The sequence below is a fragment of the Leptodactylus fuscus genome, chromosome 1 (assembly GCF_031893055.1).
Source record: "Leptodactylus fuscus isolate aLepFus1 chromosome 1, aLepFus1.hap2, whole genome shotgun sequence".
Classification (NCBI taxonomy): domain Eukaryota; kingdom Metazoa; phylum Chordata; class Amphibia; order Anura; family Leptodactylidae; genus Leptodactylus; species Leptodactylus fuscus.
In genome coordinates, this window is record NC_134265.1 from 93,804,167 (window position 1) to 93,926,062 (window position 121,896).

General features: G+C 40.7%; 4 protein-coding genes across 10 annotated transcripts in view; 1 reads left to right on the forward strand and 3 right to left on the reverse strand.

Moving 5' to 3' along the window:
• Positions 1–3,228, reverse strand: part of VPS33A (VPS33A core subunit of CORVET and HOPS complexes) — a 15,957-nt gene extending 12,729 nt beyond the window's left edge. The window contains exons 1-5 of the mRNA XM_075273456.1: positions 3,081–3,228; positions 1,721–1,786; positions 1,510–1,637; positions 287–476; positions 1–9 (exon numbers count right to left, since the gene is read on the reverse strand). The exon at positions 1–9 is cut by the window's left edge and continues 108 nt beyond it. Coding sequence (XP_075129557.1) covers positions 1–9; positions 287–476; positions 1,510–1,637; positions 1,721–1,786; positions 3,081–3,182 — 495 coding nt within the window. The 5' untranslated portion in view covers positions 3,183–3,228. The remainder of the gene's footprint in view (positions 10–286; positions 477–1,509; positions 1,638–1,720; positions 1,787–3,080) is intronic.
• Positions 3,229–10,134: 6,906 nt separating this feature from the next.
• Positions 10,135–11,058, forward strand: LOC142201138 (hydroxycarboxylic acid receptor 2-like). The gene has a single exon (XM_075271982.1). It carries the CDS (start codon positions 10,135–10,137, stop codon positions 11,056–11,058), a length of 924 nt encoding a protein of 307 aa, XP_075128083.1.
• Positions 11,059–15,414: 4,356 nt separating this feature from the next.
• On the reverse strand, positions 15,415–20,707 carry LOC142193229 (uncharacterized). The gene is made up of 4 exons (XM_075262466.1): positions 20,587–20,707; positions 18,869–18,998; positions 18,329–18,462; positions 15,415–16,303 (listed from the first exon to the last, which is right to left on the reverse strand). The coding sequence occupies exons 1-4, from the start codon at positions 20,704–20,706 to the stop codon at positions 15,488–15,490; spliced, it is 1,200 nt and encodes a 399-aa protein (XP_075118567.1). The 5' UTR covers position 20,707; the 3' UTR covers positions 15,415–15,487.
• Positions 20,708–26,082: 5,375 nt separating this feature from the next.
• Positions 26,083–121,217, reverse strand: CLIP1 (CAP-Gly domain containing linker protein 1). Of its 7 annotated transcripts, none has more exons than XM_075273026.1 (26): positions 121,101–121,217; positions 95,987–96,184; positions 93,445–93,989; positions 90,935–91,059; positions 87,468–87,693; positions 86,194–86,391; positions 82,794–82,897; positions 81,819–81,879; positions 74,515–74,541; positions 72,986–73,705; positions 67,687–67,803; positions 67,242–67,299; positions 66,569–66,652; positions 66,333–66,489; positions 65,624–65,789; positions 63,999–64,214; positions 57,440–60,199; positions 55,048–55,185; positions 54,475–54,581; positions 51,001–51,121; positions 47,874–47,926; positions 36,146–36,263; positions 33,563–33,722; positions 32,992–33,047; positions 30,769–30,896; positions 26,083–29,661 (listed from the first exon to the last, which is right to left on the reverse strand). In XM_075273026.1, exons 2-26 carry the CDS (start codon positions 96,090–96,092, stop codon positions 29,433–29,435), a joined length of 6,780 nt encoding a protein of 2,259 aa, XP_075129127.1. In that variant the 5' UTR covers positions 96,093–96,184; positions 121,101–121,217; the 3' UTR covers positions 26,083–29,432. The 7 variants fall into 7 exon arrangements, with proteins under 7 accessions (XP_075129127.1, XP_075129100.1, XP_075129118.1 ...); XM_075272999.1 differs by having other exon boundaries at positions 72,758–73,705; XM_075273017.1 differs by lacking the exon at positions 74,515–74,541 and adding an exon at positions 77,217–77,321.
• Positions 121,218–121,896: the final 679 nt, after the last annotated feature.

The window sequence follows — 121,896 nt, forward strand, 5'->3', positions numbered from 1 at the left end:
GTAGCATTCCTGAAAATACAATAAAGTATTAATTAATAATTTGATTGATAACATCCTTCAAGAAGCATCTCATAGGGCTTTGTGTCTGAGAGCCATGTGATCCAAGCCTGTCAATTGCTGACGATCTCCATTACTAGGCTATAATAGGCTATAGACTAGTAATGGTCAGTGTGGAATAACTTGTAAAGGAGACATCAGAATACATAAGAATAACTCTTCAGTAAGTTTCATCATGTCATCTAAAAACACACATTCATCTCTATCGGCAGAGCCCCAATAACTATACCTTGAAAGCATTTTCAGATTCCATAGACAACAAATCTCCATCGAAAGGGATCAGGTTTAGGCGATATTCCTCACGGTGATAAAAAGAGCCTAGGACGCCAAGATCCTTAAGCCTTTGCTCACACAGCAGACTATGACGAGGCACAAATAAAATGTGGAAATCTCGCTGAGAAGAACGCCCTTTATCTTCTCTATTAAGAAACAGAATAAAAAAGGGTTTGTGAATTAGAATGACACAGATACGGTCTTTTTTCTTTCTTCTTGTCAGTAGGTCTTTGTAGAATGGGAGGAAATCCACGCAAACATGGGGAAAAACATACAAGCTCCTTGCAGATGTTGTTCCTGGCGGGATTCGAACCCAGGATTCCAGTGCTGCAAGGCTAACCACTGAGATACATCAATGAAGAATGAACTGTACAAAATAAGAAGATTTCAACTCTCCCCCATTACAAATTAGAGCCAATGTATAACACACACTTCAGCGCTCTGCAGGACTCTTCCCTCAATTTTCTTGCTTTTCAAAGATGGTACACCTTAGGGTCATTGCCCACAAGAACTACTGAAACACCTTTATAAATGGCCCCTTTTCATAAGGTAATGACCTCCATTGACCACGGTACACAATTTGATGGGATTGTCCAGAACTTTCAGAAACAAACCTAGCAAATTCAGTCTGTCCTGAGCAAACCCTACCAAAAAGGGGCAAGGTTTCTAAAAACATTGCCCACAATTGACCATTTGCACCTGGTTGGGAAAAAAAAGCCTATGCTGCAGGACTTAAATGCTCTTATATTAAAAACTGAAATATTGGTAACTATGTTACAGGACCTCTGAATGACGTCACAAATTATTGTGCAAATCTGATTTACGTGTCATAAAGATTACATTTTATGTTTTTCATTTACATTCATGGATGGTTTTTGTCTTAGGACTCTCCTGATCACTGATATCAATCTCAAACACTGGTGATAATAATTTTGCTTGGGAGCCCAATTAAAAGAAACCTACTTAGCGGATTGTGGTTTTTTAATTTGTGGAAAAAAAATTGTATTGGATGGTTTGTCCAATACGTGTTTTATATTGTAGTGGTTGAAGATTTGGATATTACACTGACTGTCATTTGCATCGACCATTTAGGAAAATCTGAGAAAAATATAGTTTGAATAATCATTTGGAATGCGATTTTATATATGTATATACGACTGCCAAACCCTCCAAACTTACCTCCGAATGTTCTCAGCAATTATGTCCATAAGTTCCAGTTTAGGTCTGACAAAAAAGATGATGTTTTTAACATCAGATGACGGTAATGGACCCGCCTTAAGCGTGAACATTTTTTCCACTTCATGTTCCTAAAATAAGATGTAACAAGGGGAGTCAGTAGACCTGTGCAAGGAATAGGACTCACTGAACTGCTGACACAAATGGACGATACCTTCAAGAGTGAATACTGGGCAATTAACCCAAAAGGGCCGGTCAGATACTCATCCCAAACAATAGCCTGCATGCAACAAGAAAACAAAAAATTAGTCCAAAAAGTCAGAATGTTACACAATACAAAGCTACATATAATTGTTTTACGTTTAACAGTACTTTAAGTGTCAATGAGTATGTCTTTTCTTTTCATCAACCTAAAGGAAACACTTTTATATTATATACTCTCCTTCAAGCTCATAGAGACCTGGCAGTTGACATTGGTGACACTGCATGAACATAATCCTAAAACATCCGCCAAGAAGAAGGGGCTACAGCACTTAAACCTATTAGGACTAAACAGTGCTGTTTGGGTAAAGGCTGCAGCTGTTTCACTGAATACCAAATACTTTAATACTGGAGCCGCTTCAAACAACTCATCTGTTGGGGTCCCAAGTGTCAGAAGCCCAGCAACGAGATGTTGAGTGCCTATCATACGGACAGGACATTAGGATTTACCTCCTGGAAAACCCCTTTACACTAAGGCTCCATGGGATGTTCCGCGGCAATAAAGCGCTGCCGGAAAAACCGCGGTGGGAATGCATCACGTTTCTTCCCACAGCGCTTTAAACAGAAAGTTTGTGGAGTTTTCCTCTGCGGATTTTCTGTTACAATTATATCTATAGGGAAACCGCCGGCATTTCCGGAGGTATAAATGACATGCTGTGATTTCCAAAACCGCCCTGGAAAGTGGTTTATAACTGGAGGTACGCTATAATCGCACATAAACACAGAGAATCCTCTCCAATAGACAACCTCCATGTAGATTTTCAGTGTCATTATCTCCCAGGTACACCAGCCATCTTCCTTGAAAGGATGCCTCCGCCACTTTGCCAAGATCAGCATTTACTGACAAAGAAACCCTCTAAAGATTTCTCCGAGTTACCAAGTGATCTTAAAGGGTCAAAACAAATAGTAGCAGAAGCCACCAATGTGCTCAGAGAAGACTGAGATCAGACACGCAGATTTTGATTTAATCCTTTGAGCAGGGACCGAGTGTGCAGACTGGGGGCAGCGCATTTATAGCAGATGACAACCCAGTGTCACAGATGATTTCTGAGCTCTCACTGGCAGTTTCCATACAGCACAGAACCCCCATGTCACAGCAATCTGTGCTTCACTGATCTGTCAGCAATGAGAGAGATCTAGCACTACTGTCACGGTTTCCTGTGTGAACAGGGCTTTATTGAAATAACTACTTATGTACTATAGTTATGTATTATTACTGCACTCACTCCATAATACAACCACTAGTAAAGAACACTGATACAACCTGCAGTCACCACTGTAATGTAACCACGAGACATCTGGCCGGCCCTCACCTTACTCCCCGCACATTTATCTAGGAACTCCCGCAGCTCAATGCGCATAGCCTCCCTTAAAACGTTGAGGTTGACCCGGCCGCAGGAGAGATGAGTCGCCATGTTGAGACTCCCGGAGAAAGCCGGATTCAGGTGACAAGCACCGTGTGTCACGTGACAGACCGTGTATCATGTGACAAGACCGAAGGAAGTGAGGCAGAGCCCAGGCAGCACTAGCGGAGCGCCGAGCGCCATTGGGTTAGCAGGGTCACGTGATCGGCGGCTAATGGTAGACGGGACGAAGGATTAGGTTCTGTGTATACAAGGCTTTGTTACTGTGTAATACTGATTAATGCCGGAAAAGACTGAGGTGCAAATGTGGTAACACATGCATAAGGTTATGGAGAAGTGAAACAACCATGGACGTCCCCTACAATCAGCTATTGTGGAAACAACCACAGGAGTGAATGGCCACAGCCGGGCATGTGTACTGTTGTACCTGCTTCTCCATCCAGAGCTGTGGATCAGGGGTCCAGGGACCCTTGTGCTATAGATAAGTGCAGGTCCTGTGTCTAATGGGTATATATGGCATTTCTTGTGTATCTGCCATGACTAGATTGCCCATCCCTCCATTTATACAGACCTCTCTTTCATTACTGTTTCTACTGTATACATTACGCAACAGTGGCGGATTTATGAAGTTTGGCGTTTTCAATGGCAGTTTTAATATCTCCTATATTGGCTGAAGGTGCCTCATTTATAATACAGTGCACACACCCCACATAGGCAGCCATTCGCCAGGCCGCGCTCCTGCACTGAACTCTGCAGCAGCTTGTGGTTGGCTTAGGGTCATCTTTGAAATCTGTGCATAAAATATAACAATACTATACAATATCTAATATGTACAATAAAATTTCTTCTGACTGTTCCATTGCAGAAGACCAGTAGTTAGAAAAATATTTGAAGGGAACATCATGTTATAGGGCAGTATAAGCTGAACAGACTGATACATAGCTTTGTGGGTAAAGATATGCCATATTTTACAGACTATAAGATGCACTTTTTAGCAAAGAAAAACCTTACTAAAAAGTCCATGTATCATATACTACCAGGAGTCTAATGAGCGGGAGAAGTGGCGATAAAGCAGTTCTTCCGATTAGAGAGCTGTGCATGCGTCTGTACAGCTCTCTCTCCCTGCCCCACTTTAAGACAAGCCATGCTCCTGTACCCTAATGGAGCATGTTGAGCCGATTGGGAATGTTTTCTTGATGCCTCCCTCTATTATTTAGAGCTCAGAGCTGGGTTAAGCATGGCTTTTGGTGGTTGAGGACAATTGGACAGCATTGAATGACTATTGACTTTTTGCACATGACATTACAGAATGCAATGACTCTCGATGATGATTAGTGGCATAGCTATAAAGGAGGCAAAGGTAGCAATTAGAGAAGAGTGAGTAGCTGCAAGCACAAGGACCCGTTATAGTCTATGGGGTCCGTGCACTTTAACTGCACAGCGCTCCTCCTAAACACTCTCCTCCTGCTACTCGTGGACTTGGTGACTCTCCTTTAGTCGAATAGTGGTTTCCCCTGAAACAAGCATTTTTTTCCCCATAGACTATAATGGGATTCGAATATTGAGGCTCTACTTGAAACGAATGTCGAATATTTCACTACTCAGTCATCTCTAGTAGCAGTCACTACCGCGCCCTGGATTCTCTCTACAACATAGGAAGATACCGGTATTATGGATATCACATGGTAAATGGGGGGCCCAATGCATATTATTGGGGCCCAGGAATTTCATGTTATGCCTCTGATGATGGTACATTAAACCTCTGTAGGCCAGTATTAAAGCTTCATAGAGCTACCAGCAAGAGAAACCACAATATTCTCATAAACATAATACAAAGTATCATTTGATGTTTTATATAGAACATACATTACTGATGAGAACAACCTTATGGGATAAACTATGGACTTTGCAATTAAAATAACAAGCTTGAGTTTCTCAGAAAACAATGCAAAACTCTAGTAGAAGCCCAGCTATTTTTTTGCATCCTCAGATTTGCATTGAACACCTTGCAGGCAAATTTATTTTCATGAAACCACATTTTACAGATACATTCTTGTATCAGAGACAGATCTCTCCAAGTAACTGCTAGTAACTCTAACATACAAAGTAGAACATATCTGTAGAAGATTGGACTGTGAAAACTAAACCAGAAAGCGGTCTCCATGTATCGTCATCATGCCAGCTGTGCCAGCACCGCGGGACAAGGAGAAAGCTTACAGGATTTATAGACATAACAAGCAGCTCCAACCTCCGCCTTCATCTCTCCAAGGTGTATGTGTCCTTTATAAAGGAAGCAGTCCAGCAAAAAGGCCTGGTAGTCATAAATGTTAGCATAAATGATTTTACCTTCCCCTTACCACCACTCTTAGGGTGCATGCACACTGAGTAACGCCGGGCGTGTATCACAGCCGTACACGCCGGCATTACAGCAGACTGCCGAACACTTCCCATTCACTTCAATGGGAGCGCTCGTAATAGCGGCGTTTACGAGCGCTCCCATTGAAGTGAATGGGAAGTGTTCGGCAGCCCTGCTGTAACGCCGACGTGTACGGCTCTCATACACGCCCGGCGTTACGTAGTGTGCATGCACCCTTAGAAGACAAAAAGCATACCTCCCAACTGTCCCGATTTCCGCGGGACATTCACGATTCCGGTGACATGTCCCGCGGTCCCGGTTGGAGGGAGGTATGTCCCGATTTCAACTTAGATCTGCGTCCTGAGTTGAACACATACACGGCTAAAGCAAGGAGCTGACACAGGTCAGCTCCTTGCTTCACTGCTGAACACTGCCTACTGGCTTGTAGACGCGATGTGATGACATCACATCGCGTCTACAACTGTGCTCTAGTGAGAGAGAGAGGCACGCTGAGTGCAGCGGGGGAACGAGGAGAAGGTAAGTGTAATGTGGAGGTGGAACGTGAAACGGGGGAGATGAAGGAGAGGACGGCATGACACTGGGGGCAGAGATGGAGAGGACATGAATCTGGGGGCAGAGATGGAGAGGACATGAATCTGGGGGCAGAGATGGGGGACATGAATCTGGGGGCAGAGATGGGGGGCATGAATCTGGGGGCAGAGATGGAGGGGACATGAATCTGGGGGCAGAGATGGAGGGGACATGAATCTGGGGGCAGAGATGGAGGGGACATGAATCTGGGGGCAGAGATGGAGAGGACATGAATCTGGGGGCAGAGATGGGGGACATGAAACTGGGGGCAGATGAAGGGTGTATATGAAGCTGGGGGAAAGATAGAGGGGGGACATATAATTTACAGGTGACTGTTGGAGGATTATACTGTGTGTGGGCACATGAAAAATTAATGAGAATAGGCGGAGTCAACTCAAAAGTGGGCGGGGCTAAATTTGCTGCGGCGCGCTACGCACGCCGCACATTTTGTCCCTCTTTCAGTTCTTCAAAAGTTGGGAGGTATGCAAAAAGAGAGACACCGAGCGCACTAAGTGCAGTATTAAACCATACAGTTCTGGAATGTTGTGATAGGATGGTAGAATAACCAGATGGCCTCTCAGCTGTTGAGGTTATGAGTAGTCACAACTGCTTGTATTGTCTTTGGATATACAGTCCTATGAAAAAGTTTGGGCACCCCTATTAATCTTAATCATTTTTAGTTCTAAATATTTTGGTGTTTGCAACAGCCATTTCCGTTTGATATATCTAATAACTGATGGACACAGTAATATTTCAGGATTGAAATGAGGTTTATTGTATTAACAGAAAATGTGCAATATGCATTAAACCAAAATTTGCCCGGTGCAAAAGTATGGGCACCTCAACAGAAAAGTGACATTAATATTTAGTAGATCCTCCTTTTACCTCTAGTCGCTTCCTGTAGCTTTTAATCAGTTCCTGGATCCTGGATGAAGGTATTTTGGACCATTCCTCTTTACAAAACAATTCAAGTTCAGTTAAGTTTGATGGTCGCCGAGCATGGACAGCCCGCTCTCAAATGATCTGAAAACAAAGATTGTTCAACATAGTTGTTCAGGGGAAGGATACAAAAAGTTGTCTCAGAGATTTAACCTGTCAGTTTCCACTGTGAGGACCATAGTAAGGAAATGGAAGACCACAGGGACAGTTCTTGTTAAGCCCAGAAGTGGCAGGCCAAGAAAAATATCAGAAAGGCAGAGAAGAAGAATGGTGAGAACAGCCAAGGACAATCCACAGACCACCTCCAAAGAGCTTCAGCATCATCTTGCTGCAGATGGTGTCACTGTGCATCGGTCAACAATACAGTGCACTTTGCATAAGGAAAAGCTGTATGGGAGAGTGATGAGAAAGAAGCCGTTTCTGCAAGCACGCCACAAACAGAGTCGCCTGAGGTATGCAAAAGTACATTTGGACAAGCCAGCTTCATTTTGGAAGAAGGTCCTGTGGACTGATGAAACAAAGATTGAGTTGTTTGGTCATACAAAAAGGCATTATGCATGGCGTCCAAAAAAAACAGCATTCCAAGAAAAACACTTGCTACCCACTGTAAAATTTGGTGGAGGTTCCATCATGCTTTGTGGCTGTGTGGCCAATGCCGGCACCGGGAATCTTGTTAAAGTTGAGGGTCGCATGGATTCCACTCAGTATCAGCAGATTCTTGAGAATAATGTTCAAGAATCAGTGAAGAAGTTGAAGTTATGCCAGGGATGGATATTTCAGCAAGACAATGATCCAAAACACTGCTCCAAATCGACTCAGGCATTCATGCAGAGGAACAATTACAATGTTCTGGAATGGCCATCCCAGTCCCCAAACCTGATTATCATTGAACATCTGTGGGATGATTTGAAGCGGGTTGTCCATGCTCGGCGACCATCAAACTTAACTGAACTTGAATTGTTTTGTAAAGAGGAATGGTCCAAAATACCTTCATCCAGGATCCAGGAACTGATTAAAAGCTACAGGAAGCGACTAGAGGTAAAAGGAGGATCTACTAAATATTAATGTCACTTTTCTGTTGAGGTGCCCATACTTTTGCACCGGGCAAATTTTGGTTTAATGCATATTGCACATTTTCTGTTAATACAATAAACCTCATTTCAATCCTGAAATATTACTGTGTCCATCAGTTATTAGATATATCAAACTGAAATGGCTGTTGCAAACACCAAAATATTTAGAACTAAAAATGATTAAGATTAATAGGGGTGCCCAAACTTTTTCATACGACTGTATAACCCAAGTGGGAGTGGCAGCGGATCAGCCTGTGCACCAGAGAAACGGAGAGACAATGGATGTACAGCAAGGACCAGAGGTCCGTAACAGAAGATCTGCGCTCACTGGCAATAAGGGTAGAGCACAAACCAAAATTCCCAAAGAGGACTCTTTATTGAGGTTATTAAAACAAGTCATCACAACGTGATTCCCGCTGAACTGGGCCCTTTTTCAAGTGCAAATGAACAGGTCACGTCGGGCCAGATCACACTTCAAGATACTCAAGAACTGAGTATACTCACAGCTTAACCCTTTGTACTTGAAGTGTATTATTTCCACTGTCCTGCACTGTTTTCCTGATGATCAAGAGGGTGAAGATTTTTTTTTCCCCACAAATTACTATCCTTACTCCTCTTTAAAAGTCACTTGGCCAATGTCTTGATACCTTGGCTTCTAAAATAACCTCTCAGCATACAAAAGTGGAAGACATGGGAACTAAAATCACCTCTGTAGAGACTGGTAAAACGAGGGGAAAAAAACTGTGTTTTTCCATTCTCAATCTCAGTTGAAGAGACCAACCTCAACCTATGACTTTAGAATATGGAAGACATCTCATATTCTAAAGTCATCCCATCTTTTGGCAGAGACTATGCAGAAACGTTTCAGCCAAATTCCTGGACTCTTTGACACCGTAATTATTATTATGGAGAACACATTCTATGTTTTCGACTCCACAAGATGGTTTCTGATCAAGGTCAAATGACATCATCTGTAAGAAGCAGAGCTTGAAGCTCCATGATGAGTTATTGGCCTCTGCTAGAGCTTATTCAGTTCCAGGTAGTTGTTTCACTAAAAAAACTTTGAGATTTTTTCTGTAAGGCATTGTACATGCCAATATGGTGTGCTCTAAAGAATGGCCTAGTCTCTTCAGCTACTCAGGATACAATAGTATACACCAGTCTGGTTTATCATCTCCAAACTATAATTTACTCTGAGACAATATTCTTTTCTAGATCACAACTCTATGTAGAAAATGCTATGTAATGCTATGCTATGTAATGTTTCAGTGTTCTGGTTGTCTGCTGTATATACTGTAACACTGACCATATGATGTAGACATGGATAGCTAGAAACAAATTCATGTCGTCTTTAGAGCAGTTCTTCTACAGTACATGTACAATATGGCCCCATAGACTTGTATATATATAACCTATCATAGCTGTAATACAGTTCTGTACATCAGTGTTAATGCTACCATGATAGTTCCAATTATTGTGTCAATAATCCAATAAAGTGTTAAATGTATGTTAACAAATTTGTAGCCACATTAATAAGACCCCTTGCACATACTGCTTAGCCATTTGGCGGCTCAGTATTACATTGTATTATGGAGATATAATCTCCATATGAACTATGAGGCATTATAAGGGGCAGTAAGGTTCCATGGGTGCCTTATCCGACTATGGGACATAATACATATCTGTACATCAGCCTTTTTAAAATTGGAGACGGTTTTCCAATAATGATATTTTTTCATTCATATTAACGTAATCTCACATAGAATGTATGTTATTTTGCTAAATCCCATGAGATATGATTGACAGTTTCATGCATGGAAATATTCCATGTGAAAAATGCAAAATGACTCTACTAGTGTTTTACATCAACATGAGTCTGCATTTCACCACAGCACGGAAGAAGAATGGGTCAAGATTAAGGTTTCCATTTTATGGTGTCAACATCACAAAGCCTCAATGGATGTGTAGTATATAAAAGTCCTGTCCACCAGATATTTATCATCTGAAGAACGTTGAAGCCACCATCACAGAATCCACCTACACCATGAATAGCAGCTGCTGTGTCTTTGAGGAACCCATCCTGGATGTTGTCCTTCCTCCCTTTCTTCTCTTGGAGTTCATCTTTGGCATAACTGGTAATGCTGTTGGACTGTGGATGATCTTCCTGGAAGCGAAGACCTGGAAACCCAACTCCGTGTATTTGCTGAGCTTGACTTTGGCAGACTTTGTGGTTCTTTTCTGTGTACTATTCCGTGCAGATTATTACATCCGTAATAAGAACTGGATATATGGAGACATTCCTTGCAGACTATTACTCTACATCATGGCTACTGCCAGAGCGGCAGGCATGATTTTCTTATCACTCATTGCACTTACTCGCTATTGTCGAATCCTTCACCCATTCCATAAGGCAAATAATATCACTGTGAAGCAAGCCACCTGTATCTGTATTACTCTGTGGGCATCCATGTTCGCACTGCACTCACACGTACTAAGTCGGCCACAATTTTTCTACTTGAACAATGTAACCCAGTGTGAAAGTTTTACTATATGTCCACTTTCTGCAATTTCCTGGCAGGATGCATTCTATATTTCAGTGTCATGTCTGTCCCTGCTCACTATTTCGTACTGCACAATCTCCATTGCCTTCCACTTAAAGAACAATGCCATCGATACAAATGGAAAGGTAGGCAGAGCAATGAGGTTCCTCATATTAATCGCATCTATATTCTTTGTGTGTTATCTGCCCAGCGCTTCTACCAGAGTTGCCATCTGGGTCTTGAAGACCATGAACTATGAAGACTGTACACACTTTAGAGACTCCAACCTTACATTCTATGTCAGCATTTGCCTCACGTACTTCTACAGTGTCCTCAATCCCATATTATATTATTTATCAAGTCCATCTTCTCATAAACTATTACCATTGTGTAAAGAAAATATGTTCAGGGAAAGCGAAGCCCAGTAAGTTTATCTGTGTGTAGAAATTGTAAAGATATTTAGTGTGATATTCAATTATAGTGACTGGGTCATTGACAGTATACAGAAAGCTACCATGAAGGGAATATTCTGGACTAGCAGAGGGGACCTATACTTTATAAGAAACCTTATAACATATTACATTAGAAGTGTTATTCCCCCAGTCTTATTATTGTCTGCTATAACATAATACCCCTTTATTGACTGTTCAGTTCCTTATTAGAGATGAGCGAACACTATTCGAAACAGCCGTTTCGAATAGCAAGCTCCCATAGAAATGAATGGAAGCGGCCTGCACGCAGACGCACGCTATGGGAGCGTGCTATTTGAAACGGCTGTTTCGAATAGTGTTCGCTCATCTCTATTCCTTATCAATGGCTGTAGCCAGTTCATTCATTAGACCCATACAGGAGACAGGATTTGCATCTGTGGTAGGACCCTATAATATGGATGGATTCCTTGGGTTGGAAACACACATGAAGTTTTAATGCAGTTTTGTTTTTCCTTTGAGCCAACACCAGAGGTAGATCCAGCAAGGAGGAGAAGTGTAAGTTATTCTTTTTATTTTTCATTCCTTTGGCATCCAGTCTTGGCTTTAAAAGGGGCTCTATCAGCAAAATCATGCTGATAGAGCCCCACATATGCGTGCATAGCCTTTAAAAAGGCTATTCAGGCACCGTAAATGTTATATTAAACTACCCCCCAGTTTTAAAATAATAACCTAAAAAGAATGTGCTCTACTTACGGATCGTGCACGCTGGGCGGGCATTCAGGGTGTGGCTTCATCTTCGTCCACTTCGTCCTCTTCTTCCTCCGGTCCCGTCCTCCTCCGGCACTCGCAAACGGACACTGATATAAAAAAAATAGCCTGGGCACATGCGCAGTAGCATGCGGTTCTACTACGGCTACTGCGCATGCGCCCAGGCTATTTTTTTTTTTTTTATCAACGTCCGTTCGCGAGCGCCGGAGGAAGACGGGACCGGAGGAAGAAGAGGCGTGAATGAAGATGAAGACACACCCTGAATGCCCGCCCAGCGTGCACGTTCGGTAACTAGGACACATTCTTTTTTAGGTTATTATTTTAAAACCGGGGGGTAGTTTAATATAACTTTTACGGTGCCTGAATAGCCTTTTTAAAGGCTATTCACGCATATGTGGGGCTCTATCAGCATGATTTTGCTGATAGAGCCCCTTTAATCAAAGCTGTAGCAAAAACTGCCACATAAACTGCATGTGTGTGATTCCAGCCTAAGGCCGGGACCCCACGTGGTGGAAATGCACGGAAGAAACAAAGCTTTTTACAGTCAATGTGTAGTGGATGGGATTCTAGCAAGTCCCATACCCACAGTGTGGTAAACTACGCGCCACAGACATGCTGCGATTTCCAAACTGTCGTGGTTATGGAAATCGTAGCATGTCAGTTATAATTACAGAAACACTGACAGTTTCCCTATAAATATAATTGAAGCACAAAGTCTGCAGAGGAAACCTCTGTGAACTTTCTGTGAAAAGCGCTGCCGGAAAAACCACATTTCATTGCTGCCATGGCTTTGCCCGCAGCACTTTTTGTGCTGCGAGACACTACGTGGGGCCTAAGCCTAAGGTTAGTTTTGATTCCTATGTTTTATTGTATGACAAACTTCTGGCAGCAGGTGTATATCTGATATCAATGCTGTCTACATCTGTGAAGTAACAGATACAAGCCATTTTAATCATGAAGAAATCAGAATAGGCCCAGGCTCCATGGATTTTAAGCATTGCAGTGTAATCGGCCTGTGTAATAAGGACTGTGTTGCCTGAAACCATATATGCCAGGTTATTAAACATTCCTCCTGTACATGCTCTGCATGACGTATGTAATAATGGCTGTGCTGCCAGCAACCAAAGAAGGTATATGCCGAGATAACCAGACATTTAATGGGCTTTTAGCTAGCATGTGCTCTGCATGGCCTGTGTAATAAGGGCTGTGCTGCCAGCAAACAAAGAAAGTAAATGCCACGTTATCAAATGTTCCTCCTGATATTTTGTGTGTTTATTTATGGGAAATAAAAATTTGGAAATATGGTGAAAATTTGGAAAAGCGGAATTTGATTCACTTTACTTTTCAAACTGATTGACTTACCACCCAAACTGGTTTCTAAATATTACTTAACATATCTTTGCTTTACATTGGCATACTTTTTTAAGGGAAAAAAACATCCTTTAACATTATTAGGGCTTTTTTTCATGACATTAGATGTGACGTGTGCCAGCACTTAAAATGGCCACCTACACAAGGGCTACCAGCAACCATGTACACTCTGCCACCAACGGATCTCTAAAGGACGCCACAGACACACCACTAGACCCCAGGGACGAGGTAAATAGCCACATAGCCCACTGGGCTTGCTGTCCCACCCCTGTATCCCCTCCTCTATGGGGACTTACATTTTGGTAAGTCCCTTTTTGCTCCCAGGACACATACCTCAATGCATTACTATAAGGGATTAGTCTGTCTAATTTTGTGGGAACATACCTTTACCACCCAAGATATCCCCAGGAACCACATCTTAAAGGTATACTTGAGTCCTAACCACAATGCCAATTCCCCTCCCCCATGTTAATTATCCAGTTTTTTATTGCTTCCTCAGGCCTTTATGCGGTCCTTAGCTGGAACTATACTGTACAAAAACTTTATATATCTTAGAGGTGGTGTAGGTATGTAATGTTACTTTCTTCCGATTCTACTCCTATAAAGTGCCTCAACTCTGTGTGTAAACGTACTCTCTTGTGTATTTGTGTTCATTCCTCAGATGTGCCGTATTATCTTGCATGGTGATCATACATTACATGTGATATGTGTCTATACCTCGGTTAGTATGGTTTTGTCATTCAGATTACACATCCGTTCTATGTTCATGCATCCTTATCTTGTATCTCAGTCTCTCTGACTTGGAATGGATCTATTAAAAAAGTTGGCACTGTACAAACAAATATACTCAATGGAAAGTCAGCAAGTGGTTAAAGATGAATGCCAAGCTTTCAAGTAGCCTAATGATGTAACCTGGGATGAAAGCCAAACCAAAATACCTTTGCCAAAAGGAAGCGACACCAATCCACTGACAGTTGCACCTCATTAGTACACTGGTTAACTAGGTGGCTATCAAAGTGGGTCAGGGTAGTACTATGTCTCATGAGTTTTAGCCCATACCCCCATAGCCTAAGGTTTGCTTTATGTGCCATTTTAGTCCAAATCTAATACAGAATTAACATTTTAGAAATGTTATGGTGACTTGGTTTTTGTATTACCGTGTCATGGCCTCCCGCCGTACAATAAAGTTGTCATTTTATACCCTCAATTTCAACTTATTCTGCCACGACCTACAAAACTAACAGTAAAGTGAGCTGCATGAAACAAGAAATTGTGTACAGTATACTCAAAACAATAGCAAGAATTATTTTATGAGAAATAGGCACATAAGTTAAAAACACATCAAAATAAGATACCTTCACAAAAAAAACTTGATATGAAGAACATGTTATTTCCTGATGATAGATGTCCTTAACCACTTCAGTACCGGGCCAATTTGTGGTCCAGGACAAGACACATTTTAGGTTTTTTTTTTTGTATGGGCAGTTTTGAGGGCTGTAACGTTTTTCTCATACGTCTCAGTTAACTAATTTTTGTGTCTTTTTTTCGGGGACACATAGGGCTTTATTTTTATGTTTTTATTTTCAAATGTGTTTTTTTTATGTATTCGGGAAAATACAAACAAATAGGAGGGAAAGTTGGTTTGATTTTCACTTTTTTTTTTATTTAATAAAATAATAATACTTTACAAAATAGTTTTTCCTCTCCATTACGATATTTTTTACTTTCTATGGTGTCGACGGGGGTAGTTATAACCTTTAATAATGGCGTTTTATTGGCGTATTTTATTTGTTTAATTATTTTATTTACATTTTTTAAAAAACTTTTTTTTTTTTCAGATTGTGCCCCCATAAGGTCATAAGAGACCTTTGGGGACATCTGATCACTTTATTCTTTGTTAGGGAGGCTGAATCCAGCCTCCTGCACGCTACTATACCCCTTACTAGAGCTAATCTGGTTCAGTAGTACCCAGCAGCTCTTGTAAGACACTGAGTCCAGCGGATCACGTAACCACCAGGTCAGAGGGCGGCCCCATTATGGCGGCACGCATAGCTGTGTATACAGCGCTCATTGAGCGCTGTATACACAGCGATCGAGAAGGCAGGGAAGGTAATAAACCTTCCCTGCTTTCTCTCTGGGGGCTCCGGCTGAAGTTCCAGCTAGCTCCCAATATCAGCAGCTAAATAAAGTATATCCAATATAAATGGGTGTCCATCTTGGCAGAATGTAGAAGAAACTTGCATGACAAAAAAATGCTGGACTGGAATGTATAAGACTATATAACAAACTATTTACATATTAAGGAAGAATAGAGAACGTGAGACACTCCTGTGATAAGGTTGTGATTTGCAAACTCCAAAATAAGCAGTAAAATTGGATATTCACTCTGAAGTCTGGATACTGATGCCTCATCAAATAGTCCCATCCATTTGAGTAATAAAACTTTCATGGCATTGGGAAATAAAGCAGCTACTAACTCTTCAGAAGGGGGCAAGTCTGAAATGCGATCAATATGTTTCCTCTTAAACTCCTCTACCTGTTGACTGATACAGTCATTCTCGCTGTGAAATCGGTTTCCTAACCAGCTGCTGACCTCCAGCAGAAAATGGTTGTCATACACATTGCAGGTTTCCTTCTGTGGATTGTCTTTGTCCTGTAGGTGACTTACAGCTTCTACGAGATCCAGAACGCTATTAACCATCTTATCTAAGTAGTTGTGTCCACTGAATACTTGTCCTACAACATCCAACAAAGCCAGTGTGGTCTTCATCAGCTGAGTCTCTAGGTTAATCTTTGAGCTAGAACACACGCCTAAGAGAGATGAAAGCCTCTGGATCAGCAGGCCATTGCCCACTGTATCCTGTGATAGATGCGAGTTAGATCCTTCTTGACTAGTCTTGCAGTAGTTGTGCTCTGACAAACAGCAGGGGACATTAGGAATCTCTCTTACTTTCTGAGAAGCAGGGACTGATAGTTTTCCATGGATTTCAGGTTCCTCGGCTGAATTACATTCTGGCATTACACACTTGTTACTTTCCAGGCAGATATTTAGGTTGTAACATTCATTTAAAGGCTCATCTTTAAGGCGGGATTTCCACAGCTCCTATAAATAAGAAACATGTAAGAAGATTTTGGCTACCGATTTACTTCATCCACCTCCTATATGTCCTCTCTGTTAAGAACTGCCCTTCAATAGCACCATTCAGCTTACAATGACCAGCATGCGCCCCATAACTGTCCATTCCTTCTAATACAAATTATTTATACACTGCACATGCTCCATCTGTCAGGATGACACAAGCATGGTTATGTTATCCTGATAAGCAACTAGGAGGGAAGTCAAAGACAAACTGAGCATGCTCGACCTGAATGAAGATGGACTACAGGTCGTATCCACTGGCTATAGTGCTCAAACAGAGATAGGGAAGGGGGATTTCATAGGGCTTTTTAAGGACAAACATTTGCAGTGATATTTTGCAAAATACTTTTATGTGAAATATATACAAATTCTACGACTTGGTACTAGTTTGTGTCTGGTATTATATTAAGCCCCATTTCTTTTATAAGTAAAATTGAAATTAAATTGCAGTTCCTTTTCTGCCAAATACAGATCATTCTTCACAACGCATTTTTTATAAATGTCCTTTTTGTCAGCTCAGTAATTACAAGTCATAACTATGATCAGTGGTGCTAGGGTGGAATCTAGAATGGAGTAGTTTATATCAGGTCCTTAAAGGGGCTCTATCACTAGGAAAAGTCATTTTTAACTAATCACTCCTTTGCACAACCTTTAGAAAGGCTATTCCACACCTACCTATAGTATGTAGATGGCCTCAGTGGTTTCTGAATAAGTCCGTTTTTATTCATATGCTAATTAGTCTGGTGCACGATAGATCGTGCACACCTCTCCTATTGTTTTCTATGGGAGACTGCTGCTGATGATGATGACTCAGCTTCCTGTTTGCTTCACACACGTAGAAGATAATAGGAGAGAGGAGGCTGCTGGGAACTTCCTGTACTGGCTGGAGGCTCATTAGCATATGAATAAAAACGGACTTATTCAGAGACCACTGAGGCAATCTACATACTATAGGTAAGTGTGGAATAGACTTTCTAAAGCCTATGCAAGGATGTGATTAGATAAAAATGACTTTTCCCAGTGATAGAGCCCCTTTAAATCTAGTATATGGCACCAGAAATGTTATCTGTGATACCCAGCAGGCTCAACATACTTACCCATAACATGCCCAGAGCCTCAGCATTTCCAGGTATTTTATTATGGAAGCAGAGGCTAACTATGTCTCTCCTATATGCAACCTTAACCTGCCTGGTTTGATGTGGATACAGCAGGTGGTGCCTTACAGTCACATGAGGCAACGCCACCTACTGGATCCACAACATACCCACTCCATTCTAGCATTACCATGGTGCTAGTGTAGTGGGTGGTGACAAGAAAAAGGAGATCCATATGCCCAGAATGAATGGTGCTGCTCTAGTCATCCCTACAGGACAGCTGGACAGAGATAGGGTACAGTACCTGGTTATTTGCAGCAGTCCTATAAGAGATTAAAGAAATGCCAGTGCACATGTACAACTTGCAACTCCATTCGTACAGATCTCATGAGACCCCTATTCTCATGGGGATCTAATAGTTATTGCCTATTTTTTTTTAAAGGAAGTTAAGAGGTATTCCAGTAGTTATAAGTTATTTGGCCATCAAACTATACATAGTTAAAAGAACCCCTTAAATCTCCTAACAATGAATAACACTTATTGCCTTCTGATATTTGCAGTACTAAACATGAAATCACAATATAAAGAGATGGCAGATTGCTAGGGCATATTAATCACTTTATGATCAGTGGGGGTTCCAACTTCTAGAATTCACATTCTATGAATGAAGGAGCTACGGTAACGGTTTAGCTTTGTGTCCCGTATTCTTTCCTTGCACAGCCATACCTTGTCCAATTACTGTGTAGGGAACTGTACAGTAGTATGACCCAATTCAAGTACCACAGCATCTCTATTCTTGGTATCAGTGAAGTTCCCAGAGTTCAGACCAACACTGATTTTAAAGTCAATGCATATCTGAGTAATATGCCGTCACATTATAACATGGGAAGAGTACCTGAAGACTTTCAATGACTGCCAGCTGCTCTTCTCTGCTGTACAATTCAAATGCCACTCTAAAAAGTCCCTGAATGCTATAAAACCAGAGTGTGTTCAGTCTTCCCGGCAGCTTCAGCTTCTCAAACTTGAACTCTGGATGAAAAAATAAAAACAGAGAATTATATGACCTTCCTCTTTATAAACTTATAGTCATGTAATACTCCTATTCAGCTCTTCTCCCAGGTATTTGCTATCCAGTCTCTAGCTGCCAGTTACTTACCGTATATCTCTGCCAGCTCCTCTCCTATTGTTCCTACCTAACTACTCCCCTAATTTCCCCACAACTAAATGGCTACATACAAAAAACACCATCCCCCAGACTGACTTTCTGGCCCCCCACCCCATCCTTTTCTGTGGATTTGTGAAGTAAATATAGACTTTTTATTATTTTGTTAACCCATTTGGAGTCCACTGCCACTAAATTATTGTCCAACTGGAAACACCTTTAACTAAAATGTATAAAACTGTATATTAAAACATAATTTAACCAGAAAGTTACCAGTGCTGAAGTTAAGCCTCGCTGCCAGGCCCTTCTTTGCAAACTTGGCATGGGTTTTTGAGTGATTTTCTGTTCGAATTCCTGTATGGGAAACAACATCACTACCCAAGAAAACTGGGATCATGTTGTCCTGTGAAAAAGAAAATCAATTACATCTTGTAGGTAAAGGATCATAAAGGGTACACACCTATAGAGGACATAGGGGACTTTTTCTCTCTCTCTCTTTTTAAAATTTTTTTTAAATCCACTCCAGCTTTTTGTATTCAAAAACTGTGTAAAAATACCTGAACACATGTCCTTACTTTTACTTCACAGAAATATTAATGGCTGAACATGCTGAGTATTTACTGTATTTTGCAGACAATAAAACGCTCGAGGTTTAGACAATCAAAATTAGGATAAAATATTTCATATTAAATGTAACCTTTCCTAGTGGTCAAATATAGTAGAGAGATTAATATCACTAAATAGTAGGGGGCACATTAAGAGCATTATACTATGTGGGGAGCAATAATGTGCCATTATATTGTGCAGGGAATTAAGGAGAATTATACTTTGTGAGGTGTACTAACATGGCATTATCCTATATGGGGGGTACTAGGGAGCTTCAGGTTATGTGAGGGGCATTAAGGTGCATTATACTTCGCGGGGGATACTAACGGGGCAGTTTACTACATGGGGGGTACTAAAGAGCTTTATACTGTAGGGGGAGCATTACTGCCCTCCACACAGTATAATGTTCCATTAGTAGTCTCCAAATGTTATGATGCATTTGTGCCACCAACACACACACATACACTTCCCCATTACCAACCCCATAAATAACTGGCATTAACAGCGGCCAGGAGATATGCTCATGTCCTGACCGCTGTCCCTCAAGTCTTGATACCTTACAACAGTAGCAGCATGGACTGGCAATTGTCCCTGCTGCCTGGATCATGCTCAGGGAGATAAGGGTCTGAACAGCTGCCAGCGGTGGTAAACCAGCTGAGTATCCCAGCACTACTGGTTTTAGGAAACAGAACTATGTGTGCTAGGCAAAAAAAAAATGCTTACAAAACAACTTCAGGCTGAGGCCCCACATTGTGGAAACGCGGCTTATTTTGTTGCAGATTTTTCTGCCTTTTTTTTTTTTTTTTTTTTAACCAAAGCAAAGAATGGCTACAATAGGAATGGGAAATATCTAGGAAGTTCTTATTTCTACCTTCTGCGCAGTCCACTCCTGGCTTTGGTTGAAAAACCGCAGCAAAATCTGCAACAAACAAAAGCTGCATTTCTGCAAAGGAGGGCCTCAGCCTCAAAAACAGCGTTAAAAACCTGAAGCAGATTTGTTCTGCCTCAAAAAAAACCCGCCATCCATCGTTAAATTGTCGCTGTGCCCTGCGACAACTTGACTTTTCTATTTCAATCCATCAGTGATAAAAAGCTGCACCTGCCCCATAGAAAAGCCAAGAAATGGTTCAGGGGCCTGCAGTAGTTGTATTGTTACCAGACCTCTTTAAAGCCATCCAATTCTGAGAGGAAGGAATTGTATTGTAAGCAATTCTCTAATGTAATAATGTAATGTCTCCCCTGTAGCCACAGCAGGGCGCTCATACATCCCAGCACTTGTAACTAGAGTCATTCAATGATATTAGAGATCAGACCCGGACACAACCTGGCTGCACCCGTGTGGAATACGCAGGTGATACGGACCCCCCCCCCCCCCATATACACACCTGTGCCTGCTGTCCATGCTGCAACTGGAAAGAGTTGGGGGGACATATATACAGGTATCTAAGCCGCCTCTTGCCTGTCTCCCACTCACTAAACTGCACCTTCCTGCCTTCTGGCGACATTTGTCTGGTCACCAAAAAGTAAGACCTAAACATCAGCTGTCAACACCAGAATCTTTATTTATAATGCGTGCATAATAACAGGGCTGTCCTCCTAGATGGAGACTAATAAAGTTATCCGAACTCCGAAGACTTTCCCATGGTCTTCTTGCATAACTGATACGTATACACCGGAACTTCCGCCCGGCGACGTGAAGGCAGCCATTATAACTACTGGCAAATATAGATGTGATCGGAGAGAGTAGAATTGGTATAGAGTAGGCGTTGCAGCTTTATATAGCGCCACGAGGTGGCGTACCTGTGCCTAAAACCAGTCATGCTCTTCGGTTGAGCCGGAGTATTTTCCAACGTATTACTCTACACTTTATGATGATTACATAAAGTGCAACATTACTATCTATTAGTGTATTACTTTACTATTATTTGTAAAGTCCATTACTTTAATAGAAGAGTGTCCACTGCAATAGCTTCCAGCACTCAGATGCTGCCAGACCCTTGATCTGTGCACGGTCAGGGTACTGGACCACTACTGACCACATACTGATGAAAAAGCATTTTGAAACCCCCTTTAATTGTGTTGTAGTTTAGTTCAATGCACTGGTCAGTCTGGATAGCGCTAATGTCACCCCTTGGTGACCTCTTTTTCAACATCCCCACCTATCCACTGCCATATCTACATAAGGGTGGAGGGAGTCACCAGCACCCAACCCACTGACACTTGGCTCACACTAGTGTTGCATCTCTGTTTGGGTCCATCGGGGTACCCTAATAGCGGAGAGGAGACCGCTAAAACGGAGCCCAGCAAACCCTATTGACTGTAAAGAGGTCCATCAGGGGTCTATCACATTTTAATTGAAACTGGTGGAGAAAAATGTCCTCTGTGCAGAACTTTTTCAACTGCCGATTTTCACTGGAAATGTGCACATAGCCCAAGTTGTGCAGTAGCAGCATAATGGATAACTAAATGTATACATATCCACATGCTGCAACCTGCAATGTAAACTAACCAATTTATCCTAAGGCTGAAAACAACAGATACCCATAATGTCATACACTTGTGCTGCTACAAATACTACCCCATGTCGTTGTTTTTTTTGTTGTTGCAAGGACACCTTTGAGAAAAACATGCTGTGAAATTTCCATGTCAGAAATTGAACGTGTTCATCATGTTTTACTATTCAAACAAAGAAAAGCCTTTAAAAAATAAATAAATTACAATTGTTCCAATAACTTAAAAGGGTTGGCCACTTTCAGACCAATATTGACAAACAAATGTACAATAAAAAGATGAACAATTTTCCAATATACTTTCTGTATCAATTCCTCGCTGTTTTCTAGATCTCTGCTTGCTGTCATTCATTCTGTTACTTCTAGAGGATAAAAGTCTGACCATGGTCATGTGATTTACGGTCCATGGTCATGTGATGAGCACACAGGTGGAGAGCTGATTACCAGGCAGCTGTCTGATTATTGTAATGTGACTATAACGAGCAGCACCTGTGTGCTCATCACATGACCATGGTCAGAGTTTTATCCTCTAGAACAGGAGTAGGGAACCTTTGGCTCTCCAGCTGCTGTGAAACTACAACTCCCAGCATGCTCCATTCACTTCCATGGGAGTTCCCAGAACAGCAGAGCCAGTATGCATGCTGGGAGTTGTAGTTTTGCAACAGCTGGAGAGCCGTACGTTCCCTAGATTTCGGCTCGCTGTCATTCATTCTGTTACTTCTAGAGCAGGGGTAGGGAACGTACGGCTCTCCAGCTGTTGCAAAACTACAACTCCCAGCATGCATACTGGCTCTGCTGTTCTTGGAACTCCCATGGAAATGAATGGAGCATGATGGGAGCTGTAGTCTCACAGCAGCTGGAGAGCCGAAGGTTCCCTACCCCTGCTCTAGAAGTAACAGAATGAATGACAGCAAGCAGAGATCTAGAAAACCGTGAGGAATTGATACAGAAAGTATATGGGAAAATTGTATATCTTTTTATTGTACATTTGTTTGTCAATATTGGTCTGAAAGTGGCCAACCCCTTTAATCATTTCCTGACCACCCATTAGGTATATACATCAAGATAGTGGCTCTCTTGTTTTGCAATAACGTATCGGTGCGTCCAGCAGAACTTGCTCCTCTGTGCCCCACCCCCACCCCAATGTAATGAGCTTGGAGGTCCTGTTGTCAATAGAGAGCGGAGACCTCAGAGCTTTGCCTGAAGACCATTCTGTGTGATTTCCAGGCATGTGATCGCTATGACACACAGTTACAACGAATCAAGGAAGCTTTATGGTGGGTATGGGGGGTGGGATGGTTGATTTGGGGTATAATAGTCTTTTGGGTCTCATCTTCCTCTTGTTTGGTGACAGCTGGACACGTATTGGGCAGCAATTTCCACAGCCAACTCCTTTTCTCCCAGTAGGATGTAGAATTTCCTCTTCTCATCCAATCAAATTAAAACAAGTTAGAAGAGCTTTATTGGTGTCAGAGGGAATAGTTGGTATGGGGGAGGGTGAGTAATTAGAGGGGGAAGAAATGGGACGTCCGGTGGTGAATGGGTGATTAGAGGGGGTAGTAATGAGGTATAACAGTCCATGGGATTTCATCTTCCCCTCATTTGGTGACAGCTGAACACATATTGGGCAGCGATCTCCACAGTGGACTCTTATTCTCCCAGTAGGATGTAGAGTTTCCTCTTCTCGTCTGCTGATGTGAAGTCTGGGATGTGGGCAGAGAGTCTTTGGAAGTAGACGGCCCTCACAGCTAAGTATTTGGTGCAGTATAGCAGCAACGATCACACGGACAATTGGCACATTGGCAAATTGCTTCACTGTGCCCCCGTGTCTCCTCATTTACTGAGCGCCGAGGTTCTGCTGTATATTGACAATGGAGACCTCAGAGCTTTGCCTGGATGCCATCCTATGTGGTTTCCAGGCATGTGATCGCTTTCATCACAGCAATCACAATGAAGGTCTGCCTTTACCACTTCCACAACCTGTCACAGTACTCACATAAAATTTATTTTGTAAATAAGTATAAAAAGTGGCCGCCAAGCTACCTCTCCTCAGATCTATCTCTCTCTACCTCTTTTTTTTATCTATCTACATAAATTCATATTTTTTGTGACCCATAAATAAAGTGTATTACACTTTTAGGATACAGACACACAGTAGTGGTGGCGGCACAAAATCTATTATCTACAACTTGTTACTGGCATTCCAGCGTGCGGTCAGAGCCGCTGCATATATCTGCACCCTAAAATACATTTGTCATATAAAAGCAGCTTTTTTGTGTGTTATATACATGACGGTCATTGTCATACTTGTAAGGTGCAGACATGCAGTGGCTCTGGACGCACATAGTATAGGGAAGAAGTGTATTGTTTATTGTCTACAACTTGTTACTGTCCATCTGGCGTGTGGTCAGAACCGCTGCGTGTATCTGCACTCTAACATGCTTGTGTGACTCAGGCAGTCTAGTTTAGTTATAGATTTATAGAGAGTTTATTGGATGTCCAGAAGCCAGTTCGCACGCTCTGCTGTAGGCCAACATAATGGAGAAAATACTCAAATATGCTGTCTATACAAAGAAGCAGAAACATGCAAATATTTTTTATTTATTATATATATATATATATATATATATTTATTTTTTAGGTTATCATTTGCATAAATGTAGGAAAGAACATTAAAAAAAAACTTAAACTTGCCCTTTTCCCTCTATATTTGTCAAAAAAATAAAATATATTGTTTATTTTATTATAAAATGTGAAATCTCATTATGTTCCAAGAAAAAGGAGACAAAAGACATGTAGGTTGTGTTAGGGTGAATTCACACTGAGTAAACGCTAGCTTATTCTGAACGTAAAACACGTTCAGAATAAGCGGCGTCTAAAGCAGCTCCATTCATTTCTATGGGAGCGGGGATACGAGCGCTCCCCATAGAAATGAATGGGCTGCTTCTTTCACTCCGTGCAGTCCCATTGAAGTGAACGGCGGCACTCCCCATTCACTTCAATGGGACTGCACGGAGTGAAAGAAGCAGCCCATTCATTTCTATGGGGAGCGCTCGTATCCCCGCTCCCATAGAAATGAATGGAGCTGCTTTAGACGCCGCTTATTCTGAACGTGTTTTACGTTCAGAATAAGCTAGCGTTTACTCAGTGTGAATGCACCCTTAGAGTTAAGTCCTCCATCTTTGTATTTTGGCAGCCATCTTGTACTCTTTCACATATAAACTGTATAAGTATGTATTTTTCTGCTTAAGTCAAGGAGGCCCCTTGTTAGACTTTAAGGAATGTGATAATGAACGTTAATGCATAGGTTGCTAATCCTTATCTCTCAAGGGCCTCATTTTGAGAAGATACAGCTGACTTTGTATATCTCTTACCTCCTTTACATGATGTATGGACACATAACCAACAAAAGTATTAATCTTATGGTATCTGGGCAGTCTGTCATATTTTATGGTATATGAAGGTCACTTAGTGTGTATAGACACAGAGTCTATGGAACGTGTCATCTTATCTCTTTTGCCATGATATATACATATAGACATAGTCTGGGATGTTAGCTCACACATAAGTATTTTGAATCCTTCTTTGTTTCATGGGAAAGTCCATCCCAGTGTGGAAAGCTATAATGAGATGCAGATTATAATGAGTCTCAGCCAATAGCCATGTGCCAGGCTTGTCTTATATCTCTATAACCAATCATGTTGTACTGATTAGAATAGCCAAGCCAGCTCTTTGTCTGTTATGTATTTAAACTACCTTTTTCTTACAATAAAATCAGAATTCTTTTGATACACTACCATCTTGTGTCTTAATCAGTTCTCCAGGCCTAAAAGAAAGATGGCTGCAGTCCATCTAGGCCTGTTAATTATCTAATTAGGACCTCTACAACATACAGAGGGATCCATATGTCCCTATCAGTTGACATAGTAATAGAAAATGGGGGTATTTTATATTTCATTATTATTTTTTTTAACTTTATTCCATTATATTGATTTTTTTTTGTCCATTTAGACCTTTTGATTGTACACTATAATTCATCTGTATTGCAGTATGTTTACTGACATACTATTACCCTGCCTCTAGCCTTCACTAGCCTTTCTGTGACCATTGTGGGTTTTTAGTTCGAGAGGTACCAACAATTTTGTCCACATGTGTATATATAACATTAATGTAATAGTATGTATGTAATAGTATGTGAAGAAGGGGAGAAGAGAAAGAAGGTTACGAATACATAGAATACATAGAAGGGAAGGCAGACAAACTCAGCAGAGTAATAGAAGTGGTTCCACAAGACATCAAGTATATTTTACCATGTAAAGTTAAATGCCTTGGCAGCCTCTGAGGAAATAAGTCACTTCTAACAACATAATATATTCTCAAAAATTTATTTATTAAGTTAATACAGCTTTTTAATAGCCAATTACAAATGTATCCATGGAAAGCCAGGTACAGAATTCTCAATATAAGAAAACTCACTTAAGAACATACATATTACATGAACAATAAATATGTACTGGATTATTAATACATTATATGGATAGAAAGATTTGAATCACCTCTTTTTATTTGGAGAGAATATGTATATTTACATTCATCCATTCTTACATCTACTATACATTTAACAAGCAAACACTCACGTCATATACATATTCTGAGAAATTTCCCTGTCTAATTTCTTAACTTAACAACGTACTCCATAAAACAAACTTTATACAGTAATATAACAAGGCGTCAAGTACAACATTGGTAGATTTAATATTGAGATTTCATATTCTTGTAAGGAAAGGGAGAGGGTCAATGAATTCAAGAATAAGAGAGCAGGCACAGGAAAAGGAAATACTGAATTCATTTCTAGTATTCCAAGGATTCTTACAATACAAAATTGAATCCGCACTGAATAACATAACAATTGTATTCTGAGACTTTTCTTTTTTAAATGTCTGAGGCACAAACTGAACCAAATATAAGGGTCTTTCACTTTGAGACTGGTAAAGTGGCAGTCTTAGTTACCCTGTAATTCCCTACCAGTTTGGAATGCAGAGTCATAGGACGATATGTCTTGTGATGCTATGTTAATGCAATGTCATGTCTTTTTTTGTTGTTGTGCAAATTCTGTGATGGTGCTGAAGTTGTCAACGTCATCACAGCGTACATTTTTCTTTAAGCTAAACATACAAGCTAATTTGTCTCAAACTACTTAAAGGGCTTGTTTGGGATCAGAAATATTAAACTGCTGGAGATGGCTAGAAAATAAATATGTAACAATACTTACCTGCATCCTTCCATCCGCTCCTGCACCAGGGTAGTAGTCACAGCTGCTGTTCTGTTTGTATACAGAGCAGTAACAGTGGTAATGTCACACAGACTGGACTGCTGAAGCCAAACACCATTCTCATTCTCAGCTGTAAACTACTGAGAGCAATGACTGGTTATTGGGGTCTCATCAACATATCACTAGTACTACAGCCACTCTGCATATAAACATCAGCAGTAGAGGTGATGGCTGTCCAAAGCAGGAATGGACACCTCCAAGTGGCTGTTGCTTATGAGAAAAGACAAGAATTTTATCTGATCCTGGACAATCCATTTAAAAAGAGGACCTTTCATGTCCTTGGAGATGGGCAGTATTATATACCGCTAGAAAGCTGACTGTGACCTGAATTCAGGGCATTGTCAGCTTTGACTGTATTCATCCAGGTGCCAGAGATTTCGGTGCTGTTAGTTTCGGCAGTGATATCCCACTACAGTCAGAAGTGGGGTCCTTACAGCCTAGCATCATCTCTAGGCTGTGAGGAACGTCCCCACTCATATACTCTTCGATAGCCTCATACTGTTGGGAGGGTGTTTCTCACAGACCAGCAATGCCACTGAGTTGTAAGGCCCGCTCTTCTAACAGTGGAGGGATATTGGTGCCGAAACTAACAGCACCGACAACTCAGGCTCAAAGGTGCATACCGGCAGTGCGCTGAATTCAGAGGTATATTTTAGAGATATATAATACCGCTCATCTCAAAAGACATGAAAGGTCCTCTTTATGTCTCCATCTAAAAACACAACTGCCAAAGACTTAAGAATACAGAAGGGACAAAGAGGCAGGACCACCAGATTTGTCCATATGCAGCTATTAACAGTGATCCACCAAGTAACTAATTTACATAAATAAAAACTTTGTTACTGCCAATTGACATGCTGCTGAATCTCTGGAAAGGTATGTTTAAAAAAAATTAAGCATTGTCCTACTAGTAGCGGATATGGACAAGTCTGGTGGTAGACTCCTCATTTCCTACTTCAGGCATTTATGACATATCCACAAGATGTCTTACAGATGCAGATCCCACCTCTAGGAAAAGCATCTTTCTTGTAACAAATATGGCTGGCTTGTGGCAACTGTGAATAGTTGTGTGATGTGAAATGACGTGGCCATGCATGTATGGTTATCTCCATTGACTTCTATTTGTCTTAAGAAAACAACCGAGTAGGCTTATTTGGCTGTTTTCAGAACTTCCACTTGCATGAATAGAATGGAGAGAGCCCCACATGCACAACAACTTCTCTACTGACAGCAGTCACACATCTGCATTCCCTGTTCAAGACCTGGGACCTGCATTCCTAAGACATTTATAGCATAGCCTATGAAATAAAAGCCTTCTGGAGTTCTTGGGACAGATTTTTCAGCTTAAAATATTTTAATATCTAATAGAAATATAAGGTAACAATGACCAACCCACCTTCACCTTTAGGTCCATAATCTATCAAGGTATAATAATTTGGCAGCTGCGAAGATAAATTCACCAATGGTAAGCTCCACAATTACCTGGCAGAGAAGAGTCAGCAGCATATGGTATAGAGAAAGAAACACAAAAATAACTTAACACATCAATGTGTTCTAATAGAGCAAAGAATAAAATGCAATAAAACTACATCTATTTGATCTCAGACCCTGAACAGACAGCAGTCACTTTTTCATAAAGATATTCTGGAATTCTCACACAGGACAAACGTTACTTGTACATAGCACTTGTCATCACAAAGCACGACGCTCCCATATTTCCCGATGCAGAATAGTCATGTACGTTCCGTTCTGTCTCTAGAACCAGTAAGCTCAATATCTGTGTCGTTCTCACTGCTGAATAAAAATTGTGCTATGAAAGATCGGTTAGACAAGCGCTATTCTCAAGTTCACCTTTCATACAGCATATATATGTTCATTTGTTCAGGTTATATGTGCAACTGTAGGCATCTTCAGTACTGGTAATCATAGAAAACCAGTGTTTTCTTTCATCTGGCTACCATACTTGAGACTGGTGAAAAAAAAGTCTGATATGTAGTTTACATCCAGTGTCACGTCGAAGGCATCTAAATGTTCAAATGTAAAGACGATAGTGCAAACATGGAACAAAAGCATACAATAAATGTAATGACATCTGGTGAATGTTAGAACACCCATAGATTACATGAGGTCTTATTCTCATTAGCTCTAATACCTTTGCAAGCCCTTAAATGGTATAATGAAGCAATGGTTAACACAGGTTGATTTCATTGGTTGATAATAGCAGCCCCTTTTCAGCCAGTGCAGGAAGCGATATGCATATTTGTAACTGAAAAAGTAGTAAATGTTCTTCTGCTGAGCGTTTCCAGAAGCCTGTGCACATGAATGCTGGTGCAGCTGATATACTTCCAAGGATAAAGTGATCTGTTTCTAAGAATTCAGGAGGCGGATGTTAAAAAGTCTCATCGTCATTGCAGCTGCTTGTCCAGTGACCAAATACCTCACAGATATCACAATATGGCCGCTCTTCTTTTCGGTTACCATGGAAGTTGGAATGAGGTGGAGAATCAGGCAATTGGGATTGCGTTGGACAGTCTTCAGTGTCGTGAAGATCAAAACAGTCACATATATCGCAGAATAGACGAGGGGGCACTTTCTTTTTGGCTTGAGTACCATTCAAACTTAAAAAAATTGGAAGACAAAATGATTTCATTCAGTGAATATCAGCCCCAGTTTATACTTTTTAATACATTTTTGTATAGAAAACTACAGACATAAAAGTAGTATTTTTTGTGCAATAGGCACTACAAGTGGCTTAACCAATTTTAAGCCATTTAGATTTGAAAAAATAAAATTCACAATGTACATGAGGTATCAAGCAGTCACTTCATAGGTGTGTTGTTTTGGCCCATACATATTAGATGGAATTCTAGGACAACAGATGTCCATCACCACCACCACCCATTTTTAATGGATCAGTTGGAAACAAAGAAGCTAAATGGATGCAGAAAATGTGGTTACCATAGCCTTAGACCCCTTTAAGACAAGTATCATAGAGATGCTTTTGTTTGCTTCTATGGGGCTCTGACTCCCTTACTGATGTAACATGTGGGAGATGAAGATACTTGGTCTCTGTAATATAGGACTGATCATATGAACAGTCCCACATACAACTGACTAGCCCCATCTGCAGCCGATCATTGTTTTATGTGTATTAGTGGTTTCACGTCAGGCTTACATAGTCATTGGAGGCTTGTCACATTTGACAGGGAAAGGTCACAACAGGAATTTTTCCCCCCGTTGAAAGACTGCCAACTTGGCAGAATCTGAGGTGCCCCAATACAGGTCAAAGGGATTTGTTGGGTGCCATTGGTGTGCACTGAGCAAAAGACCAAGCACAACATGTGGATTCTGGTATAAAATGAAGCAACAATGTATATGTGAACAGAGTCTAAGGATAGGCTGTGTATGCCCGTTTTGTGTACTCAAATGGAGCACACATAAATGAATGAGTGAAGGATTAATTGAAGTTGTTGCCAAATTATTTTATGATGGGGCATGGGTGAGAATTACATCTTAAAAAATGTCTGGTGGTCTTAATCCCATTATACCCACTGCAGACTATATCACTTTTAGAAATCTTAAATCAAAATCTGTATGATGTATTTATTACTAAACAATGCAACCAATACTAGTTTTCTATCCAATGCTTAAATTGCTAAAAAAAAAAATTATACCGTACTTCAAAGAACCATACTATAAATAAATATAACCAAAACCACAAATACCTGTCATGGTTATCCATATCTTCTACATTGTTTCCATTAAGTGACGCTTCAACCATTTTGTCAATCTTTTGCTTTAAATCATCATTTTTTCTTTGAAGGTCAATGATGACAGAATTGAGAAAATCAATCTGGTATTCAAAACACAAAAGACAATGCTTCATTCCATGAAATCAATGTGTATACATCAGGATCATAATGTGATGCAATATTTTAATTAAACTGATAAAGAGGACTTTTCACCAGATCCAGCTTTTTGCATAGATGCTGCTCCAGTGATTCTAGCACAGCTGACATTCTTCTCTAATCCCCCCATGGTTTCTGAACAATAAGTGCTGTTAGTTTTGATACCTCATATGCCATATGTGTTTTCTACTGTCAGATGGGCAGTGTCAGGAAGGAGCAGATAAGGAAGGGGCTGTGTGATTCTGAGCTCGGACACAGTCCACCACTGAGTGGAGATAAATCACTCCCCTTATCTGCTCCAGCCTGACACTGCTACCTGACATAACAGAGCCTAAATAGCATATCAGGCTCCAAAACTAACAGCACTGATTACTCAGGAATAGTGAGGGCTGGAGAAAAAATTCCAACTGTTCCAGAATCAGTGTGCCAGCACCTATTAACAGATGTTAAGAACAGGAATTGGTGGAAGTGGTGAAAAGACCTATTTAAGGAGACTCCAAAAGGAACACAAGACTATTGCATAGATATAGATACATTTCCAGTAGTAACAACAGTAATTAAATAATTACTAGGCCCTTGTACAAATAGATGTACAAAGCGAGTAATACAAACTATGACCCCTTAAAACAGTAGCACTGTCACAGGAATTCTTCAGATCTGGCAATATAGTGATAACAACCTTTACAGATATTAAATCTGAAATTCCTGATCTGGCTGTAATGTTATGTCTAAACTAGAGATTAAATCATATTGCCATAACATATTGAAAGAATCAGGGACATACTCTCCTTATGATAAAATGTGTCAGCGATACCAACAGTAATAGCATTTAAGAAATATTCATATAAGTTGGGTGCAAGCTACAAACGCACTCATTGGACTACTTCTCTAACATATATAATAATATCATTCATACTATTTTATATTGCTTTCCTCCCTGCACGTCACTGCTTGTATCACTCTCTTTTTTTAGGTATAAAAGTGCTTTTCCCTAACACTTTTAGTAGAAGACTGAAATAATATATCCTTCCATTGCAGCACATTTTAAGGTACTGTATATGCTCGAGTATAAGCCAACTTTTTCAGCACATTTCTCATGCTGAAAAAAGCTCTCCTTGGCTTATACACGAGTCAGGGTCCACGGAGCACAGAAAACTGGAAGGACCTGGAAGGGGAAGGTCCTTTAGTGCTACTGCTCTGTGATTGGCTTGTCATGAGGTCACGTGACTGTGATGTCATCAAAGGTCCTGTAGCCACTGGTATGTAACATCTGCAGATAAGGTTAAGACTAAATCCTAGTAGCTCCGCCCACACCAGAGTCCGATCACATGGTCATGACGTCATCAGAGGTCCTTTAGCACGCTAGGATTTAGCATCTACCCTGCAGATGAGTGGCCAGGATTCATTGTGTCTTATGGAAGATGTCTGTTGTATGGAGGAGAGGAAGCTACAGTAACGTGACACACACAGGGACCTTCCTTTAGTTACTCTGCCTATTAATGTCAGGCATTTGGGGTTATTCATTTAGTTTCAGTAACTGCATGTGCCTCACATTAATAACAGTTAACCCCATTATGTCCCTCATATTAACCCCTGTGTGCCCTATATAAGGGTTACTAATATGTGAGACACATGGGGGTACTAATGAAGGACCTTAATTATGAATATACCTAATTATTACCTCCATATGTCCCACATATCAGTAACTCTTATGTGAGGCACACAGGGGGTTAATGTGAGGGACATGATGGGGTTAACTGCTATTACTATGAGGCACATGGAGTTACTAAGCTGCAATGCACATGGCCAGACTTTTTATCTGCAATGGTGCTTCCCCCTCCCCCCAGGCTTATACTCGAGTCAATAAGTTTTCCCAGTTTTTTGTGGTAAAATTAGGGGTCTCGACTTATATTCGGGTCGGCTTATACTCGAGTATATACGGTACCTATTATTTCTGTAAATTTTACTGTTACTATTTGCTAACTTTGTCAATGCTGCATACATGAGGGTTAAATATACTAGCTCTCTAACATTCTTTACCTGGCTTTCCATGGATGACTTTTCTTCCAAGAACTGGCTGTTGAATGACGCATCACCTAGTTTACAAAAAAAAATGCAAGAATTTTAGAAGCAAAAAATAAGGGAATGAGACCTGGAGAGGAAAACTCTGAAAAATTGCAGATAGACTGCAGGCACTAAAAGGCAATTAGAGAATTTGTGAGGCAAACACAACTTTCCTCTAACCCCCCCCCCCCCCCCAAATTACAACATTTCATAAAATTACATATACTACAGATTTATACAATAAAATGCTAATAGTTATAAAGGGTTTTTAAGCTTTACAACAGGATAGTCTGTTCACAGACTCAGGCCAGTCCATGGTTGTAGCTAGGGAGCAATAATGCTAAAGTATAATTTTCTACATAACCAGTTCAGTAAAGGATTCTACTGACATTATTTTGGAGACTTATTCAAGTAAATTGCAGTTGTGCTTTAAGTTGTCATAGCAGACAAACATACCTTGGCATTTAACAGACCCATATTCCATAAAGTAGTAGCTGTCTCTTATGTTGCGGGGACAGAAGGATTTGCAGTTCCATTTGGTTCTTACCTGAGGAGTGTGACAGGTTGCTAAGTTGTGTCTTGTTCTCATCCAGTTCCTTCTCCAGGCTTTGTACTTTTTTCTCCAATTTGAGTTTTTCAGACTCCAGTGACTTTACTGCGGACTGTAAGGTTTTTGCAGTTTCATTCTCTCCCCGAAGTAATACAATCTAAAATAAAGCACCAATATCATTGAATTGGATTCTAATGTATTTTTTTTCAATATTACAAATGTTGAATTTGACCCGTTACATACAAATACTGCAATTCCTCAGTTATTGAAGGTTGCATAGAGAATCCAAAGTACACTCTGCAAGACTGTAATATTAATGCATGAAGAAAAATAAAAAAAAATGGTATATTTGTATAATTTGCCCCTTTTTTTTTTGCGCTAACATTCCTCATCCTCTTCTACACTATTCCTAATACCAATGACGTTCTACCAACTGAACTAATTTGTTCTCAGTAATATTTATGACATTGTCTTAATAAAGACATAAGTAGTCTAGTGGAAAATACACGAATATAAAACAGAATAGCAATATATGCCATCTTCCAATAAAGCCAAAAGAAAAAAAGTGATCTTTCGCTAGCACAACACAGTAAAAAAGACCAGCAATATAAATCTAAAATATACATTCAAAATTCTCAGTATACCAACCTTTGTGCTCATTGTATGAATAGAGATGATGTGACTAACTCTTAGATTGTGCTCCCTCTCTGTGCAGAGTCTAAATAGCCCTACTACTGTCTGCAGTCGCTGCTGTATATGGTGCCACCTATTGCTGGGAATGATGGGTCCCTATTGATTCGAGGATGAAAAAGCTATTGTGTCATTGGCTTGTCAGCTGCACTGAAGGCTTCATGCACAATATTCATTTATTCCAAAATGACAAATCTTTATTTTTTAAGTTCTGGCCACTGAACATCAAGCTGACAAGACCATAGTTGTTTAAGAGAATCTGTTAAGAGATCCTTGATGACCAAACCACGTGACATGTTTAACTCAAATGCTGTGATGTTTCAGAAAATACATGGGGTATCTATTGTTAATAATCTGCTGTGATGATGGCAGATGGCCTATGCCTCTTAATAATGGTGATGATGTATCTTGGATTTGTGCCAGAACTGATATCCATTCATGTTCCAAAGTGGAACGAGTGGCAGAAAAATTGGGGCCCATCAAATACTGAGACAATGTTATGGCACAATTCTGTCTCACGACAGTAGTAAATCTGCTCTACAGTTTCAAAATGGCCAGTATCCTAGGGGTGACTCCTCAATAGTTTCTCCACACTCAGTTTAGCTATGCGACATGTCTCTTTTCATTTGCTCAAAGTGTGAGACCTGTCATAGAAACCGGCAAGGAGCGCTACTGTAGCTCTTCTATTCTTAGATGTGTTTCAAATTGACATGTATTCAACCTGCAAATATATTTTATGTATACAAGTAAAGCTCCACTGATTGACCTATTTCACTGTTTCTCCTAAAATCTCTACTTTAACTATCTTCCTAACACAGACAGAAAGCTTCCCCCTCCCCCATTTCATCATGAAGAGTGCTGGATGTCCGATATAATGTATTTCATTAACTAAACCAGCCCCCTTTGTCATTACAGCTAATGCTCAAGGAAAGGAAGGTGGTTGGCTTAGCTATTTAAACTGCGGCAGACAGTCAACCCCCTTTCCATAAGCCAAACACAGGGGAGTTCCCCATCTGTGGCCATTGGTGGGGCTTTCACAATAAAATTTCAAATAATTTAAATTTGAAATTAAAAAAAAAAAAAACCCACACTTGTGAGGCTGTAAAACCACTTTAAAAATTCTTGGTTTTTTTTGAGCCTGGACTGATCAGAAGATACTGCCGTGGACGGGCCCTAAACAGCTCTGCTCTCTTTCAAGTAGATGCACAGCTACAGCCCAGTGTACTCTATAGCAGTGGTGCTGGGTTTATGCAGCTCTGCACCTATTACTTGAATAGGAGCAGAGTTGCTTCCAGCCTCATCCAAAGCAGAACTTTCCAGCTGATCAGTATGAGGTCTACGTGTCAGACCCCACCATTTAGATAAAAATGGTCTATTCTGTGGATAAATCACCTTATAAAAAACACTGCTGGGGCAAAGAAAAACCTTTTATCTATATAACTAGAGTAAAGCAGGGCACATTATGTGATGCAAACAACTGTTATTTAGTGCATGAATACAGTATTTTATTTTATTTTTTTGTAATGTAGATTGTGAGCCCCATATAGGGATCACAATGTACTTTTTTTCCACTTAAGTAAGTCTGTAGAATGGGAGAAAATCCATGCAAACAAGGGGAGAACATACAAACTCCTTGCAGATGTTGTTCCTGGTGGGATTTGAACCCAGAATTCCAGTATTGCAAGGCTGCAGTGCTAACCACTGAGCCACCGTGTTGCCCCGAATACAGTATTTTATATATACAGACTGAATTAAGAAATTACATTAGAACCAACAAGAGTTAGTTAGTGCAGAATGTAAGATAGGAAGACAAAGGTGCATATTGCGGCCTTCAGAATAAACTACCTACAAATGCATCATAAACATGGGAAAAGCCCTTTCACAAAGTACCTCCTTTCTGAGTCTTTCAAGTTCTTTGTCTTTCTCAGTGATCAAGGCACTGGTACTGGTGAGAGATTTCTGCAGAGATGTCTTCTCGTCATCAAATTCTTTCTTAAGAATAGATTCCCTGCACAAAAACAAAGTCAGAAACCAAACAAAAAAGAAATAACTAGAGAAAATGTATATGGTTTAATGTAGTTGCTTCTAAGTTGCTACAAAGGATTATGATCTACCTCTGAAAGTGCATCCTTACCTTTGAACACAATTTTACAGTTATGTATCTGCATTACTTATCTTGTTTGATCACTAGTTAAAGTTAGGAAAGACTGCCAACAAGTTTGTCAATCCCTAAAAGCTTAGCCAATATCCTATAATGTAGTACAGTCCCTTCCATAAAGACTACACTTCCCAGAATGCAGATCACCAGAGTAAGGCTGGTCTTACACGACCGTAATGCTTTTACGGTCCACAAGTTGCTGATCAGAAACACTAGTTGCTGATCATCAACTTACACACCGCAGATGTCTGTGACCTGCCGCACTTGCCCATAGAGTTCTATGGGCTAGTCCGTGCAGTGCCGTGAATTGCTGCCATGACGGACATGTTCTAAAAAGTGCGGACCACAGTTGCGGTCCCGGCACACCACGGATAAAATATCCGGTGGTGTAAGAGTCCGCATTGAGTATAATGTGTCCGCAAATGGTCCACAATTGAGGGTTTTCAATTGGGGACCATTTGCGGACCTAAACTACGGTCGTATAAGACCAGCCTAAGGTTCACAACTTCAAGAGGTAAAACTCAGGATCAGTACAACAAAAGTAATGCAACTGATGTAAAAAGTTACGTATCATTATATTCATTACAATTACATTCTGAACGTAAACTGTAAAATGCCGTTCAAAGGTGAAAGCATCAGACTTATGGAAGGGTACTGGTAATAACTTTCTCGAAATTGGCGTACAAAACCCATAGACAACAGAAAAGTCAGACTACCATAGAAGAAGTGGCAATACATATGTTACAAGCAAGTGTGAAATCCAGGCATCCTATACAACCTCTGGACTGTTTTAGAGAGCATATGAAATAATTGCATTCCATGAAGCACAGGTTACCACAAGAATTGCATAGTTAAGATAGAAGGTACAGACTTAAAGACTTGAAGGAATTTTTTTGTTTTAAACATTATACTCTTATGGCATCTTTTTGGATATACCTTGAGGATAACCAATATATTAAACCCACTGTGTAGCTTTGACACACCTTTTAATAAGCAGGTGAGTGACTGGGTCATTGTGCAAATGAAAGCTAGCATAAGGACTGCTGTTCATCTATAAAAGCAGGCATTTCAACATTGAAATCAATGTTTACAGCAGTCCATGAAATGAATAATTTGTCAGAAATATCACAAGAATGAATGCCTAAGGCTGTGGCCCCACCTTATGGAAATGCAGCTTTTGTTGTGGTTTTTTGAGCCAAAGCCAGGAGTGGATTGAGCAGAAGGTAGAAGTATAAGAACTTCCTATGTATTCCCCATACCTATGGTTGCCATTCTTGGCTTTGGCTCAAAAGAACGCAGCAGAAAAAGCTGTGTTTCCGCAACATCGGGCCACAGCCTAAAAAGGGGAAAAACTCAATTAAATTGACACTTTTTTTTTTTTTTTTAAAGATAGGCTCAGAATGAATTAAAAACATAAAAGAACCTGTACTTGGTATAATTTCCCAATAAACATATACATCTTTGCTCCTGCCGTCTCTTAATGTTGTTGTTGGGGGCTATCCTGCAATTAACACCTTATGGTTACTCTTACCCTACATCTGAAACATTACGAAGTTAGTGGAATAAATACACAACTTTTGGCCCTACTAATTCTCATTGAACTCTGCCTAAACGAAATCTGCAGGAGATTATTGGCAATTCTTACTATAAGCGAACAGGATCTGGAGCTGAATGATATTAGGAACTAATATACTGGTTCTAAGTATCTTCAGACTATGGAAGTCCAGAGACTATGGAGCACAATATTCTAGTTTTTTCTCCCACCTTGTTGTCAATGTTTCCTAAGCCTGAGTGCACATGGGGTTTTTGGTCAGGAAACTGAGGCGGAGGCTGCCTCAGTTTCCGGACCAAAAAACGGGTAGCCGTGACTGCTCCGGATTAGGCCCAATGAATGGGCCTAGTCGGGAGGAGGGAATGTCTTCAGGCGGATTCGCAAGGTGAATCGGCCTGAAGAATGAGCATGTCCGCTCTTTGTTCCGGGAGCTGGAACAAACTGCTCCCAGAAAAAAAGACCTGACCGGCTCCCATTTCAATGGGAGCCGTCTTTTTGGTCAGGATTTTGAGGTGTATTCAGCCTCAAAATCCCGACCAAAAAACTCAGTGTGAACTCAGCCTAATGTGTTCAGCTTGTATGAGCATCTTGCTGAGTTTGTGACTTTGTACTCTATACTTTCTGGACCCTTTCATCCCCCAGTAAATAACCACCAGTCAGTGACAGTCTGAGCGAGCATTTTCTGTATGGGTTAAGATTGGACCCACAAGTAAAGATCAAAAGGAATCCAGAAAGTACTGTGGGACTGGTGAAGTTGTATTTTTTCGATTATGTTTTAACCCATTCTGAGTATGTTTTAATCTAATGAACATGAGACACCATAGCCAAGTCTCACTGTCACAAAAGGTGACATATTCTAAAGTGAAGCCAAACCGCATCCATTTCTAGAATATGCCTTAGGGTGATACTACAGAATAGGAATAGGTCTATTTCATATCACACCAGAACAGCCCATGCATTCTACAAAATGAAATCTCTATGTAAAAAATGCCTGAATTTGTAAACATATATTGTTCCCTTTTTTGTTTAAATTTACTCATCTACATTTTGCTGGAAGTCTATCAGAAGTTACCAAGCCACACATAATAACATGCACAGCTTTACGGCACAATAAACATGCAAAGCATTGGGTATGATGATGGAAGGATCAGATGGTCCTCTACAGTAGTGTTATCAACCACTGTCCCCTACAATAGTCACAGCTCACATGTTTACAAATCAACAGGTTTTACTATGTAATTTCTAACTCTCTCATGGTGTGAGAGGATTTCCTCTGTACTCCTGGTAACACTGCACAAATTTAGATTGAAAAAAAGAGTGTACTATCTGCTAGCAGCAAAGAAAATTCAGCGTGATGAGAAAGGGAAATTTATTGATTGCACACATCAAGAATGACCTGATCTTAATTTGTTACTCTACTATTATATTATGGCTGTTAACTGGTTTAGATGCATTTCTTGGGTTAAAAAAATCAAATAAAAAAAATTGTAATCTCAAGACCTTCGACTTCCAACACATGAAACACAATGCTGTTTCAAACAGAACTAAAACAAGCAAAACATATTAGTGACTGCACAGGAGAACACAAAACCAAGTGCAGACTCAACTTTGCTGCCACTAAAATGTACACAGATATTAAAAAAGAAAAAAAAAATTAAAAAATAGAAGAGAAAACCACGGGGCACTACACTGACTTATATACTCATGTGAGCAAGGACACCGTTTCCAGGGAACAGCACACGTACCTTAATGATGAGCATCTGGTTAAAGGAAGTCCATCAGGTCCAAAATGACTCCCAAACTAACTATAGTGCCATGTACGAGGCTTTAATAGGAGCAGAAAAATGCCTTTGTGGCTATAAAACAATTAAGAATTGCAAAGACAATCATCTTTGTACAGATGTGCAAGTGCATAAGGGCGGCCATATTTAACAGATTTGCTTACAGAAAGATTTGATGCGGAGTCTGAAAAAGTCAATCATGGCAGGAGCATGTTTGGCTAGGTGTGTGCAAATCTGGCAAACTGAGGCCCATCCTCTGCACTTGCAGGCTGGTTTGCATATCCATAAAAAAAGATCATCTCTGCATTACTTTATTGGTTTGTGGGCATAGAGTGTTGGACTTGGGCCCACCAATAAAATTCATTCTTGGTGCCCACAATGCAAATTTGCCCCATTTTCAAATTTCCTAAAACTGCACAGAAACACAATTTTTCTTCACTAGTATCTAGGTTTCTGTACTGGAGGTCTTTCTGTAGCCTTCTGACTGAAAAGAACCTTGGACTAGGGATCTCTTTGCCAGGTAAGCTGGGAATATTGTACACACCCATACAGCCCCATGCCTAGAAGTCACCTACACCTCTAGATGTCTCTATCTAAACTGGACAGTTTGTTAAATAATTGACCTAGTTTGTTATATTAATGCGTAGTTGTATTGAGATGCTGTATGCTATCTAACTGAATGTACTGTCCTGTATACTATTTGTACAGGAGTCAGACTGAGCCGCCATAAATGGATGTTACTGCTCCAATTAAAGTCCCCTACACAGTACTATTGACTTTGGAAGAGATTTTGGATTTGAGAGAATCCCCTTAAATCAATCTTTAGACGTTATCAGTCACCAGATAAAACCTCACACTTTATGAGCCCTGTTTGAAGCTCTATGAAAGAAACAAGTGGTGTCAGTTGGTGCCATCCAATTCCTCTGAGTGTAGGATCCCAAATATCGTGTGCATTGTATGTAAAATACTCTCCTTGAGATCTCTGAAAGCTGTTGCAGCAGATCTCCTTGACATTTCTGAATGGAGTGGCAACATGCAGACCCAACCACCTCTCCATTTAAACTCCTTACAGTGGTCTTTTGGTGAGGATGATGGTCATGCGTTGAGGAATGGAAGGTTCTGGTGATTGTTGGGGTCCCCAATAATAATTAACTAATCGTCTTTCCTGTGGACAGTTCTTAAGTGTCATACTGCTATCAAGAATTTATGCTAAGGTATTTTAAAACAGTTCTCTAGGGTTTACTGGGCGCGAGCAGCAACTTTACAGGGTCAAAGTTACGTAGATTCCTTTTCAGGTTTAGCAAACGCAGCCAGAGGAGGGAAACCTTCCTGGTGTTTGTATTAGCCTAAATAGATGACATAAAGCAGATCTATCTATCTATCTATCTATCTATCTATCTATCTATCTATCTGGGTTAAAAAGTAATTCGAGGGATAAGTGGAGTAATGGCCCATTGTTATCAGAATCCATTTCTCAGTTTCTTGTCCTTTGGAAAATAAAAGCTGCATTAGAATTGGTTGCTATGAACTACTTCACCTTTCATCTAATAAATCTTTTTTGGCTTTGTGATCGGAGGACCATTTTGTACTTTACTCTTCAGCTCAGTATTTCTTAGGATTCACCACGTGTAACCACTGACAGTGTTCCCTACCCCACGAGACCTCACAGTTACCCTAACCTCACTGTATAACAGAGAATACCATGGTTGGGGGATACTGCACTAGCCTTTCTTTTATATATATCTCAATTAAAGTGTTTATCTGGTGATGGATACATTCAGCCTTCCAAAAAAACTCAGTTGCTTATTTTATATTATTTTTCAATGTCTGTATGTAACAAAAACAGTTTTAAGTATAAGTTATAGAATGGTTTTCATATATCTACATTTTAATTTTATATTTATATTGCCGGGTAGCCAAACAGCTGATCACTGTTTAAGAATGCAACTGAGTGTTAAGACTACAACTCCCAGCATGCTCTAAGTCGCATCAATCTACTCTAACTGTTCACAGATTATTCTCTCATTACTCATAAACATTCAGTATTGAAACATGTACCTTACTGTATTACTGGGTAAGCTTAAAAATGCAAGATAAAGACCACATGTTAGAAAACGTGGAGAGAGAGAAAAAAAAAAGTGATATAAAAGGTAGGAAAAAGTGAAATTTTCCCTTTTTTTGTTGAAAAAATAATTGCAGCTTTATTTTATTTGAATTTTTTTGTACAAAAACAAAAGCAAGACACTTTAGGACATATGCAGCCAAAATACGTACAACAATGCTGTACTAAAAAAAAAATTATGAAATAAATAAAAAAAATAAATAAAAATAAGACTATTTGTTGTAACGTGGATAGACTTTCTTCAGTCTTACCATTAAAGACACACAGATATAGCAAAGGAAGCAAGAGTAGAAAGGGAGAAAGGAATGGGATGAGCATTGATTAGCAGCGCAAGCTGGAACACAGCAGGACAGTTTGCAATCCACAAAATTTCATTTCAGGAATAGGAAGGACCCATTGCATTTAGACACCCTGTGCACCACACCTTTTATGTTTCCAATGCTTTATTCCAAGATAAAAGCAGATTTACGCCACAGAAAGTGAGAATTGATACATTCAAAGGCATCAAACAGAAAAGAAACTCCTTACATAGCTTAAAGTAAGCAAATCTATTATTACTTTGTTACAAGTCACAAAGCATCATTCTATATTATAGGCAAAATAATATTTAGATTCTGTAAAAAAAAATAAAAATCAGCTGTTAATAAAACAAAGGTTACTGAAAGTGAACCTGTGAGCATCAATGTTAACGCCCCAATATACTGAATCCATACTTGAGTGTGTAACTCCATACACTAAACTACTCTAAACAGTCCCAATTTCTTTATTTTGTTGTCATAACCATGGGACATATATAAATCTGTCTACATAAGATGGATCTGCAGTCTATTTTACATTGTTTGGCAGAATTCATATGTCACTGCACAGTGGGAAAACCACAAGGAAAAACCAGTTGCAAATGTTGACAAACCCCCCCCCCAAAAAAAAAAACAAAAAAAAAAAAACACAAAAACTGTAGCGCAGGTCATTTTACACCAAAAAATATCAGGTTGGATATTGCACCTTCACTCATTAGATCTTTGAAGGGACAACAGTGCTTGGATAAGTGCTGCAGCCTTCTTATTGTTCATCTCTGTTCATCTATCCACATGCCATACATACAGTAGTGGCTATGCAAGGTATGGTATCTTTATTCTACTCCAGTTTATAGGACAAGGCTACAATATCTGCACAGCTGCTACTCACTAGAAGGTATACAAGTGGGCAGGCAAAAGTAAACAAAAAACAAACAATTCAGCCCTTGCCCAAGTACTGTGATTCCTCAAACAACCGAGTGGCAAAGGTGTCAAGAGTCAGGTCCTCACTGATCTGAGTCTTCTAACATAGCCTAAGGATTGGCTGTCAGAATCCTGCTAACCCATTTAAGGAAAGACACATCTGTACTTATATTTGGGGAATTTAGTAAGCAGGGTTGTGCATCTTTTTTAACTGAAAGTATTGCAGTTAAAAACGGGACCATGGTATATTTAGTTATATTTTACAGCACCCCTCCATTAACATTTGTCTGCAGTGATCAGCTGAGGACACGTCAAATAGAAGAGAAGTCATTAAATGTCAGAACAGTAGGGGGTCCAGCAATCCCAGCACCCCCACTGACTGGCTGTTATTAGCAAAGAAAAGAGCCATCCACTACCTGCTACATTTTTTTTGTATATCAACTACTTAGAACAGCTAATGAGAGGGGGTGCCAGGTTTTAGTCCCCCACTAATCTGAAATTGATGACCTACCCTTAGGACAGGTTATTAATATTTTTAGCCCAGAAACCCCTTTAACCACAAATCTCTCTTTTCTATTTCTGCCACTTAAATGTCCATCCCCAAATTTATGAATTGTAAAAAGATTTTGAAATGTTAAAGGGAACCTACCACCTCTCCAGGCATAAGAAACTGCTTGCAGAGTATTAGGCCGGGGCCCCACGGGACGTAAACACCGCGATTTGCCTGCAGCGGAGACGCTGCGGGAAAAATCACAGCGTTTTACAGTGCAAGCAAAGGGGATGGGTTTCATGTGAATCCCATGCCCATTTTGCGGAAAAAAACAGAAAGTCCGTGGAGGAAAACTCTGCAAACTTTCTGTTGAAAGCGCTGCGGAAAGAACCGCAGTGCGTTCACGCTGCAGTTCTTTCCGCAGCGCTTTAGCGCTGCGATTACGGCCCGTGGGGCCTTCGCCTTATACAGCACAGAATACTATTGAGAAAAACAGCTTCTATGTCATATGGAAATCAAGCTAGCTGGGAGTTAATGCCCCATTTGCACAGAGTGGCACCTCCTGCAGCTCATATCCTTCCTTCTCATGCCTGTGTCGCTCTGTGCAGTTGGAGTTGATCTCGCTGTGAGGGATGCCCGATTTCAGAGCACAGAGTAGCCCAGGCGCAAGAGGGGAGGAGTCAGAGCTGCAAAATTGGTCATCTGGGAGCAAAAGGCACGTCCTGAGTGCTCCAACATCTTGTTTTGCATAAGACAAAGCTATTTGTCCCTATATGTACTTATTAACAAACGTATGATGGCTATTAGTGTTATCAGCTCTATGATGCTTTGTAGAAAGTTTACTATGCCTGGGGGAAATGACAGACTCCCTTTAAGTTCCATACCTACCGCAGAGAAAATATGGTTAGAATGAGGATCAAGGTTTTCAAAAAACTTATTGTCTATGCAAACTATGGTTAACATGTTAATTGTAGCATAAAATAACCAACCACCCTCGCCTCAAAAGAAAAATGATCGTGCACCAAACTATATAGTAATCCATCATACACAAAGCTCATTAACTTTCACTCAACTCTTTTAGACTACAGTGAGAAAATGGCCCAAACTAGATTCCCATAACAAAGAATATAAGCAATAAAGGAATTTTCCTGCAGTAGTGGGATTACTGAAGAGGTTTCCATTTCTGCCATTTATTGCAATGAAAAGTGGCTGTATAAGAGCAGCTGTTGAATAGCACTGTGTTGGGTATTGCAGCACAAGGCATTAAAGAGGTTGTTTGGGATAAAATACATTCTAATTTACTTTGTTTAAATTTTTTTTTTTTTTAAAAACTATAAATTAAATTACCCATATCCTTAGGGCAGTCGTGTGACCGCTCCATGTACACTTTCTGATAATCCGGTGATGTTTTGTTTCCTCGTGTCCAAAATAAAACATCACCAGTACAAGTCCCCGCCTCCACCCCAATCATACTTACGAGTCTTCCTCTGTGGCAATGGCTCCTCCTCCTTCTTTCACTCTGCTAGCACTTGTGCAGTCTGGAATTGGTCTGACACATACACAGTACAGATTGTGCGAGCACCATCAGAGGCGTCACCTCTACTGTGCAGCCAGGAGAGCAGAAAGAAAAGTAGGAGCCGCCCAGAAGTGAAGTCTAAAGAGGAAGACAGGTAAGTATGATGGGGTGGGGGCTGAGTTAGTTAGTTGGGAAGAGATAGTAGTGAACAGGATAGGGAGTGAGAAAGGAAGGCGGGGGGGGGGGGGCGAGAGATGGACGTAGTGTGGAAGCTAGGCAGGAAGTTACATAGCAGGAAGCTACGTCATGTAAACAAAAACAGAGGATTCCACGAGATCCCAGAGAAACCCAGATATCGCTCAAAACACTGCTAAAAGGTATTTGGGTGCGCTTTTTAACCCATTAATAGCACTAACATACTTTTAAAAAAAAATATTTTTTTATTTTGCCTGGAGAACCCCATTAAGGTAGTCCATTGAAATCCCAACTGACTCATTGAAAAACTATCAATAGGAAAGGCCTCAATTTTAAAAGCTGAAAAACACCTTTAATAGAAGTTGGGTATTAACATAAATCCCAGACAAATTGGAATATATTAGCTTTCCCCATAACAAATATTTAAAGGAGTTTTACAAGATTGGCAAAATGGATTTACGAGTCTCCCCAGTGCCACTTTTGTCTATGGGCTATATCCAGTACTGTATGTTGGTCTCATTCACTTAAATAAGGCTGAGCTACAAGACTAAATAGAGCCCACGGACAAGAGAGGAGCAGTATTGAGGAAGAGGGGGGGGGGGGGCAGAGACATCTTAGCCTCATTTAATGAGGGCCTGTAACCATCTCCACAAAATCTAGTTCTTGGCATCTAATAGTCAAAGTTAATAGTCACTGCTCCACTCTATTCCAGCACAGTTGGAATTTTTTCACTAGCCCCCCAATGTTCCTGAGCAATCAATGCAGTTAATTTTGGTGCCTGATATGCTACCAAGGCTCTGCTGATATTTTTTGCCTGGAAAAACAGCTTGTTTTGTTGTGTTCATCACAAGACCATGGACTTATTTTTATCCAGTTGGAGTAAGTAGAATGAATGAAAGCAAACAGAGATCTAGAAAACCATGAGGAATTAATTCAGAAAGTCAGTCAATATGGAGATCAATTGTTGCAGCAAACTAAAGGTGCTGGAAGCTACTATTGGACGTGAAGTGTGTGCGGCATCGCTCCTATACAAGTAATACTTGTATTAATAATTGTAATAGCATCACTATGGAGTGGATGGGACTGTTTCAACAGCTTATGTTAGGTTCACACTAGTGTTAGCTTAGCCGTTATTCTGGTCTGTCGGAGAAGCAGAACAATGGATAGGTGGACCTGTACTAAAGCAGATTCATAAGGAGCCCAGTGGACCTCATTATTTAGAATGGAATCTGTTGGGTGTCCGTTTTTTCAAACCGAAACTTTGCAGCACTTCCATTAATGATTTTTGCTGCACGTTTCGAAGGAGTTTCCAAATGGAGACTCTGACGCATACATGAATGTAGCCTTATCTTTAATGTGATCTGGGTGTTGGATCCTACAGATCCCTTACTGATTACGTATCCCGTGGATGGATCCTCAGTATGAAAACCTAATATACGGCTCGAAAACCTCTTTAAAGTGCAGGAATGTGAATCCCACTGGCAACCCACATCAAAAACAATATTAAAAAAAAAAACAACACTTACAAGGACACACACATTCATTGATCAAATGGCCCGTTTGCAGCTTAGTCACATTGAAATAAATTATGCTGAGTTGCATAAGCCATTATATAATGAAAGGTGTTGAATAAGCAGTGAATATGTCACAGCACTTGTCCGAACACTGCCAGTTCATCAAAATGATGATCATGGGGGTGCCAGTTTTCATACTCCCGCTGATCTGATATTGATAAACTATCCAAAAGATATGACTTAAATTTTACAACCCTGAAAAATCCCTTTAATATTTATTGCCAATGGATCACTAGCAAATAAAAGCCACTTGCAGCTTTGGCAGAATATAGGCTCTATCAATGAATGGAGCAAGGGTGTTCTGTTGTCCTGGTTATCAGAAAAGATGTACCTAGGAGAGCAGTACAAGGTAATTTGACTTTACGTTTACTTCTGTATCAGCTTATTATTAAGGAACCCTTCTAACTGGCAGTGACTGTTCACAGCTGAAAACCTCTGTATTTTTTATATGTTTGTTTATTTTTTTTAAATACAAACAAACTATCTACATAGTCATGATCTTTTCGACAGATCTTTCACTTTGGTTACTATGATCTATACTCCTTCTCCCTCACTATTCATGAGTCCTTAAGGATCTCTTCTTTAGGTTCTCTTAGTGACTACTAAGCATTGACACTATGAGAATCAAAAAGCAATAAAATAAAAAAAAAGTTTCTAAAAATTTAGAAAAATATCCTGGACCCACTGGAAAATGCACATTTTCTGTTTTTGTGTTTATCAATGTAATACTTCCCTGCATTCTACAAAACAATGCCAAAAAACATATTTGTGGTTATCCAGAGTGACAAGAACAATTGATTGATTTTGCCAAAAAAAGGCTAAAAGAATGTCAGAAGACTAATACAATATATCATAGAAGAAAACAGATCAGCTAAGTGGTTAACATCTGCCAGTGAGATAGTTTCCACCCACCCCAAGATATGAATATGCACCCTCATTCTGTCACAATATTATTCAGGCAAGCTATACAAGATAGTCTGACATAACTAGAATACAGGGAACACTGAAAGTACCTTTTTTTCATCTCTAGCAGCTGATTATTTAAAACGGATCTCTCCTCTTCAAGCTGAAAAAGAATTTTAAACAAAGTGTAAGATAAATTAGAACTGGAATATTTTTGTCTGAGGGCAGGTTACCTGACTCTATAATCAGGTACAATAGCAGGATTACAATTAAAAAACAAAACAAAACAAAAAAAAACATTAAGAAGTAATACACCAGTGTGAACAAAGGATATGTGATAAATGTATGATACATAAGTTAGTTAAGCATCCCCGGTGTTCAAAAAAAAGCCAAAACTAAAAACATAAAAATATTTGAAGAACAAAACATAAAAAGGTTGTATAATTTTAATTGTGTAATTAATCATTGTCTAATTTTACACAGTTCCCCCTTCCTCTGCTCAAAGCGCAATCAAAGTGCTTGTGGCTGGATTTTGATATTCATGTCCTGAATTCAGCGCACATCCTGAAATCTGTGCCGTTACCATAGCTCTTAAGTGCCCCCTTCCTCCTGACAGTACTCATCCATAGACTGGGAATGCGGGATGTTCCTCACCGCTCAGCATCATCACTGGGCGGCAAGGAACACCCCCTCTGACACTATAGCGCTATGGATTCTACTGCCAGGAGGGGCGTTCCTGACAGACTGTCAGAAACACCCTTCTGACACGAAAGAGCTACGGTAACAGCACAGGTAGCTCTGCACCAGAGGCACATAACGGGAAAGCCAATAGTGCGCTGAATTCAGCACACTGTCGGCTTCCTAGCAGTCTATTACACCGCATGTGCCCGAGGACGTGGAAGGTCCTCTTTAACATTTAATGTTTGTATGTATGGTATGGCAATTTTGATTGCAAACAACAATTGAAAATATTATTTATATTGGATGGACGGAGTTGAATTGTAAGGTAAAGGCCAAAGATAGTATGAAAGATTTCACATATGCTACAAGTCCCATGTTTTCTTGTTCTGGCTGTTGTAATTTATTGTCTTTATCCCCCCAAAAGGGAACTTATTAGAGATGAGCGAGTACTATTCAAAACTATGCGCTCCCATAGGAATGAATGGGCGCAGCCGACGCAGCCGGGGCCAGCATCCTGCCACTTAACACTCTGCGCGCCAGCCACTCCCATTCATTCCTATGGGAGTGTGCTATGCAAAACCACCGTTTCGAATAGTACTCTCTCATCTCTAGAACTTATCAATTGTAATCTCACAGAAAATAAAGATGCAAGCCTTAGTTTGTGAATAAAACAAATTCTACCACAAGACGACTCTATAAAAATTCGAAATGGCTAAACCACCATTTTTTGCCATTTTGTCTCCTAAAAATTTTTGAAGAAAAAGAGATGAAAACATCAGCCATTCTCCAAAATGATTTGAATAAAAAGTACAACTGGCCCCACGAAAAAAAAAATTAAACTGTACTCAGCTCTATATGCAGAAATAGAAAAAAAAATGAAAATATGGGAACTCAGAAATGTATTTAGTGTTTTAGATTTTTTTCATAAGGTTTTAAAAATAACTAAATATACAGTATTGCTGTAATCATGAGAAATCACAAAATATAGGTAAAGTCATTTTGGCTGCATAGTGAACACCATAAAAACAAAAATCATAAGAAAATGGTGCAAATGCATTTTGTTCTCCAATTCCACCTCATTCTGAATTTTTTTCCAGCTTCCCAGAACATCATATGCAATATTAAATGGTACCATTATGAAGTACAACTTGCTCCACAAAAAATAAGCACTCATATAGCTCTGTGTAAGGAAAGATTAAAAAAAAAAAAAAGCTATGGCTTTTAGAAGGCAGGGAGTAAAAATAAAACAAAATAAAAAAAATGGCTGTGTTGGAAAAGGGTTAAAAGTAGGTAGGTCAACAAAACCAATAGAAAAGTCATTAGCAAACCCCACCAGCTGTGTGGCTAACCTTTTCACAGAGAGCTGCCTTTCATCTGATAAGAATGGGAGTTTTACATTTATTTGTTATATAATGGGCAGTAGAGATATAGGTTTGTGTGTTTGTACACCTAAACTTGACTAAATATATAGAATTTATTGTTAAATAACATGTCATTTTTATATTGAAGCTAAAATCTAAAACAGTCTGTACATACTCATTTATTAAAGATATCCTGAAAATGGTTTTGTGAAGCAAACGGACCTGTGTAAATTACTGTTGTCACCTTTGTAGAATCTATCACAAACCAAAAATAGCAATTCCACTCTACGCGCCAAGTGCAGACACCCACACATAGGCTCACTGTTCTTTCAGAGAAGAGAAAAAGCCGTGTACAGCTATGAAAAATAGACTGTTCTACTTACTAGATTTATCATATAGAATGGCACATGTGTCTTTGTTCTTAGCAATCTTAATACATTACCAGTATGTAACCAGTGGAAGAGTGTGATCTGAGATGCATTACATCTTATTCTAGACAACCTATTATCCATCAGAATTTTTAACCATTCATCATCTGGTTACATAACAAATGCCACTAGTTCGCTATCAGACTCAACAAACGATAGAAAGCTTGCTAGAAACTTTGTCTTCCAAAAATATAGGACAGAGAACGCAATGCCTGAATGCTATAATATGTGAAACTGTGGAACTGACAGTGTAATAAAACATAATTGGAGGTGTTGGGTATTCTGTTATGTGACTAAAGCACTTTACAAGGAAATCAGAGCATTTCAGAGCAATCAAGTGAAGAAAGTGGACTGTTTCCATAGTGATAAATCGCTATACTTTGAAATCTCAAAATTTTCTATTGAAATAATAATAAAAAAAAAACTCTGCAAAATATCTATTCAACCAGAGAAACTCCGTTGTGTTCCATTCTCTATCATCATCACATCAAATAAATAGATGGTGACTATTCTGAGAGTTTAAAAGAAACAAAAAGAGGTAACAAAAAAAATGTATATATCTTAAGTATCTAAAGTCCGTAGACGTCCACCTCCTGACAACTTCCCTCTAAAAATGTAACCTTCAACCAATTTAATGCTGCACATTTCCACTGACTCTGTTACAAATACATACACACAGGTAACCTCCTGGAAACAATTAGCTGGGTAAAAGGAGAAACACCATTTCAGGCATCGAAACACGCTGGAATAGAAAGGCTTTTACCCACCTTCAGGTTACTTGATACTTCTTCTTTGCTCCTTCCAAGCTCCTCTGTAAGTTTGAGGTTCTCCTCCTGCAGAGCTACTAACTGCTGGGACTTGTGCTCAGCCGCCTGCCTTAGCTCTTCCCTGCAAGGACAATGAGAGCATAGTTACTATGGAAACACGACAGGCAAGGAAACTGTGGGATAGAGTCATGTTCGGAGCTCACGCAGTACACCCTTCATGTGATTTATACAATCTAGAACACCACACTTATGACAGATGCGATAAATACCATCTGTGACGTTGCAAAACTAGGCCTACGATAATCGGAACACCCCTACTAGAGCAAAATCGTGAGAGCTATATCATTTTAAGTTAGGCTATGTAAGACAGATTAAACCAGGTTACATTCATCTGTCGAGGGGAATTTATATATGCATAAAAAAAGCATCTTTAAACATTTCTATTAGCATAAAACCAGTAAGCCCTTATTCAGATTACTTCCGAGGAGTCTTGGTCATAGAACCAAGTCCATGTGTGTGCAGGATCTCACATGGACAGAGTTTCATAGTTGAGACTCCTGTGAATAAGCCTAAGGCTGGGTTCACACGGGGGAGTTTTGGTCTGGATTTTGACGCGGAATCCACGTCAAAATTCAGCTCAAAAAACCGCCTCCCGTGGAAATCAATGGGTTCCTTTTTCCATGAGCAGGAACAAAAAGAAGTGACTTGTCCTTCCTTGAGGTGGATTCCGTAGCTGATTCAGCTGCGGACATCCATGGCGCAAAACTCCCGAGTACGCCCATTCATTTGGGCCTAATCTGGAGCGGAATGCCGCGACTGCATGCCGATGCACTGTATGCACTGCACCGGCATCCAGTAGCATCCAGTTAGTTTTTTAGACCAGATTCTGAGGAGGCCTCGGTGTCAAAATCCGGTTCAAAAAACCCTCATGTTATCCCAGCCTAAGGGTGCTGGCACACAGGTTAGCAGCTGCATTGACAGCATTCATTGGGAGGCAGAGATCAGAGCATGACAATGAAAAACAATAAGCATCTTGCTTGACATTGTCACGGATTCCACAGATGATTCAGCCCCAGAGACTGCAGAGACTACCCAGATGAATGGTGAAATGCTGAAGCTATGCAGGGAGAGAAATGAAGAGGAATCTGAAGCTAGTGTCAATCTGAAATTCCTCTACATTTTCCACCATATGAATTTAATGTGGAAAGGCATGACCACTAACACACTCTAAGATGCAGCAAACTCCATCCGTCAGCTCTTCTCAATTAGCCTAAAGTAACATTCTTCAGACGCTGATTGGAACAGAAACTGCAGGTAGACAAGGCCTGCCTTATCAGTGTGCCAACCCACCATTCAATTCTTATGAACTGAGGATGTAACATGTTTGGCCAATAGACTAGCTTGTCAGAGTGGGTCATGCAAAACAGAGCCCCCATTTCTTTTTATGGTTTGAGTAGGATAATTGAAGAATGACATACTCACCCCTTAGGCTAGGGTCACAGTTGTGCAGGGCATGGCGAAACTGAACGAGGGAGAGCCCATCCGCTAAAATAGCAGTTACCTGCATCCCCCATAGCTTTCAATGGGGTCTGCCGGGTGTCCATTGGGAAGTTTTTATATTGAAACCGACAGAGAAAAGCCCTCCGTGCAAGACTTTTCTTGACATCGATATAGATGTAAACCTAACCTTACAGGAAATGCTGAAAATAGTTTACACCATCAACTATACAAAGTTTTGCCCATCTTATTTTTAGGAACAGCATATATATCACACAGTTACTCTAGGTTGAAATTCAGTTTGCTCCTTCAGTTCTGGCAATGTCTAGGGATTAGTCTTGTATACCAGACCAGTCAGTTAACTCTACGGGTAAAAGCTGAATACCATTGGGTCTGGAAACCATGGACGTCATAAAACCTGTGCTTACGGTGTATTCTTCTGTGAATGCTGCGTAAACTCACCACAGGGCTGTTTGTAACATATAACAAGTTGTCCCTCTTGTAGAAAGAAGAACTATTCATGCTTGTGATTATTTAATGATGCGCAGAATTGCAAGCTGATGACTAAGTACATGGCTGTGTTCATATTTCCAGAAGAGAATATTGACCACACAATCTTAGTACCCATAGCTGTGCACCAAATGCCCCAAAAATGTGTCTTTACTTTACGTTACACCGTCTCAGCGTCATAGCCATCATGGTGGAACTTAAGTGAACTTTCTGTTCGCAAGTACTTCTGCAAACTAAAACATCTTGCTAGAAGCAATAAATACTTCACCAGCCATCATACGGTTTAAATGGCTATCTATAATCATATCCAGTCGCCAATTGCAACATGTCTCACCCTTATACCCCTCTTCCACAGATAACACTTGGTCTGGCTTTAGGTAAAAAGATTTCAAAACAGTCAGCAAGCTGTTCTACTGAAATGAATCCACTAGGATAACATTTACGTTGTTTTCCTCAGGCTTCTAACAATCCGTCTCCTGATCACCAGCAATGACAAGGGGTGCCCAAAAATGTGATCCTGTGTTATGCTACTTTGGCACCAGACCATGTATGATGCTTTTTGCTGGAACTGAAAATGGACCAGAAATACAGGTCTGAGGCTGTACATACATAGGTCTCCAATTTCACAATTCATCACTGATCCATATATGGATCATATAGCATATTGGACACACTTGCATACAATGCTACTGCTTTCCACAAAGAGAACCCCTCGAATGTCAGGAAAGGATATGATGGGCCTCATTCAGTTCTTAAGCTGTTGTGGTAAAACAATAGCAGAACTTTGATTGGTCACTACAAAGATAGTTTTACTATAAGGGTAAATTTCCACTGCCGGTATTAATATCCATTGCTCTCATTTGTCAAAGGATGAGAGCAATGGACTTTAACAGCAATAGAATGATTGGTGCAGATGGAGCACTGTTTGCATTCACTTTAATGTTAAAAAAAAAATTATGTCAAGCTTTCTTCCATCATGTTGATTTACTTTTCTGACAGGAAAAAAAAAATAAAACAAAGAAGATGAAAAAAAGAATCATGTTACATTAGAGTGAATGAGAACAGAGGCCAGACGGAGGGGGATCCTTCTGCATCCGTCACTCTATCACTGTTAAAGTCTGTTGCTCTTATCCCATGACAGATGAGAGCAGGTGACATTTAGAATAGTGTTAAACCTAGCCTAAAACTATTTTGATAAATGAGGTCCAATTACGATTATTCTCTTAAAATCATACACAGGAAAGAATGGTCAGATTTTTTGTGTCCTCGTATAAGTGAAGGACTTGTTCACCTCTCCATTCATTCTCCACATCAAAGTGGTAGTAAGAGTTGGAGGACCAGAATCAGACATTTATGTCCTATTATGTGGCTGTGTCAGAAATGTCTAAAGTGAGACTACCAAGTTGAAGGACAGCGCCATATATTTCTAGTTATGGTTATTTAAACAAATAATGTAGAAATACTTACAATTCTTTCTTTAGAGATTCCGTTTTCTTACATTCTTCTTTTAGTTGTGCAGTAGTCTTGGTAGTCTGCTCGGCAGCGGATTTATGCTGTTCTTTGAGGAAATTCAACTAGAAGAAATATAATTCTATTAAAACAAATGCATGTCAACACGTCAAAAATCAGAAATGACATAATATGTAAAAGATGAAGTACTACTGTTTGCTTGTGAGGACTGTACAGGAATATGTGTTGCTTTTGTATTTATGTACTTATATGCCTGAAGCTTGAAGATTTATTCTTTGGTTTAATCCCTGGGTAATGCAGAGGATTACTACGTAACCGTTAATCCCACAGCATTCTAATGTTATTACTGTATTTGGTATGCACTCTAGTAAGCCTACAATGGCTGAATACTAGCCTGATAGCACTAAAATCACAAGGCATTATTCACATAATAAAATATTATTCTCCTTTATCCGCAGCTGCTGTGTATTTCCATTTTGTAATGACACAATTTATGACAAGTAATATGGTTTCAGGTTAACTGGAAAGATGAAAATAACCATGGAATTTACATTCAGATGGTTTACTCACTTCTTTCTCCAGCTCGCTGTGACGTTTCTTCAACTCTTCCATTGTAGTTATAGTCTCTGTTCTTTCTTTGAGTATTGCATTCTTTTCTGCAGTAATTTGCTCAATTTTCTGGCAAGCTTCTTCTGCAATCTGAGAAGCCTGCATTTAATGATAAAGGCTTAATTAAAATATGTAGAAACACTTTACAATTTGCTTTAATGTGGCTTATTCAGAGGCTTGCTCATGTCACCGCCTGTCATTCCTTGGCATGGGAATACCATAGACAATATTACTCCCCAGTGTGATTTGGGTTGCATTGTTTGAAGAAATTAAAACAAAAATGCAGTAAAGGCTGCAGATGAACCAATAATCTGCAGCCCAAATGTCTCTGCATTGAGTATTCATAAAAAATATATCATTTAGGAATGATTGAACAATTTATGATTGGGCCTGGATCATGCTTCAGGCTTAATTCAGAAAGGTTATTTGGGGTTGTGAAAAACATTTACAGATAAAAGGAAAGTGTGAATAAAAATTGCTGCTGTAGAAATATTTTTTTTAATTTTTTTTTATTTTTATAGCCATGCAATTATCCAGAGCAATCTTTCAAAAAAGTGAAAGTCAGCTCTTATTACAGACTGAGAAATTTTTGTTCAATTCCGTAGTCTGAAGTCTTTAATCCATAACTAGTAGTGGACATACTGAAGTCACATCTGCCTTTTAAGTTTCTATAAGAGGCAAATCGCTCCTCTTACTACATGTTTCAGACGGACATCTGAACAGATCCTATTGCTTTTAATGGGAACATCTCTCATCCAAAAGAGAAAATATATTTGTTTTTCTAATGTACCGTATATACTAGAGAATAAGCCGACCCGAATATAAGCCAAAGCCCCTAATTTTACCACAAAAACCTGGGAAAGCTTATTGATTCAAGTATAAGCCTGGGGGGGGGGGGGGGCGGGGAATGCAGCAGCTACTGGAAAATTTCAAAAATTAAAATGGTCGGAGTTTTTGGGTGCAGTAGTTGCTGGGGAAGGGGAGGGGGTGTTTTGGTTGTCTGTCTCCCCCTTCCCTGAGCTTAAGGACTGTTTTTTTCCCATACTTGGAATTCAGCCTGGCTGAATATAGGGTATCTGCTGTGCTCCTATTAACCCCTTCCCGACGGAACAGGAGCACTGCAGATACCCTATATTCAGAAGACCGGGCACTTTCAGACACGGGTATACCTAATGTGTGTGTTTCACAGTCATTTTCTACTTTTATATGTATTCTAGGGAAAGGAGTGATTTAGAACATTAATTTTTTTTTATTATAAGCTTATTATTTTTAAAATCTTTTTTTTTTTCCCCACACTATTTTATGGGAGATTCTATACATTACTGTTGCTGGTCATAGTTTTTTTTTTGCTTGACTCGAGTATAAGCCGAGGGGGCCTTTTTCAGCACAAAAACTGTGCTGAAAAACTCGGCTGATACTCAAGTATATACGGTACATCAATGTTGTGTGCATCAGTTCTCTGTTAGGCTGACAGCACTGAGAAATAGAAAGATTAAAGCAAATTATTTGGTTCACAAATGCCATACATTTAGTTTGAGGGGGGTATTTACTTTCCTCTGTGGAACTTGAAGAACTTTGGTCCATTATCTTACACTAGATTCACATTAGCACTAGGCTCTCCGACAAAGAGCTGGACCACTAAAACAGTAGTTACCCATGGACGCCACCGAACCTTACTGTCAATAATTGGTTCTGCTGGGTGGCCACTGTTTTAAATCTGAAAGTGGTGGAGAAAAAAGTCCTTGTGTAGAGGCGGAGAAAAAAAGTCCCTATGTAGAGATGGAGAAAAAAAAAAAGTAATCCTTTCTGCAACAGAGACTTCTAGTCTCAATAGTGCATTTCACTGTAGTGCTCACAGGATCCCTTAATAAATTTCTATCTATCTACAAACACATACGCTATGTCCAGTATATGGTTTTTTTGGCTTTATTTTTGCTGGATGTCTCTGTATAGAATCGCATAGTTAACTATTCTATTCTATATGCATAGTATTTCCATATGGAGTAGCAGTTAATAAACTACTAATTCAAGATATTACATTTTGAGACAGTTGAGAAAATTACAATCCATGTTCTGCAATGGACCTACTATATTCATTAAAAACAGATTCAACACTGTATTTGGCAGCGTTCCTTGAAAAACTAAATCCATATAGGAGCCAATTTTTATTCACAGTTTCCTTCAAAAATAAAATTATAAAAGGAAAAAAAAAAATTAACAAAAATTAACATTCCTCTGATATTTACACCGAAGTGAGGTGAAAAGCATGCATGTGCAGGTGAAAACCCAGATTTTCCTAAACAATAGTGCGCATTGGTGTTAGTAGTTTTAGTTCACTTAATATGTCTGGTACCTCATGTATTTTTGCTTCTTTCTTGTTCTGTTGAGCCTGAAGTTCATTAAACCTCAACATTAATTCTTCTTTTTCACTCAGTAATGCCTGCCATTGGATTCCTAACTGCTCGGCAAGACCTGTAGCTTCAGATTTGCTTTTAGTAAGAGCTGCAATTTCCTCAGACAGCTTATTACAGTTGTTCATAGCGGCTTCCTTTTCTGCTAACGTAGTTAAGTTTGCTTTTTCCAAGGTTTCTTGTGCCATTAAAAGACGAGACCTTTCCCCTTGGAGATTTTCAATTTCTCTTTCTTTGATTTCATGTTGACAGTGAAGCTCTTCTAATGTTTTTGACACACTATTATACAGGTCTTGAAGTTCTTCTTTTGAGTTTTTTAAGGAAGCAAAATCCTTATTGAGCTCTTCCAATTTAGAAGACAGGCAACATCTCTCAAGTTCTAAGCTCTCTTTTTCTTGAGTAACAGTATTCATTGCATTATCTACATTTCCCTTCTGCTCCAGAAGTGCTTCATACTTACACTGAAGCTCCTTACTTTGTAGAAATATCCGTTCCTTTTCCTCAGTTACACTGCTCAAGCTCTTCTGAAATTCTTCACACTTGAACTCTAAGGTATCCTTTTCATTTTTAAAAGATTCTCTCTCTTCTGCTAATCTTTGCTCAAAACTTTTAAAACCTGCCTCAAGTTCACTGACCTTTCCTTGTAAGTCATCTCTGCCTTTTAGCAACAAATCTTTCTCTAGACAACACTTATTATAATCCTCAAGCAAAGACTGTTTTTCTACTAAGATAGCGTTATGTTCTACTTCTAGGGCAGACTTGTCTTTCTGAGTTTGTTCTTGTATCTGCTTTAGATGTTCAACAGTTTGTTTCAGTTCATTGTTTTGTTTTGTTGCGTCGGCAATTCTAGAAGTTAAAGATTCAGTCTCCTGTAATAGTCTGCTCTTCTCCTGAGACAATAATAGGTTTGATGCTTCTGAATCTTCCAACCTGGTCTTAAAGCTTTCAAGCTCCGCACCAGCCAATTGCTCTCGGGATTGGAGTTCAGTATTCAAGGATTTAAATGCATTTCTCTCTTCGGATACAGATTCAAGCTGCTTTTCCAGGTCCTTAAGCTGGTGAGCAATATGTTCTTTTGCATGTTTAAGGTTACTAATCTCATCTCTCATTTGGTCCTGGACATGTTTCGCCTCTTCTTCAGACTTCTGATATTTTTCTACAAGCTCTTCTTTTGTTTTTAGAAGATCATCTATTTCAGCAGAAAGTTTCCGCTCAGAAGAAAGTAGACTCTCCTTTTCTTGAAGCAAATTAAAACGTTCGGAGTCAGATATACTACTGCTGGTCTTTATCTCTTCGATCAGCTTTGTTAGACTATCATTGGTGATTTGGAGCTCTTCATTGGCTTTTTCCGACTGGTCAAGCTCTTTCTTCATCGCCACAACCTTAGAGGTCAGTTCATTGTAATCTGTAGCCAACTTATCTTTCTCTTCTCCCAGTTCCCTAACATGTATATTCAATTCATTTTGTTTTAATACAAGGTTGTCTCTTTCTGAAGACAATGCATCTGTTGTCTTTTGTAACTCATCATGTTTAACAACTAACTGAGAAATTTTATCCTCAAATTCTAGATTTCTGGCTAGAACGGTCTCCTTTGCTGTTTTGAGTACAGATATTTCATTGACTAAATCAGTGTGTTTTGTCTCCAAGTCAGATATTGAGTCTTTAAGCTTTTGGATATTTTCATCTTTTTCCCTAATAATGGAAATGTTTTCATCTATTATTTTCTTCTGACATTCTTCCAACTTATGTTTATCCTCTTCAAGTACCGAAACCATTTTAAGCAGTTCATCTCTTTTTCCTTCAAGCTTTAGATTTTCTTGGAGAGATGTATCTAGTTTTGATCTTACATTAGTCAGTTCAACTTCCATAGAACTTTGTGCAAGGGCTAAATTTTCTTTTACTTGAAGTAGATTCTCAATTTCTGTATTTAACTGATTTTGTTTTACAACAAGATCTTCCCTTTCAGATGTGACTTGCGCATTAGTTTTCATTAGAGTTTCCTTCTCTTCAATGATAGCAACCACTTTTTTCTCCAGATCCAGAGATTTATCAGAGAGAAGATTTTTATCTGCTTCTAGGCCATTTATTTCTTTTTCCAGAAATTTCTGTTTGGTCATCAGATCATCTACGTTTTTCTTCAGAATATCAATAATTTCATCTTTTTCCCTGGTCAGATTTGCCTTCTCTTCCCCAAGCTTCATCTGCTGTTCCTGAATTATCTGATTTTTGTCTTGCAGTTCTACGTAGTCTGCTAACAGTGCGTCCTTACTTAGCTGAAGTTCTTTCATAGCCGCATCCATAGCCGTAATAGAAGACTTCAAATCCTCACACACCAAACTGATTTTAAGAAGTTCCTGTTTAGTGTTACTATGTTCAGCTACCAAATTTTCTTTGTCAGTTGCCAATGTTTGAGAGGCACTATCCAACGCCCTATATTTGTTTTCAAGTTCCTGCTTCTCACTCATAATGTTGTCTTTTTCAGCCTTCACTTCTTCAAAGAGCGCTAAATGCTCCGTTTTCTCTTCCTGAAGCACATTAATATACCTTTCAAGCTCTGCAATATTTGAAAGCAGAGAATCCTTTCCTAGTTTTAAAGCATCTGACTCCTTGAACAGTGTGTCTTTTTCCACTTTCAACTCCCTCATCTCTTCTGTTATAAGTTCAATCTCTTTGTTTTTGGATTCTAACACACAGGTTAAAGACTAAAGGGATAAAGTTGGGGAAAAGGAAAAAAAAATGAAAATAAAGCAAGCTAATGGAGTAATGAAGTAAGCAACTTGTATGTATGAAGTGACACACTAAAATGTATTACATTAGAAAGTGCATATAACACTATATAATATATAGAGTAAACTGGCTATGAAAACAATGGAAAGGATCAAATAATATTTAATATGTCTGGTCATCTTAAAGTAGCACTCTCACTAAAGTTGTTGTTTTTTTTTGTTTTTTTTTATTAAGGTACATGAGGTGAATTGTAGTGCAGGTAAATAGTTGTGGCTTTAAAAGGAGTCAATCAACAGGTTTGTCCCCTACACCAACAGCTGCTCGGTTTAGGCCCCAAACTGGGTGATCCCAGTATAATCCATCAGGGAGTTCAGCAGATACTAAAAGTTTTATTCTGCCACGGAGGTCAGTCCTATTTACTGTCACCAGCTTCAGCTGTGCATGCTTCAGGATTTGCCAGAGAAGTGTCATAATCCCAACAGAATAAAGCTTTCAATTTCATTCATATGCCATAATGGATGGGTCAGAAGCCACCAGGATCAAGAGCCTAAACTCCTGCGGCATAAGGACACATTGCTGGCTTAGGGGCCAGCAACTGATGCTCTTATATGGGTTGACAGATCTTTTTTCATTCATGAGCCAATAGCTATATTCAGGTCCTCCAGTGGATCACATGACGAGCACTTAGATTCTCTGATTCATACAGGCTCGTCTATGTGGACTGGAAATTAGTTATTTTATGCAATCCTATCTTATGAGACTCACAATCATTTTATAGCTGTACAAAAACAAGCTGACTGCAGGTTGACCCACAAAAGGTTGTAAGAGTCAAAGCCTGAGTGCCAAACATTTGTTTAACAGAAGACCCATTCAAAGTACAAACAGGATAGGTCTTCAATTAAAGATCATTGTGGCACCGGCTTCAGGGGCCAACGCTGATCTCTAAGTGATTACCTATCCTCAGCTTGCCAACCCCTTTAAAGCTTTGTTCAATGATGGCAGCCATAAAACAGTATTTGGTTAGGGTTTTGTTTTTTGTTTTTCTTAGCGAGTGGCAGATCCAGATTTCACACACATTTTTAACATTATAAATATCTTCTAGAGTGGAAAATGCTATTAAAATGCTGCAGCCAGATATTATTGGTTATTCACCAAAAATCTATGATATTATGACTAATCTTACATACATAGCATTTTTAACTTGGCATTGTCTTTCTTTCCCCCCCCCCCCCCCCCAAAGAGCATGTCACACTGGGTCTAGAATTCTTTCAGATTTTCCTGATAAGATTTCATTATAGGGAAAAAAAATCCTTGAAAAAATTGTGGGAAAATAACATGTAAACAAAAAACCCTCAAAAAACACAAGCAATATTAGCTTATTTGAGGATTTTTTTTTTTTTTTCAAATTAAAAATGCCAAGGAAAAAATGAAGTGGAAGCCTAAAAGCTGCATTATGTACAGAGGATGGGAGATATAAATGTTTTGTTAGTGGCAATGCAGTTCTATGTGTCATCTAAATCATCTTGGTTTCTGGATATTATTATATATTATAGATGAGAAACTCTTAAAATACATTGCTGATTCTTATAAAATGGTATGTTCAGACAATGCAGATTCGACACTGAAAATCTAGCAGAAATTTGCAGTAAAAAACTAGTGGATGGGATTTAATTAAAGGGACCTATCACTAGGAAAATACAGTAAATCTGCAGGCATCTCGTAGAGCAGGAGAAACTGAGTAGATTGATATAGTTATAGTATATTGATATAGTTTCATGGGAAAAGATTCAGCACTTCTCACTGACTCATTGAACGTCTTATTAGTAACAGTCTCTTCTCTATGACTGTGCCGTCTCACTGACTTTATAGGAAAGAAAAGGCAGAGGTATCAAGGACTAAATTATACTGAATCTTTCCCCACAAACCAACACATTAATCTGCTCAGCTCCTCCTGCTGTATAACCCATGCCTACTGATTTCACAGGTAACAGGTTCCCATTAAAACCCCATTCACACACACCAAATATTTCTTTACTATGAGTAAGCCACCTATTCATTTGGAAATTGCATGCAGATTTTCAGAGAGGATTTAAGGCAAAGCATCCACAGGGTCTGAATAAAATCTAACAGTTTCTATTTGTATGCATTCTTTGCAGCATTACATTTACTCCATAAAAATGACCAACCATTGAGTCTCAAATATTTAAAGTGATATCATAATTGTTACGTTTGTACAGATGATTTAGATAGAGGTGTCTCACTTCATACATACAATTTATAAAGCATCGCAAATAATGTAAATACTGTATAAAGCACCCAATAAAGATAGTAAAATGAAACAATGAAGTTATGGAAATGCGCAGAAATGGTTAGACTTGCTGTAAAATAACATTATTTGCTGTGAACATGCCAGAGGTGTAGGAGCACTAATAAAAGAATACAAAAAGGAAGCCCAGAAGAAATCAAATCAAATTTAACTGGGGAAAAAAAACTATATTAGTATTTATACATCTATCTAGATCACATCCTTCCAAAATTAAAGGCTTTCTATATATTAAACCTACAACAGAAATTCATGAAGCAGTAATGTGTATTTTTAGGACTGTATTTGGTTACTAAAATACCCCACTCATTAACGGTTTTATCCCGCCTGGAGGCAGCCATATGAAACCAGCCTTAGGGTATATTCACATGTTGCAGATATGCTAGAAATTGTGTACGACGGAACTGCCTGCAGAAAAATCCACAGTGTATTACAGTACCAGCAACTTTACTAAATCTGATTTATGTGCAGTAGAAATAAAATCTACAGTGCAAATCGACTTGTGCTGCATATTTTAAGCCTGTAATATTTATTGTCAATTTATGCAGTGATTTTTAATTACAAGGAGTGAAATCTGCTGCAAATCTGCTGCATTTTCACAATAATATTTGTCTGCTGCTGATACCCAGCAGAAATGCTGCAGATTTTTCTGCAGCATTTTAGTTTGGTGGGAGCAAACCCCCCTGAAAGTACAAGTCTATGGATAAGTACTGTCATGGGGGCGGTCCTCATAGCCCTGTTATGACACTAGGCTGTAATGCCTACCCTTCTAATAGTAGGGAAGATATCAGTGCCGATATCTCCAGCACTTGAGGAGCATAACGGGAAAGCAGACAATGCGCTGAATTCAGCGCACTGTCAGCTTTCTAGCGCACATCGATGAGGATGTGAAAGTTTGGCTTGAAAATGAACCTTTACACATCTCTAGTATCTCAGCTCATATACCAAATAAAGCTAAGAGAGATTATTAGTTGATGGTATTTCATAGGAATATTAGGTGCACAGTGACACATTGAAGCATATATTAAGAATATTAATTATTAAAGAAATGCTCACATAACACATATAGATGATAAAGGTGTATGACGAGCACAAAGGAAGTAACTGAATGTTAGCTAAGCCTCTGGGTTTCCCTGTTTCTTATGCATCAGTAGTCATAAAGGCAATCATGAAGTAGACTACTATTAGCAAACCAAAGCACTACAATAAAAGCAGGATAACAACATTGTATGTGTGATGGTATCACTATAGTAGTTACCACTCCAAGTCTATACAGTGCATAAAACATTTCTGTATAACAATATGAACCACCTTAGTTGTGCTTGAAATGTTTGTTGTTTTTTTTTGCTTTGTGTGTAAATGCCATTACACGGTAATTTCCTCCACACCAAAAAGAAGAAAATAATGGTTAAAACTCTGCAAACTTCCCTTAATATTAGACACAAAAATACCTTGGCCTGTTCTGCTTGCTGTTGCAGCTCTTCCATTTGTTTGACCATATTATTTTGAGTCACCTGAGCAGACTTGTACATTTCCTCTTTATCCTGTAGATTTTGTTTCAGCTCATTGATTATAGATTTATGTTGGGAAACTAAATCTGAAGTAGATTTTTCATGCAATGCTTTCATTTCTTTATTCTCAAGCTGAAGTTTTTCAACTGTCAATTTCTAAAGGAAAAGGGAAACACATTATTAGAGTACAAAATAACCCATCTAAAAAGCATAATGGCTGTCATTAAAGAGGACCTTTCATGGTCCGGGGCACAGGCAGTTTTATATACTGCTGGAAAGCTGACAGTGCGCTGAATTCAGCGCACTGTCGGCTTTCCCGATCTGTGCCCCGGGTAAAGCGCTATCGGTCCCAGTACTGTAGCTCTTTACAGTCAGAAGGGCGTTTCTGACACTCAGGTACGTCCTTCTCCACAGCAGCGCCTATCGCGCTGCACAGTGTCAGCGGGGAGGAACACCCCCTCCCCTCCTGATAATACTTGTCTATGGACGAGTACTGTGAGCAAAGGAAGGCATTCCTCCCCGCTCACACTGTACAGCGCGATAGGCGCTGCTGTGGAGAAGGACGTACCTGATTGACTGTCAGGAACACCCTTCTGACTGTAAAGCGCTACGGTACCGGGACCGATAGCGCTTAACCTGGGCACAGGTCGGGAAAGCCGATACGCACAGTCGGCTTTCCAGCAGTATATGGAACTGCCTGTGCCCAATCTGATGAAAGGTCCTCTTTAAAGCAGTTGGCTCCTTTATTCCAACTTTTACAAAAGCAGTAAGAGTACTTACTAATATACTGTAGTAAGGCTATCAATGCCAAAGTCCCAAGCAGAGCTGTACCACTCTGTAATACAACCCAATCTACCAGTGGTCTAGTCCCAAGATGGTCAGTGATTGAGGGGCACATTACCTGGCCTCCATTGAAAATCATCGCCCATAGTACTGCACAGTACCTATGCTGTACTATTTAATAAAGGTGATTGACTGGCCTCTACTAAAAATTGGCCTATCAGGGAATTTAGCTGAATTGTATATAGATTGTAGACTTTCAATGCATTGCTGCATTTTTCCCGTAGCACTTTGTTTTGCTGTGGCCTGCTACTTGGTGTCTTAGCCTTACACAATATATTCGTAGATGTTGGCTAAAGATGCCATTCCCTTTAAGATGCTTTTGAAACATTCTTTAATATCCATAGATTAGAGACTGCAGTCATAGGAATAATTTGAAATTTTAGGGTTTTATTGTAATCATCAATGACAATACATGAAGTTTTGGAAAAGTCTGATGGCATTTATCAGATATATAAAATATGGTTGGGTGTATACACGTTGAGCCTTAAGAGGTGTACTGAAGTCAAAAGGAGCTGAGCTGCAGCATTGTTACCTTGCCACTATACAGAGCACAAAGCTAACTGCTTTGGGCTCTGTGTATAGTATGGGTATCGGAAGCGGCCCCAATCAGCTGATCCGTGTGTGTGGCCCCCCCCCACAATCAGATATTTATGGCTCTAAGGCTAAGTAAAAAATAAACAATTCCTGGCCAATTCCTTTAAGTGCGATATAACTTTACTTACCAAGCTTTCTATTTCAGAATTCATTGCCTTTATTGCAAGCTGATGAGATTCTTGTGCCTCTTCAGAACAACGCTTTGCTTCAGCTGTTAACTGCTCTATATTACTTTGTAGGTTCTTTACAGTTTCTCTGGATTTTGACAATTCTGTTTGAAGATCAGCTAAATTCCTGAAATGTGTAAAGATTTACGCTGAATTCTTGCGAAACAATACACAGTAATAGCTAGAAACTTTTTTGAAAAAAAAAAAAAAAAAAATTATATGGCTAGAAAGTAGAGATGAGAAAACACTAGAAATGAATGGAAGCGGCCGGCACGTAGACTTTGCCGGCGGCCAGTCGCTTAATCCCCCGCGTGCCGGCTACGTCCATTCATTTCTACGGGAGCGTGCTATTCGCAACGGCTGTTTCGAATAGTGTTCGCTCATCTCTACTAGAAAGTGGATTTGACATCTCCACAATTATTTCTCTGCATAATGGAGGGGGGGAAAACCGCTTTAGCAGTGTGGTGGCCTGTACATTATCTGGATTGGTGGATGTCCAGACACTTTCCGCTTAGAAAGTAATGGCACGTCCTAGCAATATGCCATGACTTTATGAGATGGAGAAAATATTTAGAAGGTTCTGTTTCTAGTGTCACTAAACAAGAGTACAACTAAACTCAAACTCATAAAGCAGTGCATACAGCAAACAATATGCATAAATATAACTTACCTTTCTCTAGACTGTAGTTCTTCATTCAATGCTGAAAGCTGAGCAGAGCTGTCTCCCGATGACTGGATCATTTCTGCTATTTGATTTTCTAATTTTGCTTTAGCCCTCAGCAAGCTCTGCTCCTTCTCTTCACCTTCTTTTACCTTCTTTTCAAACTCTAAAACACAAAAAACATGGCACAGTATAAGAACCTAATGGAACACACAGAAAATATATGTAATTAAAGATCTACTTACCAGTACACTGAGGTTGCAACAGTTCCAGTTTTTTTGTTATTTCCACACATTGTAGTTCTTTCTCATTTAATTTACCCATAGTATCTTAAAAATAAAGAACCACTTATATAATAAACAATATCTCTTAGTTGCATGAAGTATAACCTCATGGAATCTGAAATATACTTGTTGTTAAGGAACCTAAACTTATTTGCATTGGATGGTTAATAAACTGATTTTAAAACTATCCTTAGAAATATTAAATATATCTGTAACAAATATAGGCTTACACTATAGTATGTATGGAATTTTGCCGTTTGTATCTAACTATAAAAACAATTTAAGCATTACCAAAAGGGAGAAATCCTAACATGAAAGCTTTTCTGGATGCTCTCTGAAATCAATGAGTGCCCATTGTTTTCAATAGACAGAGTAAAAATACCCTTTGAACTACTACTAGAACTACTACTACTAATACTATGTTCACACGCCCATTACTCTTAAAAAACTGCTACATGCGGAATCCCGGGTCCACCGGGTTCTGCTGAAAGTCCACTTTTCTGCACCTATTTTAAGTAGAATGGGGGATGGAGTCTCGTACTGAGACTCAAAACGCTTGTGTGAACCGTAGTGAGACCTTACCTACATTTATTTAACATGCCTCAAGGGGCATATGGAAAAGGCAGTATCTTACCTTGCATAGCTTTTTGAAGGACCTTATTTTCTTCAGAAGAGGTGTTTAATGACTTTTTCTATAAGCCAATTAAAAAACAAAAAATAAATAAATTAGAAAATACAGAATTACAATAAGTCCCATAATTGTTACTTATGAACTTCTAACCATCAATAATTATAGAGGTCACTCTAACCCAACTATTTCTTTAATGCCCATAGACATAAATTCCCTGACACCCCCACCCCTCCTATTTGCCATTGACCATATTCTGCAGAGAACAGAGTGTCATGGAACCCGTTACACTCATAGATTGGAGTCTCACATATGCACGACATATCCTACATCTATACGCCTTACACGACAGTAAAATTCTAAAAAAATATTAATATGCTTACTGTATTGCTTTGAACACAAGGAAAGAGTTTATTATATCTACACTAATTTAAAAAATTGGGAACATTACCAAATCTTCAATTTCGCTTTCAAAGGTTTCTTTGACCTTAACCAGTGACTCCATTTTGCTTTCAAGGGTAGCAAATTTTTCTTTATGCGCCATCAAATCTTTTTGTAGATCAATGGCCTACCAGAGTTGCAATGAAAAAATAAATGAATGGATACAAGAAATAAAAATTAAAAAACAAAAACAAACATAACAAAACTTTAAAAACAAAAAGCATGAAATATGTAAACTTATCTGCATTTTTAATGGCTTAAGGTCTGCATATCTTATTTATAAATATGCTTATGATGATAATAATTAAAACCCAATATATCAGGGCAATTACAGAAACACTGCATTTTATATCATATATAAGTAAGAGTTTACAGAACTTTCCAGCACAATAATGGTTAAACGGGGGACACTACTGCAGTGTATTAAAATACTCTAGTGACTTAGCAGGATCCCATAAATATGGTCCAAAGGAATCCAGCTGAGGCTGTGTTCACACTGTACTGTTCTGTTGCAGTTGTGTAGCTTATTTTTTCAGTCAATGTATCTTAAAGGGACACACCAGTGTTTTTTAAGGTTTGCAATATAGTCATTGAAGTAGATCTGCTTTTGCTCATGCTGTCACTAGAATCCAGTTCCAGTACCCAAGTTTCTTTCCTGCTTGTGCAAAGCACTGAAAAACTAATACTAAAACTGACCTTCCAGGACCTTACACTGTGAGGATATTGTCAAGGTCCTTGTAAAGTTGCACTAACTGCTGCTGACTAGAGATGAGCGAACACTAAAATGTTCGAGGTTCGATTCGAACAGCCGCTCACTGTTCGAGTGTTCGAACGGGTTTCGAACCCCATTATAGTCTATGGGGAACATATACTCGTTAAGGGGGAAACCCAAATCCGTGTCTGGAGGGTCACCAAGTCCACTATGACAGCCCAGGAAATGATACCAACACCCTGGAATGACACTGGGACAGCAGGGGAAGCATGTCTGGGGGCATAAAAGTCACTTTATTTCATGGAAATCCCTGTCAGCTTGCGATTTTCGCAAGCTAACTTTTCCCCATAGGAATGCATTGGCCAGCGCTGATTGGCCAGAGTACGGAATTCGACCAATCAGCGCTGGCTCTGCTGGAGGAGGCGGAGTCTAAGATCGCTCCACACCAGTCTCCATTCAGGTCCGACCTTAGACTCCGCCTCCTCCGGCAGAGCCAGCGCTGATTGGCCGAAGGCTGGCCAATGCATTCCTATGGGTATGCACAGACTTAGCACTGCTGAGCCAGTTCTGCTCAACTACACCGTGTGCCGGTCAGCCCATCTAATATAGCAGAGCCGAGTGTGCACACTCGGCCCTGCTACATCAGATGTAGCAGAGCCGAGGGTGCACTAGAACCCTTATGCACACTCGGCTCTGCTACATCTGATGGGCTGACCGGCACATGGTGTAGTTGAGCAGAACTGGCTCAGCACTGCTAAGTCTGTGCATACCCATAGGAATGCATTGGCCAGCCTTCGGCCAATCAGCGCTGGCTCTGACGGAGGAGGCGGAGTCTAAGGTCGGACCTGAATGGAGACTGGTGTGGAGCGATCTTAGACTCCGCCTCCTCCAGCAGAGCCAGCGCTGATTGGTCGAATTCCGTACTCTGGCCAATCAGCGCTGGCCAATGCATTCCTATGGGAATGCAGAGACTTAGCAGTGTTCAGCCAGTTCTGCTCAACTACACCGTGTGCCGGTCAGCCCATCAGATGTAGCAGAGCAGAGTGTGCATAAGGGTTCTAGTGCACCCTCGGCTCTGCTACATCTGATGTAGCAGAGCCGAGTGTGCATAAGGGTTCTAGTGCACCCTCGGCTCTGCTACATCTGATGTAGCAGAGCCGAAAGTGCACACTCGGCTCTGCTATATCAGATGGGCTGACCGGCACACGGTGTAGTTGAGCAGAACTGGCTCAGCACTGCTAAGTCTGTGCATACCCATAGGAATGCATTGGCCAGCCTTCGACCAATCAGCGCTGGCTCTGCCGGAGGAGGCGGAGTCTAAGGTCGGACCTGAATGGAGACTGGTGTGGAGCGATCTTAGACTCCGCCTCCTCCAGCACATCCAGCGCTGATTGGTCGAATTCCGTACTCTGGCCAATCAGCGCTGTCCAATGCATTCCTATGGGAAAAAGTTTATGTAACAAAAATCACAATTACACACCCGATAGAGCCCCAAAAAGTTATTTTTAATAACATTCCTACCTAAATAAAGGTTATCCCTACCTGTACAGCTATCCCTGTCTCTTAGTCACAAAGTTCACATTCTCATATGACCCGGATTTGAAATCCACTATTCGTCTAAAATGGAGGTCACCTGATTTCGGCAGCCAATGACTTTTTCCGATTTTTTTCGATGCCTCCGGTGTCGTAGTTCCTGTCCCACCTCCCCTGCACTGTTATTGGTGCAAAAAAAGCGCCAGGGAAGGTGGGAGGGGAATAAAAAATTTTTGGAGTTTGCCACGTGATGTTCGATTCGAATCGAACACATCGAACAGCCTGATATCCGATCGAACATGTGTTCGATAGAACACTGTTCGCTCATCTCTACTGCTGACAACAATTGAGGATAGGAGAATGGCCATCTGACTATAAGAGAAAACGCAGTATGGTAGAGAGGGGGCTACTGGGAGAAGATTTATATGAGATACAAAGGAGGAGCATGGAGACATTTGGACAGAAAAAAAGGTAGGGCAAAAGAACGAGGGGGGGTTGGGGCGGAATCAAAGGTCACATGGTAGTTCTTAATAGTATGCACAGGTAGCAAAGAGAGACCTTCTGTTTAAACAATAACCCACAGTAGAAAAAAAGGGGTCACACTGTATTCATGTGACTAGTAGAAGGATAGAACATGATGAGGAAAGGCTGAGTAGACAACTATTACTATCAACAAGATGATCTTTCAGACAAAGTAATTATTCCAAAAGGAAAAATCACCCTGTACATGACCACTAACAATTCAGAAAACATAGTCACATAGTAACATAGTAGAGGAGGTTGAATGAAGATACAGGCACATCCTCAAGTCCATCCTATGACCCTACAGGTCAAGAAAGGCATCCAGGCCCTTCTTGAACTTGCACATTGAATCCACCATCACCACATCTGGTGATTACAGTACAGTTCACACTAGTGTACAGTTCACTGTGGTATGGCCCTCCCTAACGTAAAAAATAAAATAAATAAATTCTTCATTTACAGGATGAATGCCATGCTCTGAGATCGTGGGAACCAACCCGTTCCTATCACAGCCGGGAACCTTATGATGGCTCCCAGGCCATTCATAGGAATATTGCTAGAATAGTAAGGTAATGAATCTCCCATAGACTGCAATACAGTTGCAATCGAATGATTGAAGGTTCAAGTCCTTTATGGGGGCTAATAAATAGTAAAAAGTGTAGAAATTATTTAAAAAAAAAAAAAAAGTTAAAATTTCCCCCTTCCCTAAAATACATATAAAACTAAAAGGTTATTGTTAAACAAATACACATTAGGTATCTCTGTGTCGGTGTCATACACGGAAATATAAAAAAAGTTATGGGTGTCAGAAAATGGCAACTTTGCAAAAAAAAATTTTTTTCTTAAAGGGCTTAAAATGTAAATAAAAATATATAAAACTTGGTACTCTTTGGCATCCTTTTTACAGTCTTCACTTTGCACTTGCATTCTATGTGTCTGTATGATTCCAGGGATATACCAGCAGAAATCAGTAGTAGTACTAATGGATGGAGAGAGGGCAGACTGCTCTGGATCAAGTTCATTGTGTGGCAACAACAGGGTTTAATAGCATGAATTTCACCTACATGCTAACAGTCATTAAAGGGGCTCTATCAGCAAAATTATGCTGATAGAGCCCCACATATGCGTGAATAAAGGCCATTCAGGCATTGCTAATGTTATATTAAACTAAACCCTCGGTTTTAAAATAATACCCTAAAAAAGAATATAATAATCATACCGTATTGTGCACGCTGGGCGGGCATGCACGGTCCGACGTCATCTTTAGCCACACCTACATCTTCTTTCTTCTTGCAGCGATATCCTTGGGTCCTGCCTTCCTCATCTTCTTCTTCCGGCGTCATTGCTTGTAATCCCGCGCCGGCGCAATAGCAGGGAAACAGTAGCAGGGGAATTGAGTATGCTCAGTTCCCCTGCTACTGTTCCATTGCTACTGCGCCGGCACGGGATTGAAAACGAGGAAGACGGGACCTGAAGAGTAGCAGGGGAACAGTAGCAGGGGAACTGAGCATGCTCAGTATGCTCAGTACCCCTGCTACTGCGCCGGATTACAAGCAATGACACCGGAAGAAGATTGGACCTGAGGACATCGCTGTAAGAAGAAAGAAGATGTAGGCGTGGCAAAAGATTACGTCGGACTGTGCATGCCTGCCCAGCGTGCACAATACGGTATGATTATCATATTCTTTTTTAGGATATTATTTTAAAACGGGAGGGGGGGCATTTTGCTGATAGAGCCCCTTTAAATTGAAAGCCTCTTATTTACTGGCATAGTGAAAAGCAAAACAGCCACAACTGAAACAGAATTGCACTGCGTAATCTCAAACTTCTATAAATCACTGAATTACTTGACTAGAAGTCTGTCTATGTGACAGGTATTAAAATCACCTGACAGCAGTTAGCTGACTTTAGACCAGAATTTGTTTTATATATTACTAAATTATACATCTACAATATTACGATTTACTAAACACACATGCTTCAAAGATGACAGGTCCTCTTTAAGACATACCATTTTCTAAAGGATAAGTATTATGGGCTTAAAGTAGCGCTAGGTAACAACTTTCAGAATATTTATATTGTTTAAAACAGAAAGGCTTCAGTTCTGCCGAACTGTTTCCAAATCTTGTATGGCATAAAAAAGTTAAGGGAATTTTTCTGGTTTAGAAATCTCAAGGTTCCTTATAGTGCTAAGCTAACATGTTTATGTTGGTGATCGGGAAGGAAGATGATAAAATATAAAATAAAACAAACATTTAAATAAAGAAAATCAAGCTTACAAACAAACTTAAATAAAATGATGGATGGTACAAACCTTATTACTTTCTGAAAGCTTTTCATGCTCAAGGTTTTTAACTTGCCCTTTAGCTGCCTCAAGACTCCCCTTAAGAGTCTCAATTTCCACTTTAAGTTCAGATTCTGCTGTCTGCATGGTATCAATATTTGCAAGCCTCTCCTCAGCATCCTTTACTTGGGATCTCAGCCTGTCAATTATACTGTTCTGTTCTGTACACTGGGCTTGCAGAGTTTCCAGCTCTTTTACCTTTATTTCAGCATCATGGAGCTTATTTAGCGCGTCCTCCATTTCTATTAAGTGTTGCTCCTCTGCAGTGTCAAGTTTAGATTGTAGTGTTTCAAGTTCTGATTCCCTTTCTTCAGAATAGGCTTGCAGTTTAAACTTCAAAGCTTCAATTTCTTTAAGGTGATCGGCTTTCTCTGCCTCTTGCTTAGATTTCAGAGACTCGGCCTCTTTTTGATGTTCTAACTTAAGGTTCTCAATTTGGGCCTTTAGTTCAATCAAAGCAGAGGTTTCTGCATTCGTGCCTTTACTGAAGGAAACCGTCAGCTCTTCCATGGATTGCTGATGTGAACTGATGGCGGAGTCTAGTTTTGACTTCCAAAGTTCTATTACATCTGCATTCTCCTTGTTGGCATGGCTAAGCTTTACTTTCAAGGTTTCATTCTCTTTGGATATCTTTTCTACAGATGCCTTCAGTGAACCCACCTCTCTTTCGTAATCGCTCTCTGCGCTCTCCAGCTTGCCTTTCAGAGACTGAATTTCTTGCTCATGTTTCCTGCTTAGTGTTGATATATTTTCTTGCAAAGAACTGATCTCCTGCAACAGTGAAAGTGATGCATCTACATCAGTAGATTGCTTACTAGCTTCTACAAGCTTCTGACGCAGGTCTATGACTTCTTTTGTCTTCAAAGTCAAATCCTTCTCTAGTTCCATAATTCGAGATTTTTCAGAAACTGTTGCCACCTGTGGTTATAAACCAGTTTAGGAAAAGACAAGAAAATACAAAAAATATGAATTGTAGAACAGAACAGTCTTCCTAAGACAAATACCTGACTTAACAAAAATAACTACTAAATAAACCCCCCTAATGCTTTAGTTAAAGAGGCTTTGAAGATATCCAGAATCCAAAAAGAAAAAAAAAAATAGACTTTTCTGATAAGTTAAATACCAAATGTGCATTTGGCCTGTCTTTCCCTACATTAAAGGCCATAAAATCTATAGAAAACCAGCAAAGAAATCTTTTAGGAGATTGACACTTCTACTGAGGTCAATATGTCTGAGAATGAAGAAAACACCTCTGACTTGTTTGCCTTACTCATCCATAAACATATGCAATACATGACGGTTAACTACACTTGTAAAACACAGTATTCCAATCTCCAAAGACTGCACCAAAGCACAACATGCTATAGCAGTGTGTTCCAAACACCTAGTACACTAGTCCAACCGCCAAAAATCCTGAAAAGCAGGGTTGTTAACATAGCTCTCAATTCCATTTACCCTCTGAAACAGAAAACTAGGTCCTAAAAATAAGCCGCTTATGCAGCTCTCTCAATAAGATGGCCATACAAAATGTTATTAGTGTACAAACAACTATGACCAGACACCTGCATGCATCATTAATATTCTGCCCTCACAGAATTCCCCAGAGCTAGGCTATTAATGGCTGGTAAAAATAAATATTAGTGCACTTCCTTCCACCGCAAGCAAAGTCTGCAGTTCCAGCAAACGAAGACATTAACACAAGCCCTTGCTTTTAGATGAATACTTACTTTTAAGGAATCTGGCCTTGTTTTGGCCTGTAAATAACAAAAGATGTCAGATCTTTCTTCCACCCCATCACCAGAAGTACCATTTGTATCCCCCAGCAGATCATGTTTCCAGATTTTCTTAAAGTACTTTGGGTCATATGGGCATTTTAAAAGCCCAGCATCTAGGACTTGCTCTGTATGTGAAACTCTAAGTTGTGGACACTGCATTTTCCATATTCTCAAAGGCGGTAAAATCCCTATGTTAGAGATGCTAGTAAACATCAAGTTTTTGGGGATTTTTTTTTACTGCCTTACTTATACATTTTTTCGAGGGGGGGGAGGGGTTAATGGGAGGATGGAAAAAAATAACAGGAGTTCGGGAGGTTGCGTTTATGATGTAGACTAAAGTATGTTTATTTTAATTTATATACAGTAATCTTACATCAAGTAAAAGATTTTTATTTGTCCATTGAAGGAGCTGTGTAAGGGCTTCCATTGGTACTACTTTTGAGTATATATGACTTAATTCTTGGCCTCTTTCCTTTCCATATTGAGAGAGGAGATAAAACAATAAAAATAAAATAAAAAAATATTTGTATGTTCTGGTTAAACAATGAATAGGCACCCTATCTGGACGGATGGCAGGGTCTACCAGGAGGACTAAGATAGTCTTATTACTGCTGTAACAACCACTGGCACACCCTAATCACATTACAAGAAAAAGCCAATGGGGTGATGGAGGGGGACTACTCCCTAGGTAAATCAATAAAATACCAAGGCCAGCATTAACAACAGAATCTAAGGGGTTACGCAGCTGGGATTGGAGCTGCAGCAATTCCTGTTATAAATGTAACATAGTAGTATGTAGGAAGGTATTAAGGTTGTTTAAAGCGTATCTGAAAATCTTCGGAAACATTTAGCGTGATCAAGAAAAATAAAAACTGACCGAATCACCACCAGCAAAATAGCTGCCTAAATCCAGGAATAAAACTTAAAAAAAAAATGGTTTACTGTTGAAAACTCATGGAGACCAAGGATATAGAACCAAAGTTGCATGATCAACATTCTTTGTTCACAATGAACAGCAAGTAGATCTAGCAAGTAAATCTGTTCCCCATAATAAATATATTTAAAAGCCAAATAATAGATTTTTGGTTTACTACGCACTGCATCAAACCAAGCGGTCTACATATGCACAAGCGAAGAGTAAAGAAACATTAGGGCAATCACTTATTTTAATGTAAATGTAAGTACATACCCCTCACTGTTTTCATGTACATAAAAAGCAGTTATCAAATTGTGCTAAATTAAATCTTCGTATTAAAGTGATAAATTATAAAACAACCATAGGACAGCTGAATATAGGAAGCTTGGCAATACATCTCATTAAAGAAAAATACTTCTGTCTCCATTTATCAGACTGAGAGCCTGTATGCAGAGCAGATTGACGGTCAGCCTTACACACACAGTCTCACGGAGGGGGAAGAGCAGCCCAACAAAAGGGATAGAAACATTTTTTTTAATTTTAGGTCTTAGGCTGGTTACATAATACAGAGTTGTAGACGTGAGTCTCGGCCGTTGGGTGCACAGGATTTACATACCTGTACACTATGCTGGGAGACTGACTCCTAGCATTATAGTTATCTACGATGCCAGTAGTCTCTGCCTTGTCCCAGTGTACTGCCCCATAGTGATTACAGTAGAGGACTGTATTTTTCGCAGAGACAGAGGATAGGAGTCGGTCTCCTAGCTTGCCAATAAATCTGGTGTACACACAGACTAAGTTTTACATTTGAGACTGGGTAATATGAAACCAGCCTTATACAATTTTCTTACATTCTCTTCGTAAAGTGGTTTATTAGAGGTATGTTTTGTTTTGTAAGGTTCCCATATAACATTTGGCGAAAGGAAATACATGAACCTGTTTAATCCCCTGGCGTTCTGGTGGCCTCGCCAGTGTGTGTTTACTTGGTTGCAGTGATAACGTATATGTCTTCCAATGTGACCACTTCAGTCAATGACTAGCTTCAGAGGTCTGCTACCGTACACCATCTGAGGTCATGGATGTGTGAGCACGTTATCATTGCAGGCAAGTATACAAAAGACTGGTGGGGAACACAAGAGCAGTGTTGAAGAGGAAGATTAATGAATGTGAAGGTAAATAATGGCTCATTTGTTTCTTATACAATTTTGTGTGTGTGTTGGGGGGGGGGGTTAAAGCTAAGTTATTTATGATCTCAGAAAACCCTTCTAAGTCTTATAAATAACAAGTGGTTATGTAAGGAAGCAGAAAGGCTTATAATCATTTACTCTTCAGAAAATTGAAGTATGATAAAATACAGATTTTATATTTGCAAAATATAATCTTTTCTTGAAGCTGTATTACCAAAGTGACATTTCACAATATATTATTTAGTTATAATGGTAAACTAGAAACAGTGTTAATAAGACATAATGAGAGATTACATATGTCACATGAAAGTCATTATAATTATTGTTTGGTAAAGTAAAACTTTCTTTTAGTAATGAAACTAATGTTGACTATCCTGTACTACACAGATAGCCATGGAAATAATACTGTACAGTTTTCTTGTATTGTGCAAAAACTCTAAGACCAAAAGCTAAAACGGTTTCTTTTCACTCACAGTTTTCCCTGCAGATGGACAAAGCTAGTAAAGTGTAGTGTACTGGGAGAGTTTCCATGAAATATTGAAAACCATTACCCTAGTATCTTCTAACTCTCTTTGAAGTTTGTCAGCTTTGGTCTTTTCAAAGAGCAGGCTCTGTTCAAGCTCCTTAATGCGGGCATGCTCCAGTTTGGTCTGCGTCTGTTAGTAAAAAGGGAGAGGAAGAGAACACAACAGTGCCACCATCACATGCCAGCACGAAAGGAAGGAGCCACATGCAGGCCGTGCTCCGGCACCATCGGACCATTGAAGAGCAAAGATGATGCAGTGGGAAACATAACAGAAGAGAAGGGGATGACTAGATGATGCTTGGGTGGTGGTGATTGACAAGAAAGTGGGAAAAAATTGATGGTGAAAGACAGAAAAAAAAAGAAAGGCAATAAGTAGAAATGTAAGATAGGTGCATGCAGCAAGTAGAATTACGGTTTTCCAGAAAATAGATGCATTAGTGTAATTTAGAAAGTTAACACTTTTGCAAGGATTATAACATTTATTGCAATCCATTAATAACAGTTTATTATATTTTGTATTTAAATAGGGGAAAATATTTCATGATGACTAGTCTACTGCATTACTTTCAGCATGTCTTTCACCTCGGGAAAAAGTATTGTGACTGACATAATGTTTCCTCTCTGGCACAGGGCTGCTTCTACTGCAGACACATGCTGGAAAACGGCTAACAGGCATCAAGGGTATCTGTAGTAAGGGCTCAACTTCCACTCAAAACAAGAACTTCTTGTCTTAGGTGAAGTGCTTGGTTAAGCGAATATTATGACGGATACTGGCAGCTGCTTTCCTGGCATGTCTGCGGAGTCAGCCATCTGTCAGATCTTAAGACATATTGCTGGTTTTTGGAGGATGTGTTGCTTTGTATGCAGGACATTATTTTTATGTTTGTGTGATCAGCTATTGATTTTAGGAACAGGTTTAAACTTAAATGCCTTTAATTAAAGGGAACCTGAAATCCACAAACCACAAGGTTCCCAATGATGTTCTACTTCCTGGAAGGTTCTGCATCATGCAGTGAAACACTGGGGAAGATCACGCCAGAAAAAAAGCATGAAATTGACTAATTGATAAATCTGTCCCACTGCATTTCATGGGTTTAGCCACTTTCTGGAGAAGTCAAACTAGCGAATCTCCTTTCGGTCTTAATTGACATCGGCAAGCCGAGATATCACAAACCACAGACAGTGCAAAGTGAATGCTGGCCTTAGCTTCTTCACACTGTGTATGCACCAGACGCACCTGGAGGTTACCCTTGGAATAAGTGTTCTTTATATGATGCTGAACCTCAGAGAAAGTCTAATTGTTTGCAACTGGTTTTCTTTAAATTCCTAGAGAGGTAAATATAAAGGTTATACTTTGTTTTTACTTAAAAGGGAGTCGCAAAACCCCAACATATCAACCTAGCCATGTGAGTCGATGGGTCATGGTCACCTGAAATCAAACCGTGTTTTCCCCTTATGAATCGGTGTCTCCATTGGCAACATATTGCTGTTTTTGTCAATATGCAAATGAGTCAAGGGACATTGATGCTAACCTCTTTGGAGCAATGGTAATGTCCTTACTGCTCCAAAAAGCTCATACATATTGACAAAAACAGTGAAAACGGGTCAAAGGAGGCTCTGATTCACAAGGTGGAAACACCATTTGATTCAGATATGCTGGGTTTTAGTAAGAGACTCCCCTTTAAAGAGGACCTCTCACCAGGTCTCAAAAGCCCAAAGGCATACATTATCTGAGTAGTTTGATGGTTTGTTTATCCAAATCTGTTCAGTTGTTCCAAAGATGTAAGCCCCTTTAGGTTTAAGCTTAAATGTTAATGCAAGTTAGGGTCTACTAGCCATGTGGGCAGTAACACTGTTTCTCCGGGGGTCTGGTCTCTGTGTACTGTACGTCATGTAGTGTTACTGACCACTTGGCTAACAGACCCTGATCTGCAACAACACTAACAAGGCATATATATATTTGGAACAGCTGAACAGATTTCGATAAAATGGCAAAAATGCTCATGGTATTCATCAAATTAGTTAAAGAGGTTGTCCAGCCTAAAATTTTATCTATTACTATGGCCGGGGAGGTGAAAGAAATAAAAGAAAACCATACTCGCCTGTCTCCAGCGCTCTGGCGCCTCCCTAAGCAGTCCAGTCCTGCAGCTCCATTATTGTCTTCTGGTAGAAGTACCCGCCGCACATGAATGCTGAGGCCAAATCAGCAGCCTCAAAAAGGGAACCAGAGACATCACTACCTTTAGTGTCCTTGGTTCCTGAGGCTTCTGATTGGCTTTAGTAGTCACATGGCCACTGAAGTCAATCGGCAGCCTTCGTGAAAGGGACCTCAGACATCACAACTAGCAAGAAACTCATCAGCAAGAAAGCAGCTGAACAGACTGAACGTCGGAGCATCGGGGACAGGCAAGTTTGGGTTTTTTTCACCTCCCAAGGTCTAATTAGAAAATATTGTTTAGTCTGGACAACCTCTTTAAGGCTTTAGGCTTTTGAGAGCATGTGACAGGTCCTCTTTGTGTGTGTGCTATAGGAATATAATTTTTTATTTATTTATTTTTTCAGTGGGGCCTTCATTCAGTCAGTTTAAAATAAAGAACATATTACCTAAGGTAACAAAAGTATCCTTGTTTTAAATACTTCAGAGTATTTATGGGGTTAAAAACTTAAAAGGCTCATTATTAAAATTTTAACGCTTAACTTATTTGTACACTCATTGGCAAAAAAAATAAAATAAATAAATAACGCACCCAGATAGACATGTTGGAATACTATAAGACAGATATGTAAATTATTACATGTGTGGTCTGATTAGACACTAGATATTGCGCAAAGAGGGCGTAAAAGTGTTTCCCTTGCTATCCTATAAAAAGGTTCCCAGAGGCTACTTTTGGGTAGTGTACCCCTTGGGGAGAAGTCGCCAACTGCTAGACATGTCTCCCAAAAAAACACTCAAAAAGACATTTTGCCCAGTTGACAAAACTTTGAGAGGGGGCACATCACAGCAACAAATCTAGGTTGTATTTGGGATCCAACAATGGTTGGATTTGAGTGTGGTGAGCACTTTTAACCCTGCCTTTTCCTTGTAGTTACACACTGCTGGTGTGATGATTTGGGAAGCCATCGCATAAGACAGTTTGTCAGCCCTAAAAGAAATCTGAGGGACAATAACAACTCAGTGGTATGTACAGGGCATGCTATGGCCACATGTGTTTCTTTTCATTGCAATACTCCCTACTGGCATTTTTCAACAGGATAATGCTTGCCCACACACAGCAAGTGTTTCCACCAGACTGCAAGAATTCCTTGACATGACTCGTCACCAGATTTATCGCTAATCAAGCATTTACGGGACCAGTTAAGATGCCAGAATCAGCAACCTACGATTGTGCAGGTTATATTGCTGCTGCATCTGTAGGCTTGTGTGTCACACAATACCATACCGAATCTGAATGCCTCCATACCCAACCATATCTCATCTTGTATCCAGACGAAAAGCGGCCCCAACAGGGTACTAGAGCCTCCTTTCAATTGTACAGTTTTTCCAATAAATTTCACTGTAATATTGTAATCACTTACATATCTCATCATTGGTTGCAAACATTTAACGTTTAATTAGATTCCAACAGCTCCATCTTTATGCTTTTTTTTTGTCATTGAGTGTGACTGCCTTATTTTTAATTTAAGAATTATAGCTATATAAATTATGGTTACTAAATTTCTCCCATGATATATTTAATTGTCAAATATGCTGTGCTATAAAAGTTTCTTTGACACATAATTTAGTATAAAAAACAAGACTCATCACTTTATTAAAGCGGCATGCACCAATGAATTAAAGCTGGAGTTTTAAAAGCAGTTATTAGTGTGTAAGGTTATATATGTAAAATAGTCTTCCTCAGTTTACTTGCTCGGACCAAAATGTTTGAGGAATATGTTCCCAATTTATTCCTATTCCTGTCCTCTTAGTTCATTTAGCAACTGGATTGTGAACACAATTAAACAAAGAGGAAAAAACATGGTACATGAGATTTTAACATGTAAAAAGAAAAAAATAATGTGAACTTAAATGTTGAAATGTAACTTTATGAATTAATAAATACAAGCAATTAACATGGTCATAAACAGTTTTATAATAAAAACTGGCTAATTTAGCATTGGATAATAAGGCTACATTTTAACTGACTTTGGTTAACTAAATTAGCGTCTCTCAAAAGAAAGCAAAAAAGGAAAGAAAAATTGTTACAGTTTCAAATTCAATGCTGAGTTTATGTTTAGAAAACTGGAGATGATATGAATGCCTGCATATATAATGGGAGGTTATCTGAAAATAACCACCTTTACTTCACCTCCAGTTTTGCAAGCATCAAAAGTTTTATTGAGTTTGATTTCAGATTGTGAAAAAGCAACAGCAAGCAAGAGGCATTACCAACCAGTAAAGATGATGGAACTATTGGGTTTATATTTGGAGGGTCTGGACTGCTCCAGTATGGAAAACATGTCGATTAACTGTAGTGTTTCCTCTATCACAATCTATTTCACATGATCTTCATTTGTGTCACCTCAGTGCAAAATTATAAAATAAAATCAATTTGTCAAATAGAACAAGAAATATATTTTTCTCTTTTACCTCTAAGTCTCCCTTGGTAATAGACTCTTCTTCAACACGGAATTGTAGATCTTCAACTCTCCTAGAAAAAAAAAGAAAACATTTGTAGGATTTTCCAAATTTTGGTTTGCTATAGTAACAGATAAACGTCAGAATTCCAAATCTGGTTTGAGGCCTCATTCACATCTGCATTCAGGTAGTTCGTTTGGGGAAGCCCTAACGGAAACCTATATGCATTAAAAAGCAGTTACCTGGAAAACCCGCGAACCCCATAGACTATAAAACCAAGCAGCACTTTTCTCTCCACATGTTTCATGCAGAAACCACATGGACCTCATTATAATCTATGGGGTCCATGTGGTTTCCTTAGGTAACTGCTTTTTAATGCTTACAGGTTTCTGTTCAGGGGGTCCCCAAACAGACTACCTGAATGGAAACCTGAAGCAGATGTGAATGGGGCCTGAAATATGAATAGAAAAAAAAACTGCAATGCAATTTAAAGTGCCAGCAATTTCTCTTGATCCCCCCTTCCTTCCCCATACAAATGGCTGCTCAACCAAAAGTGTTGGGCACATGAATTACTAACAGTGTAATATACATTGATTTCCAATTTTGCTGCTGCTACAAAATGAAAGGGGGAGAAGCAGGGGCTTTGTACAGAGCATGCAGAGTGGCAAGCTTGAGAGCTGGTACAATGAAGAACCTGCTTATATCAAGTACTTCTGAAGGTAGTTCAGGATCAAACACCAGATAGGGAGGGATATTAATAAAAATAGTCTGTCAAAAAATGTGTATTGTTGCCCATTGTGTTTTTTATTTCTGCTGACAACTTTGCAACAGACACTTAGATTCATCTATTATGACCAACCATGAACAAACTGTTGTTGCTGTTCAGTAAGCAGCTCGTAGACAAGGAGAACGCAGATACATAAATGAACATTGGTATTACACAGGTTTAAGAAAACAATGAACATTTGAGCAGTAATACAATGATACCTCTTTTCTTCTTCAAGTTGGTTTAGGAGTTCTACTTTTTCTCTGTCTGCAGCTTCTACCATAGCGCGTAACTGATCCATTTTGGACTCCATTTCCATTACATACTGTAGAAAAAAAAATTACACATTACTCATTGCCTTTTTAAAAAAAAAAATAGAAAAACTGGTTAAAGTAGTTGTACAGTCAGATACAATTGATGGCCTAGGCCATCAGGGTATTAAAGGGGTTCTCCCATCTGAGTCTTTCAGCCAGGCTGTATGCAGTTTCTGCTTCTCACTTCCTATATTTCTCCTCCCTCTTGCTAAACAGGCTAGAGAAGTCTCACAACACTTCTACAGATTAGATAATATGCAGATTCTTGTACAGAAAGGACTCCGTGTTATCTATGTGTTTAAATAGAGAGATAACAGATTCAGCTTTATCAGCAAAACTGCAATTAGCTGAACGGATTGTCCTGCTGGCACTGAGCAAGTGACATCACTTGTCCCATCTCCCAGGTCCATAGTTATAGCAACGCAGTGTAAATAATGGAAGGAATAAATTCACATACCAGGCAAACAAAAAAAATTTCTAAAGCAATATACTTAGAAAAAGGCTTCAATTTACATAAGCTACCAGTATAGATAGGATCCTTGGGATGGGACAACCCCTTTAATCATCATTAAGGTTGATGGATCAACTCACAGAACTCCACCAATGAGCTCTCCAATTTCTAAAACTCGATCCTTTAATTCATCACGTTAAAATGATAATTCACATCACAAAGACATAGTGATAGTAGGAAAACATACAGGTAAGTGTTTAAAATAACGCTAACGCGTTTCGGGGTAGAGATCCCCTTAGTCACCATGTGAACTTTTGTAGCGTCTTTTTGTTGAAACGCCCTGTGTAGCTTGTGACTTACATCCATAGGCGTGGTATAGTCGATGTGCACATTCATGGGACCAACCTATTATTACATCATGTTCTTGCAGTCACGTGATTGGTTTTTCAGAGACCACGTGACCTGCTATGTAAATTGACAGAGGTTCCATTGAGAAATACAATAAGTAGCTCAGCTTATGTGTAAAACCTGATTGGTGTACACAAACACGTGATCCAGAAGCAAGAGCTCAATGGAGTTTTTCTCCGCTTCTTAATAATGACAAGTGCGAGTAAGTATTGTAACATAGCAATGCAATAATTCGTTTTGATCGATTTTGTTCCTTTGCTTTTCTCTAATGTGTTATATATACACATATGGATAATATTTGATGTGGAGAAATAGGGATGTTGTTTTGCCCTTCTAGTCATTGATTCCTTATAGTAAAACATGACACTTCTTTTAGGATTTAAATAACTTTTTTCACATATGAAATACTGGGGCTGTCAGATCTTAGGCAATAAATCAAATTGGAATCAGTTGCAATTGACGCAAGATACGTTGGAGTATATAAATGTGTTGACTTTGAACAGTTAATACACTATGACTAAGGGGGATCTCTACCCTGAAATGCATTAGCATTATTTTAACCACTTACCTGTATGTTTTCCTACTATCACTATGTCTTTGTGATGTGAATTATCGTTTTAAAGTGATGAATTAAAGGATCGAGTTTTAGAAATTGGAGTGTTGCGAACCACCCTTCTTCTTCTTATACTTCCCATGGCTGATTGTCCTCTGTAGTCCAGAGGCTGGGTTTGGCACCTCGAAAATATTGCATATAAGGTGGTAAGTTAGTCATTTTTTTTATTTTTTGATCTTCCACCAATGAGCTGTTTGAAGGGGTGGCAGTGCTCCCACATTGTAAATGTCAGCATTGAAGACATTGCAGCACTCATGCTTGATGAGGCCCTTACAAATAGCTAAAAGCTTATAGGACTATCCTGAAAATAAGCCATCAATTTAAAAAAAAATACCACAAAATCCAATTTTTCATTTGGTGCTAAAGTGAAGGGATAAAATATATAATGTTAAACAATGATTTACAGTAGTTACAAAAATAATATAACTTGTTTCAAAAACAGCAATTTTCAAAGGACTAACAGGATTCAATATCAGCATGATGAGTAGCATAACTATCGCAATTAAATCTCCCTGTTCTTTGGTTAAGTATTTGAGACATAAATGCACACACGTGTACTGTTGTGCATTCAATATAGTGCTAAATTTTTTAATTTGATTGTGTAAAGTTTTACATTTAGAGACCACTGCTAAAGTAAATTTATTGATGTCATGTACTGTCCCTGTTCTCTCAAACATGAATCCACTGGAAATGGCTTACTAAAATAGAGTCTGTCAGCAGTTTTGACACCTGGCATCTGCACGGTGTTCCCCAGCCACTCCCCTCTGAGTAATGGCTATAATAGCTCATTAGGAGTCACCCAAAACATTAAGGGTGAGGGAAGGACACTGCCCATCAAGCAGCTCCCCTTGGGTGCTTGCAGACACAATACCAGAGGACAGAAGCATGGATTTTTCAGTCATACACTTTGCATCACTACAAATGAGTGGCATAAGACTTGTGGCCAGACCACTTTCCAATAGATGCCAGCCCAGGGAAGCTGACTGGGCTCAGAAACCTCTCCAGGGCTCTTACAGCCTGTGACTGAGGTCACGTGCACCAGACGCCACAGCTGGGGCCTGTGATTGGGCCCAGTGAACACATAGGACACGCTGGTGTAATGATGTCATTGCGCCCCATGTGACTGCTGAGGCCAAATCACAGGCCCCAGCAGTGATATCTGGGGCACTTAACCTCAGTCACCAGGACGAAGAAAACCAAGGGAGATGCTGAAGACAGCCAGACTGAATTAGGATGCCCAGGAGAGGTGAGGTCAGGAGAGTTTGTTCTTTTTAATCAATCCCCCTGGGCCTCTTCTGTGGAAACCCCAGAATATAATAATAGCACCGGTTCTAGGGGGCTCTTGGGAGCACACAACGCTGTGTGGGGGCCACTGTAGAGCATATAACACTGTGTGGAGGCCACTGTAGAGCATATAATACTGAGTGGGGAACACTGTAGAACATATAACACTGTGTGTGGGGCCACTGTGGAGCATATAACACTGTCCCAGTATTGTTTACATTGTGGGTGCTGCACTACTCACTCACCGTATTCTTGATAAGTGCAGGTATGGGTACTAAAGCTGGATCCATTTCAAGTACCTGAGATACTGCTGCAGCGCCCGTAATGGTCACTATCAAGAATTTGCTCTAGGGAGGGGGTAGGATGCCCTTGGCAAAAGTTTGCATTGGGTCCACAAGACTTTAGTTATGACACTGCTACAGATAAAATTATGTTTCAACTACTCTCTCCATCATCTATATAGTGCTGTCAGCAGTTTGGATGTGCCAATACTGCTGAGATTTTGTTATTGCTATATAAATTGTGTAAAACATGTATAAAACCTGTCACACCTGGTCATGTCCATCTCGTATTACAGCTAGCTCCTGTTCCACTTCTCCAACATGACTTGTAGCTTTGGCAACTTCAGCCCTCTCCATGTCCCTTTCAGCCAGAAGCTGCTCTATATGTTGCTGCTTCTCTTTCAAAGCCTCCTGGAGAGCTGTGGTTCCAGATATTTTTCTTGCATATCTTGAGGAGGTTTCTGTTAACTGTATATTGGAAATACAAAAAAAAAATAATTTTTTATCAGAGACACTTTACGTAAAGTATCAATGACGCAAAAAGCTGCATTCAGGATGAGTAATAAAGAAAATAGACCACTTTGGACAGGTGTTTGGGGGGGGGGGGGTTTGAAGGATAAATTATGTATAATTGGCAATGGGATATTTTCAAAACAACAAGATACAAGGTGTTTAGGCTATCAATACCAACAAATACCCAACAAATCCACTGATTGGCTGTTCTCAAAAGCTGAAACATAATGGAATATGAAGCAGATAACTCAGTTTTCAGTGTAGTACTCATTATCAGGTACTGCAGATCAGCTTCCATTTATTTGCATCGGAACTAAGCTGCAGTGACTCCTTTCCAGCACTACACAAAACTGAGTTGTACAGTATGCTGCTTCTTCCATTCTCTGTGTATCGCTTGCCAAAAACAAGTAATAGAAATGGCAAGAGTCAGACACCAACAGATCTGATATTAATGACCTGTCTTTAGGATAGGTAATCAATCATTTTAGACTAGAAAATACATTTAAAGTATACCTCCACTATAAACAACTTATATAAATGAATAGTACAGGTGAATATATGAAACTTTGTACTATATCTTATTAAAGAATTATGTTTTCTTCTGCACATTTCATGCAGAAATACTTTATACATGTTAGTCTATGAAGAGGGGAGGGGGATAGAAAAGACACTCAAATAATTGTTGCCACTGTTATATAATTCTCTGTGCGCTTTTAACACTGCTAGGATGTAGATAGGATCCTAACAGTGCACAGAATGAGGTAACAAATCAATTAACAGCATGGCAGCAGACTCCACAGCTTCATCCTCCATAGAGCTTTGAGTGTGAGGCTAAATACTGAGATGAATCTTATGTAAACAAGCAATCAGATTGAAGATCAAGAGCAGGAAAACAGTTTAAGTGAAGGAAACAGATCTCCTTAAGATATTACAAAATTTCTTACATTCAAATGCACTATTCATTTATGAAAGCTTGTCTATGACTGGAGGTGGCCTGTAACTAAAGTTCACTTATTTTCTCCACTACTTACCAGCCCAGTGCGACTTGGTTTGTTGCTCACTGATGAAGAAATTGAGCTCATGGAGCTTATAGAAGATGCACTTGGACTGCGTTTTAGAGATGCTGGTGTTGCAGGTGTCGCAGGTACTTTTCTTACGGTGGTTTTAGCTTTAGCTGGGGTAGTTGATGGAAAACCAATCCGTGTAACTTTATGTACAGGTGCAAATAAGCCATACTTTGGCTGACACTGAAAATATCTGAAAGTAAAAATAAACAAAGTAACATTACTAGTCTGTGCTTTTATTGCTACATAAAAGGTATCAACACTACATGTTCTTCCAGGAAATAAAATAAAAAAAAAAAATTAAAAAAAAAGAAAAAAAAGAAATAAATAAATCAGGAGAACCTATGAAAATGCAGAACCTAAACACAACCTGCACAATTTAAATTCCCTAACACTTGGTCTTTTGGAGCGTGGGAGGAAACCCAAGCAAACACAGAGAGAACATACAAATTCCATGCAAAAGTTGTTTTTGATTTCTATCATTTTTGATAGTGTTGACTTGTTGCTGTGATACGCCAATATTTCTGATTGGTGGGGATTCATCTGCAAGGACAACCACAATCTCAAGAACCCAGTGCATACTAAGTTACTAGCTGTGCAGGAAACTACAGCACAACCACACTGAGTTAAATATGATCTGAAAGACTAAGAGTCATCCCTGGCCAGGGCCGCCGATAGGCCAGTATTACTGTTACTGGCGTCAGGGGCCCGGCCAAATTAAAAAATGGGGGGGCCCGGTTTTGGACTACCACCGTGTGCCGACCCCTGGCGCCCGCAGCAGTCATTATACGGTATGTCCAATTTCAACTCAGATCTGCGTCCAGAGGAACACATACGCGGCTGAAGCGAGGAGCTGACACAGGTCAGCTCCTCGCTTCGCCGCTGCGCGCCTCTCTCGCTGACACATATGCGGCTGAAGCGAGGAGCTGACACAGGTCAGCTCCTTTCTTCGCCGCTGAACGCCGCCTACTGGCTGTGTAGACGCGATGTGATGACGTCACATCGCGTCTACAACTGTGCGCCAGTGAGGGAGAGAGGCGGGCGGAGAGCAGCGTGGGAACGAGGAAAAGGTAAGTTTAATGTGGAACGTGAATCTGGGGGCAGATGAAGGAGAGGACGGCATGACACTGGGGGCAGAGATGGAGAGGACGGCATGACACTGGGGGCAGAGATGGAGAGGACGGCATGACACTGGGGGCAGAGATGGAGAGGACGGCATGACACTGGGGGCAGAGATGGAGAGGACGGCATGACACTGGGGGCAGAGATGGAGAGGACGGCATGACACTGGGGGCAGAGATGGAGAGGACGGCATGACACTGGGGGCAGAGATGGGGGAGACATGAATCTGGGGGAAGAGATGGGAGAGACATGAATCTGGGGGCAGAGATGGGAGAGACATGAATCTGGGGACAGAGATGAGGGAGACATGAATCTGGGGGCAGAGATGGGGGGACATGAATCTGGGGGCAGAGATGGGGGGGACATGAATCTGGGGGCAGAGATGGGGGGGACATGAATCTAGGGGCAGAGATGGGGGGGACATGAATCTGGGGGCAGAGATGGGGGGACATGAATCTGGGGGCAGAAATGGAGTGGACATGAATCTGGGGGCAGAGATGGAGTGGACATGAATCTGGGGGCAGAGATGGAGTGGACATGAATCTGGGAGCAGAGATGTGGGGACATGAATCTGGGGGCAGAGATGGAGGGAACATGAATCTGGGGGCAGAGATGGGGGGGACATGAATCTCGAGACAGACATGGAGGGGACATGAATCTGGGGGCAGAAATGGAGTGGACATGAATCTGGGGGCAGAGATGGAGTGGACATGAATCTGGGGGCAGAGATGGAGTGGACATGAATCTGGGAGCAGAGATGGAGTGGACATGAATCTGGGAGCAGAGATGTGGGGACATGAATCTGGGGGCAGAGATGGGGGGACATGAATCTGGGGGCAGAGATGGGGGGACATGAATCTCGAGACAGACATGGAGGGGACATGAAGCTGGGGGCAAAGATGGAGTGGACATGAATCTGGGGGAAGATGAAGGGTGTATATGAAGCTGGGGGAGAGATAGAGGGGGGGCATATAATGTACGGGTGACTGTAGGAGAATTATACTGTGTGAAAAATGAATGAGAATGGGCGGAGTCAACATAAAGTGGGCGGGGCTAAATTTGCCGCAGCACGCAGAGCGCGCCGCACATTTTGTCCCTCTTTTGGTTCTTCAAAAGTTGGGAGGTATGGGTACAGGGGGCAATGGAAAGATGTTAGAAGGTGGACGGGGGGGGGATTGTTGGGGCATCGGGTGTGCGGCACTGCGGAGAGGGAACTGGGGCAATAATATATAAGTTTTTAGCTGGAGAACTATAAGGCACACAATACCTCCAAAGGTATGTGTGCTTTGTATTAATAATGATGTAGGCTGCTATGCTACTAGCATAGCAGCCTGTTTGGGGGTGGGACTTTCACTTTAAGGAGTATTCACATTGCGTTTTTGGCCTCCCTTGCCGGGATACGTTGGTAACCAGTCAGAATCAGCTCCCCACTTATCCCTGCACGGAGAACTGCAGGCCCCCCTTTTTTTTTAATGGCCAGTTCTTCGTGCAGGGATAAGTTGACAGCTGATTCTGACTGGTTACCAACGTATCCCGGCAAGGGAGGCCAAAAACGCAATGTGAAAAAGCCCTGAGGATTTATTAGGAGGGCTCTTATAGATGGTGTTGGCTCTCTATAGGCGCTGTCAGAAGTAGCAGATTTTACCTGCAAATAGAATCTGATTAAGCCTTGTAATGCTGCAAAATAAAGGGAAATGTAATACATAATGGGTATGTCGCAAAATAAAGTAGTTTTAAAATGGCAGCGGGGGGGGGGGCGCAGACACTTAGGCTGTATGAGGCCCCAAAATTCCTGATGGCGGCCCTATCCCTGGCACCAACTTATCTTCTGTAGAATCAAAGGATATGGTAGGGTAAAATCCAACAATCAATTCTGCACCCTTGACAAAAATCATCTGGGGAAAGCGTGGGAGCATAAATACATACAAGATCATCAGTAGATCCGGCTCAAATCTGTGTGCTTGGATGAATTACAATGTCTTAGTAACTTCAAACTATCACTTTATCAAGACATTGCCTTTTCTGACTGCAGACTGTCCAGCATTTAGAAGTTTTTCGAAGATGAGCAGCTGAAGCTCAAAGTAGCCACATGGTTGCCAAAGCTCTTATCAAAGCAAGAGCTGGTCTAGAAAATGAGGTAGTTAATCAGCGAGAATCTTCCCCATTAAGTCCATATGCACCAACAAGGCTTAAGTAGAGGGGCTTTTCTAATGACACAGTGCATTTTATTTTTCTTCTGGTACCGTAGGTCTCCTTTACGATTTGCATGAAAATAAAAAATATTATGAATAAACCGACAATATTAACCTTACCTTGTGCCAGCCACTGCTCCATCGTTTTTTCCTAAAGGTTCATCTAGTTCAACGCCACACCACTCTCCTTTGGCAAAATCTGTCTCCCCCAGAAACCGTATTACTCCAGCTTTTGAACCGCTTACCTATAAATAAAGTGTAAGTAACAGTAAGTAGATAGAACGCATGAAGTCACATCAATGGTAAACAACTATACTTTTCAGGAAAGTTCCACCTTTGGGTGCGTTCACACGGAGTAACGTGCTGCGTGATGTGGCACGTATACGGCGTGTGAGACTTTATGCGCCGTATACGCTCCCATTGATTTCAATGGGAGTTAGGATCGTATACTCCATGTTATTTTGCGGCTGTGATTTTGTGGCCGCAAAATAACGCGGCGTATACGATCCTAACTCCCATTGAAATCAATGGGAGCGTATACGGCGTGCAAAGTCTCACACACCGTATACGTGCCACATCATGCGGCATGTTACATCGTGTGAACTTCCCCTAAGAATTCAGTAAACAAAAAAATGAAGCAAGTTTATCCAAACTTCTAGTTCCATCCAAAAAGCCAGTTTACATAAATGATGTATTTGTACAGTTTTTAACCCCGATCCTTCAGGTTATTTGGTTCTGCAGAAATTGCATAGGGAAAAAGCTGTCAATGAGTGGCAGGTGAGTGGACTTAAATTGCAATTCATGAATAGCTAAGGATTTTGGTTCAAAGCACCTGGTTTACGTCGTTCCTGACAAGCTGTGGTTTGAGAACTACTATATCATAATGACAACTAAAAGGTAGCATAATGAAACGAAAGACAGCAATATAACCTTGGTGAAAGGTCCACTACATACACAATTGAGAAGATAGAAAAAAGGGACCGGACAATAAAATCATTTAAAATTATTGTCAATAATTGCCAAATAATGCAAATTTTAATGCCTAGCAAAAATGAAAGCCTAATGGTATCTAAAATTTAGCTTTACTGTGCCTAATAGTATGCGAGTATACCAAGTGACACACATTTAATAAATGGCTTCATCAACAATCACAATCATTACTGAAAAAAGAATATGGACGATACATTAAGGTAGAAGCCTCATTGTTGACAGTAAAGGAAAAATTATGTACACTAGTAACAGTCCTGTCAGAGATCTAGCCGTCTAGTGAAGATTTATATTTAGAACATTTTCCAGTATAACATTTGGCATGCTCATGTCTGAACATCTGAACTCACTCCATGACAATGCAAAACTCTTAACTAAGTCATGAAAGCAGATCCCTATGCTCTGCCATTACGGAGACTCTTTCCTCTCCATATATACTGGTGGCTTGATGTCTATTATCATTTTATCCTAGCTGCAGATACTTTCTCCTGATGCACCAACATCACAGTAAGCTCATGTTGCACTAAACAAGTAAAGATATAATGTAAAGCATCAGATTGTAACTATGATGTGACCACAGAATCCTTTTTAGGCCTTAGGGTAAAACAGCTAACAATAACTGTTAACATGACGGAGCCAACTTAAAAGAAGCTAAACAACCAAAACAAGTCAAGATTTGTGTCATGGACAGACACTTGCAATTGAGTATCCTGACCAGAGACTGAAAATTTATTAGAATATAGAGCTGCATAAACCTGACCAAATTTTTAATATTCAGTTTTTGTCTGAACTAACACTTTTAGGGAATGTTCACAACAGAAAAGTGATTTGGTGATGATTTTTTCTCTCTCCTCTAGAGGTTTCAACAAATTCCCCGAGGATTCTCACATGGATTTCAGACATGTACTGCATAGATTAATACCCATGTTATTTATCTCAACGTACCCACATATAAACAGGAATAGCACGGATTTTAAAATCTGCAGTATGCTGTGAAATCTGTGCAGAAAGCACATTCACATATATTTTAATGTAAATTGTCATGGCTGTCACACCATGAATCTGAAACATCTGGATGTAGGCTAATGGGAAGAGTTTGCCAAAGATAAAATAATGGGCAAGATACACTGATAAAATGAAAATACATGCGGATAGGTGTGCATAGGTTTGCTTGGTACTATACGTGTCATGTTATAACCCAATGTCATTTTATCAATTACATTTTTAATTCCTTCGACAGTCAACTTCCCTGAAAAGAGTATCCAACATATCTCAAGAATATATCCCTTGTGCAATTAGAATATCCTTATTAGAGCTGGTGCATCCTACTGATGCATCACTGAGTTAATGCCCCTCATTGCTTTGAGTATCCAACCCACAACTTAAGGTTAGGCATAGTAAGTGGTTGATATGAGAACTTTTAATAGGTCTCCCCTTGCCCGAATAAACAAGACTCTGACGCATATGTATAACTGTGTACCATAAGAAACAGGTATGCACTTTCCTGGTTTCAAGAAATAACTTTTTTTTTCTATTGCTATTGCCCAAGGCAACTCTGTCAAACTAAAACTAACCTTCTGACTGAGGTTATTTAGGAGTTACTTTTTTTTTTTTTTTTTTTTTTTTTTTTTAATTCCACATACCAGAACTCTGTCTCCCAGCTTGAGCTCTCGTTCACCTTTTTTCACTGACCCAGCTTCAGACAGATTGGATATAGATTCACTTGTGGTTCGAGTGAGGTTACTTATTTGTGCAGGGGTACTAGGCTCCTTAGTAGAAGATGTAGTACTTTTTAGAGGAGTTGCCACAGAGGCTGGCACAGGAGAAACAACATTTGTAGAAGACATAGAGGTTGGTGAGGTAGCTCTTGATGTTTGGGTGCCATTGGTTTCATCTTCCAAGGGTTTCCTTGACAACTTTGAAGGTCTTGTAAAAATTCCCCTTAAGGCTTCACATTGGAAATATCGGACACCAGCAACTGATCCATCGTTTTTACCAATTGCTTCGTCCAAAACAATCCCTGCCCACTGTCCAGGAGCAAACTGAGTCTCTCCAAGAAACTGAATGAACCCAGGTTTATTACCATTGACCCATACGCGCTCTCCTACTCGAAAATCATCAACAAACCCTTCAGGTGCTTCTGCAGGTGGGGCACTGCTTGCCTTTTCTGCTCCTTTTACAGGAGGAGCTGCAATTACAAAACAAACAAAATATTATGTACAATACAAAGCAAACATAACGTCATCATCACAATGTTTTGCATACAACTTTATTTGCTTCTTAGGTTTTATTTGGCTCTGGCTCAAAAAAACTGCGTTTCCGCAACGTGGGGCCTTAGCCTAAAGTCAGTCATGTGGGCTAACTGGCTGCCGTTAATGAATGTCACGGACGACACACGGATGTCACCCATGTGCCACCCGTGCTTCCGTGGCCCCTTTCATTCAATGAATAGGAGCCGGGTAAGCAGAGCCTTAAAATCGGACAGGAATATGATCTGTTCCATACTTTGCCGTGCGGACTGTTGGCCCTCATACATAACCACGTAATTCACGGTTATGTGTACAGGCCCATAGAAATGAATGGATCAGTGTGCTATCCCGGAAAAACTTGGATAGCACACTGATCAGACGTACGGTCGTTTGCAAGGGGGCTAAGAAACATTAAAAGCAAAGACCACTTTGTAAATATTTTACGGTCTCTAGCTCTAAAATAAAAAACATAAGAAATTTGCAACAGGATTTATTTAAAAATGCACTAGCTTTTTTTTTTCTTTTTTTCTCAATAGCACCTATACAGGTAGATGTATGTCCCTTCATGACACCAGGCAACAAACAATGCTTGTACTATGGCTAATCCACATGAAAGCTGGAAGTCATGTGTCAGAAAAATTAGGTTATTCTCATGGTTTTGGTTTTTATATGGGTTTTTTTTTGACAGAATGCGTGAACTGGCAATCAAAGAATTATTTTTCATAGATCACTGAAATACTGAAGTCTGTGAGGGATCTTTGAAAACAGATGCACCAAGGATGAAAATTGTCAATTAAACCCTCCCTTCCCCCTCCAAAACCCCCCCCCCAAAAAAACGTAAAAGTTTCATCAGTTTTTCACGACCATTTTTAATAACAGATGTATGAATACAGTCTGAGGCTGACCCTACATTCATATTTCCATCCAGAAGTCACACTACATTTTTTTTTTGTGGTGAGTATTTTTAGCCACGAAGGAACACATGTTCACAGTAATGGAAATAACTGATATATAGGCATAATACTGCTAAGACGACTCCATTTAAGAATTAAAGCATTTGCTATAATTGACTTCCATGTATAAATAGCAAATTTAAGGTTTTATTTCTACGTCCGTCACTGTGTGGTAAAAAAGACATGTTCCTTATACTCTTTCGGTCAGCACTATCACAGCGATACCAAATTTATAGAGTTTTGTTATGTATTAAGAAATTTAATAACAAATTTAATAAAAATCCAAAACTTTGAAAAATTCCCAAAATTATTTTCCAACCAGATTTAATTTATATTCATACCATTTTGGCGATGTCCAATATTTTGATCACTTGTTATTACATTTTTTAGGAAAATGTCAATTTGAATATTTAGATTTTTTTTTTACTGCTAGTGTTCACTGTATAGGATAAATACTTTTATATTTTTACAGTACAGGCATTTTGAACACAGGGATACCCAATTTGTTTTTGTTTATTTTTAATTGTTATCTAGAGAAAGGGCAGTGATTTGATATTTTCTATTTTTTTACATTTTGTAAAATATTTTTAAAGACACACACACACACATATATATATATATATATATATATATATATATATATATATATATATATATATATATAGTAATCTGACACCTGTACAAGCCTTATTGCAACCTCTGTTTCCATTCATAGGTCTCCTACACTATGACCATATGCATTTAATAGATTAGCAGAAAGAAAACAGAGAGCAAGTTGGACTACAGTATCAGAATTTGTTTGCGGTCTGTTACCAGGAAGATGTATAGGTCTGTACTATAGCTGTAGAAATAAGACAGGACATTTTTAATTATGACAAAGCTGCTTCTCTCCTCCTTTTCGATGCATTGGGATAATAAAAACGGATTATGAAGAGTATTATCATTAAGAAAAAAAAAAAACATAAAAACAAAATAATTCTTACCAGCAGCAGCAGCAGCAGCACCACTGGATGATTTAGTAGTAGTTGCGGCTCCAGGCTTTGCTATTCTGGAAGGAGCTTTGAGCCCACTTGGCTTTAGCGAACTCATTTTCTCAGGCAAATATACAGATGTCCCAAACTGTTATCTTAATAAAACCATAACACCTAGATTTCTTTTTTTCAACACAACAAATATCAAGCCTGAAAGAAACAACAGAATTGTAATGTGAGAATATTAAAATAAAAAACACATAAGTAAAGCAGCAGTTCCAAAGGGCAAAGAAACCACTGACAGATGCAACTAAAAGCTTCTATCTATAATGAACAGTAAAATACAGTATTATATAGTATTCAATATGTGGCACGTATGTGGAATGCTGTTTTTACTGCTTTCACTCAAAATACTTAAATGTTGGACACCAACAGTGCCTGGTGAATCCCATTGGCTGTAATTGAGACTGTTAGGGAACCATCAGAGTGCCTCACATTTCAGTGGATATAGAGCAGCAGGCCATCTACTTTTGCATTTTGCTTAATTACTGACACCCCTAACAAACCATGCAGACGTGAAAGCAGCCAGAAAATATATGTTGACTTTGTTGAAAGGCAAGACATGCGGATTTAACTTTTTTTTTTCTTCTTTTCTATGACTATGTATGCTAGACAGACTACAAATATTTCAGTGTAGAAGTTTCTATATTACACTGACTAAAAACGTAAAAGGGATCCTATTTTTCAAACATTTTTTCTAACTAACATGTCGGAATAGCCTTAAAGGCTATTCTTAACCTACCTTTCGTTGTTTTCTCTGCGCCGCTGTTCGCTTGAAATTCTGTTTTTTCTCTGTATGTAAATGAGTTCTCTCGCAGCACTGGGGGTGGTCCCTGGGGCTAAAACAGCATTGGGGGCGTCCCCAATGCTGCGAGAGAACTCTCCAGCGCCACCTCCATCTTCTTCTAGAACGAGGTCTTCACAGCATCTTCTTCCGGCAGTGTCTTCTAACTTCTAGGCCTCGGGCCTAGGGCAAGCCGACTGCGCATGCTCACGGCCACAAGAAAAATGGCCGCTTTCATAGTATTGTAAGCATGGAAAAAAATGTGTTTGAAAGATAGGATCCCTTCAAAACTAAAAAGGTAATGAAATAAAACAGGAAGGATGGTAGATTTCACATTCATGGAGAGTGAGGTTAGTGGGGTGCTGCTTTAAAGCTTAAAAATGTGCTGCTAACAGTCATGCACATATTACATCTACACTCACTGGCCACTTTATTAGGTACACCTGTCCAACTGCTCGTTAACACTTAATTTCTAGAGATGAGCGAACACTAAAATGTTCGAGGTTCGAAATTCGATTCGAACAGCCGCTCACTGTTCGAGTGTTCGAATGGGTTTCGAACCCCATTATAGTCTATGGGGAACATAAACTCGTTAAGGGGGAAACCCAAATTCGTGTCTGGAGGGTCACCAAGTCCACTATGACACTCCAGGAAATGATACCAACACCCTGGAATGACACTGGGACAGCAGGGGAAGCATGTCTGGGGGCATAAAAGTCACTTTATTTCATGGAAATCCCTGTCAGCTTGCGATTTTCGCAAGCTAACTTTTCCCCATAGAAATGCATTGGCCAGTGCTGATTGGCCAGAGTACGGAACTCGACCAATCAGCGCTGGCTCTGCTGGAGGAGGCGGAGTCTAAGATCGCTCCACACCAGTCTCCATTCAGGTCCGACCTTAGACTCCGCCTCCTCCGGCAGAGCCAGCGCTGATTGGCCGAAGGCTGGCCAATGCATTCCTATGCGAATGCAGAGACTTAGCAGTGCTGAGTCAGTTTTGCTCAACTACACATCTGATGCACACTCGGCACTGCTACATCAGATGTAGCAATCTGATGTAGCAGAGCCGAGGGTGCACTAGAATCCCTGTGCAAACTCAGTTCACGCTAATAGAATGCATTGGCCAGCGCTGATTGGCCAACGCATTCTATTAGCCCGATGAAGTAGAGCTGAATGTGTGTGCTAAGCACACACATTCAGCACTGCTTCATCACGCCAATACAATGCATTAGCCAGTGCTGATTGGCCAGAGTACGGAATTCGGCCAATCAGCGCTGGCTCTGCTGGAGGAGGCGGAGTCTAAGGTCGGACCTGAATGGAGACTGGTGTGGAGCGATCTTAGACTCCGCCTCCTCCAGCAGAGCCAGCGCTGATTGGCCGAATTCCGTACTCTGGCCAATGCATTCTATTAGCCCAATGAAGTAGAGCTGAATGTGTGTGCTTAGCACACACATTCAGCTCTACTTCATCGGGCTAATAGAATGCATTGGCCAATCAGCGCTGGCCAATGCATTCTATTAGCTTGATGAAGCAGAGTGTGCACAAGGGTTCAAGCGCACCCTCGGCTCTGATGTAGCAGAGCCGAGGGTGCACAAGGGTTCAAGTGCACCCTCGGCTCTCCTACATCAGAGCAGAGGGTGCGCTTGAACCCTTGTGCAGCCTCGGCTCTGCTACCTCAGAGCTGAGGGTGCGCTTGAACCCTTGTGCACACTCTGCTTCATCAAGCTAATAGAATGCATTGGCCAGCACTGATTGGCCAGAGTACGGAATTCGGCCAATCAGCGCTGGCCAATGCATCCCTATGGGAAAAAGTTTATCTCACAAAAATCACAATTACACACCCGATAGAGCCCCAAAAAGTTATTTTTAATAACATTCCCCCCTAAATAAAGGTTATCCCTAGCTATCCCTGCCTGTACAGCTATCCCTGTCTCATAGTCACAAAGTTCATATTCTCATATGACCCGGATTTGAAATCCACTATTCGTCTAAAATGGAGGTCACCTGATTTCGGCAGCCAATGACTTTTTCCAATTTTTTTCAATGCCCCCGGTGTCGTAGTTCCTGTCCCACCTCCCCTGCGCTGTTATTGGTGCAAAAAAGGCGCCAGGGAAGGTGGGAGGGGAATCGAATTTTGGCGCACTTTACCACGCGGTGTTCGATTCGAACATGGCGAACACCCTGATATCCGATCGAACATGTGTTCGATAGAACACTGTTCGCTCATCTCTATTAATTTCTAATCAGCCAATCACATGGCGGCAACTCAGTGCATTTAGGCATGTAGACATGGTCAAGACAATCTCCTGCAGTTCAAACCGAGCATCAGTATGGGGAAGAAAGGTGATTTGAGTGCCTTTGAACGTGGCATGGTTGTTGGTGCCAGAAGGGCTGGTCTGAGTATTTCAGAAACTGCTGATCTACTGGGATTTTCACGCACAACCATCTCTAGGGTTTACAGAGAATGGTCCGAAAAAGAAAAAACATCCAGTGAGCGGCAGTTCTGTGGGCGGAAATGCGTTGTTGATGCCAGAGGAGAATGGCCAGACTGGTTCGAGCTGATAGAAAGGCAACAGTGACTCAAATAGCCACCCGTTACAACCAAGGTAGCCAGAAGAGCATCTCTGAACGCACAGTACGTCGAACTTTGAGGCAGATGGGCTACAGCAGCAGAAGACCACACCGGGTGCCACTCCTTTCAGCTAAGAACAGGAAACTGAGGCTACAATTTGCACAAGCTCATCGAAATTGGACAATTGAAGATTGGAAAAACGTTGCCTGGTCTGATGAGTCTCGATTTCTGCTGCGACATTCGGATGGTAGGGTCAGAATTTGGCGTCAACAACATGAAAGCATGGATCCATCCTGCCTTGTATCATCGGTTCAGGCTGGTGGTGGTGGTGTCATGGTGTGGGGAATATTTTCTTGGCACTCTTTGGGCCCCTTGGTACCAATTGAGCATCGTTGCAACGCCAAAGCCTACCTGAGTATTGTTGCTGACCATGTCCATCCCTTTATGACCACAATGTACCCAACATCTGATGGCTACTTTCAGCAGGATAATGCGCCATGTCATAAAGCTGGAATCATCTCAGACTGGTTTCTTGAACATGACAATGAGTTCACTGTACTCCAATGGCCTCCACAGTCACCAGATCTCAATCCAATAGAGCATCTTTGGGATGTGGTGGAACGGGAGATTCGCATCATGGATGTGCAGCCGACAAATCTGCGGCAACTGTGTGATGCCATCATGTCAATATGGACCAAAATCTCTGAGGAATGCTTCCAGCACCTTGTTGTATCTATGCCACGAAGAATTGAGGCAGTTCTGAAGGCAAAAGGGGGTCCAACCCGTTACTAGCATGGTGTACCTAATAAAGTGGCCAGTGAGTGTACATGTTTATGAGGGAATCTTAGAATGCTACACTATATTAAAGTACTAGCAAGAGTGCCCGGCTTCACACGGGTATATTTCATTTTTTGTTTGTGTAGTTGCCCCATAAGAATTGCTTAGTTTTGCACTGGTCTATTTTGTATGTTGTTTGTATGTGTGTGTCCATAAGCATCATATGCTCATACGTATCGCAGTTTGGATATCAGTGAAAAACCGGTGATCGGTTGTTATGTATACCTGGAGTAAAGCTGTGTGTATGTAACCTTTTGTAACAGTGTCATCAACAGCGCCTTACCCCTTTAAAGCTTACCTACAGCAGTGAAGAAAAATGGATGGGTTGTTATGGAAACCTGGTTTAAAGCTCTCATGTGAGATAGTGTGTGCTGAGCTGTGTATCTAATCCTCTGATGTGTGATACTGTGTGCTGAACTATGTATCTAATCCTCTGATGTGTGCTGAGCTATGTATCTAATCCTCTGATATGAGTGAGTATATCAGATTGGATATCAGTGTAGAATATCAGTTATGGAAACCTGGAGAAATGCTGTGTGTTTGTGGAGTGACCATGTGTATGGCAGTTTGAAAATGAGTGAAAGACTTGCAGGCTTGTATTGGCTAATGCAGGTCATTGTTTTGGGAATACTGTATCTCAGAAATTGTACGCCCGAGTTAAGACCCAGTCTAAAACCTTCCAGGACACTTGATAAATCTGTTCCAGTCAACTGGTTGCACATAAAGGACAGACAGAAAAATTATATATCTGGGGGGGGCCACACGGTGGCTCAGTGGTTAGCACTGCAGCCTTGCAGTGCTGGAGTCCTGGTGCTCAAATCCCACCCAGGGCAGAAAACCATCTGCAAGGAGTTTGTATGTTCTCCCCATGTTTGCATGGATTTCCATCCCATATTCCAAAGACATACTGATAGGGAAAAATGTGCATTGTGAGCTCTATGTGGGGCTCACAATCTACATAAAAAAATAAAAATAAAAAAATAAAAATATATATCTGGGGTTGCTGGGTGATCAGCATAGACACAGACTCCAAGATGTCAGTCCAAAGTGTAAAGTTTTATTCACTCCAACAGTCAGTGGTACATGCAGCAGCAAAGTAAAGTACAAAATAAACCCCTGCCCATCTGGGCTCTAACTAAACAAAACTTGGTTGCATCACCTATAATAGTAACCTGTTCAAATACTAAGGAACCTCGAAGATAGTCACAACCTTCTAGGTGGCTTTCCAGCCAAGCTCTGACAAAGTCTGTTCTCTCAGCAGACTTCTTATAACTCGCTAAGGCAGAAAACCCTGTACAGCTGTCCACAAGATGTGGACTGGAGGGGATGGCAATGACAAGTCCCATTACCAACCTATTTGCCATTCCCTAAAAATCCAGCCCAATGCACAGCACTTAAAAAATGCTCAGCAGACAAAGTTGTCTGCTGAGAACTAACTCTTCTGGATTTTTGTCATCTCACCCATCTGAGCAGTCTGGGCGAGATGTATACCCCCTCCAGGATCTTACCAGCCATCGGCTTAATATATATAAATAAATAGATAGACAGATAGATAGATAGCTATAACGGACTTCACTACGTCCAAGTTAAAACTACAAGATAAACAATGAACACTTTCCTTTAAAATTAAACAGTGTTTGCATAGGTGGTCTATGTTCTCTATAGTTCACAGAACAGTAATAAGGTAAGGCAAGAAAGAGCATAGAGCATTGTATATTCCATTGTTTATGGTCTAATTTTACATAACTACCTTTCTTCAAGACCTTGTGTGTGCATTATGGTATTTTGTAGGTGAGCAAAACATATTTCATTTATGCAGTTCTAATTGTGTATGAGGACACAAAGGAATAATTTCCATAGGATAAAACCAAGTTGAGTTTTAAGGCCCGATTCTATAACAAACATTTCTAGGGAACTCATTATAAAAGACTTGTATTTTCCTGTGCAGTCAGCTGGTATTTTATTTCCCTTTTTTTCCTCCATAAGGGAACTTAAGACTTGAATGCTCACAGACAATATGATGAGATCCTGAGGTTTCAGGATCATAACCAAATTCTACCACAACAATTGGAAACTAATCCGGGACCTCAGCTACTGCTCAAAGAACTGCTGACAGACATGGGTAACTTTCATATTAATACGATCATTGCTCTTACTATGACTTCCCCAGTCCAGCAATTGTCCATCTGTAATTCACTAGGCTCTAGACACGCTATACTGTGATGCTCTGTGCATGTATGTAGTGTGCTGTGTGTCTATACAAAGGGGAAGAGAAACTAGAATTGATCACTTGTATGGTGTGTATGTATGTCAGTTGGCATTATGGGGATAATGTCACTCCTTAGGGAGAGACCACCTTTTCAGGCGTGTGGAGACTTATACAGCCATAGTTGCTCCACTGCAAGGGAACATGGGAAGAATATGCAAATCTGTCTCCCAAGATGTAAACAGGGAGACAGTGCCTCTGTTATGCTGCCCTCTATTGGGAAGCACCCTGAACATCATGCCCGACTTTCCCAGAAGTCTTTACTGCGGGGTTATAACCAAATCAATTTCTCAGCTACGGACGGCACCGTTTCTGTCTGATTGCCGCCCCCAAGATTTTTTTTTAAATTAGCCCTAAAAATGCATTTTTGAGGCATTTTTTTTAAACTAGTTAGCTGTGTTTGATCAACTTATAAAACTGCCCTTATTTGTGTACTATTAGCTGCATTGGGAGCGCGCACGCAAGGCCAGCGGCATAGAAGTGACGTCATCTAGTGCTGGCTTTGTATATGAAACCCCGCCCACTAATTGACGCAAGAAAACAAGGAAGAAAGAAGAGTTTACAGTAGCGAAGACTGGTGAGTAAGGGACATGGGAATACCCCTTTAAGGGTCTCGCGCTTCTAACCCATACCTCCCAACTTTTGAAGATTAGAAAGAGGGACAAAATGTGCGGTGCACGCTGCGGCAAACTTGGCTCTGCCCACTTTTATGTTGACCCATTCATTTTTCATGTACTCCCATACAGTATAATCCTCCTACAGTCACCCGTGAATTATATGTCCCCCCTTCCATCTCTCCCCCAGTTTCATATACACCCTTCATCTGTCCCCAGTTTCATGTCCCCCCGTTTCTGCCCAGTTTCATGTCATTCTCCCCCCTTCATCTGCCCCAGTGTCATGCCGTTCCCCCCCCCCTTCATCTGCCCCAGTATCATGCCGTTCTTCCCCCTCCCCCCAGTTTCATGGGCCCCCTACATTATGTTCCACCTTAATGTTTAACACAAAAAAACAGCTCGCCCGGCCCTGGATCCGCCCCTGCGGTTTCTATTCGATCTATATATATGCTAGTCTCTAGTCCCCCTTGTTGTTAATGAGGGTCATCTCCTGTCTCTACACTTATTACGGAGATCAGAGAAGGGATCAAACCAATGAAGTCTAGATAGCAATATGAGATAGATCTATGTTATATCCTCCATTTGACTAGTCTCGTCTCAACACGTTTCATCTACTGCTAAACTCATCAGGAGACCGGTAAGTAAATGTCCTATATGGATGATTGCGGTTAAAACCGCATTTCCCAGGAACCTTTTGGTGGTCCGCGGTATTTAGCAAGATTGGCCAGTCACACTAACAGCTGTGTAGTGCTCAACCCACTCCAATGCCTGCAGACACATTGAAACAGCTATTGCTCGCTGAAAACTCTGCAATACTTCCTTAATAATAATAATATTATATTATTATTATTATTATTAATAATAATGTGAAAGTTTGTGTGTTTGGATGTTTGTTCCTCAATCACACAAAAACCGCTGAACTGATTTGAATGAAATTTGGCACATAGATAGATTATAACCTCGATTAAAACATAGGCTACCGATAAATGACATGGCTTCAGGACTGTTATGAATTTATGTTGACATACTATATTATACTGCTATTGCCAGCAGCTTATCTCAGAGAGATAACAGACCTGGCTTTATCAGAAGCTATGTAAACACTCAGCTAACTCTCAGGGGATTGTGTACATGCATTTGCTTATTATCTGATCTACTCCAGGCAGTGCTAACACACTGGAAGGGAAAACACCTCTAATCCAAATTGACAGTTTGCTACTTTTAAACATGCTGGGGAAAAAAGAAAATCTAATTTTCTGCAAAATTCTAAAACAACAACAGCTATGAACATAGCCAGAAGTCACAGAGTACTCCTCAAGCAGAAGTGACAGGGATCATCAGCGTCAACATCACACTCATTATATGGTGTCCTAGCGAGCTGATGAGATGCTGGAACAATCACAGGCACAGCGTGAGGAATGAGTTCAGCGACAGGCCAGCTTAACAGCTGCCGAAACGCTGCAGCAGGCGGATCATCAAAGTCAACAACACACTCATTATATGGCGTTCCAACGAGCTGCTGAGATGCCAGAGCAATCACAAGCACGGTGTGAGGAACAAGTTCAGAGGCAGGACAGCTTAAGAGCTGCCGAAACGCCGGAGCAGGCAAACAATCGACGGCAGCAATGTACTGAATATAGGCAGATCATCAACACCAACAACACACAGACGAGGTCGCAGGTAGAGACACAAACGACATACATAATACACAAGTGCAAAACTAGGCAACTACACAAGCAAAAAAATTAAATATACCCATGCGAAGCCAGGTCCTCCTGCTAGTTGCTTCATATATGGCTGCTGGCATTTATCAGCGGCCACATCAGGACCAGAGCTCTGCATAGCATTCGGCAAATAACCTACCCCAGCTCAGCCAGGGAATTGGGAAGTTTTGACAGTGCATTAGAGTATCACACTGAGGTCCTTGTTGGGAGTCTATCATTAGAAAAACACTTTTTTAACTAATGGCACATAGTCTTTAAAAAGGTTATTCTACTCCTACCTTCCATTCTTTTCTTCTCCCCACCATTTCTAATAAAATCTGTTTCTTCTGTTAATTACCATCCTGGAGCACCAAGGGTGTTCCCCCTGTGTTCCAAGCACCCCCTCCCCTTAGCTCATTGTGTTCACTCGCCTCTTTCTCAAATCCCTATCATGCACTGAAAGACCTGGGCGGAATGCTGATGAAGATTTTTTTTTGTGACAAGGGCTTTACAAATTATTTACTTTAAATACGTCAGGGATTTATTAAGTAATACTTTGGGAGATATTAGACCCTACATTACACCCTATATCATTACAATGAAGTTAAACAAAAACACAAGTAAACAAAAGCACAAAAATACAAGACTGACACAGAGTGCCGTAGGGGCAGGTGGCTCCTGCTGAGCTGGATTTTGTTAGGGAGTACTACATTAGCTCAGCTACAGGTAAAACAAAAACAAAACATTCAAGTTCTCCTACCACAGGACGCCAATAAGGGCGTCTCGCCAGCAATAAAAGTTAATGAATACATGTTCCATCAGACTCAATCATTGGGCCTCACCCTTGGGAAAATAATATCACTTAGACTTTTCAGTCTGAATCTATCTGCACTCTATTAAGTCATGACAGCAGAACCAAATGTCATCTTGGAAGAACCCTGGGGACTTAAAACTTTTAATGTAAGTGCTGCTGGAGGAAACTTTTGCTTTATTAATACAGTATATTAAAATATTTTTTTCAAACAAAAAAAATGGTTAAAAGTTACACAGAGAAGAATTTTATGAAATCTCCTGCATGACCCATTGATTTCAACAACAATTGTCTCTTGTATGTACCAACCAATCACAGCCAAGCTTTCTTTCCATATTCTGCTCTCAAAAATAAAAGCTGTGCTGTGTGTGGTTGCTTCACTCAAAAACATTTTTTTCAGAATCTGCACAAAAGAAAATTTAAAAAACATTCATCTGCAATTGCCACTGCACACTGCTAGTATTGGGCATAGAGTACTACTAGGTGACTGTATTGTGAGTCTGAATCCTGTAGACTCTTCACTATTGACCAAAACTCACTTTATCTATGTCGGAAATCCAAAAGTGAATGTCAAAGACGTGCATGAAGTGACTTCCAGCCCACAATAAAGGTACAGTAAGATTCAGACAGCCACTTTCAATGGAGAATGGAGGTTAATAACCAGGTAAGGAGATAATGGTCAAGAAAAATCCCTGCACGTCTATGTACCCTATGCTCATAAATTGGTGGTTGTTGACCATTTTGTAATAAAACAGGCGGTAACATTCCCCTTAACAACCTTCTAACTGTGCTGTTACTAAGGAAAATTCTTACACAGTTGTATTATGAATATGCAGAGCTGAAGCTAAGGAGTCAGTCTAGTCTCGTTAAATGGCTGTATCTTTTATTTTATACCATCTAGCAAAATTCTAGGGATTCTCAGCTTTCATATGATGCCAAGATTTAAGAACTAGCTATAGCATGCCCTGAGAGGTCACTAGCTAATATGTGATATTGTGAGCCAAGTTGAGGAATATCTTCTCCATAGTGCAAGAATGCAAGCTTACAGCAATAGTAATTGCCGGTATTTTAGGAACTTTGATGATGTCACAGCCACGCAACCAGTCACATGCAGGGGCAGAACTTGTATAATAGTTCTGTGTATGTAGGCTGTCGTGGGCTGCCCGAAGGGGAACCACATGGAGGTAAGCGGTGCTGAGTGTGAGTGGGTGTATATTATATAAGGGTGGGGGTGGGGGGATAAATGTGTCTGTAGAAGAGCAGAGTTTGTGGAGAAAAATGTGACAGTGTGGAGTGAAAGATTGAGATAGTAGAGTAGAGTGTGAGGGGAGAATGTGAAGGTGTATGGAGTGAACAGGTTATATTCAGGGAGGAAAGTAGCAGAATTGAGGGGAGGGGAGGAGTACAGCTGTGTACAGATGTGGGTGTGGAGAGCATGGACATAGCAGAACTGTATATTTGGAGAATGCAGAGGCAAATGAAAAGCATAATGGAGGCCATATACAGTATATAGCTAGCATTATTTCCAAATGGTACCTGGTACAGTAGTGGGGGAGCCTGAACAAACATCTGAGCTGCAAGGGGTTCCACTTCCAGAAAGTTTTGGAACCACTGTTCTAGTTGTATAAAGCACTGCTACAGAAGCCTTGATTGCCTTAACAAGGGCAAGGTAAAATGACATTCTGGAATGGGTCCAAAAGCTGATGTACCCCTTCAGGGCCGGCGTCAGCGCACGGCATAGTCGGGCAAGTGCCGGGGCCCACAGAGCCTCTGGGGGCCCCCCGGCACTTGCCTGTCACAATTTCAGCTCATCGGCGTCCGTCCGCCGATGAGCTGGAATACATACGCGATGCAGGAGCTGTGAGCGCAGCTCCTGCTTTAAAGCTCCGGCCCGGCTTGCGTGTGTAGGCGCGATGACGTCATCGCATCACGCCTACACACGCAAGCCGGTCCGGAGTTAAACAGGAGCTGATCTCACAGCTCCTGCATCGCGTATGTGATTGGAGGGAGGAGCGTCGGGGGAACGATGGAAGGTGAGTGATAGAAGGTGAGTGTAAGTGTTTGTTTTGTATTACATATTAAGGTGAAACATAATGAAGGGGGCCCATGAAACTGGGGGGCAAATGAAGGGGAGGGGGGGGGGGGGGGAACGGCATGACACTGGGGAAGATGAAGGGGGTGGGGAGAGAACGGCATGAAACTGGGGACAGAGATGGAGGGGGCCCAAAGAAACTGGGGGGCAAATGAAGGGGAGGGGGGAACAGCATGACACTGGGGCAGATGGAGGGGGTGGGGAGAGAACGGCATGGAACTGGGGACAGAGATGGAGGGGGCCCAATGAAACTGGGGGGCAAATGAAGGGGAGGGGGGAACAGCATGACACTGGGGCAGATGGAGGGGGTGGGGAGAGAACGGCATGGAACTGGGGACAGAGATGGAGGGGGCCCAATGAAACTGAAGGGGAGGGGGGGAACGGCATGACACTGGGGCAGAGACGGGGGACATGAAACTGTGGGCAGATGAAGGGGGAGAACGTGATGAAACTGGGGACAGAGATGGAGGGGGGACATGAAACTGGGGGGCAGAGGAAGGGTGTATATGAAACTGGGGGAGAGATGGAGGGGGGGCATATAATTTACAGGTGACTGTAGGAGGATTATACTGTGTGGGAGCACATAATAAATGAATGAGAATGGGTGGAATCAACATAAAAGTGGGTGGAGCTAAATTTGCAGCGGCGCGCAGAGCGCGCCGCACATTTTGCCCCTCTTTCTACTCTTTAGAAGATTGGGAGGTATGGCGTTGGTGACACCACACTCCTGCATGACGTCACTCGCTTCATCTGCAACGCACAGTGTCTCGACTCCCCCACCTCCTTTACAAGGGGGCCCACTGAGGCTCTGTCGCCAAAGGGCCCATAAAAACCTGGAGCCGGCCCTGTACCCCTTTATTAACCTTTTCCCGACTTCTGCCCTAAAAGTATGGCCAATGCCAGGTCTTTAAAAATGGCAGCCATTCTGCTGCAGCGCGGCCACCATAGTAGCCAAGGACCACGCTGCATTTCAGGTCAGGACCATCCTCCACCAACCCAATACCTTTAACATGGCAAGTGACTCCCACATGGTGAGATTTCAGAGGCTGGCCTGTTCCTCCAACAGCTGGGAGCCTTCTGAAGTCTTCCAGGCTCATCATTGCAGGGCGTGAAGTTCCTACTATACGCCGACGACCTCCTACTTCTATCCTCCACCGTGAAAGACCGCCATGACAGCCTGTCAGTGCTGGAAAAATTCAGCACAACATGGGCCCTATCCATCAACCACAAGAAAACCAAAGTCATGGTATTCAAGAGGGGGCCACAACAAAGCCCCCACCCCACAATTCACACTGAACGGCTCCACACCGAAGAAAACCAGCAGCTACACCTACCTGGGGCTGGAGCTCAACCAATCAGGAAGCTTTAAAGCAGCAATAGAAACTCTGAAAGTAAAAGCCTGCAGAGCCTTCTACACCATCAGAAGATGGCTGTACCACCTCAAACCACCGGTGAGGGTCTGGTTAAAGATCTTCGATGCAGTCATCGCCCCGATCCTTCTCTACAGCAGCAAAATCTGGGGCCCATCCACCTACCCAGATCAGCCAAAACGGGACTCTAGCCCAACAGAGACCTTCCACCTGGAGTTCTGCAAATATTTGCTCCATGTCCACCGCAGCACCTTCAACATGGCTTGCAGGGCGAAGCTAGGCAGGCACCAAATGTTTTTCTTTGGTTATGCTAATAAAGCCCCTTTGTATCTTGAATAGCTATTTGAGGCCGGTCTATGTAGTGAATCTCTCATAGACTACAATACAGCTGCAGTCTATGGACTTGTAATCAAATGATTGCAGGTCCAAGCCCATTAGAAAAAATAAATAAATGTTTAAAAAATAATAATTAAAAAAACAAAACCCTTTCCCTAGAATACATATAAAAGTAAAATATTACTGTGAAACACACACACATTAGGTGTCTCTGTGTCCAAAAATGCCCAGTCTACAAACTTAGAAAAATATTTTTCCCATTTGGTAAATGCCATACCGACAGAAAAAAATAAAATCAAAAGTGTCAAACCTCTGTTTTTTCACTGTTTCACCTCTGTTAAAAATTTGTGATCAAAGCAATAGACATTCGCCAAATGGTATAACTAAAAAGTACACCTGGCCCCACAAAAAAGATGCTCTATGCATGCCCATAGAAAGAAATATTATTAAAAAAAAAAAAAAAAAAAGAAGTTCTAGGTGTCAAAATATGGCGACTTTTAGAAAAAAATATTTTTTACAAAGTTGTAGATTTTTTTGTTAAAGGGTTAAAATGTAAATAAAACCACATAAATTTGGTATCCTGGGAATTGTACGAAACATAGAATACAGGTGACATGTCAATTTGGCTGCACAGTGAACGCTGTAAAAACAAAAGCCTGTAAGAAAGTCACACAAATGCACTTTTTCTTCAAATCCACCCCATTCTGAACTTTTTTCCCAGTACATTGTACAGAATAACAAATGGTTGCATTATGAAGAACAATTTGTCCCGCAAACATTAAGCCCTCACATGGCTCTTAGAATAAAAATTTAAAAAGTTATAGGATTTAGAAGGTGGAGAGTCAAAAACAAAAAATTGAAAAAATGTTACCGTCGGGAAGGGGTTAATAGAACCCTCTGAGGGAAAAAAAAAATCTGCTATTTTTCACACAAAAATTCTAAATGTTTCAATTAAATTTCACTACACAAAGTTCTTGTGTACAGATGCCATCTTATGCGATTCCCTATGAGTATACTGTAGGACATGTAGCACTGCCACACAAGCACAGTAAACATATACAGTTTCTGACTGTGACGCTCTGGTACATGTTTAACTATTTAAAGGTCACATATCCGAAAACTACTGAATGTAGCCCATATCAGTTCCAAGACATCAGACAGAGAGGATATTTACGTCCACATACTCAGCAATATGAGCCCAAAATAGTGGAATTGTAATCTGTCAGGGAATAAACCCCTGAGCTAAATTATATAGCAAAAGAATGAATAAATAATATATGTTTAGTAAACTTAGCAACAAAAGATATAAGAGGCTGCAAAACATCATAGTACATCATTTTAGTTAAGCCTCTGTGAAAGTTATTCATAGCCACATTACGCAATGCAACATGTGATTTCATGAGGATGACTGGCCAAGTATATTCAGGAAAGCAAACAATGTGGTACCATAGCAGAAGTTGCTCAGACACTGAGATAGGAAAACCCATTTCATCCCAACTGCCAGATGTAGCAGACCTGGGTATGCACAGATCTAGCAGAGTTGATATGCTGTTCCTAAGCAGAGATGTAGCAGAGCTGGGTATGCTGGGCATATGCAGACATTTAGCAGAGCTGGATATGCAGAGATGTCGATGTACCTATATCCTGGATTACTGCAGTTTAGGCTAAGGCTCCAGGTTGTGAAACGCAGCAAAAAATAAAAAAAAAATGCAGAAAAATGTGGCATAAACACATTGAGTTATTCCAGAGTTTTTCCTCGGCAGACTTTCTGCCATTTTTACACTTATATGGAAAACGCGAATGTTTCTGCAGGTATAAATTACTTGCTGCATTTTTGAAAATCCATCTTTCCCGCTGCAGATTTTTTTCTGCAATGTGTAGCTTATATCCTATTCACTTTGCAGGAACTGTAAAATGCAGCATTAAATGGATTAGTTAAGAAAAACGGACACATTAACACATTAGTGTCTGTTAATGCCTCTTATGATAGTTGTCCGTTTTTTGATTTTAACGGACACCTTCATAACGGAATCAAATGGTAGTGTGAACCCAGCCTTACTGCTTAAATGTCTCTCTGGTCATTTAAATTCTAGACAAGTCATTACCACTGAAGGAATTTTTCTACATATATACAGTACTGCGCAAGTTTTAGGGATGTGTGGAAATATGCCGCAAAGAAGTGTTACTCATTTATTTTGGTAAATGAACAGGAGGTGAATTCTAAATCAAATCAATATTTGGTGTGACTTGCTTTCGCCTTCCATCAGTTCTTCTAGGTACACTTGCACAACTTGAAGTTGTGGATGTTGAAATCAGGGTTCTGTGGGGGTCATATCAGCACTTCCAGGAATCCTTGCCCTTTCACAATGAAGATAATTCTTAATGACATTGCCTGTATGCCTGGGCGATTATGACCTACATAAAAGCTGTGAATAATTGGGGATTTTAACTTGATTATAATTAATTAATTATTATTTAGGCCACAGCACCAAGGGCAGATTATAATAAAAGCGAAACGGGTTGCAGCCCAAGGTACAACAGAAAGTAATTGCCCATTTTCCCCATTATCATTCAACCTTGTTATCAACTGTATCTGTATAATAGCATTTACAGTTTGGACATCTTTGGGCCTAACAAAACTGCAGGTAGAACATCACGCATGTTGTAATAACCAAGTTGAACTATCCAACAGAACCTTGATTTCGGTTATTTTTTCATTAATTGCCCAGCTCTAGCCTGGTGTCATCGGCCACATCAGCAAGGTCTCTCCCTAGCAAAGATTTCAAGAAAACTACGGTTTCCAGATGTGCTCCTCACATTCAAAACATCAAGAAATGACAATGCGGAGTACTGCTGACACAGTAGTTGGCCAAGGAAACTTCGTGCAGCAGGTAGAAGACACATCATGCTTTCTTTCCCCAAAAACTGAAAACTGTTCAGCAGAGCCATCAGATCAGAACTGGCAAAAAACCAGTGGGACACTGGTACTTTGATCTACTATTCAGAAGTGGTCTTCAAGGAAGAATTGATGCCATAAAGATAATATATTTTATTGCTATACTATGGAAACAGGACCAAGCAACTCAACTATGTATCCTATTAATATTATAAAGGTGAAAGTTTGTGAGTTTGGATGTTTGTGGGTTTGTGTGTTTGGATGTTTGGATGTTTGTTCCTCAATCACGCAAAACCCACTCCACCGATTTGGCTGAAATTTTCCACAAACATAGTCACTACACTCGATTGCGCAATAGGCTACTTTTCGTCACAATAGCGCACATACGTTTTTCCCAGGACCCCCACAAAACCCAAACTCACATCACCATTTCTGCAATCTCACACACTTTGGACCACAGCAAGCCACAAAATTCATATTACCCTCTACAGCAGAGGTCAGCAACCCCTGGCACACGTGCCAAGAGTGGCACTCCTGCCATATTTCACTGGCACACCAGCAGCACAGGACCTGCAAGAGTTAAATGAAGTCCCTTAAGTGCTCTGCTAGAGCTCAAGCATAAGGACACTCCCCTTTGAGAGGGGTGCAGGAAACCCAGGGGGTGGAGCTTAATCGCTCAGATCTGTGCCTGCCTGCTATAGTGGTCTGCATCCTGCAAACATTCCCCGAGGAGGAGAGGAAGCTGCTAGCAAAGTGAAACTGAAAAACACGCAGGTACATAGGATTACTGTTCTCATTAATGTCAGGCATTTGGGGTTATTAGTTTAGTGTTAATAACCCCTGTGTGCCTCACATTAATAGGAATAAACCCCATCATGTCCCTCATATTAACCCGTGTGCCTCACATTAATAGGAATAAACCCCATCATGTCCCTCATATTAACCCGTGTGCCTCACATTAATAGGAATAAACCCCATCATGTCCCTCATATTAACCCCTGTGTGCCTCACATTAATAGGAATAAACCCCATCATGTCCCTCATATTAACCCCTGTGGGCCCCATATAAGGGTTACTAATATGTGAGACATATGGAGGTACTAATAAAAAACCTCAATAATGAAGATACTTAACTATTACCTCCAAGTCTCTCACATATCAGTAACTCTTACACAGGGGTTAATGTGAGGGACATGATGGGGTTAACTGCTATTAATAAGAGGCGCATGGAGTTACTGAACTGTCATGCACAGGGCCAGACTTTATGGGGCTGCTCAAGAGTATCCTGTGCCCAAAATTTACATGTACTGGCGCAAAATAACAAATCATACAATGTCGTATATTGAAGTATATTAACCTGAAATACTTCTGTCCCAAAGACACTATGTACAGTTTATACCAACACCGTATAGCGGCTGAAATACAAATTACATTCAACACAAAAGTCTCTCAGAATTACAGCAAAAACAGCAAAATTACAGAAAAAACAAGATACACAGTTACATATCATATCCAATACCTTATACACAGTACGAAAACCTTACCCGCGCCTGTATATACCCACTTTTACAATCACCGCAGACGAAGTCGCGGGTACCAGCTAGTAAGAACATAAGAATAAGGGTGCAGGAATATGGCAGTAGGTGCTCTGGAGGAAGATGTCCAAATATTAAATATTTGGTTGGAGCAGAAGATTTTTCGCTGAAGGGAGGGAGTGTAGCAGGTTGTGACTGCAGGTAAGACTGAGGTTTGGTGGACGTTTGCTGAAAGATTTGGCTTGATTTTCATCAAATGGAATTAGGAATTTTGCCAGGATTAATAATGTCCTTAAGGCTGGGGCCCCATGTTGCGAAAACACAGTGTTGCAGAAAAACGCTGCAATGAAAAATGCTTCATTTTACAGTATTCTGGCTAATCCCTTCCACACATTGCAGGGAAAAAAAAATAAAGCAGAAAAGCTACGTTTTTGAAAATCTGTGGACTTTCTGTGAAAACACTGCAGAGAAAAAAACAAAAAAACACGCAATGAGGTTTTTTTTGTTTTTTTTTTTTGGGGGGGGGTTTGCTACGTGAGGCCTTCGGCTAAAGGGGCTTTCAAATATCCATCTCTGACAAGCTTAATCTGCGCTCTACTTCTCATTTCCTCTATTCTTCAACAAGATGGTGGGTGGCTTTGACTATTTGATGGACAGGACACTATGAAGTTCCTCAGCAGATACTGACATTGCCTTTACCATGAAAGATCATTATTAGGATTAATCGAAATGTAACATTCAGATCACATGATATGCACAGTAAATGTATATTACATTACATTCAAAGGTTTGGAGGAGGAAAAAAAAAAAACCAAAAAAACTTATATACTGCCATAAAGTTAAGGAGGACCTTTTACCACCACTATCGCCTCCAATTCTTAGCATCTGTTAACAGTTACTGCTCCACTGATTACAGCAGAGTTGGCATTTTTTCTCTAGTCCCAACCATTCCTGAGCAATCAGTGCTGTTAATTTTGTTTGTTGTCTACCGTCAGGTAGACAGTGACAGGCAGCAGTAAACAAGGGGACCACCTCTGATCGGAGCTCTGAGGCCCGGTTCACATCAGTGTTCGGGTTTCCGTTTGGGAAGTCGGCTTGGGGACCAAACAGAAACCTATACGCATTAAAAAGCAGTTACCTTCAGGAAAGAAGCGCACCCCAATAATGGGGCCCTTGTGATTTCCGTTTGGTGTCTGCACAAAACATGCAGAGAGTAAAGTACTTCAAGCAGCACTATTCTTTCTGCATGTTTCATGCAGACACCGAGCGGAAACCACACGGATTCCATTATAGTCTGTGGGTTTCCCAGGTAACCACTTTTTAATGCATATAAGGTTTCTATTCAGGGGGTCCCCAAGCGGACTCCCCGAATGCTGATGGGAACCAGGCCTCAGAGCTTCAATCAGAGGAGGACAGTGTAAGAGCTTAGAATCACATCCCATTGCCTGCTCCTGCCTATCTGACCATAGAGAACCTAAACAGCACATAAGGTACCAAAATTAATAGTATTTATTACTTGAGAATGGTGGGATCTAGAGAGAAAAAAATTCCACTGTTCTGGAGTCCATGGAGCAGTACCCATTAAATGAACCAAGGAGCTGGAGTTGGCAGAACTGACAAAATGTCCATTTTAAAAGGTATTTCACCAACTTTGCTATTGATGGTTCATACTTAGGAAAGATCATCAACTACCAATTCAGCAGAGTCCAACTACTAGGAGCCCAATCAATCAGCTGAGTCATTATGTATCTGAAGAACAATGCATTAGGAATATTCTTAATGAAACCTGATGCAGACTGCTCTGGACCTCAGATGGGACCAAAGGTTCAACTTCCAACAAGACAATGGAGCACATTTATGAAACCTGGCATTTTCAACACCAGTCTACATATCCTCAACACCGGAGGAGGCGCATGCCTCTTCATAAATTAGGCACGCTCCCCGTTGGGAGACACAGCTGCACTGAAGCCTACTCCAGCTTGTATATTTCAGGTATCAGTATGCCAGTAAACGATCATACATATAATAGGGTCAGTGGGCCTCCCCACACCACTCCCCATTCCAGAAAAGCGGCAGGGGAGGTACAAAACAGGAAGAGTCACACATTTTTCATGCATTGTATGCTAGAAACCTGATTTTCAAGACATATTAAATCTGCCCAAGTGACTAAGGAATCAGCCAAGGCAAGTCAGTGAATGAGCTTGAGTGACCTGGGTAGATCCCTGACTTGATCCCAATCAAATGTCTCCGGAGAGGCCTGAAAATGGCGGTCCACCAATGACTCCCATCCAACCTGACAGAGCTTGAAACAATCTGTAGAGAACGGCAGAAAATCTCCAAATCCAAGTCTTGTGGAATCACACCTAACAAGACTGGAGGATGTAATCACTGCCAAAGCTGATTCAACCCTGTAAAGAGTCTAAATACTTAAGTCAATGCAAAATTTAAACATTTAATCTGTTTTTTTTTTCTGTTTTCACATTCTGAAAGTGTTGTGTGTGTCAAGTATGATGCATAAGTAGTATGTGATGTGAGCCTAGCCTAACTTGAATGGGACTGAACTTACAACACCTTTTCCAGTTGCTACACAAAGTATGGAGCTGGAAAGTTTCAGTACATTGTGATTCTGGCTGGGATGCAGGAGTTGGACCCCGCAATACATCAGTATTGTTGACTTATCCTAAGATAGGTCATCAATAGGACAAAAAGGGCTGTCTGGTGTTGGAAGCATTTTGATATCAGGTTTAGAATAGGCCAAAAACATAAAAAGAGCAATACACACCTCATCAATCCCTGAATCCCTCATTCAGACACTTACTGGGTTCCCTGCCAGACTTTGCTTCCTGGTCTCTCATACTACATTGAAGATGCCAGTCACTGACAGGTCCCTACTCTAGAGTGTACAAAAGGGCCAGGAAGTAGAAAGCAGGGGCATCAGAACAGTATCAGATTAGTGACTATTGCTTCATTTAACTATTTTTTAACCCATTCTCAGCAGTTTGCAAAAGCTGTTTACCTTCCAGAAAATGTTGTTTAGGCTACATGTATAAGTGAGGCTATGTTCACACAGCAATATATGCTTAGGAGATTGCAACAATATTTTACACCAAAACCAAGAACGTACCGTAATCTTTTGAGAGAAAGTATTATGTAAAGATCTGCCCCTCTTTTGTGCTTTGCCTTAATACTCATGCAAAATACTGAGCAGAATATGGACATGTGAACATAACCTAAATCAGTGACAAATCTGATTCTGTTGCCAATTTCACCTGTCAGTGAAATATGTGAAACATGCAGCATATGTCAATTTCCATAGGCAACATGCATGGAGCCTTAAATGGGTTGTCCAGGAATTTGGCAAACTCCAGATGGGGCTCAGGACAGGTGTAACATTGAAGGAACGCGTCCGCCTCTGCGATCTGTTCCATTGTGTGCCGTGCCTAAGTTCCTGGAAGAAATGCGCCCCGTGTGATCAATGAGGCCAATCTATGGGACAACGAAGTGCCAAGGACAGGAGAGTATGTGTTTTGAGCGGGGATGTTTGTTTATTTTTTTTTTACACTTCTGGGTTACCAAATTCCTGGACAACCCTTTTAAAGAGAACCTGCCACCAGGTTGGGGACCATGGAACCAACTGCATGTCCTTAAGCAGCCAGGGGTTCTACCTCGGTCTTCACCACAACTTAGATCTTTGGCTGACAGAACTGTACTGCCACATCACTGGGATGCTTTTCTGAACTTCCTCTTAAGGAAGTTTTCCCTGCACATACATTTTCCAATGAAAGGTTTCCAAGAAATTAAGACACCTCAAGTCATCAATCATGGAAGCACTTCAGTGTCAAGATCAGCACAACAGGAAGGGAAAGTATGTTGTGACATAGGAAATGGCTTATCCTGTCAGCCCTGTATATAGCATATTACACAGTATTAAAGCCATATTACTAAACTTGTATGTAAGGCCGCATGAAAAGCGCAGGACAGGCAGATGTAAATCCAGCCTTACTACATCTATTGGAATATGAGACTACAACTCCTAGCAGAGCTCAGCCTGTAAGCAGGGAGCAGTAGTTCTACTATATGACTACAACTCCTAGTATTACACAGCCTGCATGCTGGGAGCAGTAGTACTACTATATGACTACATCTCCTAATATTACACAGCCTGCATGCAGGGAGCAGTAGTTCTACTATACGACTACAACTCCTAGTATTACACAGCCTGCACGCTGGGAGCAGTAGTACTACCATATGACTACAACTCCTAGTATTACACAGCCTGCACGCTGGGAGCAGGAGTACTACTATATGACTACATCTCCTAGTATTACACAGTCTGCATGCTGGGAGCAGTAGTACTACTATATGACTACATCTCCTAGTATTACACAGCCTGCATGCTGGGAGCAGGAGTACTACTATATGACTACAACTCCTAGTATTACACAGCCTGCATGCTGGGAGCAGGAGTACTACTATATGACTACAACTCCTAGTATTACACAGCCTGCACGCTGGGAGCAGGAGTACTACCATATGACTACAACTCCTAGTATTACACAGCCTGCATGCTGGGAGCAGTAGTACTACTATATGACTACAACTCCTAGTATTACACAGCCTGCATGCTGGGAGCAGGAGTACTACTATATGACTACAACTCCTAGTATTACACAGCCTGCACGCTGGGAGCAGGAGTACTACCATATGACTACAACTCCTAGTATTACACAGCCTGCATGCTGGGAGCAGGAGTACTACTATATGACTACAACTCCTAGTATTACACAGCCTGCACGCTGGGAGCAGGAGTACTACCATATGACTACAACTCCTAGTATTACACAGCCTGCATGCTGGGAGCAGGAGTACTACTATATGACTACAACTCCTAGTATTACACAGCCTGCACGCTGGGAGCAGTAGTACTACTATATGACTACAACTCCTAGTATTACACAGCCTGCATGCTGGGAGCAGGAGTACTACTATATGACTACAACTCCTAGTATTACACAGCCTGCACGCTGGGAGCAGTAGTTCTACTATATGACTACAACTCCTAGTATTACACAGCCTGCATGCTGGGAGCAGTAGTACTACTATATGACTACAACTCCTAGTATTACACAGCCTGCATGCTGGGAGCAGTAGTACTACTATATGACTACAACTCCTAGTATTACACAGCCTGCATGCTGGGAGCAGGAGTACTACTATATGACTACAACTCCTAGTATTACACAGCCTGCATGCTGGGAGCAGGAGTACTACTATATGACTACAACTCCTAGTATTACACAGCCTGCATGCTGGGAGCAGGAGTACTACTATATGACTACAACTCCTAGTATTACACAGCCTGCATGCTGGGAGCAGTAGTACTACTATATGACTACAACTCCTAGTATTACACAGCCTGCATGCTGGGAGCAGGAGTACTACTATATGACTACAACTCCTAGTATTACACAGCCTGCATGCTGGGAGCAGTAGTACTACTATATGACTACAACCCCTAGTATTACAAAGCCTGCATGCTGGGAGCAGTAGTACTACTATATGACTACAACTCCTAGTATTACACAGCCTGCATGCTGGGAGCAGGAGTACTACTATATGACTACAACTCCTAGTATTACACAGCCTGCATGCTGGGAGCAGGAGTTCTACTATATGACTACAACTCCTAGTATTACACAGCCTGCACGCTGGGAGCAGTAGTTCTACTATATGACTACAACTCCTAGTATTACACAGCCTGCATGCTGGGAGCAGTAGTACTACTATATGACTACAACTCCTAGTATTACACAGCCTGCACGCTGGGAGCAGTAGTACTACTATATGACTACAACTCCTAGTATTACACAGCCTGCATGCTGGGAGCAGGAGTACTACTATATGACTACAACTCCTAGTATTACACAGCCTGCACGCTGGGAGCAGTAGTTCTACTATATGACTACAACTCCTAGTATTACACAGCCTGCATGCTGGGAGCAGGAGTACTACTATATGACTACAACTCCTAGTATTACACAGCCTGCATGCTGGGAGCAGTAGTACTACTATATGACTACAACTCCTAGTATTACACAGCCTGCATGCTGGGAGCAGGAGTACTACTATATGACTACAACTCCTAGTATTACACAGCCTGCATGCTGGGAGCAGTAGTACTACTATATGACTACAACCCCTAGTATTACAAAGCCTGCATGCTGGGAGCAGTAGTACTACTATATGACTACAACTCCTAGTATTACACAGCCTGCATGCTGGGAGCAGGAGTACTACTATATGACTACAACTCCTAGTATTACACAGCCTGCATGCTGGGAGCAGGAGTTCTACTATATGACTACAACTCCTAGTATTACACAGCCTGCACGCTGGGAGCAGTAGTTCTACTATATGACTACAACTCCTAGTATTACACAGCCTGCATGCTGGGAGCAGTAGTACTACTATATGACTACAACTCCTAGTATTACACAGCCTGCACGCTGGGAGCAGTAGTACTACTATATGACTACAACTCCTAGTATTACACAGCCTGCACGCTGGGAGCAGTAGTTCTACTATATGACTACAACTCCTAGTATTACAAAGCCTGCATGCTGGGAGCAGTAGTACTACTATATGACTACAACTCCTAGTATTACACAGCCTGCATGCTGGGAGCAGGAGTACTACTATATGACTACAACTCCTAGTATTACACAGCCTGCATGCTGGGAGCAGTAGTTCTACAGGTCGCTGAATATTAATCCACTCCTGTCTGAAATACGACCCCAGAAGAGACATCACAGACTCATCCATGACAGGCACAAAGAGCTGAATCCTGCCCATCATGCCATCCTCGCCGGTCACCACGTCGGTGGACACAAACGTTGCCCGGTAACATCTGGGCAGCGCGATCCCTGGCGCTTTAACCCTATGCGGTCCAGCCAGTGCTGTGCCTGTAATGGGGAGTGTCGTGTGTGCCCCCCCACTGGCTCCATGCTAGGTGCAGACGGGTGGCTACGCTAGGACTGCCATGATGGAGGAGGTAGAAGGAGGAGGCTGTAGGTGACAGGGCTCCGGTACCGCGGTGCACTCTGGGTGTGCGGTAATATACGGCGCACGGCCTGTAGTCGTAGCCCTGCAGCGGAGGACGTAGCTTTGCCTGCAGTGCCTAGCCCGCTGTCACGGAGCTCCCTTCTGTCCATACAGACTGCCGTACAGTGAAAAGACACGGCGGCCACTCACCGTCTTCCCGGCCGGTCTCCTCCCTCCAGTCACACACACAGCGCTCACCGGGCCGCCGCCGCGCGCTCACCTCACACAGTTACCAGCTGGGGAGCGTGAGCCTCTGTGTCAGCAGGCGCGAGGCGAGGGGCGGGCAGCGCTGACGTCACTGGCCGCCGAGGATTGGTGAGAAGCGAGACGGCGGAGAAGACGGTTGAGTGAGACTGCCGGGGGTGGAGGAGCCGCGTACACCGGGGCCATGTGTGGCCGTTAGTAGATGGGCTGTGAACGATAAGCCTGTGTCCATTAAGCTGCTGCCACTTCCTGAAGCTGCTTCACTTTCTCATTATTTTCCCTCTTGTTTGTTGTAATTGACTAAAAACATTGTTTACACAACAAGATTTCCCACAATTGCATGTGGTGTAGACAATTGTAGTGTGTATTGTTACATATTTATACATTGTAACAAACTTCTGGTGTCCTGAGGCTGTGCTCACTGCACATGAAGATTTCCTGCAAACCTGACTTTTCTACACTAAAATCAGTAAGAAAATAACAGATAACCACAGACCCCATTATAGTCAATGGGCTCCCTCAGGATCCGTTGTTATCCGTTATTAGGGGGCGTTCACACTACTGTCGCTGTCCGCCCTGGGGTTTCTTTCCTAAACCCCAGGGAAACTGGACAGGGCACGGCTTGCCGGCAGCCAGCTGTAAAGGGATTCAGTCATTAAAATGCAATTTTTTTTCTCCCTAACACGTAGGAATAGACTATTCTTCTCCTACCTTTAGATGACTTCTCCACGCCGCCGTTCAG

Coding starts and splice junctions, on each gene's coding strand:
- LOC142201138 (XM_075271982.1), top strand. CDS start 10,135: ATGAATAGCAGCTGCTGTGTCTTTGAGGAACCCATCCTGGATGTTGTC.
- LOC142193229 (XM_075262466.1), bottom strand. CDS start 20,706: ATGTCGCCAGAAGGCAGGAAGGTGCAGTTTAGTGAGTGGGAGACAGGC. Junction 18,463..18,868: donor GAGGCTTAACTTCAGCACTG/GTAACTTTCTGG, acceptor TTTTTCATCCAG/AGTTCAAGTTTGAGAAGCTG. Junction 16,304..18,328: donor CAGTCATTGAAAGTCTTCAG/GTACTCTTCCCA, acceptor TCTTATTTATAG/GAGCTGTGGAAATCCCGCCT.
- CLIP1 (XM_075272991.1), bottom strand. CDS start 96,092: ATGAGTTCGCTAAAGCCAAGTGGGCTCAAAGCTCCTTCCAGAATAGCA. Junction 86,392..87,467: donor AACCAAGTCGCACTGGGCTG/GTAAGTAGTGGA, acceptor TCCAATATACAG/TTAACAGAAACCTCCTCAAG. Junction 30,897..32,991: donor AGTCATCCATGGAAAGCCAG/GTAAAGAATGTT, acceptor TTTGAATACCAG/ATTGATTTTCTCAATTCTGT.